The sequence below is a fragment of the Gorilla gorilla genome, chromosome 12 (genome assembly GCF_029281585.2).
Source record: "Gorilla gorilla gorilla isolate KB3781 chromosome 12, NHGRI_mGorGor1-v2.1_pri, whole genome shotgun sequence".
Taxonomy (NCBI): Eukaryota; Metazoa; Chordata; class Mammalia; order Primates; family Hominidae; genus Gorilla; species Gorilla gorilla.
The window spans coordinates 39,920,165-40,026,935 of NC_073236.2; the positions used below are offsets into that span (position 1 = coordinate 39,920,165).

The following is a 106,771-nucleotide window of genomic DNA, read 5'->3' on the forward strand; positions in this document are numbered from 1 at the left end:
CAAGGAGATTAGATTTCTACTTTTAGAGTTCTTCATACAAATACACATATTTTGAGTTCTTGATCTCAGAACCCCATTGCATATATTGCATGCAACTGGTTTGCAAGTTTTTGGTGCACACCCACCCCACACATACCTGATTGCCTACTGCAGTTCCTAGAAATGTCGAGGAAGCCTAGATGACAGAAGTTAATTTCTTCCCAGGGAATGTAAAGCATATCTTGGCAGATAAGAACAAAAATACAGGTTAAAGACAGAAGATTTTACTGGGAGTGGCTATGAGGAGCCATTTAAATTTCTAGCAGCAAATGGGTGGCACAATTGGCTTTAAGATGATCAATCTATTGGCAATGTATCATAGAGCTTCCCAACTGATCTGTGCCAGGGAGGGATCAACAGTGCACACCTGAAACTTATTACAGACTAATTTCAAGTGATATTGTACCGCTTCAGGTATGATATAAGAACTTTATAACGCTTTCATTTCTCCCTTCTTGGTCTTTGTGTTATTATCGCTGCACATTTTTCTTCTACATATGTTATGAGACCTACAATACATTTTTAATTTTGCTTCAGACAGTTATGTTTTGAAACGTTTTAATTAATAAAAATATCTTACGTATGTACCCATGTAGTTACCATTTCTATTGCTTCGTATTTCTTTTCTTTTTTTTTTTTTTTTTTGAGATGGAGTCTCACTCTGTCGCCTAGGCTGGAATGCAGTGGTGTGATCTTGGCTCACTGCAAGCTCTGCCTCCCAGGTTCACACCATTCTCCTGCCTCAGCCTCCCAAGTAGCTGGGACTACAGGTGCCTGCCACCATGCCTGGTTAATATTTTGTATTTTTAGTAGAGACGGAGTTTCACCGTGTTAGCCAGGATGGTCTCAATCTCCTGACCTCGTGATCCACCCACCTCATGTTTCCATTTGGTATAATTTTCTTTTTATCTGGAGGACTTCCTTCAACATTTCTTATAGTGCAGGTCTGCTGGTAACAAATTATTTCAGTTTATAGATGTCTGAAAATGACTTCATTTTATCTTCATTTCTGAAAGACATTTTTGCTGCATAAATTTTTATAGGTCTAGAATTATTTCTTTTAGCACTTTAAAGATATTGATCTAGGGTCTTTTGGCTTGCATTGTTTCTAATGAGAAATCTGCTGTCATTCTTTTTTCTTTTTTTTGCTCTTCTTTGGCAGCTTTTAAGATTTTCTCTTTAGCAGGTATTGTAAGCATTTGATGATGATGTACCTTAGTATAGTTGTCTTCATATTTTTTGTATTAGGGCTTGTTGCCCTTCTTGGATCTGTGGGTTTACAGTTACTGTATTTGGGGGGTTTGTAGCCATTATTTATTCAAATTTTTTTTTCTATTAATTCCTGTCTCATAATCCCCCCTTGAGAGACTTCCATTACACATATATTTGGATGTTTTACATTGTTCTACAATTCATTAATGCTCTGCTCATTTTTTCAATCTTCTTTTCTCACTGCTTAATTTTGGGTAGTTTCTATTGCCATGTCTTGAAATTTACTAATTGTTCTTTTTCTTTCTTTCTTTTTATTTTATTTTTTTTGAGAGAGAGTCTTGCTCTGTTGCCCAGGCTGGAGTATAGTGGTGCAATTTCAGCTCACTGCAACCTCCACCTCCTGGATTCAAGCAATTCTCACATCTCAGCCTCCTGAGTAGCTGGGATTACAGGCGCCTGCCACCATGCTGGTCTAATTTTTGTGTTTTTAGAGATGATGGGGTTTTGCCATTTTGGCCAGGCTGGTCTTGAACTCCTGACCTCAGGTGATCCACCCACCTTGGCCTCCCAAAGTGCTGGGATTATAGGTGTGAGCCGTGGCGCCTGGCCAAAGTTTACTAATCTTTTCTTTTGTAATGTGAATTTGCCATAATACAATCTAATATGTTTTCTGAAATCTAAGATACAGATGATTTTATCTCAATTAGTTATTTTACCTTAAAAAAATCTCTTTTGTGTCTCTATTCAACATGCTTGATCTTTCCTCTAGCATCTTGGCCTTATAGAATAGTCATAATAAATGTTTTCATGTCCTTGCTTGTTAATTCTTGCTCTGTGTTAGTTCTGCATCAGTTTTGATTGATTCATTTTTCTCCTCCTGTTGGTTATATTTTCCTGCTTCTTTGCATGCATGGTAATTTTTTATTGGATCGTAGGCATTGTGAGTTTGACATTCAGGTTAGACCTAACATATACAGAACACTCCACACAAGAACAGTGAAATACACATTTTTATCCACTGCATGTGGACTATTCTCCAGGGTTGACCATATGTGAAGACATAAAACAATGCTTAGTACACTAAAAAAAGAGAGAAATCATACAAAGTATATTCTCTGATCACAACGAAATGAAATTAGAAATCAATAAAAGAAGAAAATTTAGGAAAGTCACAAATATGTGAAAATTAAACAATATACTCTTAAATATCAAATGGGTCAAAGAAGAAATTAAAAGAGAAATTAAAAATACTGTAAGAGTAAAGAAAATGAAAGCACAATACACCAAGCTTATGGGATGCAGCTAAAGCTATACATAGAGAAAAAATTAAAGAAAGAAATGAGTATATTACAAAAAAAGATCTTAAATGACTTATCATTCCACTCTAATAAACTAAAAAATAAGAGAATACTAAATGCAAAATATCAGAAGGAAGTTCATAATTAAGATCAGAGTAGAAATAGATAAAATGGGGAATAGAAAAAAATAGAGAAAATCAACAAACCAAATGTAGGTTATCTTCTCTGAAAAGATAAACAAAACTGGCAAAGCATTCACTAGACTGATCAAAAATTGAAAGATGACTCAAATAACTAAAATCAGGAATTAAAGAGGGGACCTTACAGAAATAAGAAGGATTATAAGGGAATACTATGAAAAAATTATATGCCAACTAATTAAAAAGCCTAGTTGAAAGGCACAAATTCCTAGAAAGACACAACTGAAACTGGATCAAGAAGAAACAGATAATCTGAATGGGACTATAATAAATAAAGACACTGAATTAGCAGTCAAAAAACTTCACACACACACACACACACACACACACACACACACACACATACAAAAGAAAAAAAAAAGGAAAAAAGCCCATGCCCAGATGGTTTCACTGGTGAATTCCACCAAACATTTAAAAGAGATGAGCAGCAATCCTTCAAAAAACTATTTCAAAAAGTTGAAAAGGAAGGGACACTTGCTAATTCATCCTAGAAAGTCAGTATTACCCTGGTACCAACACCAGATGAAAACATCATATGAAAAGTAAAATAAAGACCAATATCCCTGATGAATACAGACATACAAATCCTCAGCAAAACACTGGACATGAAATAGAGCAGCTATAAAAGAATCATATGCCATGACCAAGTGGGATTTATCCTAAGAATGCAACATTATTTCAACATCCAAAAATCAATCAATGTAATGCAACATATTAATAGAATAAAGGATGGAATTGCATAATCATCTCAATAGATGCAGACAAAATGTCTGATAAAATCTGACACCCTTTCAAGATTAAAAACAACAACAACAACAACAACAACAAACCAACAAAAAACAACAGAGTAGGAATAGAAGAGGACTTTCTTAACCTGATAATGGGCATCCAAAAAACCCCACAGCTAACATTATACTTAATGATCAAAGACCAGTAGCTTTCCCTCTGTGATCAGGAAGAAGAGAAGGATGTTTAATCCTACCACTTCTATTCAACATTGTACTAAGAATGCTAGCTAGGGAAATTTGGCAAGAAGAAATAAAATTCATATTGGAAAAAACCAGCTCTATTCTCAAATGACCTGGTCTTGTATATAGAACATTCTAAGGAATCCACTAAAAACTATTAGACTACTAAACAAGCTTAGTAAGTTTGCAAGATACAAAATCAATATATGAAAATTAATTGTATTTTTATACATTAGCAATGAAAAATTTGAAAATGAAATTAAGAAAACAATTCTACTTACAATAGCTTCAAAAAGAATAAAATAGCATAAACTTAAGAAAAGAAGTATAAGACTTGTACACTAAAAGTATAAAATATTATTGAAAGTAATTTTAAAATCGCTCAATTAATTGAAAGACATCCCATGTTCATGAATCAGAAGACTTAATTTTTTAAAAGATGGCAGTACTCCCCAAATGTATCCCAGATTTATCACAATCCTTATGAATATCCAAATTGCCTTTATTGCAGAAATTGAGAAGCTGCTCATAAAATACACAAGGAAATGCAAAGGATGGAGAATATCCAAAACAATCTTGAAAAATAACAGTCAATGACTTACACTCCCATTTTAAAACTTACTACAAAGCAACGGTATCCAAGACAGTAGGATGTTCTCAGAGTATAAATATAAAAATCAATAAAAATAGAATTAAGAATTCAGAAATATGCCCTTACGTTTATGGTCAATTGGGTCCAAGAAAGATGCCAGCAATTCAGTGGGGGAAAGAATAATCTTCTTAATAAAAGGTGCTGGGACATCTGGATATCCACATGTGAAGAAAAAATTTGCATCTCTATCTCGTACTGTACACAAAAATTTACTCAAAAAGCAATCATAGAACTAAACGTATGGTCTAGAACTGCAAAACTCTTAGAAGGAAACATAAATATAAATCTTTGTGACCTTGAATTGGGCAATGTTTCCTTAAGTATACAGCGCCAGAGCACAAGCAACAACAAAATAGATAATTGCACTTCACCAAAATTAAATCCTTTCATGTTTTAAAGTACTCTCTTAAGAAAGTGAAAATATAGCTCATGGAGTGGGATAAAATATTGACAAATTATCTGATAATGAACTTGTATCCATAATATGCACAAATCTCTGATAAATTAACAATAAAAAGACAACCCAATTAAAAAGTGGGCAAAAGATTTGAATGGACATTTTGCTGAAGAAGATAGATAAAGGGTTGCTAAGCACATTAAAAGATGCTCGACATTACTGGTCATTAGCAAACGCAAAGCAAAACATACTAAGATGCCATCCACTAGAATGACGGAATGAAAGAGGCCAGAAATAATAAATGTTAGTGAGGACATAGAGAAATTGGTACACTCATTTATTACTGGAAGGAATGTAAGATGGTACAGCTACTTTTAAAATAGTTTGTGGTTCTTTGAAATGTTCAACATAGAGTTGCCATATGACTCAGCAATTCCACTCCTAGGTATCTATGTGTCATAATTAACAACACAAAAATTTGTACACCAATTTTCATAGCAACATTATTCAAAATAGCCAAAACATAGAAACAACCCAAATGTCCATTAATGGATGAATGGATTAACAATATGCAGTATATCCAAACAACGGAATATTATTCAGCCATGGAAAGGAGTGAAGTACTACCTATACACAGTACAACATAGAGGAACCTTGAAATCATTATGCTAAGTGAGAGGAGCTAGTTACAGAAGCCCACACATTGTATAATTCCATTTATATGGAATGCTTAGAATAAGCAAATTTATAGAATCAGAAAGTAGTATATAGATTGCCAGGGGCTAGAAGAAAGGGGAACGAAGAGTGATTGCTAATGGGTATGAAGTTTCTTTTGGGGGCGATGAAAATGCTCTGAAATTGGATAGTGGTGATGGGTGCGCAACTCTATGAATATACTGAAACCTTTGAATTGTACACTTTTAAAAGGGTAATTTTATGCTGTGTGAATGACATCTCAATAAAATTCTCATTAAAATAAGAATATATGAGAGTATCTATTTCTAACTGTAGAGATTTTCAAATCCTGCAGAAATATGCTGAATTAGTTACAACCAGCTAAGGGAGCCTGGGATGGAAGAGTTTGAACCACACCCAATGGCCTGCATCTGGTGCTCTCCCAAGATCCATGGAAATAATCTTCCAACCTGCAATGTACCAGGGCATCTACCAGCCTGGCTCCATGGTGGTTTCAGGCATTGCTCTACAAATGATCAAGTTTTCATTCTAGAGTACGAATGAGGATTGAGTTAGACTAACTGTACAAGGGACAGGAAATAACAGCTCCTTCCCTGTCCTGGGGTCAGTGGTTTGAAAAGCACCCCATCTATCAGTGAATATCCAGCTTCCTGACAAAGAAAAGGGCTAGGGGATTTGCCCCCACCCTGTTTAGAAGGCGAAGGCGAATTAGGCCTGAATGGCGACTTGATTCTCATCTGAATATCAGAGAAACACATGTGTTGCAGGCTACACTGGAAGTCCTAATGGCTTCAGTTTGATAGTGGATTTGGGCTTAATGGTTGAGCAACTCCAGTGGCTTCCTCTCTTGATTACGTTGGTGGCTGTGAGATGAACTACCCAGTCATCAGTCATCATTATCAATGGCCCATTTACCTGGGATGCTTTGGAAGAATGAAAGAGAGTAAAGGCAGTTCTACTTTTAAAGAAGTTAAAACATGGGCTACAGAGCATTTTCGTTTATTGTTTATCAAATGTTAGCCTGCCTCAGAATACCTGGAGGGCACAGATTCCTAGGTCCCACCTCTGGAGCTGCTAAGTCAGTTGATGTGGGCAAATAACCTAACACCTTGGCATTCACTTCCAGGTTTTCTTCATTTCCTCGTCTTCCCTTTCCTTCTTCAAATGTTCTCCTGTTTCTTCTTGGCTTTATAACTATCTTTGTCTCTGCTTCCCTTCCTATACATTGCCTTAACTAATCCTTTAATTTAGATTAAATTAAAGGATAAATATAAATTAAAGGATAAATTAAAGGATAAATCTAATCCTTTAATTTAAATATTATTTCTGGAGATATATTTGCCATGTGATCCATTTTGTTAGAAAAACACAAGAGAAAAAAATTGCTGATAATCTTCTCAAAAAGGATTATCTTGTTTGTTCTAAAGCCGAGGATGTATAGTGCATCTTGGAATGTTTTGGATTGAGGTGGGACATTTGCTTTCTTTTTGTTTTCAAACATCATTAATTTACTTGGTATAAGAACTGCAGAATCAGCATAAAGTAAAAGTAGTTTCTTAGGAATAGTGTCATGATAATTCCATGCACTTAACATGAGGTAGGTGATAACGGAAGTAGTGGTTTTCTTGATTTTTCTTATTCAAACTGCTTCATCAAACAAAACAAAACAAAACAAACGCCCTGGAGACAGAGAGTCTTATTGTGCTGTAGTATTTCTCTTTCTCTCTCTTTTTTAAATATTTCAAGCGAGCATGCCATCAGCAGGGCTGTCTTCACTGAGCTATTTGTTGCTGGGAGATGTTGTAGACTGTTGCTCGGTCAGTGCAAATGAGAGCTGATAGCCTCGCTGTAACCTCGCTGGCTGGGTACTCTCAGAGATTGTTAAGAGTTTTAAAATTTTTCTAATCACTAAGCATGTTAGGAAACCAGAGTTTTGTGTATGAAGAACAACTTCCTCTCAGGGACTGTACTCAAGGCTGAGGTTTGGACCTCAGCCAGTTTTATGAACGAACAGGAACAATGTCAAAAACATCAGGATTCCTGGTCATGAGGACCAGAGGGGGCCACTCCAATGGGATGGTAAGCTTCTGTAGGGCTGGCACGTGACTTTGCACCCCTGATGCTCCGCATGAAGGGATTTTCTGCACCCAGCAAGTGCTGACTGATTTCCTGAGGACACTTAGTCCTACTCTAAACTCTAAGAAGGTCTAGGGCCACATCAGGAAAGTGAGATTCATGCACTGACTCATTTCCACACTTCAGAGGACACTTTCTTTGAGTGGGTGTTTGGAAAAAAATGCAAGGTAGATGTAATTCTCCACACATCAGCTGAAGACTCGTACTGACAGTGTCTAGAATAGAACTTTTTTTTTCCTTTTGGGTAGGTACCTTCTCCCCAGATGGATGGTGTGTTCCCCAGAGTGCCGAGGTATTTCTGGGTGAAGTAATATTGTTCCCTTGTGTGTAATCCTACTAGTTCTCTTTCATAAAGTAGCTGGAATGTCTGAGTGGTCAAGGGTAATCCCTGAGCTGGCCTTGACACAAACAGATACGGGCTCTTCCATCCTTGGGTCCCTCTGTTCTGACACCTGATGACACACTTAGGAGTTTTCCTCTAGTACCTAAAACTATAGTTAGTAGGTACTTAGAAACAATTACAAGCTGTGCTAATGCTTTTTAAAAGTGGAAATATCGGCCAGGTGTGGTGGCTCACACCTGTAATCCCAGCACTTTGGGACGCCGAGGCAGGTGGATCACGAGGTCAAGAGTTCAAGACCAGCCTGACCAATATGGTGAAACCCCATCCCTACTAAAAATACAAAAATTAGCCAGGCATGGTGGTGGGCGCCTGTAATCCCAGCTACTCAGGAGGCTGAGGCAGGAGAATTGCTTGAACCTGGGAGACAGAGGTTGCAGTGAGCCGAGATCACGCCACTGCACTCCAGCTTAAGCGACTGAGCGAGACTCCGCCTCAAAAAACAAAAGTGGAAATAGCAATATGTGCTTTAGCTAAATATTAATTTTGTTTTTGCCCTGCCTTTTAGCTCTGTGGTCTTGACCAAGGCCTCATAGTGACTTTGAATCTCTTGCGATTCTGAATCTCTTGCGACTCTGAATCTCTCGCAATCTTAATTTTCTTGTTTGCAAAACTAAGATGTAGCCGTTATAATGTGAGGCGCAAATGAGAAAGGCCATACAAAAACCCTAACCAAAAAATCCAGTAAAATGAAGCTCAGTTAAACTAAAGACAGCCCGTTGACATCTTTTGTGCGTTTCCTCCTTGGTTCCCAGGAATGCTGGAAAAAGAGGCATTTGTTCTAAACATGGAAATGCAGCAAAATAATGATTTTTTTATGGCCTGGTGGTCTGGTTTGACACAATCAATAACTAAAATAAATACACACAGCGTACAGCCCTGTAATAATAGAGGTTGCTCGGAATCAACTCACAGTAGTAAAAATCCTGGTTGAGAAATTATCCCCAAAGATGATATGATTTTATCGCCCCGTACAAAGTTAACCAGTCTTATACATAATATGGATCTTTTCAAACTTTTAAATGAAGTATAATGCATACACAGAACAGTGAACTCATCATGGGCAACTAAATTAATTTTCACAAAATCATATTTTGTGAATATGCTATGATTTATGAATACATTGTACTGCTGATGAACATTTGGGTAGTTTCTGGTTTTTGGCTAATAAATATAGGGCTGCTATGAGTATTTTTGTATACATACTTTGGCTGACATTTCTACTATTTTCTGTTGGTCTTGTACCTGTGAGTGAAATTACTGAGTCATAAGATATGTATTTGTTCCTCAGCAGTAGTTACTGCCACACAGCATGGTTCTGCTAATATGTACTTCCAGTGGGAATGTTTGACAGTTCCAGCTGATGGAAATCTTTACCAACGTTTAATATTTTCTCTTATTCATTTTCACCATTCTGGTAAGAGTGTCCTGAAATTTCATTCTGGCTTTAATTGAATTTCCCCAATGGCTAATGAAGTTGAACACTTTTTCAAATTATTTTTTGGCCTTTTAAATATTTTCTTTTGTTAAGGATCGGTTCAACCTTTTGTTTATATTTGTATTGGGTTACCTAGATTTTTCTTACAGATTTGCAGTGGTTTTTAATGCATTCTGGGTAAGAACACTTTGTCAGGAGTATCTATTCCAAATACCTGCTTCAACTCTGTGGATTGCATTTCATTTCCTTAATGGTGTCTTTGGATGAACACACCTTGATTTATCAATAGTCTTTCTTTGATTATTAGTATATTTTGTGTCTGTTTTACAACTATTTGCCTACTCCAAAGTCATAAAAATTTTCTCCTGTTCGTTTCTTTAAAGGCTTTATTGTTTTACTTTTCACATTCAGATCTGCAGACCAACAATTAAGATTTGGATATGGTATTAAGCAGTGGCTCAAGGTTCAATTTTCATTTCTCCATTTGACTATCCAAATGATTCAGCGCCATTTAGAGAAATGAATACTCTTTTCTCTCTTCAGTTCAGTGGCGTGTTGGGCATAAATCAGGTAACTATGTAGGTGTGCATGAGTCTTTTTCTGGACTATTCATTCTATCGCATTGGCCAGTTTGTATAAATTTTCACTGAAATGCTGTCCTAATTACTATAGCCATAATATAAAATGCTATCTGGTAGGGTAAGTCTCTACTATTCCTCAAGATTGCCATAGCTATTATTTGCATTTAATATTTTCATATGAATTTTAAAAATCACCTGTCAATTCCCACAAAATACCAACAGCGATTTTGATTGGGATTGCAATTAATTTATAAATCAATTTGGGAAGAACTGACAACTTTATAACATCAAATCTTTCAATTATTGAACATGCTACATTGTATATCTCCATTTACAAGATATTCTTTAACTTCTCTTGGCAATTTTTGAAATTTTTCAGTGTAGGGAACTTACATGTTTTTCATATTTTCAGAAGAATCACTGTCTGTGTCAGCAATAGCTTTATTTTTAGGTGGTTACTATTTTTAGTGAGCTTGTACATGAAGTAATTTTTGAAACATTTCATTTATGACTTGTTCGTTGATAGAAATAAAAGTGATTTTAATATTGACCTTTTATCCACTAGCACTGCTAAACTTGTTTACTGAATTTAATAATCTGTACATGACATGCTTGTGAATATTCCAGAAAAACAATCATGCCATCTGCAAATAATGGCATTAATTTTTGAAGGGTGGTTTCACTGGGTAAGATTTCTTAATTGACAGTTTAGTTTTCTTTAGGTGCTTAGAGTATGTCGTTCCAATGCCTTTTGGCCTCCGTACTTTCTCATGAGAATTCAGTTGCTCATCACTTCATTGTATTTCCTGTATGTGATGGATTGTTTTTCTCTAGCTGCTCTCAGGATATTTTCTTTATCATTGGCTTTTAACAATTTGCTTATGATGTGCTTTCTTTGTGATTATTCTTTGTTGGGTTGTATTGAGCTTGTTGAATATGTAAATTAATATTTTTCACTGTTTGAAAAGTTGTCAGTCATTATTACTTTTAATATTTTCTACACCTTTCTCCCCCTCTTTTTTTGGGGGATTTTAATTACATATATTTTGGCAGAGCCAGGGGCTCTGTTTATTTTTCAACAGACTTTTTTTCTTTGTGATCTTTCAACTGTGTAAAAAACTCACTAGTTCTTTATCTGTCACTAATCTGCTCTGGGAATCACCTCGTAAATTAAAAAATTCTAGTTACTGTTCTTTCCAGCTGTTTTTAAACGTTATCTAGCCTCCCTTTCTCTCTCAAAGATTTTATATTTGTTCACTCATCAATATCTTATTTAAAAATTATTTGAACATGTTTCTCTTTATTTTTTTCAGCATATTGATACACAACATGTGGACCTACTCAGAGTCACCTACATTTTTGAAGCACATATTTTTTAAGATGTAGAATTCCAGTTTTGCAATTATTTTCCACTCACACATTAAATATATTATAGGTGTATCTCAGAGATATTGTGGATTTGCTTCCAAACCACTGCAGAAAAGTGAATATTGCAATAAAGCAAGTCACAATTTCTTTTTTTTGGTTACCCATTGCATGTAAAAGTTATGTTTACACTATACCGTAGTCTATTAAATGTATGGTAGATTTATGTCTAAAAAACAATGTACATATCTTAGTTAAAAATACTTTTTCACTTAAAAATGCTAACAATGATCTAAGGCTTCAGTAAGTTGTAATCTTTTTGCTAGTGGGAGGTCTACCCTTGATGTCGATGGCTGCTGACTGACCAGAGTGGTGGTTGCTGAAGGTTGGGGTAGCTGTGGCAATTTCTTAAAATAAGACAACAATTAACCATGCCACAGCGATCAACTCTCCTCTTCTTGAAAGATTTCTCTGTAGCATGTGATGCTGTTTGACAGCATTTTACCCAAAGTAGAACTTCTTTCAAGATTGGAGTTAATCCTCTCAAACCCTGACACTGCTTTCTCAATTCAGTTTTGGTAATATTCATAATCCTTTTGATATGGTTTGGCTCTGTGTCCCCACCCAAATCTAATGTCAAATTGTAATTCTCGTGCATCAGGGGAGGGACCTGATGGGAGGTGATTGGATCATGGGAGCTGTTCTCATGATAGTGAGTGTGAGTTCTCATGAGGTTTGATGGTTTAAAGATGTGGCATGTTCCCCCTTGCTCTCTCTCTGTCTCTCCTGCCACCATGTAAGACGTGCTTTGCTTCCTCTTCACCTTCTGCCATGATTGCAAGCTTCCTGAGGCTGCTCCAGCCATGTGGAACTGTGGGTCAATTAAACCTCTTTCCTTCGTAAATTACTCAGTTCTTTATAGCAGTGTGAAAATGGACTAATATACCCATGTTGTCATTTCAACAAATGTTCACAGCATCTTCACCAAGAGTGGATTCCATGTCAAGAAATCACTTTCTTTGCTCAACCATAAGAAACAACTCCTCATTCATCCAAATTTGGTCATGAGACTGCAGCAATTGATTCCACCTTCAGGCTCCACTTTTAATTCTAGTTCTCTTGCTATTTTCACCACATCTGCAGTTACTTCCTCTACTGAAGTCTTGAACCCCTTAAAGTCATCCATGAGGGTTGGAGTCAACTTCTAAACTCCTGCTAATGTTGATATGTTGACCTCCTCTCATTAACCATGAATGTTCTTAATGACATCTAGAATGGTGAATCCTTTCCAGAAAGTTTTCCATTTACTTTGCCAGTTCCATCAGAAAAATCACTATCTATGGCAGCTATAGCCTTACAAAATGTATTTCTTAAATAATAAGAATTGAAAGTCAAAATTACCTCTTGATCCAATGGAAATTGTGTTAGCAGGCATGAAAAAACATTAATCTCTTTTTACATCTTCATCAGAGCCCTTGGATGACCAGTTCCATTGCCAATGAACAGTGATATTTTTACAGGAATCTTTTTTTTTTTTCCCCTGAGCACTAGCTCTCAACAGTGGGCTTAAAATATTCAGTAAACCATGCTGTAAACAGATGTGCTGTCATTCAGGCTTTGTTGTTAAGTTTATAGCGCATAGGTAGAGTAGATGTAGCCTAAGTTTTGAAATGAGAAATGGATGTTGGCGTCAACTTAAAGTCACCAGCTTTATTAGCTCGTAATAAGAAAGTCAGCTTGTCCCTTGAAGCTTCAAAACCAGACATTGACTTCTTTTCTCCACTATAAAAGTCCTAGATGGCATATTCTTCCAACAGAAGGCTGTTTTGTCTACATTGCAAATCTGTTGTTTAGTGTAGCCACCTTCATCAATGATCTTACCTAGATATGTGTAACTTGCTGCAGCTTCTACATTAACATTAGCTGCTTCATCTTGCAATTTTGTGTTATGGAGATGGCGTCTTTCCTTCAGCCTCATGAACCAACCTCTGCTAGCTTCCAACTTTTCTTCTGCAGCTTTCTCACCTCTCTCAGCCTTCCTAAAATTGAAGAGTTAGGGCCTTGCTCTGTGTTAGGCTTTGGATTAAGAGAATGTTGGGTCTGTTTTGATCTATTATTGACACTACTGAAACTTTCTCCATATCAACAATAAGGCTGTTTTGCTTTCTGATCATTTGTGTGTTCACTGGAGTAGCGCTTTTAATGTCCTTCAAGTATTTTTACTTTGCACTCACAACTTTTCTAACCATCTGGTGCAACAGGCCTAGCTTTCATCCCATCTTGGCTTTCAACATGCCTAAGCTTCATCATTTCTTGTTTTTTATTAAAGTGAGAGAATTGTGACTCTTCTTTGAATGCTTAGAGGTCTTCATAGGGCTATTAATTGACCTAATTTCAATATTGTTGCATCTCAGAGAATAGGAAGGAGACAGAGAGATGGGGGAGTAGCTGGTCTGTGGGACAGTCAGAACACATACAACATTTATTAACTTTTCTGTCTTATGAGTGTGGTTTGTGTCACCTCAAAACAATTACAATAGTAACATCAGATATTGCTGATTGCAGATCACCATAACATATAATAATAATAAAGTTTGAAATAGTGTGGGAATTACCAAAATGTGACACAGAGATATGAAGTTAGCACATGCTGTTGGAAAAATGGAGCTGATAGACCTGCCAGATGCAGGGTTGCCACAAACCTTCAATTTGTAAAACAAAACAAAAACCCACACAATATCTGTGAGGCACAATAAAGCGAAGTGAAATAAAATGAGGTCTGTTTGTACCTCGTTGTCTTCTAGTTTTCACTGTTTCTATCAAGGAGGCAGTTGTAAGTCTTCCTCTGAATGCCTTTGTTTCTCTGACTGCTTTTAAATTGTTGTTATTTTGTCTGTGGTATTCAAGAGTTTTGTTATGATGGGTCAAGGTGTAGTTATCTTTGGTTTATCTTTTTTTTTTTTTTTTTTTTTTTTGAGACAGAGTCTCACTCTGTTGCTCAGGCTGGAGTGCAGTGGTGCGATCTCGGCTCACTGCAAGCTCCACCTCCCGGGTTCATGCCATTCTCCTGCCTCAGCCTCCTGAGTAGCTGGGACTACAGGTGCCCGCCGCCACGCCTGGCTAATTTTTTTGTATTTTCAGTAGAGACAGGGTTTCACCATGTTAGCCAGGATGGTCTCGATCTCCTGACCTCATGATCCACCTGCCTCAGCCTCCCAAAGGGCTAGGATTACAGGCATGAGCCACTGCGCCCAGCCTATCCTTTTTTTTTTCAAATTTTTTTTTTTTTGTAATTTGGCCTTCTAGTCCTTTGTCCCCTCCTCATCACCACCACCACCTACCATGGGAAGTTTTGGGTGCAGGAACCTAAATCCCCACAAAGGTTCTATGTTGGGGGTATGTAATAACAAACAAGTCAATCAGATCAAATATTATTTTCCCACCAACTTGGAATTTGCTAAGCCCCGTGAAAATGTGGTTCACCAGTTTTGAAAAACATTTGGCCACTATCTCTTCAACTGTTGCTTCTGATTTGCTTTTTCTGTCTTCTTCTAAGATTAATTATACATATGTTAGACTTCTTGAGTATATCATGCATATCTCTTATGCTCTTTTTATTATTTTTCTTTCTATGCATTGGTTTTGATATTTTCTGTTAAACTACCTCCACATTTGCAAAACCTGTGGTCTGCTGTGTTTAATCAGCTGTTAACCCATCAGCTGAATTTTCACTTCAGCTATTATATTTTTCAGTTCTAGATTGTCTATTAGATTCCTTTTTATAGATTTCAATCCATTGTTGGTATTTTTTATCCTTTTACCTATTTAGTTCATGTTTTTCCGCATCTTCTTGAGGGTATTAATCACAGTTATTTTACAGTCTTAGTTTGCTAACTATAATTTCTTGATTATATGTGAGCTGCTTCCATATTCTGCTTTTTTTCTCTTAATTATTAGCCATATTTTCTCATCTCTGTGGTAAATTTTTAATTTTGCCAAACACTGTGTATGAGAGGACAATAGAGTCTTCAGCTAATGTTATTAATGATCAGGGAGTTTCTTCTTTTCTGTTCAGCAGATGGAATGAGGTATTGGTAAACTCAATCCAACCAGAATTTTCCATTTTAGTAAGACACATTAGACCTTGGTTTACTTGTGTTTCTCAATTGAGACTTTTCTGGGCTTTTCATAGAGAGCCTTGTGAGTCTCTGTTGCCTTAGTTCCAAAAAAATTGTGGGAGAACCAGATATACCCTCCAGAGATTCACAGCCCAGCTCTCAAGTGATCAGTCTCATAGAGATGAAAAATCTGGCAAATGTTTTGATGGAAAACAGGTTATGTGCTTGAGGCAGGGCTTCTTCTAGCAGTTTTTTTTTCTTTTTTTTTTTTAATCTATCAATATTTAACAGCATCTTGGATAGCCTATGAGTGTATGTACTTGACAAACATTGCCTCTTTGTGGTTCACAGTAGTTTCTAAAATACATTCACTTTATTGGCCATTATCCTTTGAAAGCTGATTTTGTAATCTTGATAAAGTGGAAGTGGATTTTATAGTCTTGATAAAGTGGAAATTAACAAGGCAGCTTCATGGATAATGTATCCTTTTCTTCTTTCTGAAAATTATACATACTATTTTATATATTTATGGGGTACATGTGATATTTTGTTGCATTCATAGAATGTGTAATGATCAAGTCAGAGTATGTGGAGTATCTGCCATCTTGAGTATTTACCATTTTTATACGTTGGGAATATTTCAAGTTCTCTCTTGTAACTACTTTGAAATAGACAATACACTGTTGCTGACTATAGTCACCCTACCTTGCTATCCAATAGAACATATGCTTTCTATCTAACTGTATGTTTGTACCCATTGACCAAGCTCTCTTTATCCCTGTCTTTTACCCACACAGCCTTCCCAGCCTCTAGTATCTATTATTCTTCTCTCTACCTTCATGGGATTAACTTTTTAAGCTCCTATACAGAATAAGAACATGCAAAATTTGTCTTTCTGTGTCTGCCTTGTTCCACTTAATGTAATGACTTCCAGTTCCATTCATGTTGCTGCAAATGACATAAAATCATTACTTTTTAATGGCTGAATAGAAGGTTTTTGATATGTAATAACTTAAAGCTTCATGAGATTTTACTCTGCCATTTCCAAAGTTTCCACATCCGTTTCCAGTTACCTACACTATCCCAGAACTCAGGAAATCCCTATTTTGCAAACTCATCATTTGTTTGAGACCCCCTCAAGTTTCTGATTGTCAGAGTAGCCCCACATAACCATTAAAAGCTTTGCTGCTTTCTCTTTTCCCAGCAGAGGTCCTCTGTGTGGGTCAAGCCAAGTCTTCAGCTTGCAGCCAAAATTGGTAATGTTGGCAGAGGGGCGGGAGGCTGGCAATCATCAATTCTCATCTTAATCATTGTCATTGTCCCTTCTCTGAAAATTTTGTTTTTCTGCTCCTAGTCGTTTTCTTAGCTCTTTGATTCTTAAAAAAAATACAGCTTCTTCAATTTATCCATGTTTGTCCAATTATTGTAGCATTATCCAGAATATCCTTTTTCAATTAAATCCTCCCAGGAAGCAGAAGCTCTTGAAACTCTTATTTTGATATTCATTTCCTGACTAACTATAGAAATCTATGTTTCTTAAGTGCTCTTTAAACCAATTCTTTTTGGGATTTTTCCCTATTCATTTCCTCATTAATGAGCTAAATAACACTTGGGCCTGTTCTAAACGTAACATTGAAAATTTTGCACACCTCATATAAACTTCAAGAACAGGGCAAAGGGAAGCATGTTTATGACACTAATTCTTCTAGCAGTGAACTCTTGCTGAAAAGGTCTGGAATTTACTGGCAAAACAGGGGTGGTGGGAGGGCAGCAAGAGAAGAAAGGATGGGGGTGGAGCCGTGTCCAAAGGAAGATGCTTTTCAGCTCTCTAGTTCCATGACTATGATTTTTTTTTTTTCCAGCCAGAGTAAGTGCATCTTGTCTATAGAGGTTTACTCAGGATTAAATGAAATTTTGCCAAGATGTACTTAGAGAAGAAAACTCAGAGGCCAGAAAGAGAGATTGCTCTATACCTAAACCAAAACTACATATAGACATCTCCAAGACCTTGAGACTTGAAGGTGCTGATTAGCAGTTTTGGAATAAGTGGGTGATTATTAACTGGTTTCCACTTTTGTTCATTGAGAATTGATAAGAAAATAATAGTTGCCTTAGTGGAATTGCATGTTATTCAAGTAACTCATGTAGAACGTTTCTGGGGATTTAATTTCCTATGGCCAAAACTCCCCAAGGCAGTTAGTGGTTGAAGTTGGTGAAGGAGAAAAAAAAAAGGGGTGGAAAATCAAATGAGGAGCAGTCATTTTAAGGGACAGAAAAGAAAATGTCATCAATCTAGCTCATGTTATTGAGAAAGCTAGCAAAAGTCCTTTCCGGAAAACCCTTGTGAGTCTTCATTTCTTTGGGGTATTTTGAAGTAGAATGTCTAGATTAGATAACAGGTATATGTTTAACTTTTGGGGAAAATGTAAAATTGTTTCCCAAAGCAGCTGTACCATTTTACATTCCCTCCAGCAGTATTTGAGTTCCAGTTCATCCACATCCTCCCTTGCACTTGGAATGGTTCAAATTTTCATAATAGCCATCTAACAGGTATATAGTGGTACTGCATTCTGGATTAATTTGCATTTCCCCAAGGACTAGTGATATTGAGCATTTTTTCGTGTGCTTATTTGCCATCCATATATATCTTCCTTGGTGAAGGATCTGTTTATATTTCTTGCCCATTTTTCAATTGGCTTATTTATTTTCTTGTATTGCTTTTTAAGAGTTCTTTACATATTCTGGATACAAGTCCAGTGGTGTCAGCCGCCCCACTCCCCAGCACCTGGTCTGGCCCTACCTGCAGTGGAACCTCTGCGTGACCCTGGTCCCCACCTCCTCTGAGTGTCCGAGGAGACATGCGCGGGGCAGCAGGCTCCCAACAGCTGCAGTGGGGCATCCCCGCGGGACCAGTCCTCCTGCAGCAGTGTGGGGTCCATCCACGCCCGGTTCCAGAACCTGCCTCCGTCCTGAGCTTCACCTGCAGCAGAAATACACCATGATCTGCCCTGGGGAAAACAAAACAAAACAAAACCAACCAACCAACCAACCACACATATAAAACTTTAATAGGAAGTGGAATAGAAGTGACTACAAAATACTACCATTCAATTTCATCATGCAAGTACTTTAGTATTTTCACTCACTGGCAAAATAAAGCACATGTAACTCTAAATGTGAAATAATTCTGAGTCTTTGACTAAGTCTTCTAAAGAAAGAATAAAATGCTGGTGAAAACATGAAATTGTGTAGTGAGGGATTTATGACCTTGTTTATTATTTTTCTATAGATGTTAAGATGATCATGATTAATACCAATTGAAGCATTTACAGAATACTATTTAGGCCCAATAGTGATGTTAAATTACAGTATCAGAGAACCTGATAGATATGGGGTCTGATTATAAAGAAACTTTATTCAAAATCATCTTTGTCAAAGTTTTAACACAGAAGCAAAAGTCAAATGTGTTCCTACATGAGATACAAGCTATTCTTGCTAACAGTACAAATTCTGTCCTGTAAGTATTAGTATTTTCAGGGTTTTTCTTTTCTATGAAATGGTTGAAAGGAAAACTTTAGTATGCTATAACTCATAGGCTACTTTGTGTATTTATCATTTTATAAACAAATGTCTTGACAATTAAGTTGTGTATGAAGGCCATCATCAAGTCATTAACTCTTATATCAAAACCTATTATTATTCACTGATTTAGATAATTCAATTTATGTGTGCGTTACCAGGTTGCAGTCAGCCAACAGACACAGAACAGGTTAATAGAAATATATATATTTTTCTTATCAGGTTTTCTTTTATTGGAACAGGCTGCATATATATACACACATATACACATATATGTGCATGTATGTATGTATATTTCCATTGATATAATATTCTAGAAAATGCAGACTAATCACTAGTAACAGAAAAGCAGATCAGTCGTGGCCTGGGGAGGGGCAAGAGTGACGAATTACAAAGGGGCGTGAGAAAAATTTTAGGATGGTGGACATATTCACTATTTTGGTGGTGGTGATGGTTTCATGGGCTTATACATATGACAATACTTAACAGATACGCCACTTCACAGCTGTTTCCTAAGAGTTTAACCTTTCAGCTTTAGGCCCCTCCCCCGACACAGTGTCCTTTCTCATTGCCACATCATAAACCAGTCTTTCCCCTGAGTCACACACATACAATCCTTGCACAGCAAGTCATGATGGTGCCCTGTGTGTATGTGATAGTGATGGGAAAAGGATAAAACAAAACACTCAACTTGTGTTATGGCAAAAAGAGATTGCAGTGATGATAAAGAATGCAGGAAAGGAAGCCAATTTATCTGTTAGGAAAAAACTTCCACTTGCTTATAAATTCTGTTTCCTGTGATGAAGTTTCATTATAAAGTGTTTTCTTTTTCTTTAAAAACAAGAAGATGAGAGGACATTGATTACTTAAAAATTTTTACGTTAAAGAATACTGGAAAATTTCAGAGAATAAATGTAATGTATAAGGCCCATATAAGACCTTAGGTTGAAAACAACATGCACCCATGAACTTGCTAAGTAATTTGAGAAATAGAACATAACTGGCCTCTTTGAAGTTTTCTGTATACCTCTCATTCTACCTCCCTGCTTCCCCCCAGAGATAGCTACTCTCCTGAACGTCAGTGTTTCTGTAGTGTTAGCCTTTATGTTTGCATATAAAAAATACATTATTTTACTTCATTTAAAGATTTTTAGGCCAGGCACGGTGGCTCACGCCTGAAATCCCAGCACTTTGGGAGGCCGAGGCGGGCGGATCATAAGGTTAGGAGATCGAGACCATCCTGGCCAACATGGTGAAACCCCATCTCTACTAAAAATAGAAAAATTAGCTGAGCGTGGTGGTACGTGCCTGTAATCCCAGCTACTCGGGAGGCTGAGGCAGGAGAATCACTTGAACCCGGGAGGCGGAGCTTGCAGTGAGCCGAGATCGCGCCACTGCACTCCAGCCTGGCGATATAGCCAGACTCTGTCTCAAAAAAAAAAAAAAAAAATTTATAAAAATAATGCATTATTCTTCCTTTTTTCATTTTATGTTTTGTTTTTAAGCTGTATTCCTGTCAATATATGTAGCACTACTTAGTTTTCACACTGTGTCTTATTCAGCGTGTAAATATACTGTAATTGACGCATTCATTTTCCAATCAATGAATTTGGGGACTTTTACGGGATTTTTTGCTATTATGAAAAATGTTTCTCTGAGTGTTCCTCTACTCCCTCATAGGGTGTGTACTCGTGATATTCTTTAGACAAAGTGTAAGCTGAATCTTCAGATAGGCACGTGTTCAAACTGTTTTCCAAAGTGGTTGCAGTGATTTATATCACATCAAACAGAGTTTCTACTTGTTGCCAACATCTGGTTTGTTAGACTCTGAAAGTTTTTTGCCTACCTAGGAAATGTGAAATAGTTTCTCATTTGTGTTTCTAATTTCCCTGGGTTTTTAAATTAGGTATCTTTTCATTTAGCTTATTGGCCTTTCAGGTTTTCTCTTCTGTAAAATGCCTGTTTTTGTCTTTTTTTGCCTATTTAATACTTTTTTTTCTCTTCCTAACTGATTCTAGGCATTCTATATGTTTGTGTTACTAACTCTTTATAAGTTATTTGTGTTATAAATGTCTTCCTCTTCTGGCTTGTCTTTTATTTTTTTTAAATGATGTCTTTTGGTGAGTGGAAGTTTTTAATAATAATGTAGGCAAATATATTAATCTTTATATATTTTAAAGCCTTTGAGTCTTTTTAAAACTTTTAATTTTACCATCCTGATATTCTCTTAGATAAATATATTCTTTTGTATTTTATTCTTAAAGATGGGAGATTTTGCCTTAGTATGAGATTCATCTGAAGTGGATCTTTTTTTTTTTTTCTGCATGGGATGAAATAAGGAACCAATTCTGTTTCCTCAGCATATGCTTTGCCAGTTGTCCCAGAAGTTGTTATTGAACAACGTGCATTGCCACCTCTGTCATGTACTAACTTTCCATACGTATTTGTCAGGATAGGAAATATTACAATGAAGTTGCAAAGCTTGAAATCTCAGTGACTTAGCGCAACAAAAGTTTACTTCTCACAGTTGTTAAGTCTAAAGTTGGTCATTGGCTCTTTTTGGTGGTTCTTTTAGAATGGTGACTTTATCGGGGATCTGGGCTGCTTCCTTCCTGCAATCCTACAAGCTAGGAATTATTTTCTTTCATAGCTTCACATATAAGAGAAAGATAGGGATGATGGAAACTCACGTGAGCTCTTAACTGCCCTGGACTAGTGGCTTGGTCTCAACCGTAAACAAGGGAGGGTGTCAAATTTGGGGAGCATATATACATATTTAATGAGCATTAATCGTCTGTACCATATCATCTAAGTGTGGACCTCTTTCTGTTTCCTCTATTCTGTTCCCGGTCTATTTGTATATCCTTGCAACAATCTCTTAATTGCTAAAGCTTTGTAATAAGTTTTGATATCTGCTTGTACAAGTCCCTCATCTAGAAATATTGATGAAAGAAAAAAGACTATAAAATATTAGGAATGAACACGGATGTATAACTATGGACATGGCAATATTTAAAGATAAGAGAATACCAAGAGAGACTTTAAGCCAAAATATTTGAAATTTTAGATAAAAAAACAAATTCCAAGAAAAACATAATGTATCAAAATTGACTAAAGAAAAAATAAAAAATCTGAATAGTCTCATATAATATTAAATATTTGATTCATATTATAACTATCCTACAAAGAATAGCTTGTATAAAGAAAATAGTATAGTTTCTACAAAGAAAATATCTTACCTAAATGATATTTGAGTGAGTTCTACCAAATGTGCAAGCAATAGATAATGTCAATCTTATACAAAATTTTTAGAGGATAAAAATTAAAAGAAACACATTCTAATATATTATATGAAGCTGGAATACCATTGACACCAAAACTAGAAAATCCCAGTATAAGAAAATAAAATCATATTTCAACTTAGAAGTACAAATCTTAAAATGAAATAAAATTATCAGTATATAACCCGTGGAGATTTTAAAAAGATGAGAATCCATGACCATGTTACGATTATACCAGAAATATAAAGATGGCTTAATCTCAGGCAATCTATTAATATTATATATCATATATAGAGTAAGGGAAAAACTGATATTAATAGATGCAAAAATAGTTTTTCATAGTATCCAATATCTATTCTTGATACTCTCTTGGGAAACCAGGAAGAGAGGAGGTCATTCTTAACCTGATAAATGATGTCTACTGAAAACCTAGAAGTAAATCTTGTACTCTATAAAACACTGGTTCTCTTTAAATCAGGAGCAATACAAGAATTACTATTATGAATCAGTTTATTTAATGTTTTGCTGGAGTTGCTGGCCAATGCAGCAAGATAAGAAAATAACAAAAGTAAAAAGCACTGTAATAAAATGAACAGAGCTATTATTATTTGAAGATAATATGACCTGTCCACATGGTAAACCAACAAAAAATGCTTGCTTTTTACTGTTGAGAAGCTGGGTCATATTCGACAGTCAAGAATTCTGGAATAAGTTGTGTTTCATCAAATCCCTATTTAATTGCATAGTACACTGCAGTGAAAGTATGATTATGAGAGCCATATAATAGCATAAAAACTATTTGTTAAGTCAAAAGAGATTACAAAGATGTATGTGCATAGGAAAAAAAAAGAGTAGGTGGGAATGTTGCTTAATGCTAAAGGGGGCTAGGTGGCAAGATCATGAATTAATTTTCCATCTATTCTTTATGTCCCTTCTGTGCTGTGGCTATGTTGTTTATAACAAAAGTATTTTTAAAATTTGTACTAATGAGAACCTTTGGAATCTTCCTGCAGATTTAGTGATGCTTGTTGATTTGTATCAGAGAGCTGTTGAAGACAATACAGTTTCACCTAACATTTGACTGCACAATAAGTCAGATGCATTTATTGGGTTGTGACTCATACTTAGAACCTGACATATAATGAATACCAGTAAGACATCATCTTACCTTATTAAACACAATAACTTCCTTATTCACTAAAATAACTAAAAATGGCACCGCGCCCAAAGTTCACAGAAATGTACATCGAGGCATTGTGGTAGAGTAAAAGAGAAGAAAAAGGAGTTAAACAAAGTCTGTAGATCCAAATCCTAGTCTTGGTTTTCCCATGCTAGGCTTGGTTTCCTATTTCAAAATGTGAATAGTGAGAAACTGCCCTGTTTATAACATTGATTTGTCATGAGGGCAAAACAAAGAACCCAAAATTAGAGGGCCTAGAAGAGATGGTAGAAGCAGTTTCCATTGGATGTTCATACCCATCCAAGTGGCCTTTGTTTGAGTTCTTCCAGGGATGGGGCAAACACTGTCTCTGCATTGCTGAGTGCTTAATCTATTGTTATGAAGATCTTTTTCACATTGGCCTCCTGGACGTCTATCCCATTGCCTTCGTTCCATCTCTGGGTTAGGGTACCATGGCTCCTAGCATGGCCTGGTGGCTACCGGGTGTACAGATATCAATCCTCTTAGCCTAAGGGCCCGTGGGAGAGCCTAGCTGGTCTTCTTCGGCCATGAACAGCCTTTGTTATTGTTTTCTCTGCATGCCATGACAAGAGCGTATCTGAGGGCATTCTCCAGTGATGACCTCCTTCGTATCAGAAGGTACACTTCCACCAGGGCAACTACAGCCTCCTACCACACATCATTCACTGTGGACGTCTTAGTCAGTCAAGACTCTGGCATTTGTTTGGTTTTGTTTTCCACCAATGCTTTGCTTTTTCATATGCCCTGTCCTGTACTTAACAATATGAGGTTAGGGAACTAAGAATGGGATTTTAGATTTGTCTGTGTTAAGTCTCACTATGTTAGATTTGGCCTATGGTTCTATCTTAATGGCATCTTTTGGGACCCTGATTTGCTCTCTCAGTGAATTCACAGTTCATTTTAACTCCAGGACTCCCAGAACGTGGTAAGCTTGCCTGCTCTGCCCTTCTGCTGTAGAAACCTGTTCTGCACCTCCCAGCTCCCTCCCCAACCCCTGGCTTGGCCTCGAGGCATTCTCCTTTCCTGCATTCAAGGCCTCCAGGAATATTACCACACACCATCTGCACATCATCTGGTTCTTTTGGCCAATGCCAATTCGATAAATTTTTTTGGCTTCAGTGTCCAGTTCTGCTTTCTAAACTTGTATTTGCTTCCTTTGGAAAATGTATTCCTTCTTTCTACCCTCCTTTCCTGCATTCCTCTGCTCTGTGCTCTCCACAATTGAAGAGTGCCATGACCTTGTCCATGCCCAGCCTGGCTGCCTCTTTTCTGGGAGGAGAGGTCAGCTCCACACCTGAGAGCCAGGATGGAACCAAATACCTGGAACTGAGCCTGAGGCTTTCCAGTAGAGCATACTCTTCTAACTGACTCATTTACCATTGAGTATGGGTGTTTATACATGTATCCAACTCTACTAACCATATTCTTTGTTTTGCTCACAAGACAGATGTTTGCAGATACTTACATGAAATTCTGATTCACTAAGTTCACAGCATTTAACTGTGGTAATCTCACCATCTAACAACCTCATCAAACAAAAGATTGCATGAGCTTCACCAGACCTGGCCTGTTTTTAGTCATTTCATGCTTTCTCTTGGTGATCGTGGCTTCCTTAAGTGCTGAAAGACTATCCCTGTAATCATTCATCTAGAATCTTTCCCATTCCCTCATCTGTGCTTGCAAAATCCCTTAAACTCGGTAATGGGTGTGGAAGCTGTCTGTCTGGAGGTATGAAGAATTAAGGGATGGCATTCTCCCCAGAGGTTTGATAGAAAGCTGGACACAGTGCGGTCTGGAAGAGTCATGGGGATGATATGAATTGTTCATGTATCATTGCCTGGAATAGGAGTATGATAAGCAGCCAGGCACTCAAGCCAGATCCTTAGGGCCTGACCACAAAAGTTACCAGTGGCCATCGGGGATGGCATGGTTAATTCTCTAGTGTAAAGAGACAAAGGTTAAACTAACAGAATGTGTCACATTGGAAAGCATTTTTGGAGACCAGGTCAATTAGCACTCCCTGTGTTACTGTGCACACAAGTCACCTAGGAAGCTTAGTCAAATATAGATTTGAATTCAGTGGTTCTGGGGCGGGCCCTAATGTTCTGCATTTTCCATCGTGCTCCTTGGTGATGCTCTTGGCTTATGGGCCACACTTTGTGTCCCAAGAGTTTAGACTATACTGTTTTGTTTTGTTTTGTTTTTTTCAGATGTAGAAACTGAGATCCAGTGAGATGAAGTGATTTTCCCAAAGATACATAGATGAAGTTGAAGCTAACTGTTTAACCCAGGTCTGCTGGTGTCCAGGTTGGTGTCTCTCTAATTATAGAATTGCTGGACTTAGGAAAGCAGAAGTCTCCTGCCCTCTCTTAATGACCCATAGCATGTTGAGGGGGAGCCAAGGTTAGATTCTAGGGTTGCACATACTTGCACACACATGCACACACATACACACATGCTCATGCACACACATGCACACACATACTGTACGTGCTTCTTCCTATTCTCCTTTTTCAACTGGGAGGTATAAGAAACACATGGATTACAGCCACATTAAAGATATTCATAAATGCAAATCAATTCTGAATGTGTAAACTTTTCCATAAGAATATTCTGGGAAAATACTTGAGTTGTTTCTGACCTTTTATGTATAAACACAGACATTCTGGAGTTCGTCAAAGACCATGTTACTGATAAAATTGTGTTAGAATGACGTCTTCTGATAGTTTAAATGTTAAAAGCTCTGGGCTTGGCTCAGGGAATTCTATACTTTAGCATTCATAAAGGACCCTAGAGTTTGAGAGATTATCCATTAACTTCTGATATTGAATTTTTGTTGCCAACTGTGACTATTTGTTTTCCCTGAACTCTGTAGGGGAACAACACAGCTGACAAAACTCAGGCAAAAGCGTGTGTGTGGGTGCGTGTGGGTGCATGTGTGTGGCGTGTGTGTGTTCACACACGTTAACTAAACAGTGCAGATTCCTCCAATTTTTCTCCTTTTTGAGAAGTAGGAAGGAGGAAGAGAGAAGAAATCATCTGGAGTGGAAAAGAGGGCTGGAAAAGTCCTTGAACTAATAATCTGCCAATTAATCCAGCTGCTTGGAAATAGCCTGGAATTGGAAGGTCTTTTGGGTGCTCTCTGGAAAGGGTACCAGGAAGTATGAGACAATGGCTGCTAGGAACTTGCACTGTTCCTGAGTAGATAAGACCTGTTGTCTAGTAAATTGCGGTGGATCCCTGGTAACACTTGAAGAGCAATGCAAGCCTGGGCTCCACCTGGGCTCTACCCCTGCCTGACTAAGGGAGCTTGGGGAAAGTACTTACATAATCTCAATCAGTTTTCTCACCTGTAAAATGGGCCTAAAGAATTTAAATTTCCATGCAAGTCAAAACCATAATGAGATATCATCTTACACCAGTCAAAATGGCTATTACTAAAAAGTCAAAAAATAAGAGATGCCAACAAGGTTGCAGTGAAAAGGGAATGCTTATATTCTGCTTGTGGGAAGGTAAATTAGTTCAGCCACTATGAAAAGCAGTTTGGTGATTTCTCAAAGAACTTAAAACACAACTACCATTCGACTCAGCCATCCCATTGTTGGGTATATTCCCACAGGAATATTAATCATTCTACCATAAGAACATGATGTTCATTACATCACTATTCTCAACATGGAATCAACCTAAATATTCATCAGTGGTAGACTGGATAAAGAAAATGTGGTACATGTACACCATGGAATATTATGCAGCCACGAAAAAGAACAAGATCATGTCTTTTGCAGCAACATGGATACAACTGGAGGCCATTATTCTGAGAACTAACACAGAAACAGAAAATCAAATACTGCATGGTCTCACTTATAAGTGAGAATTAAACACTGAGTTCATATGGACACAAAGAAAGGAAAAACAGACACCAGGACCTACTTGAGGATGGAGTGTGGGAGGAGGGTGAGGATTGAAACTACCTATAGGGTACCATACTTATTACCTGGGTTCCAAAAGAATCTGTAGACCAAGCCCCCTGAATACACAATTTGCCCATATAACAAACCTGCACAGGTACCCCTGAACCTAAAATAAAATTAAAAATAAATAAGTAAATGAATATATAATTTAAATTTCCTTGAAGAATGCCTGGCACCTGTAAGTGCTCATTTTTGCTATCTCCGTTATCATCACAGAGAGAAGGCACAGGTTCAGAGTCGGGAAAATCACCCCAGGATGCTTGAGAGGGGTCTGCTTGAGCGAATGGCTGTGAAAACTGGAAAGAAGGGGAAGGAGCAAAGAGGAGGTGGGCTGTGTCATGCTGAGTGGTGTCAATTGGCTAGGGTAAGGAGCGGCAGTGGCAGAATTGAGGCTGCAGAGCATTGAAGCAGAGGTTTGAGCAGTGCCTCTTAGGGTCAGCAGGCGGCCCATCCAGGTGAGCACAAAGCGCTGTTGGAAAGGGTAGTGGGAACAATGACAGGAAAGTGTGTGAGACCAGACGTCTGAAGACCTTGAATCCTAGAATTGGAGGCTTGACTCTTCCTCCCTACGATGCAGATTTTTGAGTAGCGTTGTGATAGGCTGGACTCTGTATCATGTTGAGAATGTTCATCTGAGTGCAGGGCACAGGAGGAGCTATGACAGAAATAAAAGAGGCAGGCCAGGTACGGTGGCTCATGCCTGTAACCCAGCACTTTGGGAGGCCAAGGGGGTGGATCATCTGAGTTCAGGAGTTTGAGGGCCAGCCTGACCAACATGGTGAAACCCCATTTCTACTAAAACTACAAAAATTAGCCAGACATGGTGGCGGGCGTCTATAATCCCAGCTACTCGGGCTGAGGCACGAGAATCACTTGAACCTGGGAAGCAGGGGTTGCTGTGAGCCGAGACTGTGACATTGCACTCCAGCCTGGGAGACAGAGCAAGACTCTGTCTCAGAAAAAAAAAGAGGAGGCTTGGCAGCACCAGCTCCCCTAGGTGGATCTGGCTGCGTTTGTGGAAGCCAGAGGCTCTGGCTTTCATGTCCCTGAGCCGAGGGGTGATCAGTGGCCACCCCACCTCCAGGGTGTGGTGAAGGGAGACTTCCAGAGTTCTCAGGGCACATGGCAGGGGTGGTGGCCACCATGAGAAGTGGGCTGGCATCTGGGACACGAGCAGACCTGAATAAAGAGTCCTGCAGCATTGCCTGGGCTGACTCTAGGGAGATTGCTCTAAGGATTGGGAGGTAGGCAGAGAGGGAAAGCTTAGGCCACCACAGGCCTGGGACTGACCAGTCAAGACTCTGATGACGGGAACATGATAATGAGCTGGATTCAGCCAGCAGGCCTTGTCCAGGTTCAACACAAAGTCATGAGAGGAAAGCACCAGCTTCGGGAAACGTTAGAGGTTACGGTGCAGTGGTGGGTGTTGGTGTTTCTTAAGGGTCTGGCACGTTTGCTGAGTGATTCTGGCTGTCTGCCTGGCTCTGAGCTTCCTGTTCATAGTTCCCCAGATGTGTCACGGCCGAGGGATTAAAGCCCTAAGAGGCTGTGACACAGCCATCTCCAAAACCCCACTTTCTCCTTCCTTTGAGCCTCCATACCAGCTGGGGCGTCCGGCAAGATGTGAGTTGTCACTCTGCTGCGGCACAGACCTGAATTAACAACTCTAGTTAGGGCTGACTTCAAAACGCACTTTCGTTTTTTAATAACCAACATCAGCTCAGCAGGCTTCATTTGGGAAAAGAAACCTTGTCGGATTACCCCGACATTCTCCACCTCCTGGGAGGCCAGCCATTCCCAAATGCCCCAAGGATGAAGAACGGAGACGGTAAGATGATTAATTGCACTGCAGGTTTTTTGCTTCTGTATTTTTTTCCCTCCTTTTTTTGGGTTTACTTACACATTAATGAGGTATTTAGGAAAGACAAATGGAATCTGATAAAAGGTAATGTTATATTGTTTGTCGAAACAACATTTTAAGGATTTCTTGAAGTTATATGGCTCTGTAGACATGGTAGACATGTTTAACTTTAAGATGTGTTTCTGAGTCATATTAAGAGAATGACTGTGATTATCCATGGAAGATTAACTATGAAATATATGGGAAATATACTTTATAACTGTATATTACTTATAAACCATGAATAGTTACATGACTTTTGGTATGTGGTAAGAGATGTTAAGTGAAAGATGTTGTAAATGAAGTCGTTTTATAAGACTGTTGTTACTGTAAGAATTGAGACTTATTTTATCACTTCCCATTAAGCTTCTACAGTGTTAGAGAGGCATAACCCAATGTTTGACTGAAGGTGCTATGTTTTTTTTTTTAATTTATTTTTTATTTTGTTTGAGATGGGGTCTCACTTTGTCACCCAGGCTGGAGTACAACGGCATGATCTTGGCTCACTGCAACCTCCGCCTCCCAGGTTCAAGCGATTCTCCTGCCTCAGCCTCCCGAGTAGCTGGGACTATAGGCGCCTGCCACCATGCCCAGCTAACTTTTTGTATTTTTAGTAGAGATGGGTTTTCACCGTGTTAGCCAGGATGGTCTCAATCTCCTGACCTCGTGATCCACCTGCCTGGGCCTCCCAAAGTGCTGGGATTACAGGCATGAGCCACCACGCCCGGCCTGAATGTGCTGTTATTAACGGCAGGCTCTATTGGTTTCATTTAAAGGTATAATGCGTTGTATTGGCAAAACTCGTACATGCTTTCTTCAATAAGGACCTCAAAGGTAATCTTAAAAGCCTGATCATATTTTTCTCCCCCCCTTCAGAAGCTTTGCCAATGTTGCACCTATAGCTATAGAGAAGACCCTGCACTCTCAGAGGGGATTATAAACATTGTCTTGCATTTTTATCCTTGATCTCCATAATTTATCCTCGATCTCCATTTATCCTTGATCCCCATAATTCCTACTGATAGTGTTGTCATGCATCAGAATGAGAAAATGAGACTGAACCTGAAAGATTAAGGAAAGAAAATAACAAAACAAAAAGGAAAACCTAATGAAGCTTATCATTCAATTCAATTTATAACTCCTTATTGCTCATGCAAAATGTGAATTTTTCACTGTGTTGGTGAGGGTGTGAGGAGTGGATGGTGGGGAAGGATGCTTCAAAAAATACAGCTAAGGACCAACTGGTTTGGTGAGTCATGGCATTCACCCATGAGACAGCTGGAGAACAGTGACGTGTGTGTCTCTGTGTGTGTGTGTCTGTGTGTGTGTGCATTCGATGCCAGGATTGGTGTTTACTGTAAATGTGTTGATCTGTTAGGAAAAGGAAGAAGACAAAGTTGTCCAGAAAGAGCCAAGAAAACTTCTTGAGATGAATTTGATCTGCCTAATGGTAGTGATGATTTTAAAAAGATTCTTATGGCCTTTCCTAACACTACATGCTGTTGTAAATCATTGAACTGACAAACCCCACTGAGCACAAGACTGTTAATTTACTTAGGAGGAAAACTTGGCAGGAAAGGTCAAAGAATAGCGAGGGTATACTTCTAAAATATGTCCTTGGAACATTTACACAAACAGCACAAGCTCATGGTCAAGAATAAAATTTTAAAAAATACATAGAGATAATAGTAAAAGATGAGAAGTAAAAACACACCACTGTGAGATAAACACTGTTAACATTTTGGTAGGTATATTTGTCTCTGAGTACATTTACATTTTGAAGAAATATATTTGTACTCTACATGCTTTTTGGTTATCTGCTTTTACCTCACAGCGATGGAGCATCCTGTTATGAGAATGAGTTTTCTTTTACAAAAGCTTTTCCATTTCATTGCATAGATAGTTTATTAAATCCTGTTGGCAGGTAGTTGATTGTTTTTCTCTTATTAACAGTACTAAAACTAACACCCTTGCAGCTAAACCTTTGCATCTCCTCATGAGTTTTCCTTGAGATAAATCCCCAGAGGTAGAATGGTAGGGGTCAAAGGGCATGGGCATTTTAAAAACTCTAGATCCCTGCTGCTAAATTAATCCTAGGAAAGTTTAATTAATTTATATGCCCACCAGCACTGTATGAACATTTTCCAACTCTGTCATCAGCATTGGGTTTTATAATTTTTTGAAAAGTGTGCTACTCTGCATGCACACGTATGTTTATTGTGGCACTATTCACAATAGCAAAGACTTGGAACCAACCCAAATGTCCATCAGTGATAGACTGGATTAAGAAAATGTGGCACATATACACCATGGAATACTATGCAACCATTAAAAAGGACGAGTTCATGTCCTTTGTAGGGACATGGATGAAGCTGGAAACCATCATCCTGAGCAAACTATCACAAGGACAGAAAACCAAACACCGCATATTCTCACTCGTAGGTGGGAATTGAACAATGAGAACACTTGGACACAGGGTGGGGAACATCATACACCGGGGCCTGTTGTGGGGTGGGAGGAGGGGGGAGGGATAGCATTAGGAGATATTCCTAATGTAAATGACAAGTTAACAGGTGCAGCACACCAACATGGCACATGTATACATATGTAACAAACCTGCATGTTGTGCACATGTACCCTAGAACTTAAAGTATAATAATAAAAAAAAGAAAAGTGTGCTACTCTGATAATAGGCAAAGGTATATTTTGTTGTCTTAATTTACCTTAAGGAAACCCTTTGCAAAATCTGCTGGCTTCCAATTCTGCCCCTTTGGGTTCAGCCTCTCGTCTTTTTTGGTTACTCATTGCCAAAGCAGTCACCTCTTACAGTAACTTCTGCCAACCTAATTTCTGAGGACTTTGACCTCGTTTGATGTCTCTCAGAAAGTCTGCTGAGAGAGCGAGAGAACTGGATGCTTTTGCTCTGAATTTTTACCGATTGAGTAACCTGGGGTAAACCTCAGTCTTTGTGATTTTGTCTCCTTTTTAGCTATAAAATTTAGACAGAAGGCCTGTGCTAGCCACCTCACAAGATTGTACTGGGAATATAAAGAGGCAAGATAGAGGCAAGCTTTTTGAATAGAGGAAAAGTAAAAATGCAAAATGGTATCATTACTATTGTTGTTACTCTAAAGTTTAGTGATAAATCTTGCCTTCTAAAATATATAGTTTCTGGAGAGCTGCATGCTGAAATTTTGACGTCTTCTAATTCTAAACTTGGGAAGTGTGTGTGTGTGTATGTATGTGTGTGTGTGGGGGGGGTGTGTATAACATATTTCTATGTTTCTTGGTTCTTAGATTCAGTAGCAGTGTTTAGTGTGTTACAGCAGTGCATGGATACATTTTAGATTAAAAAGATTTCCATTTTGTTGCTTATTTATTCCATTCTTGTACAGGAAAACCAGCCATCCTCCTCCTATTGCATTCTCATCATCCATGGGCTTTGCTCAGCTCCCCAGTGGACTGAGAGCTCCTCAAAGACAGGGTCCGGTTTCATGTGTATGCCTCTCTCCAGGGCCTGCTTTGGGGGTCTGACACCCAGAGGGGGGATCAATCAATGTTTCTCAAATAAGTCAATGTAAGGGAGGTAGCAACATATTTACCCAGTTCTGTGGAGAAAAGCATATTCCAAAAAGGCATCCCAGAAGATTAAAAAAAAACCTAAATGGAGCTTTTCTAGGGGCAACTGGTTATTTATTTAGTTTAGTTTGGGTGAGTCTCAGTTTCTAATGAGTAAATATTTAAAGCTCTGAAAGGATATTAAACAAATGAATGCAAGCCAAGGATAGGACCAGGAAAATGGAGAACGCTGTCTTTATAGGTGCAAGTGTCATGGATTTGGCATGAATATCAAAAACTTTAAGGAGGCATCGATTTTCACTCTGACTCCCAGCTCAGTTCTGGGCTGCAAAAATCAGGACCAAACTGACATTTAGTAATGGTTTGAACTTGGTACTGAATAATAATAATAATAATAATAATAATAATAATAATAATAATAAAAGCTAATATGTAATACAGCACTTGCTAGGTAGGAGACCTGGTTTTAGGTACCTCTCATATAAAATAATCAGTACTATTATTTTATTTTGCACATTAAGAAATGGAGGCACAGAGAAGTGATTTGCTAGGGTTATACCAGTAGTTAGTGCAGAGCTGGAATTATGACGCAGACAGGCTCACTCTGGAGCCTGTGGGTCAGTGAGGGTAGGTCGGACTGAACTTTAGAGACAATGTCACATGGTTTTAGGCCACTGGTGATGTTTGTGCTGTTTATTTGGGTATGTGACTACCATTTATTGAGTCACCTACTAAAGGAACATGCACTCTTCTGGGTTCTTTAAGTATAATATCTTGAATCTTTCTCGCAACCTTGAAACATTATTCCAACTCTAGGTCCAGACAAGCTGAGACCCTGAGAAGTTCAGTAAGTTTCCCAAAGCTGCAGGCTAGTGAGGAGAGATCCATCAGCCTGCACCAAGTCTGTCTGCCTTCTGAGTCCATGTGCCACGCTGGCCTGGACAACTGAGTGCTGATGTACTTGGTTCTTCCATCCAAAGGTGCCGAGAGTCCAGTTCTACTGCATTTGGAGGTGTTGAACCTGGAAAACTCAGCCACAACAACCCCTCAACTTGGGGATCAGGCAGGGCTCAGCCTCAGCTTCTCTGAACCCACATGGGCCAATGTGAAATGGATTTGATTTTTCAGACCAGATCCTCCCTGGCAGGACCATCCAATTTATCACACCAACCTAGACTCGATGGGCGTTTAAAATATTGAGAGATATTTCCTTATATTTCCTCTCTATTGACCCCCCAAATCTGCACCAAGGAACTCCAGCGAATGAGATGGAGTATGGTGAGTGCTAGCTTGGGGGCCAAGGGCAGCTTCGTTTCTCCTGGGCAACTTATCTCCCTTTTCTTTGCTTAGTGTTTCCAGTTATAACATGAGGGAAAAGACTATAATTTAAAATGGAATTTTACCTTTTTTGGTTAAACTTTTCCATATGATTTTGAAACTCTTTAAATTTTTTTTGAGTGAATGACACATGGTTTATTTGCTTTTGAAGTGGTAACACAATTTAAAAGGTTCTTCAGTGAAGTCTCCTTCTCTTCCCTTTCTGCAGACGCTTCTTTCCCTCTTCCTCACCAATAGGTGAGTCTTGTTAATAGTTTCTAGTTTTTTCTTCCACCTCTTTCACACTCATAGTGTGCACCATTCTGTACCTTGATCCATAGCTGTATCAAAGGAGGTGCATTTTCTGCCTCTCAATGGACAGTTAGATTGTTTGCAATTTTTTGTTATTTCAGCCAATGTTGCAACCAGTAACAGCCTGCCCTTGTAATTCTGCAGAAGTGTTTACAAGTTGTTGGTTAAATTCCTGGAAGCAGAATTGCGGGGTCAGAGGCTGTGTACACTTGTGATTTCGATATACATTTCAGAATTACCCACCCCCCCACCCCACCAGGTTATACCAATTAACACCCCTACCAGGAATGTTTGAAAGAATGCTTCTCCATGTGCTTGTCAACAGTGCCTGCTAACAAGCTGGTTTTTATTAGACTTTGGCAGTCTCAAAGGAGAAAGCTGCAAACTTAGTAAGTTTTCTAAATTTTCCTATCTCATATCATGACCCATGCAGTGTCAGCCCCATTGTGATCTCTTGTGGCAAATACAACAGTCTGACAGGTACTTTGTTGACTCAGGTTGGGCATCTATTCAATTGGCTTAAAACCATTTGCGATCACAACTTTTTTCATTTGGTGATTGTGTTTTGAGGCCTTGCTGTGTGTCCAGTCATGGAAAGGCACAGGGGTGAGTGGACCCTGCCAGGGTTGCATGAAACAGCTAGGCAGCCGCAGGAGTCGGCACATGTGTGCTGAGCACTGTGAAAGAAACACAGAGACAGAAGACTGCAGACACAGCGAGTAGGGAGCCACGGTCCGCGTTAGCCTGGTGATTGGGACGGCTCGAGGTGAAGTGATGAGGTCTGAGGCATGAGAAGGAGCCAGCCAGACAGAGGGCAGAGGAAGCAGAGCATAAAAACCCAGCATGAGAAGCAGAAAGCAGCTCTATGTATGGCCAATGAAGAGAGTGGAAGGGAGGCCAAGGTGAGCTGGAGACAGAGGCAGAGGCCTCTGTTTAGGGTGTTTAGGGCTGTGGTAAGGAGTTTGGCTTTTATTGTGAGTTTCAGGTTGACTGTAGTCATGGGCTGGGGAAGATGGTGCCAAGGTCTGTAAACTCTTACCTTGTAGATGTAAATGCTCACCTGAATAACACCAGGGAGGCATGGTTCTATACACAAGCACCTGTCAGACTGTGTTGTATTTGCCACAAGAGATCACAGTGGGGCCGCCACTGCATATAGGGCTGGCGACCAGAACACTGTATCTCTTGGCCAGCCTTGTCCTCTGTGTGAGACAAGTGGAGACATTTTACAAAAATGCGTTCTACGTCTCTCTGGAGTACAACTCAGTTTACAAAGGGCTTTCTCATTCATTATCTCATGCATTAATAAACTGACTGAATTTTGACAGATTATTATTGCATGTCCAACCTGTGCTAAGCCCTGTGCTAGGTGCTGGGGATGATGAGAGGAAGAAGGAGTGGAAGGGGAAATAGAAAGATGAAGAAAATTCAGAGCAGCTTACAGTCCATCTGCGAGATAGAATCAAATGTCAACAATGAGAAGGAAAGCAGGAAGGGGACAGTGAAGAGGACCCAGCCACCTCTAGGTTCTGGACCAGAACACAGGTAAATCTGCCCCAGGGGCCTGCTTGGTGCCAGGGAGTCCTTCAGGGATGGGGTCTCAGGAGAGAGCTGCAAGTAGGGCTTCTCTGACATTCTTTTCTCCAGGTGTAGGTAGGGTTATCTTTCTAACTTTAGAAAGATAGAGGTGACCAACTGAGAGCTTTCCTCAGGGCTTCTGAGTGGGCAAAGGGCAGAACTGGAACTTTTCCTCCCACCCCTGAAATCTGAGGCCATGGCTCTCTGTGCTCAGAATAGAACAAAATTCCTGAAGCCCAACCACATGGGGAAGGCATTGAGGAGAGTGTCTCTATTATGCATCGTCTTTCATGCTGGCCACCCTGGTTCCATGATGACGAGGCTGCTTTGTTTATGAGTCTGTAGTGTTGTCAGGGCTCTGGAGAAGGGATGGACTCTCTACCAGTCTTAGGGTCTCGGTGCCTGTACGCCCAGAGGTGCTTCCATTGTGTGAAGAAACACAGGAAACCGAGACAAAATATTGTTGATCAGACACTCAGGCCTATTTCGGCAGCAAAACTGTCCTAAGTGGTCATTTATGGCCAGCACAGGGTGGGGATTAACGTCTGTGTGTGTGTGTGTGTGAGTGTGCGTGTGTGTGTTGTGGGAGGTGTTTGGGGGAGGTCTCAGGAACTGCTGGCCCTGAGGTGATACTAATGGATCAGGTTTCCATGGACACAGGAACATCTGGGCAGGAAGTAGGAAGACTGCAAAGTCAGCTCACCCCCTTCAGTGAGCTTCACCTCCCAGTCCAGGGAAAGGAGGGCAGGGCTTGCTTCTGAGAAGGGACTCCTGGTGAATTCCAGGTACTCAACACAGAATTGCCCCAATCAGATGTAACATGGGATGGGGGTTATCAAGGCCTAATGCCAGGTAAAAGAGGAAGCAAAAGATGTGTTTACCATAGGAAAGTCTAGAAATGTAGTTATAAAACTTGAAATGTGTCTGTGTTAAGTGTAAAGGAAATAAAAACTTTAATAGTTTTTTTTTAGGCGTTGGGTTTTCCTTTACCTGTGTGCATAGATTGAATGTCTGTGTGTCCCCCAAGCCCACCACTAAATTCCTGTGTTGAAACCCTAATTCCAGTGATGGTGTTAGGAGGTGGCATGCTTGGGAGATTGTTAGGTCATGAGGGTGGAGCCCTGATAAATGGGATTAGTGCCCCTGTAAGAAGAGGCCAGAGAACTAGCTAGCTGTCTTTCTACCATGTGAGGATACAATGAGAAGTCAGCTGTCTGCAAACCAGAAAGTGGGCCCTCACCAGACACCGGATCTGTCAGAACCGTGATCTTACACTTCCAGCCTCCAGAACTGTGAGACACAAATATTTGTTGTTTAAGCCATCCAATCTACGATAATTTGTTACAGCAGCCCAGGCTAAGACACTGCGTTCAATCAGCCTGTGACAATGGTACGACTATCTTTAAAGACTTTCAGTAAGGATTTTAGTAAGTTTCAGGTCTATTTCCTGAACCAATGAACAAGTGAATGAGCCATTGCTATAGAATAGGCTCAAAGCACATTTGTGTCTTTTGTGGAAGTTTGCCTTCTTTTATCCTTCGGTGAGAAATTATTAGCTTTCTAATAATTGTACAAGTACAAGTGAATGTACTTGTAAGTTATCCATCTTTTCTCTGAAAATGCTGAACGTCTTAACCATGAGTCTCTTCTTGTCTGAGGGAGGCGGTGTTGCTTTTGGTGACCAGAGCTGCTCAGTCATGTACACCAATAACATATTCCAACATGGGTCACAAAACCAAAGCATTCCAAAGCCATGATTGTGCCCCCTGAATATTGATGTGGCTTCCCTCATTCTATTCCTGGAGTTAGTGAGAGGGTAGAACTTGACTGGAAATCCTGGAACAATTTTTTTGGACTTTTCATTACCTGCGATTTTATTTGCTGTCTCCTTGATCTCGCTTGCCCCACTCTAGGCTGATTAGCAGCCAGTCTCGGAGGCTGCACCAATGACGCTCAGCCTCCTTGCCCTGGAGCCCGGGTACCCACCTCATCTGCTATTCTAGAACCGGCCAGGATCAGCAGCCATCCATCTCCTCCCCATGACGTCTGGGAGCTTTTCACATTGCCTCTGTTCCTTACACAGGCTTTATGATTTTCGATTTGTCTCTAAGGAAACTGAGGCTTAAAAATAGCAGATGAGTTTCTTCAAGTCGCGGCAGATCGATAACAGAGTCAGAATTTGAACACGGGTGTGTTGGATTCTCTCAGCTCTGTACACATCATTATGCTGAAATAGTAAGGAACATGAGGAAGGGAAACACTAGTTTATGGAAGAGCTCTTTCTCACATGTCCTTCAAGCAGTCATATTTGGGCACTGGTTTTTGAGTCCATTCATATCAAGCATGCCATTCAGGCTCTCTTCTGCCACTTTTAAGAGTTATCCAAATTGGTGCGTGGTACCCATAAACTAGTTTTTAAAAGAGATGATTACTGAAATGATCAGTATGTAATACTGAAGCCCAAATCAATACAAATGAAATGCATATCACAATAAAGTACAAATTCAAGTAAAGTAGGGACTTGGTAGATGTTTCTCTGGAAAGGTTAAACACACTGCGTGGAGTGCATGGGGGAAACCTGGTTTCACAAATAGTATCAGCTGTCTGCTAAAGAATCTGTAAAACCACATGCGAAGGTTCACAGGGGTTCTTTCCTGTAGAGAAAATATGTGATTATTGTCAACAGTGAAGGAATGTGTACTGGAACTTAATTGATTTAAAAAGTCTCATGTGAACCTGCCATGACAACCTCTTTGAATAAGTTTCCCTCAAGGTTTAAGCATTTCTCGAGATTAACGTAGTGGGTTTCTGGGCTGACTCACAGGGAGAAGGGGAGGTTACATTTTTGCTATTGTGATAATGTGGGAAATTACACTCGGTATCACTCACTGTGCTTGAATCTTTATCATCAACCTCAAACTCTGGGATTTATGTAACTGCAAGATCAGAACTCTAAGCTTCTTTTTTTCTCCAGTTGAAATTTATTTTAAGTTGGTAAGGAAATATGACATATATCTATAGAACCTAGGCTCATAGGAAGGTAAAAAATGCTTTGGATTGGAAGTAGAGGCAGACATTTACTTTAGTCTGGAACTGATGTCCAGATTGTAAATTGTTGTTCTAGGGAAACCCAGTGTGTGTGAATATAAGCCCCTGGAGTTGAGTTCCTTTTCTTGGCTGGGCCCCAGTCTGCCACGTCAGTGCTGAAAATGGACATTGCTGCTGCCTCGGTGACATACAAATAGGGGAAATGTCTCCTGAATGGAATTACTCTTTGTCATCTAGGCCAGTAGTTGTCAACCCTGGCTGCATATTGGAATCACCCAGGAGCCTTTTAAACACTGATGCCTGGATCCTAACCCCAGAAGTTCTGATGTGATGGGACTGCATGCGGCCTGGCTTTTTAAAGTCCTCAGGTGATCATACTGTGCAGTTAGTGTAATGTGGGTTGAGAACCACTGACCCGAGAAGTAGACAGTCGCCGAGTCAGTAAATTACCCAAGTAAACAAGAAGCTGGTTAGACCAAGCCTGTCCATAGTGACTGCCAAATCCTGCCTGGTGGGGAAATTTATTACCATTTCCGCAGAAAACTTTGTTACTGGAAGTTATCAAGGGCTCTCTACCTAGTAAGTGTGCTTTCAGTTTTTTAAGGCACTGTGGATATAAGTTGTGTAAACGTAGCCACTTTCATTTATTTGGCAAATATTTAAACATCTGCTCTGTTCAAGCTATACTCAATCTCAGCCTACTTTTAAGCTTATTAACTGAGCAGCAGGGGAGAGAACTCAAGCAATGCAAAGTAGGGGCTGCAAAGTGCCATCAGAGAGGGGGAGATGAAAAACCTCAAGGTTTCAGAGCAGGGAGAGATAGTTGCCTGTTTCTCCTGGTCGGAGGGATGGGAAAACCCTAAAGAAGTGGTGCAGTATTTGGGATAGGCCTTGGAGGTGGGAGAAGGCGGAAGAAGAAGACTTGAGCTGGAGGAGAAAGAAGGGTTGTATTCTGGGTACAGGAAACTGCACGAGCAAGAAAAGAGGTAGACGTTAGGGAAACTTGCAAGGAAACGGGCACATAGTAAACATGGGTACATCAAGGGCGAGGAGAGGAACACGTTCCAAAAGGTAGCATCAAGGGAGACTGAGGAGCATCTGGAATGCTAGACTGAGTGGTCTGGGCTTTGCTTGGGAGGCAGTGGAGCCTTGCATGGCAGGTTTTGACATCCAAGCTTGCAGCAAACGGCAAATAGGAGCTTGCTCAGCAGTATTTATATGGCGAATCTGGATTATTTTGAAGGAAATTGTGTTTCTGTCTCACTGTGTGGCCCATGTAGGTTGCATAGTTGCAGTATCTTCAACTTTGCATTGACAAGGTGGGTGTGTTGCACTGGGTCGGGATGGTTCAGATGTCCCCCAATGCATTGCTGCTTTCGACATCTCTCCATTTCTCTAGCTTCTAACACTTTGTTTGTCTCTCTTCAACCACCATGCTGAGAAAAAAGTTTAAGAGCTTTTCTTGTTCCCCCACGTAATCTTGGCAAGTAATAACAGTGAACCCTGGAGATGGAAAGAAGTGTGGATGTTAGGAGACTGGATTGCTAGCATGGCATTAACAATTTTTGGCTATGTTGACTCTCAAGTAAATATGGTAACTGCTTTTGCTTTTCCTTTTCAAAATACAAAGATAAAATTTAAGGGGAAGTGAGATTTTGGCATAAATGGCTGACTCTTCTGCAAATAGCATTTCTGGATTAATTTTATTACATCCAATTGCTCTTCCATGTATTCCGATAATTTTATTTGTAATAAAGTTCATAAGTGCTGTTGGTGATTAGCCAAAAAAAAGAGTAGAGGGAGGTCAACTTTTGTGTAGTTGAGATCACTTTTTCTAAGTCTGATTTTAAATTGGGTGGTTTGTACTGTGTTAGCAATGTTAGAGGATACAAACAACCATAACAACAAAACAGCAACAGCAGCAGGAAGGTCATCCACCCCTGCTGAAAACCTCCTTCCTCTTGGGTTCACTTTTCCTTCTAGCAGGGGAAATGGTGAAATCATGTTAGCACTTTCTACTCTTGGTCCTGGTGTCTTCTTTATGACCTCGTAACATTTTCCTAGATAAAATTTGCATGTCTCTAACTTCTGAGTTCCACTTCTTACTGTTCTCATGTTCATTCATTATTCCATTGTGACGTGTTTGGCTGAGTTTGAAAGACTCTAATGATAAGTGGAGAAGGAAAAAATGACTTTTATAATAAAAGGTAATGCTTAATGACATGAATCTGAGACACATGACTAAGTAAGAAAATAAAATATTGATGTCTTGGTTTTAAATATTGGGTGACACCATCTCATGTTTATCCTTTTTCTCATCAAACCGCATGTCCAATTTTGGATTAGGAAGACATTCTTACTGTACTTATGGTACGCCTGCAATCATGGTGCCTTCTCTGTGTATTTTTGGGTTGACCAAATAACAACGCAAAGCACTGAGTGCCAACCACCACAACAAGGACTTGGTCTGTATTCGTCCATATGCTTGCACTTCCCCCAAGGTGGACATTGTCATCCCCATGAATGGATGAGGGAAGAGAAGCTGATAAAACACAGCTGGAAAGAGCAGGGTGAGAGGTCACCGTGGGCCTCTCCCATCAGTGATTTGGTGCTATTTGTGGCCTCTGCAGGCATGGACATATCCTGTTGACATTACAAAATAAAATGGATGCAAATATTATTGTTTAGTGTCTTCCAATTTCTTGGATCCTTAAATAGCTGCCAACATCGCTCTTCAGTTATTTATGTACACAAAGAGCTATTTCTGAATATCCGTCCTAATTTTCTTCTGGCCTGTTCCCTGCATATTTATGTATTCCGATGAATCCCACCCATTCCAAAGAGAACTGAAGCAAGCTTGTGGCTTGTTTAGATGTGGTCCAAGTCTGTGTGGTCCCCTCAGGGAGGTGTAGTAAGGATTTCTCAGAACCGGTGTTTGCGTGTGAGGGAAGCCTGCTGAGCAGAGAGCGTTTACATTGCCCAGTGTTCCGAGTGCTTGAGTTTCAATAGTTACCTTAGTTTATTAGGACCTTGGAAGAGTACCAATGCTGTGAGTTCCTGGGAGTTTTCCGTCAAAATCAGTCCTCTGGCATGGTAAAGAATATGTTTGTAAAGGAACAAGAAAAAAATACATAATTTTTCTAAATATATATATATATATATAGGAAATATATTTATATATAGGAAATGTATATCTATATACACATATAATATATGTATATAGACCAAATAAAAATATATATTTGATCTCTGGCCCTGATTCCCAGCACAGAGCTCCTAACTTCTTGGTATTTCCTGGGTGATGGGAGTCTTCTGTTCTAATGAGGCTCCTGGGAGGAGAATGGTGACTAGAAAGAACAGATTAGAAGCTTGGGAATTTCAGTCCTACCCCCATCCTCTGGGAGGACCTGGAGGCTGGAGATTGAGTTAATGATCAGTGATGTTCAAGTAACAAAGTCTTGTAAGAATCCCAGAACTCTGGGGTTTGGGGAGCTCCAGGGCTGCTGAACATGTGGAGGGTAGCCCACCCGGAGAGGGCAAGGAAGCGTACTTCCCCTCCCATACACCTCGCCCTGCATATCTCTTCATCTGGCTGTCTTCTGTATCCTTTATTGTATTCTTTATTACATAGTAAGCTGGGAAATGTGTTTCCCTGAGGTCTGTGAGCCATCCCAGCAAATTATGAAACCCAAGGATGGGGTCGTAGGAACCCTGGTTTACAGCCGGTCAGTCAGACACATAGGTGACAACCTGGCACTTGTATTTGGTATCTGAAATGGGGGGCAGTCTTGTGGGACTGAACCCTTAACCTGAGGTCTGTGCTAACTCCAGTTAGTATCAGAATTGAATTGAATTGTAGGACACTCGGCTGGTGTCATTCAGCTGGCATCAGAGTATTCCTTGACATCGCTTCAATCCCTGGTCACAGAAGTGTGTGGAGTGCAGGTATAGAAAAGGAAAAGTAGGGCCGGGTATGGTGGCTCATGCCTATAATCCCAGCACTTTGGGAGGCCAAGGCGGGAGGATCATGAGGTCAGGAGATCAAGACCATCCCGGCTAACATGGTGAAACCCTGTCTCTACTAAAAATAGGAAAAAATTAGCCAGGCGTGGTGGCAGGCACCTATAGTCCCAGCTACTCGGCAGGCTGAGGCAGGAGAATGGTATGAACCTGGGAAGCCGAGCTTGCAGTGAGCCGAGATGGCGCCACTGCTCTCCAGCTTGGGCAACACAGAGAGACTGCGTCTCAAAAAAAAAAAAAAAAAAAAAAAAAAAAAAAGACAAGGAAAAATAGTTGTTTTTTTATCTATCTCACGTTTATTTTAGATTACTCATAATAAGCATATCTGAGCTTATATCTGCTGTGCAGAGCAACGAAAACATTTATGGGAGGGTAACGGCGGTAAACACTGTAACTTCATGCTGACGTTAGGTGGTAACTTCTCTTCGATAATTCAAGCTACCTAGTGATAATGTAAGTTCTTTATTGCACTTCAAAAGTATTTCTCTGTCCATGGAGGGCATTTCTTCTCAAAACACTTTGTACTCCCTCATGAAGTTGGAATATTTGCTATGGAAACCAAATTGTACTTCCTTTGGCCTGCTGAAAATTAGAAAATAAATTTTGTGTGGTCAGTAGGTTATTGTTTTAAACTTAACTACATGAGATTAACTTCGGAACTGAGATGCCAATGATGCAATTTCAGAATGCAGTTGTTGCACTCATTAAACACCACAGGTTGGGAAGGATCCCTGATCCACTTGGTGCTCAGTGGCTTTCTCAGCCTAACAGGGACATAGTTTGAAGAGTCTTAAACGAAAGTTACATAAGAACCCCAGATGACTAGCTGTTGGTTCCATAGATAGATTTTCTTTTATTATCTTAGTTTTCAGCTTTATTGAGGTACAACTGACAAACAATAATTGTGTATATTTAAGGTATACAACATGAGGATTTGTTGTATGTACACATTATGGAATGATCACCACAATCAAGCTAACACATTCATCACCTTACATAGTTACCTGTTTTGTGTGTGCATGGTGAGAACAGCTAAAATCAACTCTCTTAGCAAACTTCAAGTGTAAGACACAGTATTACTCACTATAGTCACCACGTTGTCCATTAGGCCCTCAGAACTTATTCATTTCATGATGCAAAATGTATATATTTTGATACCATTTCCTCCTTCCCTCCTTGGCAGCCACCACTCTACTCTCTGTAAATCATTCTTGTTGTCATTAGTCCCCTGTCAGAACTCTGTCGTGGCCCCTTCCAAACCTCCCCCTGAGCTATCAAAGCTTTCATTTACTGCCTCGGTATAATTAACTTTCAGTGCTTATTTGGCCAGATCGGACCTACAGCCCTCAGTGGTCTTTAAAGTGAAAAAAGTGAAAAGTCTTTAGCATGAAACCTTTGATGTGCATGTTGTGTGAGCGTATGTGTTTGAGTGTGTGGGTGTTCATGTGTAGTTTCATGAATGTGTGTGTGGGTTTTCATGTGTGTTGAGTCAGTGTGTATCATATGTTGTATATAGGTGTTATATGTATGGTGTGAATGTACGTGTTTGTTGTGTGTGTTTTGTGTGTGTTGCATGAATGTGTGTCGTGTGTGCATTGTGTGCACGTGCCAAGTACCTGGCATGTATTTTACTAGGTGCTTAGTAAACATTTGTCACATGCAGGAAAGGCACAATTCCTGCCTCCATGAAGCTCACTGTGTAAACTCACAGGTGAATTGTCAATTCCTTAGGCACAGGGTCTGCGCTGTGTTCATTTTTCTGTCCCCCAGTGTCACACAGAGGCAGGCAACTCCGACATAAAATGTGGGGCTCAGATGGGAAACAGGTATTGTATAACGAAACACAAATTTGCTCTCAACTCAGGTTTCCTGAAGCAGAAGCTTGTTTTCTTCAATTCACCTTTGCACACACTACACAATCCCATTCACTATTATGTTTGTCAAGTATTATCCCTCCACGCTCTGCAGGTGGGTAGGGATTTGTTGGATTTGTTCCTAGATACACCTCAAGTACCTGGAACACTGCCTAGTACATGGTGTGCGCACAATAAAATTGGTTTAAAGATCAAATGTAAGAGTAAATGAGCTCTGGCACATTTTGTCCACATCCGGGTTTTTAGCAGAACATAGGTATTATGATGTCTGTCACAGTTCACTCTAAATCTCAGCTGGTCTTGGCAAGCAGCTGCTTGGGGACTCTTCCTCTTGCTCTTGTCAGGCCCTAGTGTTAATCTGCATCCTGCAGGGTTTCCCTCTTAGGCTGTCATCATGGAGCTGGCCCCCGGGAGATGGCTCATCCTGCTTGGTCAATGGCCACGCTGTGCCCTTGGGTCCTTGCTGCAGCCTGTGCACTGTATGCCATTGACCCAGGGGTCTGGGACATCCAGCCACCCGGTGCTGACCACCATGGACTTTGCTGTTGCCTGCAGATGTCCGCCCCCCAACCCCCTGGTTTCTCTCCAGGCATCTTCTGTTCCTCTGGTTTCTCTAGCAACTTCTATCCCCCTCCTCGGTGCCTAGGAATTCTTGTCAGCTTCCTCCGCTTTGCCAGAGGCAGCCCTTGCAGCTGTGGAGCCAGGTGTCACTGAGCACTGCCTTCTGGAAGGGGACTGCCATTTCCAGGCTGCTCCTCCGCCAGCCCGGTGACTCAGTTTCTACTCCTTCTTCCAGAGTTGACCATCAGAGCTGAGCTCTTGCCTTCCTTCTTTCTCCTTCTGCAGATCTTCCCTCTGGCTCTACAGGAAGGGCCTCCCAAAATGTGTGGTCAGAAGGTCTCCACTGTCCAAGTCCAGCCTGGCTTACTCTAGGGTTTATGGGTCCAGTCTTCCTCCATGACTCTTGAGATGTCAAGCCCAGTTTGGGGAGTTCAAAAATACCATTTTCTCTCTCTCAACAAAGCCTAGCACATTTTTTAAAACCACATTTTAACATTTCTGAAATTAGGATGCATCTTGCAATGGATAGTAGGTCCTAGTTATTTGGCAGCATTTTTTTTCTTATTGTACATATTACAGCTAACGATATTTTTGCTTAGGCTATTGTCTGGCTATGGATTTAAACTCTATACTGGAGTTTAAAGCCATGCAACACTTTTTTGTTCTCAGCCTTCATCTTTCTCACCTCAAGGTAATAGATGCCTCTCCTTTAAAAATGTAAAGCTGCCAGGCAACCAGAATCAAGAAAAGGGCAGCCCTGGAAGATATACATTTGTTTCATACATTCAAAAATAGGATTCCCAGTACCTAAGATCACCCTTTGAATCAATACACATGGGGTTGGACCACCTTAAGGCCATGGACTGGTTTCCATGCTATACTTTTAAATAAGGTCAAAGAAAAAATGTGTCCATGTCACAGGGGCCTGGCCTTCCTGGAAGAAGAAAACATACTGGTCAGTAAATAAGAATAGCTGGGCCCTTTGGCAGTTATAGATGTAATTTTCCACGAATAAGGCAGAATTGCATTCCACGCCTCTGTTTCATGAGAACATTATGAGTGTGAGACACAGAGAGACTGCATTTCTGAGTCAGGCCTGCTGAGATCCAGGCTTAAAACTTTTATACTGAAGTCAGAGTTTTCTGTGTCAGTTCTCTCTCTCTCCCTGTCTCCTATGCACACATGCGCACAGAATAATGAATGAGTGGACATGAAATAGAGAAGTGCTGTACCTGGCAATAGCAACTGAATCTAAAAAAAACAGTTTACTAACAGGCATGAGTGAAGGGCGCTCAGTTATGAGTTGGTGATTTTAAGTATCAGGATCAGGTATGGGCCAGGTTTGTTCAAGCGAAAAATTGTAGTTAATATTCAGAAGGGCCTCGTGAAACCCAAGAGCAAGGACATAGCCATGTTTCTGGAAGAACTGGGACCAGCCAGGGAGGTTGTCTGCCAGGGTCTGAAGGAATCATTCTTCATTTCTTGTCTCCATTCCTTGCTTTTCTCTCTCTCTCTTTGAAAACCGGCTTTCCTTGTTTTCAGAAAACACAGTCACTCTGCATCTCCCAAGTGGTGTTCAGAGCTAAACACTTTGTTTTGACTCCATCTATAACACATAGGCATTAACTCCATGTATTTCAGTTTCAATGTAAAATTCTTGGGGAGAGCATGTGAATGCTGTAGCTTTGGGTCTAGCAAATATTCTTGGCCCCACCAGTCATGGCCAAGGTGTCTTTTAGGCTCATGCCTGTAGACTGAAAGCAGGGATCAGGGAAATTGGTTTACTTTAGTAAGAAATATAGGCATGCTGAGCAGATATCAACTGAGTAAACATCAGCTGAAATACATAGAAATCATGAAAGATGGAATGCAGTATACTCACTCCATTTCCTTAAGGTACTTCTGCATTCCGATGCAATGTTTGTTGATTCAAAGGATAATGTAATAAAATGCCAAAGTTTTATCAATCAGAGACATTTGACTGCACATGTAATAATTCCATGGTATCTTTATTATCTGTGAAATTGTGTTTGTATCTTATGGGACAAGTGTCATGAAACTCATTTTGAGAAGCAAGCTGAGATTTTGTAATAAATACATTTAGCTTTTTTTTGGAATGAGGTATACCCGAAGGTCCATGTTTAAAACAAATTAGAGTAAATCAAAGCAGCATTTACCGTAAATATTAACGGTAAGTGAAAAGGCTAGGGGAAATCTTTTTAAATTGTATCAAAATAATACTTTATTTATACATAGGACAGCCACAGTGGCTCACACTTGTAATCCCAGCACTTTGGGAGGCCAAGGCAGACAGATCACCTGAGGTCAGGAGTTCCAGACCAGCCTGGCCAACATGGCGAAACCCCACCTCTACTAAAAATACAAAAATGTTAGCTGGTCATGGTGGCGTGCACCTATAATCCCAGCTACTTGGGAGGCTGAGGCAGGAGAATCTCTTGAGCCCTAGAGGTGGAGTTTGCAGTTAGCCGAGATCACGCCATTGCTCTCCAGCCTGGGTGACAGAGTGAGACTCTGTCTTAAATAAAATAAAATAAAATAAAATAAAATAAAATAAAATAAAATAAAATAAAATAATGTAACATGAATTCAATGTAAAAAAATTTAGAAATATGCCTACAGCGCCTCATATGGGTCTTTCTTGGTTGATAGGAATGAGACTTGGCAGAGATTAGGAAGGAGATGGTGAACAAGACGGAGAAGGAGAGAGGTGAAAGGGATGGAAAGGGGAAGAGGGAAAGAAAAAGGGGTTTATCTTGTGAGATCACCTAAGTAAAGTACTCACACACTACCTCCTCTATTCTTGAGGCAAGGAAAGGTTAGACGAGGGTACTGTGGGAGCTGGCAGGGTGGACACCTGTATTAGTCTGTTTCTGCACTGCTATAAAGAAATACCCGAGACTGGGCACAGTGGCTCATACCTGTGGTCTCAGCATTTTGGGAGGCTGAGGTGGGCAGATTGCCCGAGGTCAGGAGTTCAAGACCAGCCTGGGCAACATGGTGAAACTCCATCTCTACTAAAAATAGAAAAATTAGCCAGGCATGGTGGCGCGCCTGTAATCCCAGCTACTCGGGAGGCTGAGGCAGGAGAATCGCTTGAACCCAGGAGGTGGAGGATGCAGTGAGCTGAGATTGCGCCACTGCACTCCAGCCTGGGTGACAGAGCAAGACTCCATCTCCCCCCCACCACCGCCCCCCCAAAAAAGAAATACCTGAGACTGGGTAATTTATAAGGAAAAGAGGTATAATTGGCTCACAGTTCCACATGGCTGGGGAAGCCTCAGGAAACTTATAATCATTGTGGAAGGGGAAGCAAGTGCATCTGACATGGTGGCAGGCGGGAGAAGTGAAGTGAGAGCACAGGAAAAACTGCCACTTTTAAAACCATCAGATCTGGCCGGATGTGGTGGCTCATGCCTGTAATCCCAGCACTTTGAGAGGCCGAGGCAGGTGAATCACTTAAGGTCAGGAGTTTGGGACCAGCCTGGCCAACATGGTAAAACCCTGTCTCTATTAAATACAAAAATTAGCTGGGTGTGGTGGCTGGCACTTGTAATCCCAGCTACTCGGGAGGCTGAGGCAGGAGAATCGCTTGAACCTGGGAGGCGGGGGTTGCAGTGAGCCGAGATTGTGCCATTGCACTCTAGCCTGGGTAACAGAGCAAGACTCTGTCTCAAAAAAAAAAAAAAAAAAAAAAATCAGATCTCCTGAGACTCACCCACTATCACGAGAACAGCATGGGGGAACCACCCCCATAATCCAATCACCTCCCATCAGGTTCCTCCCTTGACACATGGAGATTACAATCCAAGATGAGATTTGGGTGGGGACACAGAGCCAAACCATATCCTCACCCTTGCGGCTTGCCAGGCTGATGGCCGGGAGCCTCTCATGGTGGCTCTTCCTCGGCTACCACACAACCGTCTTGAGTCCATTGATTGTTTAGCACATGCTGGCTTTACTCTGTAGAGTGTCTTGCTAGGAAAACCACAGGAGAGAACATATTCTTGCAACTCCCTTCATCATCTTTGCATCAAGAATAATTCTTGTCTCAACAACAAACAAACGAACGAAACCAATAACGAAAATTCTTCATCATATTTGCATCAAGAGTAATTCTAGCTTGGATTTAGACTGGCACAAACAATGTCTCCTGTTCTTCTTGGACATAGCTCTTGATAAACTTATTATTGTTTCATGGACTGGGAGCTTCCTGGGGAAGTGAAGGGGAGAGTTTCTGGCATACGTTGAGGACAGTCATGAAGGTATGTTCAGAATAAAGTCACATGTAGCAGTCAGGATAGATAGGCAAGATACAAGGAAGAAGTGGGGTATCTAAAAGGGAGAAAGAAACACAGAATGTTGGGCCTTGTTAGGCCCTTCCAGCCCCATTGTGGCACTCACTGCTGGGGTGTCAGCTGACATGGTTAGGTGAAGTCCTCCTGGTGGTCTTGGGTGTAATATTTCAAAGCAGCGCTCACATTAATAAAAACAAGGTCTAATTAGTTGTCTGTGCTTCTAAAGGAAGACTGAGGAATGCGAAGAGGGTCTGTAATACACAGTTTCCCAGGGGCCCATCCATGAACAAAACTCTTTTGTGATGCCTGGGATGCAATAAGACACGGAATTTGAAATGGTTCTTCCCAGAAGACTTATTGCTGAGTAGGTCACAAACCATTGACGAGGAGTGGAATACTGTCAAGAGTGAATGAGTAGACAATCAGGAAAAATCAAAGAAAATAATGTCTTCAGCTCCAACCATTACCTTTTTTGAGGGACTGATTAGAAGGTTTAGATCAGTGGTTCTTAACTTCAACAGCCTTATAATGCTCTTTTTCTTAATAACTATTTCATAATATCCCCTAAGTGAAATTCATTGACAACATAACCTACTTAAGCGTGATATTAAAAATTTAAATGTATTACCTTAGCTATAATGTAAAGAGGATATAAAAGGTAGTCCATATTCAGTTTCATACATACATGTGTAGACACGACTGAGCTAGAAGACAGAAGGGAGTTGTCAGATGCTTGAGCTATACACAGAGAAGCCTTTAATGCAGCAGCTGCAAATGCAGGCTGAAACAGCTTGTGCCTCACTGGAGAGCCAAATAACATGAGTGGCATTGCTGTTGGGGATGTGATTTTCTTCCTCCCATGGTGAAAGATCTTTTATAAACTTTCAGAAGAAAATCAAGTTTAACTCGTCCTCAATTGACATGGTAGCTGCTTTTCTGGAAAATTTATATGTATTAAAACTGTGTGAAAAATACTTTGTGTTTATATGACAAACAGAGCTAGGCTTCAGACTCAGATTTTTATCTCCATTGAGGTCTGGTGAGATGTTTGAAAGGTTTTGTTTTTTTAAGGATAGAGGACAATTTGTTGTGCTGTGCTGTCCTAGGTGTTGCAAAATATCTAGTAGCCCCAACTTCTGCCTGGTAGATGCACACCCAACCAAAAATACTCCCGCTTGTATTTAAAACTCACTTAGGTTATAGCTAATTCCCAGGCACTGTCTGTAGAAATTCTGCTCAGGTAGGGCTCTAGAATGTCCAAGAGGCTGCACAGCTAGGCATGGGAACCACTGATTCAAGCCATCCCTCTCTCTGACTCACCAGATCCCTCTGACATATCTTGGGCCAGTGGCTGTCCAGCCTGGGTTTGAAGGAGCTGGGTTTCAGTGAAGAATGTCAGTAGGTTCAGTTCTCTTCCCAGCCCTTTTAATGCAGAGGCCCCCTTGTCAGCCTAGAAGGCTGTTCTAAGCTCCTGTGCAAACCCCTCTTGTGAACCCTTGGGTGTGGCTGTCCTGGAGATGATTGACTGGTGATCCAGATTTCAGCCTTTCCCTTCTCTGCTTTGCCCAGTGTCATGTTCGGGCCCCCTGCTTTGTCAAAAGAGAGGAACACTTTTCCCTGGGTCTCAATCCTTTGAAGTTCCATTGGGTGAGTCAGCTCCCCACTTAGCTTCAGAAGGATCCAGGACAGATTGTCCTAAAATTAATACCTGCACATTCATGGACAGTGCATGGTGAGAGGAGGCAAAGATGGCAGAGACAACTATAACTGGTTGTGGAAAAGAGTTGAGGGAGAGAAGAGAAAATATTATTAAATGGAAGAGATTGAAAAATACTGAAATCAAGTGCAAGAACCTTTAATGGGCAGAGTTAAATGACACATTTATTCATCCAATAAATATATAAAATGCATCTACCACCTACTAGGCTTCATTCAAGACAATGATAATACGGCAGTGTATAAAACAGACCAAAACCTACCCTCATGAAGTTTACATTCTAGAGGGGGTAGACAGTTAATTAACAAGAACAAGAAGTAATATATATAGTAAGTCAGATGGTGACACATGCTAGGAAGACCCAGTAGGGACTTCAGGTAAGACAGAGATTGTGTGTGTGTGTGTGTGTGTGTGTGTGTGTGTGTGTCCATGCAACGTCCAATGATCTGGGATACCTATTTGGCAACAAGAGAGGAAAATCTCTTTGGCAATAGTGATTTGGATGTTAGTAGTGTAGGAGGAATGAGAAAGCCATACTGCAATTATCAGGACAGGAAATGATTCAAGTTTGGGTAGAACTTTTTAACAATGAAAAATGAAGAGAAACAAAACCACTTTCACATGGCAATAATTAAATTTCTGAGTTTACGTAAAGAATCTTGTGAAACTTCTCATTCCAACCTTTTGTTTCCTTTAAGTTCTTTATTATCTTTGAGTGTTTAGATTTCAATTCTCGACAGTTCTTCACATATTGACTGAGTTTGCTCTCCTATCACACAGAGATCAAGTTAACTATGCATTTTACACTTGGTTACTTTAGACTTGAGTATTTGTGTCGAAATACCCTCCTTTTTAAATGTGGTTTTGGTTGGTGCTTTTGGAATGAGGAATTTATCAGCTGTGGTGACTCGTATATACTCTGTTAGCCAGAAATACTAGCTTACTCTTTACCCGAAAACTCCCTATTCCAAAATGACATCACACTATGAGTTTATGCCTAATGAAGCTCCAGTAACATTTGCTTATTTGCATAGTAGAAATACTGTCAGGTACACGAATTTTCTGTAATTTTCTCAATACCTCTATGGTATTACTGAATAGGTATATTATGCTCATTTTATAAGTTCAAAGAGGCTGAGTATATAAATACCCAAATATAATGAATGTTTGGCAGGTAATGATCATCTCTATCACTGACTATGTTTAAATACTTTTTATGTATTAACTTATTCTCTCAACAACCCAGTAAGCTGGGGACTATTGATAACATTATTTTGCCATCAAGGGAATTGAGGCATAAGAGAAGTTAAGTGACTTGCTTAGTGCCACACAGATAGTATATTGTAGAGCTGGGTTACATTTGGGGCAGTTGGGCTCCATTGCCTATACTAGTAACCATCATTCTGCACTTCTTCTAGTTCTAGAGAGCAAATCTCAAACTCCTACATGTTTTAGGGTGATTTTTAACTTTACATACAATGGCAGTGGTCAGTGGTAGAACAGTAAAAGGCAGCAATGTGAAGGGGGAAAACCATCAGTTTTGGAGAGTGTGTTGGATCCCGGTTCAGTTATTTTACTCATTGGGTAATCTTGGGCAAGTTCCTTAACTTCTCTAGGATGTCTGTTGCTGTCTACAAAACAAGAGTAGTAGCCAGTGTGGTGGCTCACTCCTGTAATCCCATAGTTTTGGGAGGCTGATACAGGAAGATCACTTGAGGCTGGGAGTTTGTGCCCAGCTTGGGCCACATAGCAAGACCCTGTCTCTAAAAAATAAAAAAGTAAACAATAAATAAGCTGGGTGTGGTGGTCCAGGCCTGTAGTCCCAGCTACTTGGGAGGCTGAGGTGAGAGGAATACTTGAGCCCAGGAGATTGAGGCTGCAGTGAGCCAAGATGGTGCTACTGCACTCCAGCCTGGGTGACAGAGTGAGACCTTGTCTCAACAACAAACAAACAAAAGAAATCAACAATGAAACCCCAAAAACCTACAACAACAACAACAACAACAACAAAACCAAAACAAGAACTCCTTCCCAAAGAAAAGTAGTAAACCATTCATGGTTATAAGCATTAAATGTGATGTCCTATTAAAGTGTCTAAATCATGGTCAGGAACCCGATAGGTGCTTGAAATCTAGAAATTTCATTCCTAGATAAGGGCCAATTATTGAGCATAGGTCAGACGACCAGTTAAGAAAGCTGCAGTGCAGTAAATTGGAAAGAGAATTGGTGATGTCGGGGAATTCAGGGCAGGATTTGTACCCCCTAAAGGAGCAGTTCAAATCTCAATGATGACTCAGGATGTAGGTCCTTATGGTGAACCTGACAGGGGCTGCTGTGCTGTGAAGTATTGCTTTGAAATCGGGGTCAGGGGTGAAGCAGCTGTTGACGAGGGTGCCCCTCTCTTCTGACCTCTTGGTCTGCCCTTTCTTCTTGCTCCTATGTAGACACTTTCATGAACTACACAGTGGTCTCAGAGGGCTGCAGAAGCTTTATGTAGAGCAAACGTTCTTGAACTTTCGGTCTAAAGACCCCTTCATACTCTTAAAAACTCTCCAGAACTTTAAAGAGCTTCTGTCTACCTGGTTAATTCTATTGATATTAAGCACATTAGACATTAAAACTGAGAAATTAAAAAAATACATTTTTAACAATTATTTAAAAATGCCGATAAACTCATTGCCTGTTAACACAAATCTCTTTTATACAAACAATTATTTTTAAAAAATGAAAGTATCAAAAAGAATTACCTTTTTTTTACTTTGTTTACATTGTTCTGGAAATCTCTTTAATTCATTGCTCAACAGAATACAGATAAGTTCTCATATCTGCTTCTGCATTCAATGTTGGAGAAGTTCTACATCATGCAGTCTCTGGAAAAGCCCACTGTACGTGTGTATGAAAAAGACACATACCATGTCTGAATTATTATGAAAGTAGTTTTGACCTTGAGGACTCTGAAAGGATCTCAGGAACCTTTGAGAACTGATAATATAACATATCTTTTTCTTGGTAATAATGTTTTTGAACATTCTCAGTATTCCCTCTCAGCTTCCTTCTGGTGCCTGTTTTCAAGCAATCACAATTGCTAATGATTCTTCTTGCAAAATTCTTAGGTTTGGCAACCCTGGAAATAGTAGATTTGATCTTTAGCTGTCTCCCTCACTCTTACCTTTCCTCTTTCCTTGACAGCTGTTCTTCCTTTTCGCTCTTGGTGGCTCAAGCTTGGGAGGTTTTCCATCCAGGCTGGTGCCTCTTAACTTCTCTCTCTGCCTCTAGGGCCTGACAGCTGCCAGGCTGTCCTTTATCTGACATTGTTCACAGTTTACTTCCTTCCCCCAAAGTCTTGGTTTTGACTAAAATGTATTAATTCTTGGTTACGTTTTATAAAGATATCAAAAACTTTTTCAACCAAAGTTTAAAAAAGAATTTGCAGGGTGGGGCATGTGTAAAGAATCTCAGGCATCTTCACTGATGAACTTCAGAAACTGTGTCAGCAGATTTCTGATGCCAGCCAGGATTGAGTAATAGGCCCTAGATTTACTTTCTCATAAGAAACAACTAAATTACTGTACAAAATATGCAAAACCAGGGTTTTTAAGAACTGGACATCAGCTAAGGAAGGATAGTGATCCCTGAGAGGCAGAAAACAAAGCCCTGTGACTTCTCCTGCTTACTGATGTGAGAGTTTCCAGGCCATGGCACAGGGAAGGGTGACCTAGGCAGAGTCCAGTGAACTTCCTGACTTGATGAGACAGAGCTGAGAGCCAAGGGAGATCAAGGAAGCTATAGTTCACAGGAAAGGAGACAGCTACAGAGAGGAAGCGCTTCAAAGCTCTTCAGTTCAGAGGGGCCCATTCAAGAATTCGGCACACCAGTGCGTGTGAGAAGACTACCCAAAGTCAGAAAAAGCGCCTCCCTAAAAGATTAGATGAAATAGTGGACAGGAGGAGGAATAATTCCTATTCTCACCAGCCAGACTGGAAAGTCTCGTAATTCATAGGGATTTGTTAGAGGACTCAGAAGCGTCAAGCTTCAGAAGTGGGATAAAACGAGTCCTAGAGTGAATGGTGCTGTGGTCCTGTCTGCCGAGTCTTAAAAGCAAGATCCAAAAGAATCAAACTATTCTCAATAACTCAAATGCATCCCAAGACACAAAAATATTCAGCATCTAACAAGTTAAAATGCACAATGTTTGGCATTCAACCAAAAAATTACCAGGTATGCAAATAAGGATGATAATAATGCAGAGGAAAATGAGTCAAAACCAACCAAGAGCTAATAGAGATGTTAGAATTAGCAGACAAGGACATGGAAACAGTTGTTATAACTGTACTCCATAAACACAGAGGTAAGTAGAGAAACAAAAGACGTGAAAATGCCTGCGTCTAACTTCTAGAGATAACAACTACAATTTCTGAGGTAAAAAAAATGACTGGATGAGATTAATAGCAGATTAGATATTGCAGAAGAATAGATCAGTGAATCGAAAGACATAACAATAGAAACTATAAAAAAAACACAGAGGAGGAAAAACAAACAAGTAAAGAACAGAGCATCACGAAACAGTGGGAAAATTTCAAGTCACCAAATACACATGTAATTGGAGTCGCTCAAGGCAAAAAGGGAGTGACAGAAAAAATATTTGAAGAAATAATGGCCAGGAGTTTTCCAAGCTGAACTGAAAATTACAAACCCACATACCCAAGAAGTTCAGTGAACCTTAAGAAACTTGAGGACAAACACATCATTTCATCATAATTAAATTTCTTAAAATCAGCGATAAAGAAAAAATCTTAGAAGCCTGAGGGAAAAAATACGCCTACCAAGAAACAGCAGTGACACAGGTGGTAGCAGATTCCTCATAGAAACAATGCAAGCTAGAAGAGTTTGGAGCATGATCTCTAACATACTAAAAGAAAAAATTGTCAACCAAGAATTTTATACACAGTGAAAATATCTTTCAAAAACAAAGACACAATAAAGCCATTTCAGATATATAAAAGCTGAGTTAATCACCAACAGACCTGCACTACAAAAATGTTAGAGGAAATCCTTCAGACAGAAGGAAAAGGATACTAGATGGAGATCTGGATCTATCCAAAGGATAGAGCACCAGAAATGCCAAATTATTATTTAAATGACTTTAAATGAAAATTATTTAAACAGAAGTAATAATGATGTAGTGTGAGGTTTATAGGATATGTAAAAGTAAAATGAATGACAAAATAGCACAAAAGTCACGCAAGGGAAAATGAAACTATACTATTTTAGGGTTCCTATATGTAGGGTGATACAGTATCATTTATAGGAACAGTTTTAGCACTAAATACCTGTTTTAAAAAGAAGAAAATTGTCAAATTGGTGACCATAGCCTCCACCTTAAGTAACTAGAAAAAGGAATAAATTACACACCAAACAAGCAAAAGATAAGACATAATAAAGATCAAAGCAGAAAGCAACTAAATAGAAAACAGAAATACAATCAAGGACATCAATGACACCAAAGCTTTGATGTCATTTGATGACACCTTTGAGAAGATCAATAAAATTGATAAACCTTTAGCTGGATTGACTGTGGATTAAAAAGAGAAGACAGAACAATCAATGGTAGGAACTAGGTGATATCACTATACTACACCACAAATAGTAAAAGAATAATAAGGGAATACTAGGAACAAAATTAGGCATAAAACATATACTTTTAGATGAAACAGATAAATTCTTTGAAGGACCCAACCTACCAGCTTCATTCAAAAAGAAATAGATGACTTGACAAGCCCTCTATCTACTAAAGAAATTGAATTTGTAGTTAAAAATCTTCCCACAAGGTGCAGTGGCTCACACCTGTAATCCTAGCACTTTGGGAGGCTGAGGCAGGAAGATCACGAGGTCAGGAGATCAAGACCATCCTGGCTAACACGGTGAAACCCCATCACTACTAAAAATACAAAAAATTAGCTGGGCATGGTGGCGGGCACCTGTAGTCCCAGCTACTAGGGAGGCTGAGGCAAGAGAATGGCATGAACCCAGGAGGCGGAGCTTGCAGTTAGCCCAGATCGTGCCACTGCACTCCAGCCTGGGCGACAGAGCAAGACTCTGTCTCAAAAAAAAAAAAAATCTTCCCACAAGGCAAATTCCAGGCCCAGATAACACGTCTTGTGAATTCTACCAAACATTTAAAGAAAATATAATAGTAATTCTACTCAAACTCTTCCAGAAAATTGAATAGGAGTAAATGCTTCTCAACTCATGAGTTCTCCCCAACTCTGTGAGGCTAATATTACCCAGATATCAAAACCAAACAGGACATTACATGGAAAGTACAGACCAGTATTCCTCATGAGCATAGATATAAAATTCTAAACAAAATAGTAGTAAATCAAATCCAACAGTATATAAAAAAGCTAATGCATCATGACCAAGTAGGTATTATCCCAAGAATGTAAGATTGGCTTAGCATTGGAAAAATCCATAAATGTAATTCACTATATTAGTGAAACTAAAAAAAGAAAAACAATCATGTAATTGTCTCAACAGATGCAGAAAAAGCACTTGGCAAAATCCAACATCTATTCCTGGTGAAAACTCTTAGCAAACTGAGAAGGAAACTTCTTCAATCCAATAAGGGATGTGTACGAAAGGTCTACAGCTAACATCATACTTAATGAAAGCTATCCTCCTAGGATCAGGAACAAGGCAAGAACATCCACTTTCCCCACTTCTATTTAACATTGTATTAAGGGATCTAGCTGGTGCAAGAAAAAAAAAAAATCAAGGTATGAAATAAAAGGTATCCAGATTGGAAAAGAAAAGAAATTCTATTTGTAGACAACATAGTGGTCTATGTAGGAAACACTATGGAATCTATTAAAAATCTACTAGAACTAATAAGTGAGTTTTGTAGGTTATAAGATCAATATACAAAAATCAGTTGTATACTTGTATACTAGCAATGAGCATTCAGGAATTGAAATTTAAAAACAATAGCCTTCACAATAGCATCCAGTAATATGAAAAACAGGAATAAATCTGGCCAAAGATATGCAAGATCTGTATGTGAAGCGGTGGTGATGGCAGAGACTATTCTGCCCCTGAGCCCACGATGTGCCTGGCACTGTTCTTGTCGGTGTTCTCTGCACTTTACCCTTCCTGGCTTAGGCTGCTCTCTCTGTAGTCTGTTCAGGGTCTTTCCAAATTACCAGCTTTGTCTGGGTCCTTCAGATACCTGCATCACTACTTTCTTTCTTTCTTTCTTTCTTTCTTTCTTTCTTTCTTTCTTTCTTTCTTTCTTTCTTTCTTTTTTTTTTGAGACAGAATTTCGCTCTTGTTGCCCAGGCTGGAGTGCAATGGCACAGATTTCGACTCACTGCAACCTCCGCCTCCTGGGTTCAAGCGATTCTTCTGCCTCAGCCTCCCGAGTAGCTGGGATTACAGGCATGTGCCACCACGCCCAGCTAATTTTGTATTTTTAGTAGAAACGGGTTTTCTCCATGTTGGTCAGGCTGGTCTCGAACTCCCGACCTTAGGTGATCCGCCCACCTCGGCCTCCATAAGTGCTAGGATTACAGACATGAGCCACCATGCCTGGCCTGCATCACTACTTTCAAGAAGATAGCAGAGAAAACAGAAAAAGCAATCAATACTTTCTCAATCACCATGTTCTCCCTGAGGCTCTCTCCTTCTCTTGAGACTGCAGAAGGCAGAAACTCTCATCCTAGTAAACTTGTGGCTTTCCTCTTCTTTTAAACTTTTACATGCTGAGATTCATTCTTCGTGTTCTTAGGAAAACCTGGGTTCTGGGTGCAGACCTACACCTGTTTTTCACGGGCATCTTCTAATTTAGAGACTGTTTCCCTGTGTCATTATTTTCATGCCCAGATTTAGCTGGGATATTGCTAGGTTATTTACAAGCACACAACTAATATGTCAAAGGAACAAGGCAGAGGACCATAACTCATTTTTTTTTCTTGGAGAATAAACAAAAAGGAATGACAAAAATGTAGAACATGGTAAGATTTTACAATTTTATTGGCTAATGTAATGCTATCTAAAATCTGCTTTTTTAAAATCAAAAGGTAATAAACACTCTGTTGCTGATTTTATGAACCTATGCCTGGGAACCACAGTGTTGCCTCTGCTGGATATCACTGTGGGGGCAGCAGAACTTTGTGGGCGGTACCTACAATAAAAAATGCTTTACGCTGTTCTTTGTAGCTGACTGCTTCTGACATTCTGAGCATTGGTCGAGTTGCCTATGAATGTTTTGGGACAGGGGATGAAGACACTCCTCACCCCTACAAAGTACATGCATTCCTATCTCTGAAGCTCTTACATTTATTTTTACTAGAAAAATTAGAATATAGGCATGAATCCATGTATTTACAAAGTATTATGTTAATGAATATAACAATTATAGTATTATTCAAACTGAGAACCTAATATACAGAGGATATGTGAGAGCAGGTAGGATTTGATCAAGCAATGAAATACAGAATGAATGATCACCTGGTTGATCAAAAGGAAAGAGGAAGAGTGTGAAGAAGATTCTTGCTCGAGTATGGATTTAAAACGACCAGATTGTCCATTTTGGATGAAGACTGGCTTTCTAGAGAGGGACTTTTGTTCTAGAGTCCCTGAATTATCTAAACCTTAAGCAGCTATGTCCAATGAACATTTTGCGGTGAAGGAATGTCCTATATCTGTTCTGTCTAATATGATAGCCTCTAGCAATGTGTGGGTATTGAGCTCTTGAAATGTGGCTAGTGCAACTGAGGGATTACATTTTTTATTTCATTTAATTTAAAATAATTTAAATAGTCACGTTTCCAGAGGCTACATGAATTGCACAGAACAGATCTGGAGGAATAAAAGGGAATCCAGTAGTCACCTTCTGAGACTCCATGCCTAAGTCACATTCAGGGGACCTCTGCCCAAAATCTTGTCCAGTTCTGGGTCCTAAGTCTTTCATGCCATTACTGGGGAATTCACTTGATAGGCTTCTATTATTCTCTGTCTCAGGAGGACTCAAGATCAGTGGCTTTGGCCTCTGAGGACAAACAAGCTTATATTCTAAATGGTATGCTGAGCTTTTCAGCAGGTCTAAATATCCCAGAGTAGGAACAACTCAGCACTGCCATCCAGGCTCTTAACACAGTAATCTACCCATGATAGGGCGAGAAACAAAGAAGGAATCAGTGGTCCTATCGCCTCTTCTCCCAACCCCTGGGCCCGAGGCAGAGAACTTTCCTAGCTCCCATTGTCCCTCAGGGCAATCATGGATAACAGTATTTTTTTTTTTTTTTTTGAGATGGAGTCTCACTCTGTCACCCAGGCTAGAGTGCAGTGGCACGATCTTGGCTCATTGCAACCTCTGCCTCCTGGGTTCAAGCGATTCTCTTGCCCCAGCCTCCCAAGTAGCTGGGATTACAGGTGTGCACCACCATGTCAAGCTAATTTTTTGTATCTTTAGTAGAGACGGGGTTTCCCCATGTTGGCCAGGCTGGTCTCGAACCCCTGACCTCGTGATCTACCCTCCTCGGCCTCCCAAAGTGCTGGGATTACAGGTGTGCACCACCATGCCAAGCTAATTTTTTGTATCTTTAGTAGAGACGGGGTTTCCCCATGTTGGCCAGGCTGGTCTCGAACCCCTGACCTTGTGATCTACCCTCCTCGGCCTCCCAAAGTGCTGGGATTACAGGTGTGAGCCACCATGCCCAGCTGGATAACAGTAATTCTTGATGGAAAGCCATTCACCTATTGCTGAGCTGTTGCCAAGTTGTTTGTTCTGAAGAAATACAAGAGGAATGGTTGGGTGTGAATGTAATAGTTGGACATTAGGAAAATGATTAAGCAAATATGGCACTCCTGCGTCTGACCAGATTTTTCTTCTTCCTTTGCTGATAGTGGCCTGCTCTTCACTCTTCCAAGTATCTTTACTAGTGGAGACTTACCTCTCATGGGCTCTGTTAGTTCCCAGAAAATCACTGAATGACAACACTAGAAACAAAATCATTCTAGTTAACATTTCCTCAAAAGTACATAGTTATAGCTACTTCTTTTACTCAAAATAGTATATTCAAAACTAAACCTATTTGACCATCTCATAGCTCTCAGTTTTTGTTTGCTGGTCATAATAATAATCTTAAGGAAGCCCTTTGTAATTGGACATTGCTCAGAGGTGATGCTGGAGAAGGGAGGATAGGTGTTGTTTAATTCTGAGACACCTTGCATGCTAGACTGAATTATACGGTACAAGATAAGCCATGGAGAACTGTGACACATTCCTGAGTACAGTCATTGTTTTGATGATCTATTATTTTGCTAGAATCTACCCTGAAACTTGATGACTCAAAACAACAGTGTATTATTATCTCTCATGATTTTGTGGGTTGATGAGGCTCAGCTAGGTGGTTCTCATTTGGGGCCTGTCATGCAGTTGTAGCCAGACAGCCACTAACTAGAATTGACTGGCCTAACATCCAAGATGGTGCACTGCCATGGCTGGAATGTACTTTGGCTGACAGCTGGGGCTGTGGATTGGAGCACCTATACATGGTCTACATGTGGCTCGAGCTTCCTAACACTATGGTGGTCTTGGGACAGTCATGGTCCTTACCTGGCAAGCTCTGGGCATCAAGACTGAGTGTTCTAAGAGGCCCAGGAAGAACCTGAAAGGCTTTTTATGATTGAGCTCAGAAATCCCAGAAAGTCAATTCCACCATATTCTATTGGTTGAAATTGTTTGAAAAAGTCAATAAGCCAGTCCAGATTCAAGAGGAGGAAAATTAGACTTTACCTCTAAATTAGATGAGGAGCAAAGAATTTGCAGTTATCTTTAGTTTACCACATTGATCTTATTAAAAGGAAGCCACCTAGAGAAAATACATTGACAGTTATATTCAGAAAGATTAAAAGGTTGAAAGGCTCCAACACGAAAATCTAGATTTTGGAAATTGCTTGTGTAAAAGGAAAAGTGACAAAACTTAGAGATCAATTACAAAAAATTGCAGAAAACCAAAGATGGTGGGACTGTGTGGAATTACAAGGGAAAGAGTATTACATTTAAGAATAAGTTTAAAAAGGGTTGTATTCTTCCTACATGTCTGGCATATGATGGAGCACAGAGGTTAGAACAGGCACTTCTTGGATGATGGGAAGGGCTGCCTTTTGGGTGACCATAGACAGTTCAGTTCCTGGTGCTTCAAATTTTATGTGTTAAAGCAATCAGAAGCCAGTGGCGTGAGAGACAGAGGCCACCAATCTGGTTCTGTTAGGTGCAACAGTACTTGGATGTCACCAAGTCTATTGGCCTCTGGAACTTACTGTGCTATATCTATTAACATGGGAAAAACCAGGTGCAAGAAGCCTTTTTCACTCATTTGCCTTCATTGAGCAAGATTCAAGCTGCAATTAGAACAAACAGTTGGCTGGTCTGCCTGTCACTTACGTCTTATCTTCCTCCTCTTATTAAGGAGGTTAAGAAATGGTTTATTGCCTATGACCGTCTTATGAAATATGTCACACTTTCTCATCAGCTCTTATTTCCTGTTCACATGTGGCTTTCTGGTTGGTAAAGGTCTTATTAAATCAGAGGAATTTGAACGGAAAGATGATCATAGCAGCCCACCACCAATTGCCTAGGGAAAGGGAGAGTGTTGAGTAGATTGAAACTGAGAAGTTGTAGTGAGAAAAAGTAAGGCGAAATGCAGATAAGAAAATAGTTACTTGAAAGTCAGCAGATGGAAAATGTATGAGAGGAGCGAAAAAAAACCTAGGCTGTAGAAGGAAGTCCATCTAGGACAGTGGTTTCCAATCTGTGTTGTGGTTCTGTGAGAGTTTACTGGCAGTGCCATAAATAACAAAAATATGTGTAGCAAATTAAGAATCACAGAGGCCCTCTGTGCAAAAATGTAATTTTCTTTATTTCTTTACAATTGAAGCCAACTAGGCTTAGGAATTCTCATTTCCACCTGATGGTAGAAAAAGATCTCACTAATTTAGAGTTGTTTTGTCCCCACTGGTTCAAGATTCAGTCTCTCTGGGGGTAGTAACACAATCTCTTCAGAATTCTTTCCTTCCAAACCCTGCATTTGTTTTTTCTGAAGGATCAGTGGAGTTCTTTGGGGGTGGTGGGGCTAAAGTGGACCGAGCGGAAGAATGGTTGTCCTGGTGTCCCGGGAGGGGTTCTGGTCCATGAGTTATCCTCTGTTCTTGAAAACTTCAGCTAGGACCATGCTTGTCCCATCAGACTAGGTCCAAGGGCTCTTTGGTCTTCTTAGCTTCTTCACTGCCCCCTTTGAGTGTCCGGGGACTCTCAGCTGCTTTACTTGAACACTCTGGGATGCACTGGACTTTTCTCAAGGCAGCCTGTCCTGAGGCCCAGGCATATCTGCTGCCAGGCCTGCTGCTTGGCTCAGGCCATGCTGGACACGGGGGCTTTGCTATGACCCTGGTGGCGTCCAGAACTAGGCTGGGAAGCCAAATGGCATCCCTCTCTTCCAGTCTTCTCCATCAACCTCTTCACTCAGGAGGAGGCCAGGTGATGCTGTTTGGATATTTGTCCCTGCCCAAATCTCATGTTAAAATGTAATCCCCAGTGTTGGAGGTGGGGGCTGGTGGGAGTTGTTTGGATCATGGGGGTAGATCCCTCATGAATGGCTTGGGCCATCCCCGTGGTGATAAGCGAGCTTTTGCTCTGAGTTCACATGAGATCTGGTCATTTAAAAGTGAGTGGCACCTCCCGCACCTCTCTCTCGCTTCCTCCTGCTCTGGCCATGTGACGTACCTGCACCTCCTTCACCTTCTGTCATGATTGTTAGTTTCCTGAGGCCTCCTCAGAAGCCCAACAGATGCCAGTGCCATGCTTCCCGTATAGCCTGCAGAACCATGAGAGAATTAAATCTCTTTTCTTATAAATTTCCCGGTTTCAGGTATTTTTTATAGCAATGTAGGAATGGCCTAACACACCAGGATTTCTCTTATTAGGTGATGCTGAAGAGTGGAAGCTCTGAGTCACTCCTCAGAGACCTTTCAGGGTCTAGTAAACAGCAGCTCCCTCCCTCTGCTTCTCCCCTTCCCACCTGCTGGTCAACTCTGTTCCTTGGAGTGGGAACAAAAACAAATAGCTTTACATTACCATACATTCTTCTGTACTCCGTGGTTTGTGATGTAAACCTTATGGTCTAAGTTGTCCAATACTTTGGCTTTGGAGGTTCAAGGAAAAAAAAAAACATAAAATACTTCTTCTTTCAAGCCTAGCCTTAATGTTTATAATGGACAGTCTTTCAAAATGTCCTGCCACATGGGCCATAGGAGATGCTTTATTTTTTAGGCATTGGATTATGTTGTGTTGGTCAATATGATTTTGTTTCATGTGCATTGTCAGAAACTCTTCCCAAAGAGGGTCCTGGGATCTGATCAGCTAGACAGGTGGAGGAGAAACTGAAAACCCTCAGGGGACAGGGTCTCAGTTAAGTCTCCTGAATGATAAGCATTTCAGAGGTGGGAGGGAGACACCCCGGAAGGTGTCCAGAGGCTAACAATGCTATTTCTGTTTCTTGTAAGTTTTTGTCCAAGATGTGGACCATTGGATTGCATCACTAGCATACAATGTCAGTGTAAGCGGTAGGCTTTACACTAAAGCATGTTGATGTGCTCAGAGCATTTTTGTGGTGCTGAGACCAGAGCAGATAGGGATACAGGGATGACAGTCTCCACCTTACGGGAGCCTCCTACCCAGGGGATGGAGTGAGACAGGCAGGCACACCAGTTATCCAAGGAAAGGAAATAAAGGGAAGGAGAGAGTCAGTGAAAGTGGTCAGGATGGCTAAGTAAGGGAGAAGGTGACTTCAAGGTCCCAGATAGAACAGTGGTTATAAGGTGAGAAAGAGGAGGTCTTCCGATTCCATTTCTGTGTTGGGCAGGTGTTTGAGAGTCCCACCTGGGTCTAGAGGCCTGCATGTCAAGCAGGACACTGGGTAGGAGTGGCTGAACGGGGACAACACTTAAAAAAGACAAAAATTACGGATTTTATTTCTACATGGTTGCACAAATCAATTTCACTTTCTACTTGTAAACTGCTTAAAAACCTTCATTATGAAAATGGAAGGACGAATTTATGTTCACCATCATAGTGCTTCTGGGCTGGTTCCACAGCATGGAGCCAGGCCCACGTTCTGTAGCTTTCAGAACTGCCATTTGGACACGTGGTTGAAGCAGCCTTCAGTTGGAGGATTCACAGTAATGGCATCACTGTGGGAGCTTAGAGGAACAACTGCTTGCAACCCTAGCTGCACTGGAATTACCTGGGAGCTTTAAAAACACTGCCTTTTGGGCCTCAGCCCCAGAGACTCTGACGTGGCTGATCTGAACACAGGAGTGTCATGTCCTCCCGTGATTCTGAGTGGAGTCAAGGCCGTGAGACCTTCTGCTGTATAAAGGAATATTGAGAGCTGGGATTGTTAAGGAATTCTCATAATGCTACGTCACTGGCCTCTGATGTAAGCCTGCTTTCTCGAGAAAAAGGAACCATAAAAGCTTCTGGAAACAGATTGTTTAAGAATGAGAAATTGTCATCATGCCAGGTTGCAAGACAGCTTTTAGGGCAGATGAGCTTCTGCTGCTCATTCCTTCATCTTTTCCTCCAGCCTGGATTTGTCCGGGGGCAGCTGAGGCTCAGGTTACCTCAATTCTTGAGTTTCTAAAGAGGCATATCCAGGGGTGGGTTACGAGAACAAGAGCCTGCCCAGTCTGAAAGGGATGCAGGAAGGGGCGGTGTGTACTAGAAGGAAGGAAGCTATCATCATTTATTAAAACTCTTCTTGGAGGATGGCCCATGAAGACCTCCAAACAAGCTGGAGGGGCCAGTCACTTGCTGAAGACTAGCGAAGTGGAGGGGGAAAACCCGAGGGAGCTGCAGACTCGACCACTGCGCCCTCCCCTCCTCTCCCTGCAAGGAGCCCTAGGTGTGATCCTGCCAGGCGTTCGTTCGCTGCATGACCTTGGCCATCCTTCCATTCCCCTGGGTGTGAATTCTCATTGGCAAAGTGAGCTGGTGGGCATAAGTGGGTTTTAAGTTTAAAAATTTAAAAACCCTGTCTGCCCCCAACTGTGGTATCAAGATTTTATAGTATGACACTTAAATTGCTTTTTTCATCCGGGCGCGTAACAGCAACAATGAAACCAGCAGATAACGCGTGAGTAGTATCAGCTCTGGGCCTGGCACTATTTTATATGTATTAGCTCATTTTTTTTAAAAACTGTTCTCAACCACTCCATGAGATGAGTGCTGTTATGATCCCTTTTCACAGAAGAGGAAACGGAGGTACAAAGAAATTAGTGCACAAAGCCAGTCGGAGAGAGCCCGGGGCCAGGCACCAAGCTCCAGAGGTCGCTCTGGCGAGCGTTTGCTTCGGGATCTGATGCCCTGCAGTCGCCAACTCAATTCGCGGGTCGCAGCCAGGCTCCATGGGGGTAGTAGAGCCAGGTCTTGGTGGCTAGGTGAGTTGTCTCAACTAACTCTAGTGGAGCCGCCGCAGCCCTGGAGGAGCCGGGCCGCGACTCGGGAGCGCCCGGCAGCTCTCCAATGCTTTGGAACCGGCGGGACCCCTGCGGGCTACCCGGGGCAGGGCAGTGTCCGCAGGAGTCTGTCCAGCCGCGCCTGCTCCTCCGGGTGGAGAGTTGGGACACCCGGCCAGCTCGCTCGCAGCCCGCGGACTGGCCCAGCCGAGCCGTCTCCGCCCGTTCCCCGCCCCCGCAGCGGCGGGGCTGGAGCCAGAGCCGCGCCCGGCAGTTCCCGGCCGCGAGGGCGGGCGCAGCTTGTGCCCGGCGGCCGGAGCCGACTCCGAGCGCGCGGCGCCGGCCGGGAGGAGCCGGAGCGCGGCCGGGCCGGGCAGTGGGGGCGCCGGCCTGCCCCGCGCGCCCCAGGGAGCGACAGGAATGTGACAATCGCGCGCCCGCGCACAGAAGCACTCCTCGCTCGGCTCCTAGGGCTCTCGCCCCTCCGAGCTGAGCCGGGTTCCGCCCGGGGCTGGGATCCCATCACCCTCCACGGCCGTCCGTCCAGGTACGGGGAAGCTGGAGCATCCGGGGACTAGGTAGGGGTGAGACGGACCACAGCCTTGACACCTTCGAGTCCCCCGCTCTGCAGGACGCCGTGAGCGTCCTCCCTAAGTTGCACTTGGTTGTCAGAGTGTGTTGTGTAAGAAGGGGATGGCGGTGAGGTCTGCGTGTGTGTGTTTCTTGTGTGGAGCAAGAGTTAACGTTGTTCAGGTCGTTTGAAGGAACTTGCCAATTGTTCTGGAGGGGGGTTCTAGGTAGGTGTGTGACTTCCCGTGTGAATGGCTTTCAGGTTTTCTATCCGGCTACGTTCTACAGGTTCAGGAGCGTCCCTCTTAGAGGTTAGGCTCAGGACCGTCAGTCTCCTTAACAAGGTAAGGGCTGAGGCCTTAACCACACTGGGGAGGGTAACTTGTTGCCCCTCCAGATAAAGGATGGTGCTAGGGAATGTAGCTACAAGCAAGTAGGCGCTGAGAAGACACTCATTATTTACAACAGGCATGCCCAGCACTTTACAGTTTATAAGCCGTTTACAGCAACTGGTCTTTTACCCTCCCTACAGTCTTGTGAGGAGGGTGCTGTCATCACCCCTGTTTTACAGCGGGGGAAGCAGAAGTTTAGGTGACTAACTTGTTGGAGGATGATGTCCTGAAGGAGGGTAAGACCTCTGCATGCAGCCCCCCTCTGTCTTCCCTCCCACTCGTCCCTGCCTGCCAGGGCTTTCTCCTCTGCACTGCCGGGAGGAAGGAAGGCCGCTGGGAAGGCACGCAGATGCTGGCTCCTGCTGGGCTGTCTCTCCACTGCCTTATCTTTGGGGCAGGGTAGCTTCTCAGATGGCCACATTCCTGTGATTTAGCTTTACATTCTAGGAACTGAGGCAAGGGACACCATGAACTTGGGCTCTTGATGTCAAGGAGCAAGGGTCCATTCGTCAGGGGAATGTGATGGATGTCTCAGTCGCTGCGGTTTGGTGCCAGGCTTCTGGACATTGAATGTATGAAACAGAACTCCATGACTGTTGATGAGCTGAGGAAAGCCAGAGGTGGCATGGGGACGTTCACTGTCCTTTTTGCCATCTAGTTTACCAAGCGGCTATTGGCATTGTTTTCTTTCTCAATCCCTTCCAATTTATTGTGTGATATCTCATTTGATATTTCATTTAATATTCTGTATTCATATCCGATGTTAACTTTATGCTAGACAGAAAGGTAGAGCCTTTGAGAATGGGGTTTGCTGGGGCAGGGGTGTTGAACTCTGATTTATTTTCAGTCTCTGGCTAGCTGCCAAGCTGCTGTGTGTGAAGCGTCTCCTGCACCCGTCCACTCTCATGTGGCCTCCATGCTGTTCAGGAAAGGATATTTGATCTGAATTCTCACATGACCTTGGCAGGCCCAGAGCAGCCCCCGCATTTCTAATAGGCCCTGCTTGTATGTCATAATGCGACATCAAGTTTTTTTTTATGGTTCTGAAACCTGTGACATCTTTTGAGTCAACCTCTCACCATTGGTGAAACACTGCTTAATAGTAGATTCACTAATTTATTAAAGATTTATTGACTATCTACTATGTGCCAGGCACTGTGGTGAGTGGTGGGGAGACAGCAGTGAATACGACAAGTGAAAACCTCTGTCCCCTTATGGACATGAGTCTTCTTGGTAAGACATAGGATGTCAGCAGTCTCTCTTCAAAAGGGGGGTCTTTGAAATCCGCCCCTTTGTACAAGGGTGTGGATGCACTGGCTACCTAGAGGACACCACTCAGCAGCTCCAGTGGAGAGGACGAGGAGATGATGGGCACAGATGTAGCTCTGTGGTTCCCTAGAGAATCGCAGGGCTGCTATTCTCCAAGTTTGCGGTGTCCCTTGCCTCAGTTCCTAGGATGTGGAGCTCTAGGAGGTGGAGCTACACTCTGTGGCTTGGCCATGCACAGGGACCAGGGCAGATGGAAACCCTGTGGCTGGGATGCATCAGTGCAAGCTGAGTGTCCACCTGCAAGCTGGGACATTATGGAGAAGACATCTCAGTAATAAGAGAGGCAAAGCTGGACAATTGCGGTGAAACTACCGTAGCACAGTGGGTGGAGAAGTACAGAGATCCTTATATTCTTATGCTGCATAATGGATATACTAGGTTCTTGCCATTTTAAAAGAAGTTGTCAGGGGCACCTGTGGCTCACCTGCCATGGCACAGCTCCAGGATGCTACCCATCTGTTGCCGTGAATGGGTGCTTGGTTTGCATTTTCTTCTTCTTGAGGTTGTGAGGTGGGTTGGTGGCACAAGACAAGGATCTGCACTGTCAGCAGCCTTTTTCTCCTCTGGTTGTCTGCTGTGGGTCCAGGAAATGCTGCTGGAGCCTCCCGGCCATGCCTAGTGCAGGGAGCATGTGGGAAGCCCTGGCCCCGAGTTATCTCACCAGGTACTGAAAGGGGCTGGAGCTCTTTGAGGTCCCAGTCGCCTGCATGTTGGATTCTGTGCTGTCTCCTCTTCATGCACATCCAGGAGCTCACACATGGCAGCACGATGGAGACACCTATCACTTCCCAAGAGGACTCATGCCCATGAGCGGACAGGGGTCTCATAAATTAAAAGTAGGGTAAAAGGAAAACAAGAGGGAAGATGAAGTGGAGTCTGAAATGAGGCTTGACATGTGCAGTGTAAACCCTGATGACCTAGATGCTGCTAAAGTTACTCAAGTGGGGCCGTGAATGTGGAGGGAAGCCTGGGTCTTAGCTCTGCCTGCACCTTAGCACTGCCTGAAGCACTCAGGGAAATGCCAGGACTGGATGCAGAGCAAACAAACTAGCATCTCTGGAGGTGTGCTGGGCACGGGTATTTTCAAAGCCCCCCAGGTACCCAAGGTTGACAACATAAATACATAAATACTGTTTCCTGTAGGCAGTGGGAAAGAGGAAACCCTGCAGAGCACAGCCAGCAGTGTCTTCAAGATGAAAGCAAAGTGCTCAGGAAAAAAAGCATTCTTGGCGCAGAGAGAAGTGGGAAGTTTCTTTTAAAGATCCCTGAAAAAGAGGTGAGAATAGTGAGTTTTCGGTGGTCTCTTGAAATGACCCTCCCTGTCAGCACAGTTCGGTAATCATGGTTCAGCGAGCTGTGAACAGGAAGAGTCTAGCCATGCCGGTCTCTGCACATTTGGCGTCCCAAACGTGAGAACTCATAGATCCCTGAAAATACAGCCAATGACTAATGACTAAGAGTTAAATGAAAGGTTAGATGGTGTCACTTTCCATCAGTGGGTCTCACCTCATTAAACCCAACACCCCCCTTAATGCAAATATTTTAAAACACCCCTTTTATAATTTTGAAACGATATAATAAAACTTATCTACAACATAAGTTTAAAAAATCAACGTAATACTTAGATGTTAAGGAGAAATAAAAGCAATTTGTATTAAAATTATGCATTTCAGTGTGCAGATGCTTGAGCTAAGCTGAACTACAACCTAGTGAGGTGAGCCATTGCTTTCTATAGTCTGCAGGACAGCTGGCATGGGGTGGGAACAGGTGAGTCTCAGTGGCCATCCAAATGCCACTGAAGGACGAATGACTCTTGGTTAAGGTCTTGATGGTAGCCAAAGGCCATTCTTCTCTCAATTTTCACAGTGATTGCATTCCTGAAAAATTTAGTGTGTATAAACTTGTGCCAACAATATATGTATTTTATATGAATGTGGAAGGGAGTTGGGGGGCTAGGCTTCAAACACTGTAAATATGTTTCCGTCAGTATGAACGTCTGTGAGACCTCGGAGGTCATGCAGGACAAGTCTTTATTGAGCAGAACTGCCTGTGTTGTTCCGGATGTCAAGCATCGATGGCCTCCAGTGCTAAATGCATCCTGATCACCCAGGGTCCCCTTCCCCACAGGTTCCGAAATGCTCCCTCAAGGGCCATACCCACTCCACTGAGAACCACTGCTTTCCCTGCATTGCTGGGTAGTGAGTGATTAAAGTGCCATTGCAGGCGTGGGTGCTGAGATAGCAGGGCACCGGACATGCCTAAGCCAGCCATCAGGAATGCACTTCCGTTACTTGCTATAGGATCGTAGAGGTCGAGTTAGAAATCAGAAAGGTTGGTGCTTTGTGTGTGGGGGCGAAGGGCCACAAGGGAACTTTGAGGGGTGGCAGAAATGGTCTACATCCTGAAGTATTCCTGGTGCACACAGTTGTTGCAATTTATGGAACTGTCCACGTAAGTTTTGTGTGTTTCACCATGAGCAATATGGTGAAAAATATTTACCCCAATAAAAAAATTATAGAAGTGAAAACAATGTAACAATTCTTGTAGAGAAGGCTTAGTCCTCTGAAACTGTCTGTGGATCCCAATTTGAGAAATAGCTGTTCTTGCCTGACTGGGAGGCAGTGCTCCAGGGAGAAAGGTCTCTGGTTCTCAGTCAACTTTTTGACAAGTCCAGTGCAATAGTGGCCTTGGCATCGTAGCCCCTGGTGGCTGGAGAGGAGGTGTGTTGGAGGTATAGGGGAGGCTGGGAAGCACAAGGCAGGGCATTTAGAAAGGGGACAAAGGACAGCAGATGAGGCCCATCCCTGTCTCTGGGTTCTGGTTCTGTTGTCCAGGAGCCCTAGGAGGTTTGTAGGGGTGAGATGGAAAAGTCAGACTTCAACCTAGAACCTAGTGGTCAAGAGGCTTGGGGTAGGTCCATCCCCATCTGTGGCATCTGGTGACGGTGATCCTGTCTTTCTGTGTCTCATTGCCACTTTTACCCTTAAAATCCACATGCCTTAGTTGAAACCACCAATCTTGTGGCTTTTCGCCTTGTATTAGCTGAATAATTGAGATTTCATAGCGACACCTGAAACCTCTTGGGAAATTTTTACTTTATCTTCATATCCTTGTGCATCCTCAATGACAAAAATAAAACTTTCCTTCTCCCATTTACATGGGTAAATAAGCCATTGATAACTATGAGCAAGGCTTTAGGATTCCTCTACTGATAGGAGCATTGCCAGGCTTGGTGTTTCCTGGGCTTTCTGAGATGGTGAGTGAGCTTCTGTTTCCCTGCTGTGGGAGTGTTTACTCATAGTTTGGTAGAGCTGTTTCTCTGGGGGAAAATCAGAGGTGACCACATTGAACACACAGTTGCGTTTTTGGGTTGTGTGCACGTGATAGAGCTTGGGTGACTAATCTCCACGAGATGGAAACCATTGTGTCACGTTTGGAACACACTACAGTAGTCCCCAGCACGCTCTGTGGTTATTTCCACACTTTCCTGCTCTAGCTTGGGTAGGGAAGTTCCTGGGTGGGCTCTGTGATCATTAGGGGTAGGTCACTCCCTCTAATTTGCCCCACAGGTATGAGTGTGTGGGGCTCTGATGCTTCCATTTCTCATCAGAATTGCATAGAGATTATTATGGACATTTACTTAGGACAGTGCCTCTCGGATTTTACCTCCCAGGGATTCCTTCTGGGAAATAAAAAGCAAAGGCTCAACCTAGCGATCCAAAGCAGTCCACTGCAAGTGATGCTTCTTTGAAGCCTCATGTTTTGTCTTAGATCGTGGAGATTTTTCTTTCTGCTTCATAATATGGCCGTGTTTGCTCTAATAGAAAAATAATAACTCCCCCGAGAAAAATCTTTGGATGAAATTAGTAACCTAGGGAGATAGACTTCAGGCTTTCTGGCTGTCTGTAGCTTCTCCCTGGGAATTTGTGGATTCTAAGCCAGGGCTTGTGTGAGTATGGAGGTCTAAAGTCTTTTCCATAAGTGTGTGGTTCTATGGCTTTGTAAGTCCCTTTTACCTTCTTTTTCAAACTGACATTTTTGTTTTTAACAATGATGGGGACTTTTTAATAGCTGTATGAATCTTATAACAAAGGAATAACACAGGAGGTCAAGGCTGCAGTGAGCTGTAATCACACCACTGCACTCCAGTCTGGGTAACAGAGCAAGACCCTGTCTCAAACAAACAAGCAAACAAAGGGGTAACAGGAAGACATCATAATTATGTGCTTGGTTTCGGTACTGTAACACATTCCCCGTACATGTTTCCACCGATTTTCAGTAGAACACATGGGCTGTGACATTTCATGAGCTAAAGAACCTGCTTTAGCCCTTGTTTTTTGAGGACTCATTCATAGTCACTTCTCAGTTATGGCAAATAAGTTGGAGCCTAATTTTCTGAGTATCTCTCCATTACATCAGATCTACACATATGCACATATTGGTTAATATTTGGGATGAGGGGCTGTATTAAATGATGCTGTAAATGCATTTACTCATTACTCCATGGGAAGGTAGAAGAGTGTGTTGCTATCAGGTGGAAATGTAGAAAGTGCAGTGAGGATTTTCTTGTAAATCTCAGATTTGGGGCTTGGCTATGTCAGGTCCCTGGAAGAAGGAGGAGTCATTTACTGCCGTCTGTTCCCTCCTCTTGGGCCTCTGTAGAGATTTGGCCCTATGCCTTGGTGGGCTCTGCTCTGCAGCTTGGCCAGACACATCCCTCAGCATGGCAAGAAGTGTGGAAGGTCAAGAGGATGTGCCCACTTGGCCTAATCCTAACCCACCAGCACCCGTGTTCTTAACCATGTCCCACATGTACCTGGGATCCCTGAATTCCCTCCCCAAACACCCTGGACCCTAATTCCAGGGCCTGTGTGGTCATTCCCATGGACTCAACTGCCTGGTTCATAGACTGGCCAGGGCTGTACAGAGGGGGATAGACACAGGTGGACTTCGACACCTACCTGTGTGCATGCTCAGGGCCCCTCCCAATATGGAAGGGAGCTGGGGAGAGGCTAGAGACAGAGGAATGGAGATTAATGTAGCTAGACACAGCAGGAGCCATGCGGTGGGACTGCTCTGTGCAGGTCTCATGGTGAGGACAGCGCAGCCTATGTTTTGACAGACATGGAATGCCAGGTGCCAGGATGAGCTTCCCCCAGCTCTGGGCACCTCTGCTGCCGCTGTCCCCAGAAGTGGACCTCCAGGAGGTTCTGATACTATCTGGGGTGCGTCTGCTGTGTGCCACCTTGCCTGTGCCTAGCTTCTATCCTAGAAGGCAGGGCTCACAATGTGGGGGAATTCCTCAGGAATAAGAATGGAATTCCTCAACATTGTGGAGGAACGTTGTGGGAAATTCCTCAAGAAAAAGAAGCTGTTTAATAAATGCACTGTGGCTACACAGCAGGAAAAATGCCTCCTTCCCCTGCACTGGGCCCTAGGCCTTGAGGAAGAAACCTGGGTTCCTGTGACAGCCCCTCTCTCCCCAGCTGTCACTTTTCCCGTGCATGCACTGGGTATGAAATTCCTTGTAGAGGGACAGGAAGGTGCTGTTTCCTGGAAGGGGGGCTTCTGTTGGGGGCCAATATGCTCATTGTTAATTCTTGTACTTAATTTCTACTTTTGTAATTTGTTTCACATTACAGTTTCTCATTCTGGGACTAGTAGGAAATTACTTTATGCCTCAAATATGCATTTTCATTTTGTCTTTAATCAACAAGTAACTTTTTGTGTGTGTTGCACGTGCTGCTGTAGTCATGTTGTGATACGCCAGTGTTTCCAAATACGTCATGATCACTAAACAGCAATGGGGGCTGTATTCGGGAAGATCTTCACAATCGCAAGCTTTTGGATGTGATTGTCACATAAAGCCGTGGTGTGCTGCAGTGAATGGACAAGGCCTCCGGAAGTGGGGATGACCAGCCTAGGCCTTGGGTCACCCTAGAATCTGGCTGACTCCCTGGGTCTGGACATCAGCATCTCAGCACTGCCCGCTGTCTTTCCTGGAAGCTGCTATGGAGAGGATGTTAGCCAGTCCAGGGGTTTCACACATAACATAGACATCGTTGCTTGAAGGCTGAACAGGGGGAACCGTATGCTATGGCTTATTAATGTATTGAGTAAGTTAATCCTTTTCTCTTTCTTGTTTTATTTTATGTGGAAAATTCAATCTGAAAAATAACATAGTGGCATACACACATCTGTGACTTTTTATTGTTACTGGTATTTTCTAAAGGTACATTTTGAATCTTACTATAAGTCATTTGAAGAATTACAATGGACTTTGATTAACTAGTTCTGAATAAGAGAGGTTTCTTTACCTAGTATGCCTTCTGGCAGTAACATTTCTTAGTCTCTAGTCCTATTCCTGTAGTTCCTTCTCCTCAGGGTCATCCCCACCCCTCAACTCTTTTGACAGCCATCTGGGTGTGAACTCTTTATCTAACTCCTTGTGTAGGATTCTACCCTCTCTTACATGATTCCGGCCATCTCCAGACCCCAGTGACGGTTCCCCTTGCAATCCTATTCTCTGACCTACACCCAGTACCCTTATTCCATCCTTTCTCTTCTTTGATTCTAGGTTGGGTTTTCATCCCTGTATGTCTCATGCAAAAATGGTGGGTAGGTACGTAGGTGGATTCCTTCCCTCCCTCCCTCTCTCCCTCCTTCCTTTCTTCCACAAGTATTTATTGAGCTGTTACAACAGACATGCAAGATGTGTAGGATGGGCCTCCTCATGGGTGTGGGAGACGGGAGGGTCTGCTCTGCACTGCTTTCTTCCCTGGCCCAGGTAGGGAAGGCCAACAACTAGGGAGCTACCCAATGTTACCAGAGCCAGGGGGCCCAGAGCCAGCAGTTCAAGGCACCTCGGTGCATTGCACCAGGGAGAGCCTGTGTCACTCGTCACGCCTGGCTTTGGAGGAGCGGATGTCTGCAAGGGCGCTGTGGGAAGCTTCAGATCAGAATCAGCTCTGAGATGGTCAGAAATCCCAGAAGCTTCCAGGCTAGGATTGGAAGAATTGACTTCCAGACCCAGGAAGTGCCATAGAGGTGCATGGAGGTGGAATGGCACGGTGCTTATAAACGGCAAAGTGGGGAGCCAGCGCTGGACACAGGACAGTGAAGGCAGAAGAGTAGGGGGCGCTGACCCTCATCCCAGGGGTCAGGCAGAAGGGGGCGATGGGATGGGTCAGGTGCTGCAGAGATGTTCAGTGGGCTGGAGACAGAGGGGTCTTGGCATGGAGAACCTAGGAGGGGTAGTGGCCTGGGCAGTGCATCTCAGAGGAGCAGTGAGCTTAGAGGGCACATGGTGGTCGCTTCAGCAATGGATGAGTGGTGGAGACAGTGAGTATATAAATTCTTAAGTGAAGTTTCTGGGGCAGAAAAGGAGGGAAAATGAGGCCATTAGAAGAGTGTGGGGGCTGGGTGTGGTGGCTCATGCATGTAATCCCAGCACTTTGGGAGGCTGAGGCGGGTGGATCACGAGGTCAGGAGATCGAGACCATCCTGGCTAACACGGTGAAACCCCATCTCTACTAAAAATACAAAAAATTAGCCGGGCTTCATGGCGGGCGCCTGTAGTCCCAGCTACTCGGGAGGCTGAGGCAGGAGAATGGCGTGAACCTGGGAGGTAGAGCTTGCAGTGAGCCGAGATCGCACCACTGCACTCCAGCCTGGGGGACAGAGCAAGACTCCGTCTCAAAAAAAAAAAAAAAAAAAAAAAAAAAAGAAAGAAGAGTGTGGGGAGTCACCTTCTCTGCAAGAAGCTTCCTGGGCCTCCCAAATAAATCCATCCCTCCCCTCCCCTTCCCCCTCCCCCATTCCATACATTTTGGTGCCATTCACTATGTAATTCCCAGTAGCTGCTGTCATATCTGGGGCATACTCACAGGGGTCAGTCAGGAGGGCACTGTCCTAGGACTGGGAGCGGGAGGATGTGGGGGTCTCCCCTTTGAGTTTCTGCTATGATGTGATTCCAATTGATGGGCCAGCACACCTCTGATACCTTGTGTTATGCTGTGTACTGCCTCAGAGTGAATAATAGTTTGGGATTTAGTTTGTGTAGTCTAAGGAAAATACTTTGTGTTGAATTAGTCAGGCTGTTTTATTGATGACCATTAAAAGGCCTTGTGCTTAGGTCTTATAAGCTTTTCAAAGGCCCAAAGGAATGATTCAGACAAGAAAAAAAATTAGACTCCAAAACACTAAAAGAAAACTGCAAAAACAGGTGAATTAATGGTGAAAGATCTGTAGGACATAGCAGTAAGTCTACCACAACCCAGCTTTTTGAGGTTGTCTTAAATTAATGTGATATGGGGTGTAGGTATATACACATGCTTGATAATGGAAGAGTGAGGATACCTGCTTCTTAAACAGGGCCTGCTCGTTTTATTCTGGCCTCTGGTACATTTCTTTCTGGCAAAACTCAAGCTCTATTTTCACGGAGATGATGCACTGAGCCATGACATCCCTAGGTGGTTTGATTCATTTCTGCACCCCCGTGTCTATTAAAGTGCCACGTGCATGTGTTTAATCAAAATAGCTTGTGGTTGTCAAGCTCTTTGTATTCTTCCCTCCCTGTGATCTGATTTCCTGAAAGTATCCTGTCCCGAAGCATTATGGAACATACACTTGTTAAACACTGGACTCATTTTCATGATCATTTAAATGTCATGACCTTTCTGACACCTTGATATGATTTGGCTCTGTGTCCCCACCCAAATCTCATCTAAATTATAATCCCCATGTGTCCAGGGAGGGACCTGGTGGGAGGTGATTAGATCATGGGGCAGTTTTCCCTATGCTGTTCTCATGATAGTGAGTGAATTCTCATGATGGTTTAAAAGTGTTTGGCACTTCCCCCCTTGCTCTCTCTCCTGCTGTCATGTAAGACGTGCCTGCTTCCGCTTCCACCATGATTGTAAGTTTCCTGAGGCTTCCCCAGCCATGCAGAGCTGTGAGTCACTTAAATCCTCTTTCCTTTATAAATTACCCAGTCTCAGGTATTTCTTTATAGCAGCGTGAAAATGGACTAATACATGCCTCTTGAGATCCTCACAGCAATTGGTGCCTTTAGACCTCTTCATTCACACTTCACTCATGTGTTCTTCCTTCCCCAGGTAGACGCACCCTCTGAAGATGGTGACTTCCTCCTGAGAAGCTGGACCCCTTGGTAAAAGACAAGGCCTTCTCCAAGGTAACAGGGCTGAGTCACCCCAGGGTCCCAAGGCCGGCCTTTTCTCACAAACAGCTGAACTCCTCCACTCTCAGATCCAGGGGCCCTGGATTATCTCCCATTGTATGCAAAAATATTTTATTTCCATTGATACATTACTCTTTGGGGCAGCTTGATGGTTTTATGAAATTTTGGAAGGAGGCTTCAGCCCCAGTAAGAGCCAATGCCTGTTTGCTTTCCCAAGTCACCTTGACTGTGCTACAGTAGAGACCTGGGAAATGGTGGGTTCCAGTGCTGTGGCCAAGCTCTCCCCAGTTTCAACCCCTTCCAGGCCTTGCTGTCCATTTTCACTCCACTGTCACCACATGTTCAAATTCTTGCTTTCTGCTCGAGTCAGTACTGCTCACCTCGTTCCAAGAGATCTGGGTCTATGACACTGTGGGTGACACCCTCTGAGCATCTTTTCTGAGCTGTCTGTGGGTACCTGAACCTGCCCCCGAACCTGGCCCTTGCCCTACCTGCCCCGACCTCAGCGAGTCTGGCCCAGTCTGTCCCTGCTTCTCCCCTCTGGCCCCAAGTGTTCTCAAATATGCCCCCGCCTGCCTGTCTGTCACTGCAGCTGGCCCAGCCCTCATCCTCTCTCCCATGAACCTCTGTGGTGGCCTGCTCTCCCTGGCTCCCCTGTCTCCAGTTTATGTTCTACACAGGTGCCAAAATGTCTGCAAAAAATGGAGATTTAACATACACTAGCCCATGGCTTAAAACCTGTACATGCACCTGCAAATGACAGTCCCATTTCCTCAGCAAACCTCTGCATGTTGTGGGAACTTGTGGCTTCTCAGCCTCCCACTCGGAACCCACCTCTGGTTTATGCTCCAGAACATGATGTTGTTGGACCCTCCCCTCCACCTCCTCCAGGCTGAGTTAGCCTCTGTCTCCCCTCCTGCCCTGGGCATGGCTCTTCCAGTAGACACCCCCACATCACAGTCTAACTCTGTGTCCACATTCCCTGCAACTGCTGAGCTCCTGGAGCCAGGCCCTGGGAACCTTGTTCCTGTTTTTGTTCCCAGAGCCAAATAGATATTTGATGTATGATTGTTGAATGCAGCAGTGAGTGAATAAAGACATGAATGGTTAACTGAAAACATTTTATCAAAACTGTTATTTGTCATCAGAGCATGGGCCGGTTTCCAACAGCTAACATTTAGGAGTGACCATTTGCCAGGCACTGTTCTAAGCCCTTTGCATGTGGCCATTCATTTCACCCACATAGCGCCATCAGTGACATGCTGTCACTGCATTGCTTGTCAAAAGGGGGAACTGAGGCACGGAGGCTGAGCTTTTACTCAACATGCCATCTATGTTGAGGGACTTCTGACTTGGATAGCCATTCAACTGCGAGCACTATGGAGGCCAGTCAGGCCTGGCCCTGCCTTGGAATTTCTGTGTTATTCAGGGACATAATGGGGTTTGTGTTGATTTTTGTCAGGAGTGTGTGTGTTAATCTAGGTGCAACCCTCACCTCCTTCCCTTCTGATGTCCTCACTCCCTTTGGTCATGTGACCCTTAACGCCCATCCCAAGCTCAGTGCCAATTCCTTGCCCCAGGGTCCTGGGGATTGACATGGATCCCAAAAGGCCGCTGCTGAGAGGACAGGGCCACTCCCACCCCCCTGACTGTTTCCCAGAGCAGCTCTGGGGCAGAAGTAAACTTGGACCCAGGGGGCATAACCCTTTGCCCTTTTATAGTCTATTAGAGGAGGATTAGGTCTGACATCAGCTGGTTCATTGCCCCTTGTGCAGATGAGCACACTGGGGCCCAGGGAGAGTCACATCCCTGCCTTGTGGTACAGGCCACCGGCCCCGGACCTGTGATTAAACATTGCCCACAATTAATTTGGAATTATTATCTCATGATACACTCCATAAAGTTCAGTCACACATCTTCTTTTTCTTCTCCCCTGCCTAATGATCAGACAAGCCAGGTCTTGTGACTAAATGAACCGACAGCTGGCAGTGTTCATCTGATTTTGCAATGCCCTTATTTTGTTGTTGATAAACTAATGCAAATAGCTGGTCGGCCTGGAACTGGTGATTGGGAAACACTTTAACCCTTCTTTCCTTCCTCTCTATCATAAAGACTTAAAACACACTTCACGCAGTCACAGAAAGAGCTCATAGACCAGACTGCGGGGCTTCAAAGGCTTCTATCTTATTTAATCATCTGTAAATAGTTTAAAGGTAAATATGGTAATGATACTAGTATTCTAGACTATTTTGGGAAGCCAGCTGATGTGAATAAAGGGTCAGAGTTAAAAGATATTGAAGGAATGCAGTTTTACTGCTCTGAGGTAGGTTTCAAGGCTTGAGCCAGGCTTAGAGATCTTTGTCCTGATACTGGGGATAAAGTGAAGAGAATATGAATGGGTATGTCTCGCATGGTTAGAAAATCTTTTTTTTTTCCTGTGTTTGTTTAAAAAGCATGTTGTAACTTTAAAAAATACCTATACACCTTCTTTTTTTTTTTTTTGAGATGGAGTCTCACTCTGTCACTCAGGCTGGAGTGCGGTGGCACCATCTTGGCTCACTGCAACCCCCGCCTCCTGGGTTCAAGCAATTCTCCTACCTCAGCCTCCCGAGTGGCTGGGATTACAGGCATGCACCACCACACCCAGCTAATTTTTGTACTTTTTGGTAGAGATGGAGTTTCATCATGTTGGCCAGGCTTGTCTTGAAGTCCTGGCCTCAAGTGATCTGCCTGCCTTGGGCTCCCAAAGTACTGGGATTACAGGGGGTAAGCCACCACACCCGGCCATAATACATCTTAAATAGAACATTTTCCAGCTAATATTTAAATGACTGCATGTCATTAGAATCTGAATGAGTGTTGTGTTAAAATATTTTGTGTTTTCATATTTATTTACTTACTTATAGCTACGGATAAGAATATAGGCAAATTTAATCTCCCGTAAAAATTAAAAGGCAGATGTTTTCAAAGCACAGAATTACATGGTCTACTCTAGACATTGCTCCTAAGGTTGAGCAGAGCGGATAAGAGCTTTTTCTCTTTTTTCCTTTCCTCTTTTTTTCATACAAAGTTCGTTGTAGATATTTTAGAAAGTATAGAAAGCCCCGACAAGGGGAAACCCACTCAACCCAATTTTAATATGTTGTTGTCATTTCTTTTAGTTTTTTTGGGTGCATTTCTATGTAGCTATATCCTATTGTACAAGCAATTTAGGATCTTGCAATATAAAATGAAGGCATGACCTTTGAGCTGGCCAAAAGTATGGGCTGATTTTTGCAAATGGGTCCTGGCAGCAGGGGATATAAGTGGGGAACAAATCCCCACACAAGCGGAGGTGAGCTGGCTTAGGGGCGAGTGCATAGCTGACTTTGGATGTAGACTAGATTTGGGGAAATTTAAATGGGATCCAAGACTGGAAATGTATCATGGGACAGAAGGTAGAAATGTTTAAAATCTCAAGTTGTTGAGTTTGTTTTCAATTTTGTGAAAACTCTTTATCCCTTTTTGTTCCCCACCCCATTTTCTAACCAGAAGTCACATATGATAACATTCATGATGTAGAAAAACCAATTCATCAGTGTGACTTGGGGGTGAGGGTGGGGACAGGGCCAGTGTCGGTATATTTAGTTTTAGAGATTTGCTGGAAAAGTAACATTTTTGCTTTTGTCTTTCTTTCGTTCCTCCATTTCTCCAGAAGAATATGAAAGTGTTACTCAGACTTATTTGTTTCATAGCTCTACTGATTTCTTCTCTGGAGGCTGGTAAGTTAAGTATTTCTTTGTGTTCTTATCTGCTAAGAAAATCTATTATTTAGAATACATGAAGTACCTTCCCTAACAGAGTCATTTCTCATACTCGTCTCTGTTGAATCTCTGGGCACAGAGCCTCCTGGTCATAGACCTGTACTGCTGGAAGTTCCTCTCAGCATCTTTGTCTCATTCTCTCCCATATAGAGTGGGAAACTGAGGCCTAGTGAGGCTGAGAGCCCAAGGTCATGTAGCTAGTTTTGGAACAAAAGCTAAAATCTAGGTCTCCAATCTAGGTCCAGGCCTCTTTCCACTTGGCTGCTGGTTGAAAGTGTGATATGGGAAATTCTGACTTTCATTTGGAGGAGATATTGTGCATAGTCTTTATGAACCCACAGCTGGAAGTCATCAAGATACACTTCTTTTTCTGTTTCTTTCCATTTCTTCATTTTCTCTAATCTTTTCTCTTTTTGCCAGGTGCTAGCTACTGGGGATACAGCAGGGAACAGTGCACACAGAAATACCTGCCTGCATAGGGTTTATATTCTTGTAGAAGAGAGAGATAACAGATAAGTAGACATATATTGTGTCATATGATGGCAAGTATAGGGAGGAAAAAAGGAGGAAAAAAGAGTATAAGGTTTTGACATTGGAGTGGGCAGAAGGTTAATGTTTTGAATGTGGCCAGAAAAAAACCTCCCTGAGAAGCTGACTTTTGAGTTGACCTTAAGGAAGGGGAAAAGAGAGCTATTTGGATATCAGATTGGGGTGTGGAAATATTCCAGGCAGCATGTGCAAAGGCCCAGAGGCCAAGAGTATTTGGCAGGCTTTCAGAATAAAAATATCAGCGTGTCTGGAGCATAGTGAGAGGTGAGGGAAGTCATAAGGGACCAGGCTGTCTGGGTAATGGGGGGATGGCAGAGGGTTGATTATATAGAATGTTGCGCCCTTTTTTAGGGTCTTGGCTTGTAGTCTGGCTGAGATGAGAAGACTGCAGGGTTCTTTGTTTAAAACCAGAGAGGTGATCTGACTTACGTTTTGATTCCTGTTTTGAGAATAGATCCGAGGGAGCCAAAGAGAGAAATAGAGAAGCCAGTGAAGAGGCAAACCATGATGATGGCTTTATCTAGGCAAGAAATGTTGATGGCTTGTCAAAGGGTGGCAAGGAGAAGTGAGAAGTAGACAAATTTTGAAATATTTTGGGAACAGAACCAAGAGGGATTTGGAGTTGGGTCAGATGTGAGATGTGAGGGAAAGAGAAGAATCAAGAATTATCTCAGGGAATTTTGGCCTGCGCAAACGCAAGGCGAAATTGCCATTGATGAGATGGGGAAGATCAGGTTTTCAGACTGGATGTGTTAAGTTTAGCTGTCCATTAGATGTTTAAAAGGTGACTTTGACTAGGCAGTCTACAGCCTGAGGAAAAGGTCTGGGTTGAATATATAAAACTGGAGACCTCAGCAAGCGGCTGGTATGAGAACCATGAGACTGAATGGGATCATGGAGTGTAGTTAGGAAAGATAAGAACTTTAAGGACTGAGCCAGAGATTGACTTAAATTCCTTGGTCCAGTAAGTTTTCTCCCCTTTGCTGAGGGGCTCCATGTGTGTTGGAGCATACCTTCAACATTAAGGCTGTTTAAGGCCTTAGCCTTCACTTCCTGCTTGTGTATGACCTCAGAGTCATCCAGAAATGAGAGCCTGGTGCCTTCTATGCAATTTCCTGGGCATGCACGCAGTCCTGCATACATGCGCACCCTTCTGGGTCCCCCAGGAATGTGTCAGAGCTTTTCAAAGCCCTCTGGAGGTTATGGCTCTGGTATTGCAGCTTTAGGCAGTTGTAAAAAACAATTAACACTGAGTTTTTCCAGCAAATGCCTTGGGGATAGTGCTTTTTCTGTGGAGCTCTTGGTGAGGTCAATAACACCACCACCCTGTGAATGTGACTTTGAGGACCTGCCAGTCAAGTCAAAGAGTGGCAGTGCTCTGGAAATGGGACTTTTTGAGGAGCTCCAAACCCTCTCTCTTCTTGCAAGCCTGCTGGTTTTCAAAGCCTTTGTGTCTGCAAAGCTCCTGATATTCATGGCTGTTTTAGAGCTGGGAAGAGTAGGATGGAAGTCATTTAAGTTATAAAGCTACAAACCCTGCTGATCTGTGATTTGGCATGTTTCTGTTTGTTTCCTTATTTTCTAATAAATGCTCTTCTGGTTATTGCAAGCCTTTGATTTTTGAAATTTTTTGCCAGTCTGTTTGTTGCCTTTATGGAGGAATGATTTATGAGACCCCCACTCCACCATACTGGAAATCCTGCAAATTCAATTTCTTTGAATAGAAGATAGTATTAAGAGATATAGGGCAATCCAGGCTATCTACTTCTTCTCAAGGGAGCTTTAATAGTCTGGAAAATTTGCTCATTTCATTTACGTTATTAAATTTATTGGCATAACGTTGTTTATAATATTCCCTCACTGCCCTTTACAAATTATTTAAAAAAGAGATGTCATCTCTTTTTTTTCCTGATTAGTCTGGCTAAAGATTTATCAATTTTATTGATTTTATGAAAGAATCTGCTTTTGGTATCTTTGATTTTTCTTCATTGTTCTTCTGTTTTCTATTTCGTTGATTTCCTGTCTGATCTATATTACTATTTTCTTCTTACTTCTGCTATATTAATTATGTTTTTTATTTTCTGTATCTTACCATATTTTGACATTCTGGAAGGTGTTTCATATCTAGGGAGAGACTGCTCCACCAGGGGCTAAGCAGTTCCTAGGTGTGTTGTGGACAGCTTACAGCTTGCCCTTCATGTGAGACTGCTTGACCCAAGACTGTACCCCACTCACCTCCTTATCCAACTCTCACACACCCAAACCAATGTTACCCCAGCCTCAATCAACACAGGGCTAGGTACCAGAGAACTAGGGACAGCCTCTATGCCCAAAGCCTGCAAAAATGGTTCAAATGGGCCAATCTGAAACTGTTTATGCTGCCCTGCCTTGCCTTTCCCATGGGAACCCCAGTAAAGATGCTGGCCTAGGCTTTCCTTTTGCTTCTGCTTCTGCCTCCTAACCCAATCTGGTGATTCTCCCTGTGGTTTTGCGTGGTATGGCACACCCCTTCTGTCCGAACCACTAAGTAATACAAATCTTTCAATTGCATTAGTCTCTGTTTTGTCACTCAGTCACCTTCGTAAATGAAGACCCAGGCATAGAATCTCTGCTTGCTGCTTCCTTTGGAATTACTTTGTTCTTTTTCTAGTTTCTTAAGGTAGAAGCTCAAGTCATCAATTTGAAATTTTAAAAAAATATATAGGCATTTAAGGCTAGCAGTTTCCCTCTAAGTACTGCTTTCATTGAATGCCGTAAGTTTTGATATGTTATGTTTTCCTTATCATTCAGATACAAATACTTTATATTCTTTTTGATTTCTTTGACTCATGAGTTATTTAGGAGTATGTTAGTTTTCAAATACATAGGGATTCCTTAGATGTCTTTCTATTATTGATTTCTAATCTAATTCCATTGTCACCAGAGAATAAGTTTTGTCTAATTTGAATCCTTTTAAATTTACTGAGTCTTGGGTTATGGGGAAGAATATGGAAAATTTGCTAAGTTTTATGTGTGCACTTTAAAAAGAATGTAATGTTCTACTGTTGTTGGTTGGAATTTTCTGCAAATATCATTTATGTCAAATTGGTTGATAGTGTTGTTCAAATCTTCTATGTTGTTACTGATTATCCATTTAATTTTATTGCTTGTTCTATCGGTCCTTGTGAGTGGGGTTTCTCTAGTTTCTTGCAGAACCAGTTTCTCTAGTTCTTGCAGTTCTGTCAGTTTTTGCTTCATGTATTTTGAAGCACTGTTAGCAGCTACATAAACATTTGGTATTATTGTGTTCCTGTTGATTAATGACTTCTTGAGTTTTTAAAAATTTATTTATTTATTTATTCATTTTTGAGAGAAAAGTCTCTCTGTGTCGCCCAGGCTGGAGTGCAGTGGTGTGATCTCGGCTCACAGCAACCTCTGCCTACTGGGTTCAAGTGATTCTTGTGCCTCAGCCTCCCAAGTAGCTAGGATTATGGGTGCCCACCACCACACCTGGCTAATTTTTTTTGTATTTTAGTAGAGACGGAGTTTCACCATGTTGGCCAGGCTGGTCTCAAACTCTTGACCTCAGGTGACTCACCTGCCTCAGCCTCGCAAAGTGCTGGGATTACAGGCATGAGCCACCACGCCTGGCCGACTTCTTTATTTTTATGAAATGCCCCTTTTTTCTTGTAATATTTTTACTGTAAAATCTACTTTGATAATAATAGTCACTCAAGCTTTAACTAATTAATTTTTATTAAGGTATAGTTGACAAAATCGTGTATATTTACAGTGTGCAATGTGATGTTTTGGTATATGTATACATTGTGAATGGTTAACCCTAGCTAATTAATCAAACTTTCTTTTCATGAGTGTTAGCCTGGCAAATATTTTTCTTTTCTTTTTAATCTATTTTTACCTTTATTTATAAAATCTCTGTATGTAGGTGTATGTGTTTATGTTAGGCACCACATAGTTGGGCCTTTCTTTAGCCAATCTGATCATTTCCACCTTTCAATGAGAATGTTTAGACTATTTGAAATTTTAGTGTGATTATTCATATATTAGGGTTTAATTCTGGGATCTTGCTCTTTGTTTTTCTATTTGTCCCACCAATTCTGTTATTTTTTTCTCTTTTTTTGCTGCCTTTTAGATTAATTGGCATTTTTAGGATTCATTTTATTTCGCTTTTTGGCTTTTTAGTCATAACTGTTTGTTGTGTATGTGTTTTTTAATGACTGCTCTGGGGCTTAAATAGCCATCTCTAAGTTATCTCTGTCTGCCTTCAGGTAACACTATACAGTTTCACATATAGTATACAAAGTTAAGACAGTATATACCCATTTCTCCTTTCTTGAACTTTGCCCTATTATTTCCATATATGTTACTTCTTTATTTGTTATAAACTTTATAGCGTTTTATTATTTTTTATTTAAACACTCAGTTTTCTTTAAAGAGATTTAAATAATAAGAAAGATGATCTTATAATTACCCATTTTTGTTGCTATTCATTCTTTTGCGTAGATTCATTTTCATCTTAGAATATTGTGCTTTTTGAAGGAATTAAATATTTCTTGTAATGCAGGTCTACTGGTGATGACATTTTACAGCTTTGGCAAATCTGAAAAAGTCAGTATTTTTTCCTAAATTTTAAATATATTTTCACAGGATATGGAATTCTAGGTAGACTTTTTCTTTCAGTACTTTAACGATATTGTTTTGCTCTCTTCTGGCTTGTATTGTTTTTGGAAAGAAAGCTGCATCATTTTTTGTCTTTGTCCTCTGCAATAATTGTGTCATTTCTCCCTGGCTACATAGAAGATTTTATCTTTGTCACTGGTTTTAAACAATTTTATTATTATGTGTTTGTAGTTTGCTTTATGTTTCTTTTGCTTGGGGTTCATTGTGATTTGGGGGCCTATGTATACATCATTTTTGTCACATCTTGAAAAACTTCAAATATGTTTCCTGTTTTCCACATTTTTCTTCTTCAGTGATTCATCTTACATGTATTGAAGTTGTCCTAAGTAAAATAATTCCCTGCCCATTTTATTCTGTTATTTTCTTCTCTGTGCTTAATTTTGGATAATTTCTAATGCTGTGTCTTCAAGTTCACTCATCTTTTTTTTCCTGCAGTATCAAATCTGCTGTGAATCCCATCCATTGTTTTTTGTAACTCAACATTATTGTTTTCATTTCTAAAAGTTTTTTAAAATCTCTTTCATGTCTTCACTAATCATGTTTGATCTTTCCTGTAGCATCTTGAATAAATGGAATGCAATAGTAATAAACTATTTTAATTTTTAAATTTATTAGGCCTATTGTCTGTGTCATTTCTGGGTCAGTTTTGACTGATCGATTTTTTTCCTCCTTATCGTTGGTTGTATGTTACTGCTTCTTTGCATGCCTAATTATTTTTTTGGATGTTAGACATTGTGGATTTTACCACGTTGGGTGCTGGATATTTTCATATTCCCCAGAATGTTCTTGAGCTTTGTTCTGCCACATGATTGTTACTTGGAAATGGTTTAATCCTTTCGGGTCTTGCTTTTAAGCTTTATTAGGATCAGGAAAAAGTTTATTCTTGGCCTAATTTTCCCTAATGACTGAGTCAGAACCCTTCTGGGTACTCTGCCTGATGCCTTATCATTAATGAGGCTTTCCACTCTGGCTGTTGGGAACAGCAACTGTTTCCAGCATTGGGTGTGCTCCATGTGTTACTCCCTCCAGTTCATTTGGCAATCTTCCCTCTAGCCTTGGGTCATTTTCTTATATGCTTACACCGACTGATACTCAGCTGAAAACTTGGGGGAGACTCTCAGTTATCCCGAGACTCTCTCCTTGTCATTATGCAGCTCTAAGTACTTGGGTACTCTGCCCTGCAAACTTTTCTACCCAGGTTCTCAGCTCCATCTCCTCAACTCACTGGGCTTTGCCTGTGTTTTTTCTCGGCAATGTCATGGCCTAGCTGTAATTTTGGACACCTCCTTTCTTCTCCGTCTTTCTGGGATTTCTCTCCTTTGTTTTCTGACGTTCAATGTCTTGAATACTGTTGTTTCATATATTTTGTCCATTTTTTAGTTGTTCATGTGGGAAGGTAAATCCAGTTTCTATTACTCCATCTTGTACTGAAAGGCATGTCTCTCCTCCTACATTATCCCCACTTTTTAGATGAGTGAAAAGGGGGTGAAGGATGTTAAATAACTTGCCAGGGGTACAGCACACAGGCAGTAAGTGATGCAGCTGGACTTGAATATGCTTCTCAGACTCCCCAGATAACGCTCTTATCACAAGGCTGTAAAGCTTTTATATGTAATGTGAATTGATGTATTTAATAATCAATGTGTTTCTTCGTAGATATTAAATCAAGACACACTGGCAGATTTTTATGTAAATTGCTTCCACCCTTCTTCCTTTTAAAGATAAATGCAAGGAACGTGAAGAAAAAATAATTTTAGTGTCATCTGCAAATGAAATTGATGTTCGTCCCTGTCCTCTTAACCCAAATGAACACAAAGGCAATATAACTTGGTATAAAGATGACAGCAAGACACCTGTATCTACAGAACAAGCCTCCAGGATTCATCAGCACAAAGAGAAACTTTGGTTTGTTCCTGCTAAGGTGGAGGATTCAGGACATTACTATTGCGTGGTAAGGTAAGAGAGGAATTAGTATGTTACAAACATGTTCTAGTTTCCTGCAGTTGTTAAGGACAGAAATCCTTTCAATAATGCTTAACTTACCTATTTTATTTTATTTTAGAAATTCATCTTACTGCCTCAGAATTAAAATAACTGCAAAATTTGTGGAGAATGAGCCTAACTTATGTTATAATGCACAAGCCATATTTAAGCAGAAACTACCCGTTGCAGGAGACGGAGGACTTGTGTGCCCTTATATGGAGTTTTTTAAAAATGAAAATAATGAGTTACCTAAATTACAGTGGTATAAGGTAATGTTATTTTAAATATGACATTTCACTTTTCCAGAAAATAAAATAGCTCCCTGGACAATAGAATGTATCTGCAAAGTACCTTTTTATTTTGTATATTGTTTTCTCTTTAATGGTGAAACTTGATAGGGAACCTAAAAAGAATTGTAAGACTGCATTCACTTAATTTGAAGCTTAACTAGAAATTTGTTTGCTGTTGTTTTTATTTAATTTAATAAGATGTAATTGAGAAAAGTACTAGAAATAGATGTTTAAAGAGAAGGCTGATTATAAGCTTAAGGTATTGAAGATGTAACTATTTATTACAAAACATACTATGTGTGTTTTATTGAAGATATGGTCTTCAAATAACCTGCTAGTTTCCATAACTGTCTTAAAAGTGGGTTGACTAGCTTTCCATGGAACACCCCATGTTTTGGTACCTTTAATCTACCTAGTCTGATGGAACTTAAATGGGGAATCATCTTGTAGAGCTTAAGACGTACTAAATACATAATATCAATGAAGTGCAGTATTATTAAGAAACTATATAGTGTTAACATTTTTTAAACATGTTTTTCTTGCAAAATAAATTGGCCTTCACCTCATAGTACAAGTCTCATAGACTTGAAAACTTAACGTCATAGGAATATAGTTAACTGTTTCCAAAAAACCAGTATTAAAACTTACTATATGTAAGGAACTTTTCCAGTCACTTTCTAAAAATATAACATTTGCTAAGGTGAAAAAAATGGAGCTTCTTTGACGGTAGATTGGGGAAAGTTATTGGTTATTGGTTTTCAATGCTTCTCTCTCCCTTTATCTAGGATTGCAAACCTCTACTTCTTGACAATATACACTTTAGTGGAGTCAAAGATAGGCTCATCGTGATGAATGTGGCTGAAAAGCATAGAGGGAACTATACTTGTCATGCATCCTACACATACTTGGGCAAGCAATATCCTATTACCCGGGTAATAGAATTTATTACTCTAGGTGAGTCATAGCTCCAGCCCTAAAAGGTTTAGATCTGGGAAGGCCCAGAGACTATGATTCTAATACTACTTTCATTATCCATGAAGAAACCAAATCCAAGACGACCTCAATGATACCACAAAAGTCACATGGCTTTAGTTTTGTTTTTTTGTTACTAAATACTATGTAATGTTTTTCCATTCCTGCTTCAGATGTAGTTCTAATTAAATAGAGACATTATGAGCTGTGTTTTCCAACTGATTTAAGAGGGTTGTTCTTTGGCATGGCTAAAAATGGTTCTTACTGAAAGCTCTGGGGCTCCCTCTGGCTGGTATATGGGAATGTTCTGAGAGCCTGCACCTGGGGAATCTCAGTGAGTCTCAGTGTCTAGCAGCAAGCATCGGTGTGGACACTGATGAGCTTTGGAATAAGTCACATTTCCAGAATCTACCTCCTGTTCATTTTGTGTTAGGTGTTAACCTCTCTCACCCTGTTTCCTCTTCTGTAACAAGACGATGCAATCTCCCAAGGTTATCGGGAAGATTAGAGACATGGGGTACACGAAACTTGTGTACCTGGTGCAAAGAAATGCTTGGTGCAAAACAGCTATGCAATTAATAGGTGTAGGATGATTGTTCTTGTTAATTTTCTTGTGTCTTTCAATTCTGCTTTAACCATGTTTCATATTGAAAACTATATCACAGCAAAATGAAACAAAATGCACAGATTGCCAGGGGATAGTCAGAATGCTCAAACTTTTTGTAAATATTGAGATTTTGTAAGATTTATGTAATAAAATAAGAGTTATTCCAATCAGAACTTTTTTGCAGGTTATAGGGGTGACTATTAGTAGTTATGCTGGGACAACAGGTATAAATTGGGACTATCCCAAGCAAACTCAGAATATGATCACCCTGTAAATAGCTTCACTTTTCCAGTTATATAATACTTTATTTTCCTAAAAATATTTTTATTAAATAAAAGTTAATTCCTTGCCATGGTCCCACAAGCATCAGTGAATCCCAATTTTCAATGGTCTTTGTATCAAACCATGTTCTTGAGTTTTTAGCAGGCTGTCATTGGGTAGCTCTGGTCTGTCTTTCCTGAAACATAGTAACCTAACCAGCAAGTAGAACTTGAGAGAGAACTGGGCACTGGGGACTATTTAAGCTAGGTTAACTGTTTTTTTTTTTTTTTTTTTTTTTTTTTTTTGAGATGGAGTCTCACTCTGTCACCCAGGCTGGAGTGCAGTGGTGCGATCTCCGCTCACTGCAAGCTCTGCCTCCCGGGTTCATGCCATTCTTCTGCTTCAGCCTCCTGAGTAGCTGGAACTACAGGCACCCGCCACCACGCCCGGCTAATTTTTTTGTATTTTTAGTAGAGATGGGGTTTCACCGTGTTAGCCAGGATGGTCTCAATCTCCTGACCTCGTGATCCGCCCGCCTCTGCCTCCTGAAGTGCTGGGATTACAGGCGTGAGCCACCACGCCCGGCCAGGTTAAGTGTGTTTTTGATATTCTCTGTTTCCTTTTCTGATCCCATTTGTAGAAACAATATACTCTACTCGGAGTGAGGTAATATTTTGTTTTCTTCCCAAGGCCCACACCAATGATGCTTAGCACTTTTTGTTCACTCATAATTCAAAAATATTTATTGAGCATTTACTATGTTTCAGGAACTGTAATAGGTATACATTAGGGAACAAAACAGAGAATATCCTACCTTCATGGTGTTCACTTTTTTTTTGACTGGGGGAATACCAAGTGCTCAATTTTATAGTTTCTCATAGTTTCTTCATGGCCACAGATAAACCCCTGAAACCAATCTTTTCATAAATAAGTCAGATTAATTTCTGGGGCTCCTTGATACTTTTTTGCCTATTTTAATAAATTACAGCATTATTCCATAACCCTGCAGTTCTCACTATTGGGTCATTAACACAGTCATTAAATGCAAGCAGGTCTAGTACTGACTAGCCCTTCTGGCCAATAACACCCAATTCAAGGAAGTGACTTTCCACTACTCTCGCCTTTCCTGACATGCTTTCACTTAAGAGAGGCACTTGTCTGGGGACCCAGGGTCCTGGTGATGTGTGTGTTTTTCAGTAGCACCCCAGTCTATGGATTCGGAAGGTCTAGCTCTGACCTGGGGTTCACAGTGTGCTGTGGCCTCTGCCTCAGCTTTCTTCCTTCACTTTCTGCCTCCTGTCTCCTGGCATATATGCTTTGAACACTTGATGGAGTATCTGGCCAGAAGTCATTTAGTATGTTTTGCTAAGTGTTGTCGTCACTTGAGATTCTGATCTATAAGAGACTGACAAACCTTATGGATGTTTTTCTTTCAGAGGAAAACAAACCCACAAGGCCTGTGATTGTGAGCCCAGCTAATGAGACAATGGAAGTAGACTTGGGTAAGTGGGCTTCAGTGAGGGTATGCTGGAATCGGTTTTTGTTTTTTTTTTAAAATGTAAGAGTAAGATAAATTGTATCTTTACTATATTTAATCTAAGCCATTTACTGTATAAATCTATAAATAGAGGGAAAGTGACACAAATTATATCTTAATTTTTTGTATTTCTTGCCTCTATGGCAAACATCTTGCCATGTCTGATATCTCCAGCCCTACTTTTCTGTGGACACTTACTACCATGAAAACACCAACCAGACACCAAGGTCAAAAGGCCTAGGAACCAGCAATGCCATTGACTGGTACAGGATTGGATTTCTTTCTTTCTTTTTTTTCACAGAGTTAAAATATTTAATGACAAAATTAGGGTTGGCTGTAAAAGTGAATCAATACAGTAGGTGTTACTTATCTCTGAATTAAACAAAAATTATATTTGACATCTTAAAGAACTTCTGAAGAATTGATCATTGTACGACAGACATCAGCAGTGTTACAATTTCAGGACTGGATTTCTCATGACCAGATCCAAGCTTTGAGTCGGAAGAGTAAGGCTACAGGCCCCAAAGATGGTAGTCATTCTAGAAAAGTACTTTTCCAAGTTAGTGAACATTTTTTATTCAAGAGTAAAGAAAGAACCCCACAAGCATCTAGCTTTGCACTGTTTAGTGCAGTAGTTACTAGCCACATGGAGTTATGGACATGTAAAATTAAATTAAGTCAATTGATTCATTTAGTTAAATTAAAAATTAGTTCCTCTGTCACATTAGCCATATTTCAAGGGCTTAATAGCCACATGTGACAAGTGACTACTGTACAGACAAGCACGAATATAGAACATTTCCATCATCACTGAAAGTTCTATTGGAAACCACTGATCGAGAGAGAAAAAGTGGTTCTTTGTGTCAGAGGACCCAAAATAGGCTGGCCTTGGAATTGTCTTCTGTAATAGTAACTGCATGACAGCAGTCAAGAACCATACAGAGGTTAGAAGGTATATGCTTGTGATCTGTGAATCCTGTACTTGGCCAATTCTGTACTTGTTATTTATGGTGGAAGGTGGTAGAAAGATATTCTTAGACAGAAACAAAAATGTCAAAACTCAAAATTAAATATGGGCCAATAGGCTCTAGAACAATGTTTCTCAACCATCTTTTTTGTTTTAAATTGTTCCCCTTTAGAGTCTAAAAAGTCTTCTTCCACCTAATTCTCTTTCCTGTCTTTAAATTTCAGTACCACAGTTATCTTTTATATTTGCTGATATACTGTGGCCCTTTGGAGTACCACAAACCATGTAATATCTAAGGTTTTCTTGCCTCTTCCCCAAGAACCAGTTTTTGCCCTGCTGGCCACAGCCCCTGTTGAAAATGCCTGCCCTAGAAGTGTGTAATTGAGAGCTCTGATGCCTAGGCTGCATTGATCTCTCAATCTACAAAAAAAGCTTCAAATTAGGAAATAATTATTTTAATGTATTATACTGACAGTGGATCAGAAGCATATAGTACCCTGTCATAGGATTATCCGGAAGGGTGTTAAACAGGCAATAAGATCCAATACCATTACTCCTAAAATGACTTAGAAAAATAGGAATTGAGAGATATTTCCTTAACTTAATAAGTAACATCAATGCAAGCCGATAGTCACTAATATTCTTCATGGTGAAATACTATAGACCTTCTCACTAAAGCCAAGAGCAAGACAAAGATGCCCATGTAACCACTATTACTGAGCACAGTCTAGAAGTGCCTACTAATGCAATTGAAGGAAAAAAACAAGGTATGCTTACCACAAGGGAAAAAAGACATTTTTATTATTGTTTCCTGATCATACCAATCCCAAGAAAATTCCCGGGAAAAACTAGAATTAATTCTATATAAATTAGTCAGATAATAAATTAACATTTAGAATTAATATTCGAAAATATAAGACTTGTTTAGCAATAACCAGCTAGAAAACATAATAGGAAACAAATGCCATTTGTACCAGTAAATGTCTTAGAAGTGTCCATAAAATATCTTAGAAAAACTTTGAAAATATGTGGAATTTATAAGAGAGGAAAAAACTAAAAAAACCAAAACCCTGAATATTAATCTCAGAAAAACTGAAATTTAAAGCATGCATCCAGCCAGGCGTGGGGGCTCAAGCCTGTAATTCCAGCACTTTGGTAGGCCAAGGTGGACAGATCACTTGAGGCCAGGTGTTTGAGACCAGCCTGGCCAAGATGTTGAAACACCATCTCTACTAAAAATACAAAAATTAGCTGGGTGTGGTGGTGCACACCTGTAGTTCCAGCCGCTCAAGAGGCTGAGGCATGAGAGTCACTTGAACCCAGGAGGAGAAGGTTACAGTGAGCCGAGATTGTGCCACTGCACTTCCAGCCTGAGTGACAGAGTGAGACTGTGTCTCATTTTTAAAAATGGAATTAAATAATGGATAGAGGGATAACAGTTTTTAAAAAGGAAGGCCGATGAGCACCAAGCTAATGAAAAGCATGTTGATTCACCGTGAATTCAAGAAATGTAGATGAAAACTTAAGTAACATTTTCTTCTCTCAAAAGGCAATGTCTACCCAAAAACACTTGTTATCTGGTGGTTTTGGGGAAAATCGTGCTCACATACACTATTGGAGAGAGGGTAGACTGATACAGCCTCACTAAAGAGAGGGGGTTAGCTTTTAAAATATGTTTCTTTAATTCAATCTTACTTCTAGATTTTAATACTTCAGGATGTGTACAAATAAGGCTACTCATTAAAATATTAATCATAATAGTGAAAAATTAGGAAATTGTGTTCGTCAATAGGAAATAGTTAATCATAGTGTATATGTATTATGGAATGCTAAGCAGCCATGACAGAGTCTATTTTGGAAGACAAATCATGTGGGCCCAAATTCCCAATCCACAGTAATTACCAAATAGTAGGCAAAAAGACCCCATTTCAGAAACTGCACATGTTCACAGAGAAGATAAGGAATGAGACGCATAAGGTTACTAATGGTGGTTTTCTCTGGGTGGTGGGTTTAGGGTAATTTTCCTTTTTCTTTGTGCATTTCTATATTTGAAATTTTAATTCAATAGCCATTTATTAATCTAGATAGATCAGAAAAAATCAATTAATGTTAAGATTAAAAATACATTCTTTGCAGGATCCCAGATACAATTGATCTGTAATGTCACTGGCCAGTTGAGTGACATTGCTTACTGGAAGTGGAATGGGTCAGTAATTGATGAAGATGACCCAGTGCTAGGGGAAGACTATTACAGGTATGTATGCTAAGAGTTATTCACATTTTGATGTTAAATCCCACGTGATATTTTATATAACCTTGTCGGTTTAGTTTAAAAGCAAGTGTTAGTTGCTCCTAACCTTTGCTGCGTTTTTTTTTTTTTTTTTTTTTTGCTAAGCTAAGTAGAATTTATAAGATCTTGTACATTTAAGGTAAAAAATACTTGCCATTGTGGTGCAAATTACAGACCACTTAGAAGCCTTTCTCTTACGTTATACATGTTGCAACATTTCAACGAAGCAATTATCTTTCATTATTCTTCATATTCCTCAAGTAGCTTAGAAGAGACTCATTAATGAGCTCAAGAATCAGGCAATCCACTGCTCTCGAAAGCCTCTACTGGTTTCCTACTGCTCATCTATGGGACAAGGATCTCCTGGCTTCCCATGACCTCTCCTTCACAACACCTGCAAAGCACTTTGTCATCTGCCCCAATCTCCTCTTGTTTAGTATCTCCTCTGTGCCCCAAGGAGAACACAATGCATTTGTCTACATTTTTCTTCTTGGAAGTGGTAATTTTTTTGCTTTCTCTGCTACTGAGCCTGTTACTGACAGTGGTCTTGGGGTTATAAAATCTCAGATTGGTGTTGCCAGCAGTCTGAATGTTGTGACTGTGATTGGGCAGGGTGATTATTTCAGCGGCAATTTTGTCACAAATAAGGAAATACACAGGGTATACAGGTCTTATTTGTAGTTGATGCAATTAACTTACACAAGTTTATTTAATCTCTCTCTCGAATAGTGTGGAAAATCCTGCAAACAAAAGAAGGAGTACCCTCATCACAGTGCTTAATATATCGGAAATTGAAAGTAGATTTTATAAACATCCATTTACCTGTTTTGCCAAGAATACACATGGTATAGATGCAGCATATATCCAGTTAATATATCCAGGTAAACAACAAACTAATTGAAATGCAATTTTGTTTTACTGTAGTAAGATTCCATGACTTTGAAGTTTGAAATGCCATTTCCTCTGCTTAGAACACTCTTCACTTCCTCATTACTTGGGTAACTTCTATTTCTCTTTTACTCTTCTGCTGAACTCTCTCTTCTTGGAAGCTTTTCTGTCCTGCTGCCTGCCCTTAACCCAGCTCTCGGCCCAAAGAGAGGAAGTTAGGGCCTCTGTATGTACTTCTGTAGCACCATATGTCACAGGATCTGTGGTACTTAGTTTTCTGTACTTAACTATAAATTCTGTGATGGTGGCAACCATTTATGTTAATAATCATTCTATTTCCACAGCTAATGGCAAGTTAGGTCTGGTACATTGTGGGTACCCAATGAACTACATTGATGAGGCATAGGGTAAGACTAAATATCCACTTTCAAAGAGGACATCAGAAGTCACTGGGTTTCATGAATTGGTATAATAAAACATAATATTGAAAGTATTTGTGAAACATTTTAAGGTAATTTGTGGTTTAATTAAACATTGGATATTATAATTGCATGCATGGAAGAATATCTGAAAGACTCTATAAATTAACTTCTATATATGTTTAAATACTAGCAGCATACAAATAGAAATTACATTTAAAAGATAACATTTATGGTAGCATCAAAAATCATCAAATACTTAAGAATAAATCTAGCAAAAGCAGTTCAAAACCTCTGTAATACAAACTAAAAAATATTGAGATAAATTAGAGAAGAACTAAATGGAAGGATATACAATGTTCATAGATTGAAAGACTCGATATTATGAAGATGTCAGTCCTTCCCCAAATGAATCTATGGATTCCAAAAAATTTCAATCAAAATCTCAGCAGTATTTGTGCAAGTGAGAGTCAGTGTTTGTATGGGTGTGTTTTTGTGGACACCTGTAAAAGTCATAGGGAACTGTAAAGGACCAAGTATAGTCATGGTGGTCTTAAATAAGAAAAATAAATCTGGAGGATTATTACTACAGACATCATGATCTTGTATGAAGCGACAGTACTTAAGACCGTAAGTGTGAACTATCATTTGGGCCAGCTGGATATTTGTCTGGAAAACGGTATAACTTGATTTCTGTTTTATATCCAAATCATTTAAATTGGAAAAGTAAATAAAGCTTTTAGATTCCCTTTTCTGGATGCTTACATGGTTCCTGATATTTAGAGAGTACTTTCTTTTTCTTCCCTCTTTCTTCTTCTCTAGCCCCCTCCCCATCACCTACTCCATCTGCTCCCCAGGTTCCTCTTTAATTATTGGATAACTAAGTAGAGAAGGAGGCCAGGAGAATGTGGAAATGTGAAACTTCCCTAAGCCTCCACCTTATTCGCTTTCCACCAGTCTTTAACTTTACCCAATGGACTCTCTGACCTCAGGGAACTTTTGTAGGCTTCTGAGTGATTTTAACTTTTCCCTGTTTTACTGTGGAATGCTCTATCCTGTGGTCTTTGGTATTTTTTTCCATGTTATTGTATATTATGCTATTTAGGTAGAAACTTCATAGAATGCACCTTAGTTTTATCATTGCTTTGTACATTAGTATCCATTACAAAGTGATAATAATGAATGAGTTAATATTGTCTGAATGCAGGCCATTCCCAGATATGGGCTCTCTGAGACAAAGATATTTAATTTGCTGTGCTCAAAGTTTTAATTCTTTTTGGTTCTAATATTTTTCTCCTTTTTTTTTCTTTTTGCTATAGTCACTAATTTCCAGAAGCACATGATTGGTATATGTGTCACGTTGACAGTCATAATTGTGTGTTCTGTTTTCATCTATAAAATCTTCAAGATTGACATTGTGCTTTGGTACAGGGATTCCTGCTATGATTTTCTCCCAATAAAAGGTATAATTTTGTATTCCATGCAGTATTTCTTGTTGGAGATAAGGGATAGTTAGGAGATGTAGAAGATGACTAAGAGGGTTTTTACTAAGAGGGTTTCTAAAATGAAAAGTGGCATATACAAGAATACTAGTTATTCTTACACAGAATTATAGTTTTATAACTCATTAGGCTGAATATCATTGTTTTCTAAGTTCCTGCCTCAACATTCATATTGGTAGAATAAACAGGTATTTAGAGCATCTGTTTATAAATTCAGTTATGCACAAGCCATTGGGAGGCCTTGCTCTGTGATGAATAGGACAGACAGAGATCATACCTTAATGAAAGAAATGAAATGACTAGATCTTCATGCATCAGGGAGGTTCTCTCTCTCTCCTTTGTTTAAACTTTGCGGAAAAAAAAAGGAATACCACAATATCTAAAAAAAAAATGAATGGATAGAATTCAGGGCTGAGACCTCTGGGGAAGAAGATGAGGACAGGGAGACTTTAAGGATGGCTCTATACTAAGAGTATACGAGGCAGCCTCCAAATAGAAGAACAAATTTGCAGTAAAACACAAGAAATAGAAACCTTGTAAGAGATGAACACTTTTTAAAGGGATTATATTTTTGGTATTGCTGCTTCAGTCATGCCATTGTACAAAAAAAGATGAATAGTTCATTATGTAATGAATGTTTGTGATACTGACTTTATCAAATCTCTTATTTTTGCCTTGTGGTTCTAAATACATTATGTTTTTCCTTTAGCTTCAGATGGAAAGACTTATGACGCATATATACTGTATCCAAAGACCGTTGGGGAAGGGTCTACCTCTGACTGTGATATTTTTGTGTTTAAAGTCTTGCCTGAGGTCTTGGAAAAACAGTGTGGATATAAGCTGTTCATTTATGGAAGGGATGACTATGTTGGGGAAGGTATGTGTGTAATGGAACAGAGTAAAGGCTTATTGTTGTAAAACTACTTAGTAAAATGTGGATTCCATCTTTCTAGAAGATCGTGGCATAGGGGTATATGTTTCACAATTTTAAGAACCTCTTCAGAAGTGTATGATGATTTTTACATTTATTAAATGCATTTACTTCTCTCATATTTTGTCAGAGCAATAATTAAGTGATTTTCATTTAGTTTTGAAAAACTTAATGACTAGTTAAACCCAACAGTTGCTTTACAACTGATACAATTAAACAGGAGTGGTAGAGATCAAATGATTGAATAGTAAGTTTTTAAAATTCCAACAAAGTTTTCTGAGTTCTAAATGAAATATTTGTCTTTTGAGGGCCAATTTTTGAGTTAGTCTATAAAATGGGAGGTTTGCAGTGGCTCATGCCTTTTATCTCAGTACAACCCTGGGAGGCCAGGGTGAGAGGGTCGCTTGAGCCTAGGAGCTTGAGGCTGCAGTGATCCAAGATCACGCCACTGCGCTCCAGTGTGAGCAATAGAACAAGAGCCTGTCTCTTAAAATTAATTAATTAAAAACATGGGAAACTCCTTTAATTTTAAGTAAGGCAAGAAAAAGGCGTTAGGAGCAATACGGTTGTGAAAAGCCTTGTGTGGCTTTGGTTCAGGAGAGAATGATGATGAATAGAATTTTACTTACTCTATTTTGCTTCCTGTTTTTCAGACATTGTTGAGGTCATTAATGAAAACGTAAAGAAAAGCAGAAGACTGATTATCATTTTAGTCAGAGAAACATCAGGCTTCAGCTGGCTGGGTGGTTCCTCTGAAGAGCAAATAGCCATGTATAATGCTCTTGTTCAGGATGGAATTAAAGTTGTCCTGCTTGAGCTGGAGAAAATCCAAGACTATGAGAAAATGCCAGAATCGATTAAATTCATTAAGCAGAAACATGGGGCTATCCGCTGGTCAGGGGACTTTACACAGGGACCACAGTCTGCAAAGACAAGGTTCTGGAAGAACGTCAGGTACCACATGCCAGTCCAGCGACGGTCACCTTCATCTAAACACCAGTTACTGTCACCAGCCGCTAAGGAGAAACTGCAAAGAGAGGCTCACGTGCCTCTCGGGTAGCATGGAGAAGTTGCCAAGAGTTCTTTAGGTGCCTCCTGTCTTATGGCGTTGCAGGCCAGGTTGTGCCTCATGCTGACTTGCAGAGTTCATGGAATGTAACTGTATCATCCTTTATCCCTGAGGTCACCTGGAATCAGATTATTAAGGGAATAAGCCATGACGTCAATAGCAGTCCAGGGCACTTCAGAGTAGAGGGCTTGGGAAGATCTTTTAAAAAGGCAGTAGGCCCGGTGTGGTGGCTCACGCCTATAATCCCAGCACTTTGGGAGGCTGAAGTGGGTGGATCACCAGAGGTCAGGAGTTCAAGACCAGCCCAGCCAACATGGCAAAACCCCATCTCTACTAAAAATACAAAAATGAGCTAGGCATGGTGGCGCAAGCCTGTAATCCAAGCTACACCTGAGGCTGAGGCAGGAGAATTGCTTGAACCGGGGAGACGGAGGTTGCAGTGAGCCGAGTTCGGGCCACTGCACTCTAGCCTGGCAACAGAGCAAGACTCCGTCTCAAAAAAAGGGCAATAAATTCCCTCTCTGAATGTTTGAACTGCCAAGAAAAGGCATGGAGACAGCAAACTAGAAGAAAGGGCAAGAAGGAAATAGCCACCGTCTACAGATGGCTTTGTTAAGTCATCCGCAGCCCAAGGACGGGGCTATGCCTGGTCTGGGGACCCTGTAGAGTCACTGACCCTGGAGCGGCTCTCCTGAGAGGTGCTGCAGGCAAAGTGAGACTGACACCTCACTGAGGAAGGGAGACATATTCTTGGAGAACTTTCCATCTGCTTGTATTTTCCATACACATCCCCAGCCAGAAGTTAGTTTCCGAAGACTGAATTTTATTTTACAGAGCTTGAAAACTCACTTCAGTGAACAAAGGGATTCTCCAGGATTCCAAAGTTTTGAAGTCATCTTAGCTTTCCACAGGAGAGAGAGAACTTAAAAAAGCAACAGTAGCAGGGAATTGATCCACTTCTTAATGTTTTCCTCCCTGGCATGACCATCCTGTCCTTTGTTATTACCCTGCATTTTACGTCTTTGGAGGGACAGCTCCCTAGTGGCTTCCTCCATCTGCAACGTCCCTTGCACAGCCCACACATGAACCATCCTTCCCGTGATGCCGCTCTTGTCATCCCGCTCCTGTTGAAACACCTCCTGGGGACTCCACCTGTTCAGGAGCTGAAGCCCATGCTTTCCCACCAGCATGTCACTCCCAGACCACCTCCCTGCCCTGTCCTCCAGCTTCCCCTCGCTGTCATGCTGTGTGAATTCCCAGGTTGGCCTGGTGGCCACGTCACCTGCCCCCAGCACTCCTCTGTCTCTGCTCTTGCCTGCACCCTTCCTCCTCCTTTGCCTAGGAGGCCTTCTCGCATTTTCTCTAGCTGATCAGAATTTTACCAAAATTCAGAACATCCTCCAATTCCACAGTCTCCGGGAGACTTTCCCTAAGAGGCGACTTCCTCTCCAGCCTTCTCTCTCTGGTCAGGCCCACTGCAGAGATGGCGGTGAGCACGTCAGGGAGGCTGGTCTCCCTCCAGCTGGAATTGCTGCTCTCTGAGGGAGAGGCTGTGGTGGCTGTCTCTGTCCCTCACTGCCTTCCAGGAGCAATTTGCACATGTAACATAGATTTATGTAATGCTTTATGTTTAAAAACGTTCCCCAATTATCTTATTTAATTTTTGCAATTATTCTAATTTTATATATAGAGAAAGTGACCAATTTTTTAAAAAAATCACACTCTAAGTTCTGTTGAACCTAGGACTTGAGCCTCCATTTCTGGCTTCTAGTCTGGTGTTCTGAGTACTTGATTTCAGGTCAATAATGGTCCCCCCTTACTCCACACTGGCACGTTTGTGAGAAGAAATGACATTTTGCTAGGAAGTGACCGAGTCTAGGAATGCTTTTATTCAAGACACCAAATTCCAAACTTCTAAATGTTGGAATTTTCAAACACTGTGTTTAGATTTTATGAAAAACTCTTCTACTTTCATCTATTCTTTCCCTAGAGGCAAACATTTCTTAAAATGTTTCATTTTCATTAAAAATGAAAGCCAAATTTATATGCCACCAATTGTAGGACACAAGCACAGTTTTAAGAGTTGTATGAACATGGAGAGGACTTTTGGTTTTTATATTTCTCGTATTTAATATGGGTGAACACCAACTTTTATTTGGAATAATAATTTTTCTCCTAAACAAAAACACACTGAGTTTAAGTCTCTGACTCTTGCCTTTCCACCTGCTTTCTCCTGGGCCCACTTTGCCTGCTTGAAGTAACAGTGCTATTCTGGAGCTGCTGTTCCAACAGACAGGGCCTAGCTTTCATTTGGCACACAGACTACAGCCAGAAGCCCATGGAGCAGGGATGTCACGTCCTGAAAAGCCTATTAGATGTTTTACAAATTTAATTTTGCAGATTATTTTAGTCATCCAGAAAATGTGTCAGCATGCATAGTGCCAAGAAAGCAAGCCAATTTGGAAACTTAGATTAGTGACAAAATTGGCCAGAGAGTGGGGGTGATGATGACCAAGAATTACAAGTAGAATGGCAGCTGGAATTTAAGGAGGGACAAGAATCAATGGATAAGCGTGGGTGGAGGAGGATCCAAACAGAAAAGTGCAAAGTCATTCCCCATCTTCCAAGGGTTGAATTCTGGAGGAAGAAGACACATTCCTAGTTCCCCGTGAACTTCCTTTGACTTATTGTCCCCACTAAAACAAAACAAAAAACTTTTAATGCCTTCCACATTAATTAGATTTTCTTGCAGTTTTTTTATGGCATTTTTTTAAAGATGCCCTAAGTGTTGAAGAAGAGTTTGCAAATGCAACAAAATATTTAATTACCGGTTGTTAAAACTGGTTTAGCACAATTTATATTTTCCCTCTCTTGCCTTTCTTATTTGCAATAAAAGGTATTGAGCCATTTTTTAAATGACATTTTTGATAAATTATGTTTGTACTAGTTAATGATGAAGGAGTTTTTTTAACCTGTTTATATAATTTTGCAGCAGAAGCCAAATTTTTTGTATATTAAAGCACCAAATTCATGTACAGCATGCATCACGGATCAATAGACTGTACTTATTTTCCAATAAAATTTTCAAACTTTGTACTGGTATCCTTGAGAATCTGTTCTTTGTCCAGTCCACAGCTTACCTGCACATTTGCACATTCCCAGGCCTCAACAAGGTGAGGAGACCTTCTGCAGAGAGTTCTTCCTGTTGCGGGGAAGCAGGTGGGGAGGAGCTGGAGGAGGGGAGGGGAGTGGAGGTCAGAGGCTGTTGGCTTAACAGTGAGCCCTAACTCCCTTCTAGCTAAACTCTACTCCCTCTGCTCACTTGCTTCTAAAATGGATTAAAATGTGAGCCTTATCATTAACTGTTTATTAACTTCTTATCGATTTACTATTAACTTATCACTTTACCTGTTCAAAAAATGATAAAGGGAATATTTGTATAGACTTTTACATTTTACAAAGGGCTTTTATTTATTTTTTCCTTTGACCCAGAAGGTGGGCAGAATTGGTGAACTTGCTGTCCAAAATGCATGCTCTAAAGCTTGTTAACTCTGATGGTCAGAGATGACACCCAGTCAGTGCCTCCTTCTTACCTCACAGCAATGCTAAGGGGCAGGTGACTCTCTCAGTACCTGGGGAGAAGGGGCAGGTGGCAGGTTGGCTTAGAGTCTGAGTCCACTATGAACACTGCCTCCACCAGCTACCTGGAGTGAAACCTTAGGCAAAGTATTTGAGCCTCAATTTACTCATTATATAGGTATAATATCTAACTCATAGAGTTAAGATTAAAAAGATTAAATATATTATGACAAGCCTAGCGCTTAGCACGAAGCAGGTTCTCAGAAAATGGTTGCTTTGTTAGTAGCAATTCTATGAATTGCTTATCTGAAGCCCTATTAGAATCTGCAAATGGAAGGGATAGAGAGGACTTATAAATTAGAAATGACAATTGACACTAAGGACAAAGTACACAATGTCAAACTGTAGTTGTATAACCACAGAGGCCAGGAGCCCTGTCCAGCCCACAGCCCCTCCACTGGCCCCCAACCTGAAAGAATGTTTCTCACTGGAAGAGTTCAGGGAGCTTTGCACCATATTTTGGTTATGATACCAGTTAATGTGCAAACCATTAGGAAAATCAGTGTTAACCACCATTTAAAAGTCACACTTTTTTCCTCTCTTTATCAGATAACTTTTCCCCAGTAAATGCAAAACAGATTTTTAGGGAGTCTCTGGAATTATTTTACGACAGGAATGCCATCTGGTGGAAAAAGACCTGGGACTAAATTCCTGCACTGTCACAGCTTTGAAACCACAACAAAGCACCTGGTTGTATGGAACCCCCATTTTCTCATGTGTAAAACAGGACTTCCTATGTTACAAGATGTTTATATGTAGAAAGTCTCTGTCCAGTATATGGGATAGAATCTCAAAATATATTTTCTTAGTTTTATCACTTGATGAGTACAGATAAAACAAAAAACTTATTCATCCAAAATGTATATTTTTCAAATTCTAGGGTTTTAGGTGTGTGCGGGGGTTGGAGAGTGATATAATGCTGGTGTTAACGTTTTAAAATGATCACAGCTGCTACTTAATCCCATTTTAGCAAGTCAGGATCTGGTTTAGCATTTTTAATATAGTACGTTCCCCAAGTAGTAATTGAAGGACTTCTAAGTATAAATACCATGCAATTATAAAATCAGATATTTCCTCCAGCTTATTTGTCAAAAGAAAATCTTTTTGCCTTTGACGTGAGGCTCTGGGAGTGTGGTGAGGTTGGCTTAGCGTGCAGGGCATAGGGAGCGTAGCAGGTGGGGAAGAATGTGGATTGGGCTGGAAGGGAAAAATTGTTCCTCTGTTACTAAAATAAAATACATGAATGAATCACCATCATGGCAATAATTCATAAAATGGAGTACACATGAAAAAATGTATGTGGGAAGACAGAGGAAAGGGATAATTTTTTGATGTGATAACATTCATTTTGCAACCAAAGATTGTGTGTGTGTGTGTTGGGGGGGCGGGGTGTTTAAATTTTAAGGAGAGGAAGAGTTACAGGAATAGGTGGTACTATTTAAAATGAGTATTAATCATTCAAAACAAAAACATGCTCATCTTACCACATGCCGCTCAGGTTTCTTCTGAAGAAGGCTTGGCTGCTCAAAGTACGTAAATCATACCTATACCTTAAATCTGAGCCCCAAACATTAGCACAGCAGTCTCTCAAAATTTGCAGCTGTTAGACCAGTTGAGCCTG

General features: G+C 41.0%; 1 protein-coding gene across 11 annotated transcripts; it reads left to right on the forward strand.

The window, feature by feature from the left end:
* The first annotated feature begins 28,741 nt into the window (after window positions 1–28,741).
* IL1R1 (interleukin 1 receptor type 1) lies at window positions 28,742–104,613 on the forward strand. 11 transcript variants are annotated; one of them, XM_019021370.3, is made up of 12 exons: window positions 28,742–29,363; window positions 78,681–78,757; window positions 82,458–82,524; window positions 89,517–89,751; window positions 89,858–90,047; window positions 90,854–91,022; window positions 93,345–93,410; window positions 96,549–96,666; window positions 97,432–97,583; window positions 99,329–99,472; window positions 100,221–100,388; window positions 101,096–104,613. In XM_019021370.3, exons 3-12 carry the CDS (start codon window positions 82,464–82,466, stop codon window positions 101,500–101,502), a joined length of 1,710 nt encoding a protein of 569 aa, XP_018876915.1. In that variant the 5' UTR covers window positions 28,742–29,363; window positions 78,681–78,757; window positions 82,458–82,463; the 3' UTR covers window positions 101,503–104,613. The 11 variants fall into 11 exon arrangements, with proteins under 11 accessions (XP_018876915.1, XP_063551734.1, XP_063551730.1 ...); XM_063695664.1 differs by having other exon boundaries at window positions 28,893–29,363; window positions 89,452–89,751; XM_063695660.1 differs by having other exon boundaries at window positions 28,893–29,363; window positions 82,461–82,524.
* The last annotated feature ends 2,158 nt before the right edge of the window (window positions 104,614–106,771 follow it).

Excerpts from the sequence above, each read along its gene's own strand:
- IL1R1 (XM_019021370.3), top strand. The coding sequence starts at position 82,464 with ATGAAAGTGTTACTCAGACTTATTTGTTTCATAGCTCTACTGATTTCT. Across the intron at positions 91,023-93,344 it reads AATAGAATTTATTACTCTAG|AGGAAAACAAACCCACAAGG; the intron begins GTGAGTCATAGC and ends TTTTTCTTTCAG. Across the intron at positions 99,473-100,220 it reads TGATTTTCTCCCAATAAAAG|CTTCAGATGGAAAGACTTAT; the intron begins GTATAATTTTGT and ends TTTTTCCTTTAG.